General features: G+C 34.1%; 4 protein-coding genes across 9 annotated transcripts; 1 reads left to right on the top strand and 3 right to left on the bottom strand.

The window, feature by feature from the left end:
• Positions 1-8930: 8930 nt before the first annotated feature.
• LOC126823728 (double C2-like domain-containing protein beta) lies at positions 8931-74067 on the bottom strand. Of its 6 annotated transcripts, none has more exons than XM_050552698.2 (18): positions 73881-74067; positions 54609-54774; positions 53442-53585; positions 52738-52867; positions 52260-52346; positions 32347-32527; positions 31899-31997; positions 30314-30499; positions 23387-23545; positions 22443-22522; positions 22033-22107; positions 20727-20836; positions 20048-20171; positions 19661-19815; positions 18720-18801; positions 17825-17921; positions 16114-16235; positions 8931-13380 (listed from the first exon to the last, which is right to left on the bottom strand). In XM_050552698.2, exons 2-18 carry the CDS (start codon positions 54656-54658, stop codon positions 13366-13368), a joined length of 1896 nt encoding a protein of 631 aa, XP_050408655.1. In that variant the 5' UTR covers positions 54659-54774; positions 73881-74067; the 3' UTR covers positions 8931-13365. The 6 variants fall into 6 exon arrangements, with proteins under 6 accessions (XP_050408655.1, XP_050408656.1, XP_050408651.1 ...); XM_050552699.2 differs by having other exon boundaries at positions 30335-30499; positions 32341-32527; XM_050552694.2 differs by having other exon boundaries at positions 32341-32527.
• An 810-nt stretch (positions 74068-74877) lies between these two features.
• On the bottom strand, positions 74878-82975 carry LOC126824610 (uncharacterized). The gene is made up of 9 exons (XM_050553872.2): positions 82925-82975; positions 81456-81608; positions 80858-80962; positions 80504-80627; positions 79887-80161; positions 79457-79618; positions 79256-79302; positions 77780-77890; positions 74878-76614 (listed from the first exon to the last, which is right to left on the bottom strand). Exons 2-9 carry the CDS (start codon positions 81600-81602, stop codon positions 76434-76436), a joined length of 1152 nt encoding a protein of 383 aa, XP_050409829.1. The 5' UTR covers positions 81603-81608; positions 82925-82975; the 3' UTR covers positions 74878-76433.
• Positions 82976-83195: 220 nt separating this feature from the next.
• On the top strand, positions 83196-98209 carry LOC126823590 (RING finger protein 10). Its single transcript, XM_050552510.2, has 17 exons — positions 83196-83624; positions 84956-85128; positions 85903-86078; positions 86836-86926; positions 87626-87683; positions 88098-88224; positions 88950-89089; positions 89717-89832; positions 90121-90165; positions 90640-90723; positions 91291-91672; positions 92175-92426; positions 92748-92849; positions 93515-93652; positions 94509-94588; positions 95057-95282; positions 95475-98209. The coding sequence occupies exons 1-17, from the start codon at positions 83525-83527 to the stop codon at positions 95585-95587; spliced, it is 2403 nt and encodes an 800-aa protein (XP_050408467.2). The 5' UTR covers positions 83196-83524; the 3' UTR covers positions 95588-98209.
• Positions 98210-126728: 28519 nt separating this feature from the next.
• LOC126824618 (N-sulphoglucosamine sulphohydrolase) lies at positions 126729-134715 on the bottom strand. Its single transcript, XM_050553883.2, has 4 exons — positions 134599-134715; positions 133520-133755; positions 132520-132695; positions 126729-127524 (listed from the first exon to the last, which is right to left on the bottom strand). The coding sequence occupies exons 1-4, from the start codon at positions 134694-134696 to the stop codon at positions 126934-126936; spliced, it is 1101 nt and encodes a 366-aa protein (XP_050409840.2). The 5' UTR covers positions 134697-134715; the 3' UTR covers positions 126729-126933.
• Positions 134716-138301: the final 3586 nt, after the last annotated feature.

The following is a 138301-nucleotide window of genomic DNA, read 5'->3' on the forward strand; positions in this document are numbered from 1 at the left end:
CTCAGAACCTGTTACTTACAACCTTGACAAAAGGTGACAATTAAGTCTTGTGTGTGTGTTGGGGGGTGGGGGTGAAGGATGGGGGGGGGGGGGGGTAGATAGTCGGTAGCAAAAGCCTACTTGAAACGTTTAAAAATACGTTTAATTTATTAGTCGACTGAGTTTCCTGAATGATTCATCTTAAAGGGGGAATAAATCGGTAAAGAAAATATCAAAATCATTTAATACAAATAACTCCACCTAAAACTTAAAAATATTCCCAAGGGTAGCAACATAATAGCCTTATTGTCCCTTCTAAAGAAATATAGTAGGCTACCGAATGATTGAAGTTTGTAAATTATATTACTCTGACAACGTACGCCCTACTATACAACCGAGATTCTTTTCGGATTACTCTTACTACCAGAGGATAAATCATAATTTCTGGAATGTTGTTATACTGACATTATGAAAGGATATGTTAAACCACACCCTTTACCGAAAACACATATTATTAGAATAGAAAACTGTGTGTAAACAGTGTAATTTGTCTATTAGGCCTATTCAAACCAAAATACCCTCGATCACCTGGGCGCGCTGCTATCAACTGTATTAAAGGGTGTGTGGTCTCATACGATGATAACATGTATTTTATTTCCACGCACCCCTTTTCTTTAAGTCCGATTATTAAACGGTTATAAGGTGTATTATACTTTCTTTAGCATGTCTGTACTAATTTATTAAAGGTAAGCCTACACGTGGGTTTTGAAGGCACATTTTTTGTAGGTGGACAATAAATAAAACATTATGAACCATTATTTGTTGTATAAATAAGTATTTACAGTTTTATATCATTGTCTTTATTACAGTGAAATTAACCCCGACAGAACTTGAATTTATTATTCCAACAAGAGAACTGAATCTTTAATTAAATTTATAGTAAAATGAAACTATTGCCATGTGTATTTGTACGGGATAATAATACGCTTGAGAATACACAAAATTAGCTCAGATATATTAAATTACGCTGATATTTTACTAACCTAGCGACGAGTTTTTGCCTGCCCAAATTGTTTACCTTGGATACGACTGTTCACGCGACCGACCACCCGGCACAGTATTAACCAACAATTTTCTACTTGTATTGATCACGTCACAGTATAGTTGGAATGGGGCGGCACTAATTTAGATGATAATGATATGGCACATTTATACTCGAACAATTAAATCGCGGCATTTTTCGAGGAAAGTCGACAGCCCAGAAAGTTCACGAGGCTAGTACTATCACATATTTCGCCTTATTTTAGACTTTAAAAGATTTAATACGGAATATTATAACCTCTGTGGTGAGGCCTCAGGCGCCTTGTATTACCTTGTTAGTATGGTAAGGCGCTATGCTTGATGTCGATGTTGAAATGCCTTATATACATAATGACAGAGACTCATAGAAACTGAGGGGGGGGGGGGGGGTGGATGAATAAATTTTCAAACGTTATGGTCAGATTGTTAGCACTAAAAGTAGCAGAAAGAAGGTTTAGCCTGAGAGATTGATAGTGTGGGCATTTAATTAAAAAGTGGAATTCTCTGTTTCCATGGCCTCTCTCTGTTTCTAATTTATGGGAACGCAAACGTGAGGTCATAGCGGACTTTACGTTTTTGTTATGTACATGAAGGAAATAATTGGCTGGAGAATCTATAATAGATTTAACAGTGCCATATATAGTTCTAGGTTTTGAGTTGCCAGAAATATATTCGGTTTTATAAATAGTATTGAATTGGGATTTTAGGACTGTTTGTATGTTAAATTTTGACGTTGCAGGTAGATAAATTTAACTGGTGCATGAGGGGGGATATTGCTGCTGACCATGATAATTGAGGATTAGATTTGCCCATATATATACATCTTCTACATATGCGGTGGATAGTTACGGATTTGTACGTTATATTTCAGACGTGTTTTATCTTTCATAGAATAAAAACATTCGTTGGTAAATATCAATTTGAATTGGAAAGATACCTAATTAGGCCAGTGATCCTATATATTTTTGGGGTTGGAGTAAAATGGATTTGCAAGTTTTTATTGTTATTTTGTTATGCTCCACATAATTCCGTCCGTGTAAATTCGCATTCCTGCTATTAGGCCTGCAGCCAAAATTTCTAGTGTGAAGTTCCGCTACATGGTCCTCCCAAAAAAACACAATATACATTTTTGGAAAGCTTATAACACCAGGAACACAAATCCAGAGAGTTCCAAGCAAAATGTCTGCACTAACTCGATTTAGGGCCAGATGAAAATTGTGATAATTGTCAAGTAAATGCTATATCTATTCTAATAATTGTGAAGTTGACATTAAATTAAATATTGGCGAAAATACCCGATGCCTTCATCCTATACAAAGAATATGCTGTTGGTTAAATTTTGATTTAAAGTAAAATGCAGAAAACATAACAGACAAGGAAACATACTGAATTTCGGAAATCCATTTATGGTAAAAGGAGTTATCTCCCTTTATGGAAAATATCAATAATTATTGATAACAGTAACAGGATTTAACTATAAACAAGGGCTTATATAAGTTCAACCTTTTTTTCAGATAGAATTTGAAGCGGTCTAACAAATATTTAACCTAAAACATAGCATCTACAGATATTTAGTTTTCTCAATAAAATAGATATGGCCAAAACTAAACAATACTGACAATATTGTAATGAAGAGAAAAAATATCAAATGGAGTTTAATGTCTTACTGTTCTGTACCAACCCGTATAATGAAGATGGGCGTACGTCATACATTATTGTTTGAGGGGGGGGGGGGGCATTGTACGTGTACAACTAGTATGCAAGTGTCATCGTCGGTGTGCAAGGGAAGCGGTGACTCAGTAAAGGGCTGGCTCACTTACTGGGCGGCCCAGGGTTTGATCCTAGTCCGGCGTTGTTTCCCCTTTTAAGTGGCTCACTAATCAGGAGGTCCAGGGTTGATCCCTGTGTTGACCTAGACAGTTCCCAAAACTTTCCAGCAGTTTCCCCTTGTCAGTGGTGCAGGAAGCGGGGGGGTTGTAGTGGGCAGCGTCCAGTTATTCGGATGGAATATAAAACTGAGGTCCCGTGCACGTCAACTTTAAATTCGAAATAAAGAGTAGACTGTAATGTATGGCGGGCGTATGTACATCGTCAGTATGACTTTTTATTTTCTCTTCATTACAATTGCCACTCCCTTACAGTAGTATTATTTGGGTTTTGACATATATCTATTTCAGTGAGAAAATTACATATAGATGCTTTATTTCAATTCAAATATTTGTTGGGAATTTAGTCCCAAATCTAATCTGAACTAAAAGTTTACATATATATTAGTAGAAATACTGTTTTAGGAGAGCTTATATGCCCGCCCGACCTCCCAGATTTGTTGAACTGTCCATTTTTTGGGCAATGTATTTCAGTTTTTCGGGCACAAGCTTCGGAGAATGGAGAATGCAACCATATCTCATGGAAATATAATTGTATATTTGTGTAATTACTTCAAAATAAACAACCATCACAGCTTTGTGGAAAATTCATTTTAGTTAATGATGGATTCATTCAGAAAATTAGGGTGACAAATTTTTCAGGCAAATAGGTTCAGCCCCCACCCCCAACTGAGATTAGCCCCCTACACCCATGTAGCCCCTTACCTGTTGTTCAATCCGATTCAGTTTGTTGAATCAAATATTGTTTAAACTATTGTTTTCCTCCCACCCGAACGACTGGGCATTGTCCTTCCAGCCCACTCCCATCCCGTACCATAGACATGGGGATACTGCACCGGGGTTTTTCTTGTACATGTACATATATCTAATCTGTGTAAGTGTAGTAAATGTGAAAATGAAACAAAAAGACTGTTAAAGAAATCGAACTTGATGTTTATACATGTAGGGACAGTGATGATGATAACGACTTACTTTGATGACATTTAAAGTGCAGGGTAACTGCGTAATTTTGATTTTCAATAATTGATTTACTTCAATAAATAATTTGTTAGCAAATTACACAATTATAGATACGGTTTCAGTTTAAATGTTTATAATTCGGCCTTGAATATCTGAACTAGAGGTTTGCAGCTACCTGTAGTAAAAATAACGTAGGGTCTAATTGAAAGGGTATGTTGGTGTGGGTTTGTGTTTTAGTGGAAAAAATCACTTTTTAATGCGATTTACAAAACTACAAACCTAGTCTGATCTCCATCACTTCATAGACATATTGTTCAATTATGTCAAACTTATCACCTTGCTCATCAGACTAGGCGCTCTGCCCATAATTTCTGGGTAAACACCCGCTCACCAACCCTGTGACCCCATTAACGATATAAACATTGGGCTTGTGTGCTCACACATGGTCTTGTGCGTCATACAGCATCAGCAGTCAAAATGCACCTGAAATACTGTTACCAATTGCAGACATTTGACAGAAAGGGAGATAACTCTCTATTACCGTTAATGGATGTCCAAAATTCTGCATGTTCCCTTGTCCATTATGTTTTCTGCATTTTCGTTTAAATCAAAATTTAACCAATAACATATTCTTTGCCTAGGATGAAGGCATCGGGTGTTTTCGCCAATATTTAATTTTATGTCAACTTCACAATTATTAGTATTAATACAGCATTTACTTGACAATTCATCTGGCCCTAAATCGAGTTAGTGCAGACATTTTGCTTGGAACTCTCTGGATTTGTGTTCCTGGTGTTATAAGCTTTCCGAAAATGTATAGTTTGTTTAGTTGGGAGGACCATGTAGCGGAATTGTGTTTCTAAGCAAGCTAGAAATTTTGGCTGCAGGCCTATGTACAATTTGCGATCCCCATACATCACAGGCATACAGAGCTATCTGCTTCACTATTGCTTCATATAATCTTATAAGTACTTCGGTTAGCAGGTGATCATTGGTGCACACTTTCTGGCGCATACCAAACCATGCCCTCTTTATAGCCTTTTTACTTAATTCATTTATAGCACTGTTGAATGATGCGTTATTCATTATATAGACTCCCCAAGTATAGATATGCATCAGTAGATTGAATCAGTTGGTTGTTCAATATAATTTTACTTGGAATTTGTGTTTCAGGTTTATCTTATAGTTATAAAAAAAGCATTACTTTCGTTTTTGAATGATTAATATTAAGTTTCCAATCAGTGCAGAAGACAATTTTAAAGATAAGCAGATGATGTTGATAACAGAACAAGATCATCTGCAAAAAGGATATGAGATATTTCATGCGAGTCAAGACCTGGGCTGTCCAAATTGAAATTAAATGTATTTAAATAAGTTTGCTGGTCATTAAGATAGATATTGAAGACACATCCTAATTGTTTCACACCCAGGGACGATTCTATATTTATTGATAGACCATTTAATGTTATTACAAGTTTGAATAACCTCTCTATCCCAGGTATTAATTTTTAGGTCTTGGTTGTTCCTAGCTTTTAAAAATTCATTATCAGGTATATGTCGTTAACAAAATGTGGATATGGCCTATTTATGCTACAATCATCATCAGAATCAGAAAAATAAACACCCTTTAAAATTACCCCCTAAAATAATTTTCCCTTGATATTCTCCAATTCATCGAAAGGATCATACTGTTTATTGTGGAATGTTTTTGGTGGAATATGTACCGCATGCAGATAGTGATATCGCTTTATGCCTATTCGAATAGTGTAAAAAGTCGGTTACTGTGAAACCGGCAAAATTAATTCGTTCTTTTCAGATAAGATTTTTTCTCAATTACGAACGTTTGTGAAACTGTTCCGGGAACTTTACGTCAAGCAGTTTTGCATCTGTAGAAAGAAAGTGTCATTCTGTGTCATTAATCAACAACGAAGATTCCAGAAAGTACACAAGAATCGCACTTGTACAAATGGTGGAGATGCCAGGTACTTTCTGGAATCTTCGTTGTTGATTAAAAGACGACACGTCTGTTGTTGGCTGTTAATATTCCTCTATATTTTTTGGTTAACAATCAATCAACAAAATTTACAGCAGACAATTATTGTAACAAATATTGGTTCACTGCTTAATAGTAAATAAGCTCCAATGTAGATATGGGAATTGACATAAACTTAGGTCTCCAAATATCCAAATACAGGTAAATAAGGTTTGTCTTTAACTCTTTAGGAATGCGATCCAAGCTGATCTCCCAAGACACGTGTTTAGCAAGCTTCCCCAAATTCTGTCATTTGGGTCTATATATCCCCATGCATCGCCTAGGGCATTAATCCTATAAATCTATCGTCTATACAAACAATATACCCTGGTAACTAAACGTTAATTATAATTTATAAGCTCAATTTAAGGTTTAAAACAAAGAATACTGGAGACAGGTGATTAATTAAATATATAAGACAATACGAAGTAGATATAAATGGGGGGTAATTAAGGTGGATTAAGATCCATTAAAATATAATTTACGTATTAAACATTGACTATTGAGTCCAAATTCACCCTACTATAATTATATTAATAACATTTTCTTTTGTAGACGAATATTACGAGCAGAGCAGCTAGTTTGATCTTTTCCGAAGGTGTGTCCTTTGGCGACTATTTTTTGTTTGTGGAAATATGTTCAATTTTGCGCTTGCTCTTTTCGAGCAAAAAAAAAAAAACTGCCTCGTTGGCATTAGGCTTAAAGGGTGAAAATTTCAACATAATCCTGTTGTTATATGTTGAATATGGTGGAACTCGTACAGCTTTCTTTAACTGGGCCACTTGCAATTGGCCACTTCCCCAAGAGCGGTGCCAAGGTTTGAAAACTTGATAGGTTAAAAGCAAATTTGGTAGGTATTTTGCAATTCAACCAGCGGCTGCCAGGCAGGATACGCCCACATTTTTGACAGATGGATAGAGAACAAGCTAACAAGAAAGTGATTTTTCCTACAATCAAGGGCCATAATTCAGGAAATTACAATTCGATATGCGTGAATATCGAAAGGAACCGAGATCTTTGGGTTATAAACTTACATTTCAAGTTTCAACAAAATCGGATAAAAATGGTGACCTCTATAGTGTCCACAACCTTGATATACCATATTTTTACGCTATTTGAGAACGAACGGCGGCCATTTTGTCTGTCAATTTTGGGCTGATTTTCACGAAATTCGAACTCAGCCGTGCTTAGGGTGTAACGGTGATATAATAATACGTTTTTTTAAATCGGATAAAAATTATGACCTCTATAGGGTCCACAAGCTAAAAACGCGATTTTTCGTACAATCAGGGGCCATAATTCAGGAAGTTACGGTCCGATATGCGCGAATATCGAAAGGAACTAAGATCTTTGGGTTATAAACTTACATTGCAAGTTTCAACAAAATCGGAAAAAAATTGTGACCTCTATAGTGTCCACAACCTTGATATACCCTTTTACGCTATTTGAGAACGAACGGCGGCCATTTTGTCTGTCAATTTTGGGCCGATTTTCACGAAAATCGAACTCAGCCATCCTTAGGGTGTAACGGTGATATAATTGAACGTTTTTTTAAATCGGATAAAAATTATGACCTCTATAGGGTCCACAAGCTAAAAACACGTTTTTTGGTACAATCAGGGGCCATAATTCAAGAAGTTACGGTCCGATGTGCACGAATATCGAAAGGAACCGAGATCTTTGGATTATCAACTTAGATTTCAAGTTTCAACAAAATTGGATAAAAATTGCGACCTCTATAGTGTCCACAACATTGATATACCATATTTTTACGCTATTTGAGAACGAACGGCGGCCATTTTGTCTGTCAATTTCGGGCCGATTTTCACGAAATTCGAACTCAGTCATTCTTAGGGTGTAACGGTGACATACTTGAACGGTTTTTTAAATCGGATAAAAATTATGACCTCTATAGGGTCCACAAGCTAAAAACACGATTTTTGGTACAATCAGGGGCCATAATTCAGGAAGTTACGGTCCGATATGCGCGAATATCGAAAGGAACCGAGATCTTTGGATTATCAACTTAGATTTCAAGTTTCAACAAAATCGGATAAAAATTGTGACCTCTATAGTGTCCACAAGCTAAAAACGTGATTTTTCGTACAAACAGGGGCCATAATCCATGAAGTTTCGAAAGGAACCGAGATCTTTTGGAGATAAACCTATATTTCAAGTTTCGTCAAAATCGGATAAGAATTGTGACCTGTAGAGTGTCCACAAACAAATTGTGGACGGACGGACGTCCGGACGGAATTAAGGGGCGACGGCATAATACGTGCACATGAAAATGTGGGCGTATAAAAACAAACAAAATACGTTGGAAATAGTTCGCCATTACGAGACGTTAGAATTCAATGTCTAGACAGATGTGTAAATATAAGTATCTTTAATTGGTTTCTCTGGGGCATATCATGGAATTAGCATTTTCCTTCCTAATAAAAATATTTAAACTATAAGATATATACATTGATAGAAAACAAGTATGATAGTAGGCCTATGGACCAGGAATTGACCGAATTGTTGGATGGAGTTCAAAAATCTAATTTAGCAAATCTTGATCAAAGAAGATGCATGCCAATTTCATGTCGATCCGATTTGAATTGACAGATCCTTGGGCTTTTTCGAAGATCGTCACCCAAGAACAAGATGAGTAGCAGTTACCGACCAGTTCCTGGTCCAAAAATCACTGACGACCAATTAAAGACTGATCTTCATTTGATGGGATTCAAATTTGTTTCCATGGAAACATGGAAATGATTCAATTTGAGAAATTTCTAATAAGCAAAATATTAAAGGTTGATGTGAGTACAAGGTTTCCTAGATTTTTAAGAGATGTGCTCCAGAAACAAAACAAGGAGGTTCGTTTGTTCCTGGAGTTTTACGTGATATTGAAGACAAGAAGACAGAACCTATTTTAAATATTCCTCCCTTAACCTTGTTGGGTGTGGTTGTGGGTCTGGCGGGCTAATCATAAAAAGTGAACACAGGTAGATAGTTATCTATGTGCAAGTCCTGTGATTTAATTCAAATAAAACAATGAAATATTATTTAATGAAATGAATAATTAATAAGGAATGTACAATAATGAATTAAATATATAATATTATTAACAATATAACATGAAACAGAATAAAGTTTGTATAATAACAGAACAATGCTCTAATGTTGGATTTACATAGTTTACATACTCATAACATTTTTATATATCATAAACTGTATCTATATTTCTTTCTCTTTTTGGAACTAACCATCCAATTTCTGCCAGAAAAATCAAAATACGTGCAGGATACAAGAGGTGGTATGATACACTTTGGCTACCCAAAATTGTAAATTGATACTTCATTATAAATATCAGTTAATCTGTAAATTTAGAGGACTCTTTAAATTTTGATTTGTAAAACCAGTGGCATAGTCAGTATTATTAACTACAAATATAAATACATTCAACCTAATCTAATAATCATAGATTAACATGAAGTTGTTAATGAAATATGAGAATGAGACATGAAAATATCAATCAATCAAAGAGACAAATCAATGCCCTGTAAAATACTCTGTCCATGTAATTGGGCTGAAATATTTATTGAAGACATCAATAAAACATTAATATTAGTATTATGAAATGATTATGACATGGCAGTACGGATATCACCATGATTAACAATATAATACAATCATAAATGCAACAAACATACACAACCTCCAGTCAAATCCCTTCAATTTGTTCATTTAATTATCCATAACAACCAACTCCCTTTTATTTGCTCATTTAATTATTCATAATAAATCAATTCCCTTTAATTTGCTCATTTAATTATTCATAATAAATATGGCAAACTCCAATCAAATCCAATGAAATTAAGATTCCTGCAGTCAGCACCAGTCGACTCTAATTTCAAAGCAGGTAAAATGCCATACATATATTTAATCAAAGTCAAATATTGCATGTTCATAAACCAATATACAGGAATGTTTTTATAATTTATAACAAATATTTAATTATTCAATTTTAATAATAACACATATTAAATAGATTTCTTTCAATGTAACAATAAATGTAGAATTTATATTTCAATATTCAATATTTTAATATAATAAATTTAAGAAAAATAAAATATGGATTTCTCAAAAAAAGAGGGTAAATTCAACTTCTTGAATAATGAGCCATTCAAAAGAATAGAAAAAGAATCATAATAAACAGAACAGATTTATAGATCCATAAAAATAATATTTAATATGTTGGTATATATTATGTAATATTATGTATTGAAATCAAGAGGAAAAAAAACGTACAGAATGCAATATAGAATAACTTATTAATATTGTAAAACTTTCTAACTTATTACATTAGAATGTAATATAGTAAAACTTATCACATCAAAAATATATGTAAGTACTGGAATATGTAAAGTATAATGTAAATATATCTTGAATAAAGCAGACATAATATTATCACAATTAAAACTGGATTCAGTAAAGACAAAAATGTTATCGACCTGATCATAGCAAATCCAAATCAAAATAGACAGACCTCTCAACAAAGAAATAGAATGAACCAATACACGGTTCTGATCCAATCAAATATAGAATTTAAAATGTATTTTTTATAATTATCATATAGCCTAAGTTAATCAAATTATAAATAATTTATGAAATATTAAGTTATTAAAGATCAGATTTCACTTTCATTTCAAACAGAAAAATAGAAATTTCCATTTTACAAAACTTTTTATGTAAACATGATTAAACAGTATGAAGATGAACATTGATTCCATTCATTTTTTTATGCATTGGTTTCTAAATGAATTTTGATTGGCAGCATTTATATAATTAATACACCAATCAATTTCTTCCTATTCATGAATGAATGTGTGAATACATGAGTATATATGATATTTAATTGGATAAGCTTTTATCATGATTACAGAATGCCTTCTGTGTAGATGAATAGTGTCATTAAAATCTATATAACAGGAATTCTACTGTAACCCAACCAGAAGCCTAATAGCCAGTGTACAGAGAATTATCTCCCTTTAGTGCACAATATATTTCCCCTCTTAGAAATCTATAATTATATCTCTCTGCCTTGTAGGAAATGAAATAACAAGCCTTCTAAATACAACCAGTAACTACGGGGTGCTTGTTACAAAATGTTATTATTGTAACCTGTCAGTTTGTTTACTGTTATGTGAAGACATTGAATGATTGAGCTAATTGAAGAGCTACCCTGCTCTGTACCAAAGTTATAACAACAAATTATGCTTGCATTTTTATAGCCCAACATTTCAAACTTGTTGTACTCTGATTCCAGAGAGTACCTTAATAATATACACAATATCAACAAATAGATCTAATACCAAGCACCAACAAATAATTTACATAAGTTAATTTTGTCAGGAATAAGAATGTTTCATGCTCCAGTAATGTAATGGAAGAAATTTCGACAGCATGAAAAAAATTGAAAATGTTCTAAAAACAAATTTGTCTGATTGTAAAGCATTAAATCTATATATCATTTGTCATTTTAATGTATGATATAGGTTAAGTTTTTTATAATTATTTATATAGGTCAAATCAAAATGACGTGGAGTGTTATTTTGATTTGTGATGGGGGGAAAAGATTGGTACATTAAATTTTCACTTCAAAAGACATTGTTTACTAACTTCAGTTTCATTTTTGTCTCAAACGGTGAAAGTCTAAATCTACAGATCTAAGCGTTTAAATGTGCAGAGATACACACAGCACAAAACAAATCAATACAAATTTTTATGATAGTCGACAATTTTTGTTGTTTTCTTCTTAAATCTACGAGGTATGCTTTTAACTTAAGATTAAAATCTTGTGACCACAGAAATAAGTTCATCAGAAAACAAACAACAATTCTCAGTATTCTATATATCACAATAACAAATATGTAAATCTAAAAAATATCAAAAACAAAATATTTACTCTAGCAAATTTATCAATATTCTTTCACCAAACAAGATATTTCATAATCTATAATTACCGTATATGTGACCCCTAACCTTGTATTAGTATTGAATTAAGGTTGTTTTTTTTTATTTGATAAGATGTATTAAGACTTAGAATAGTTTTAAGTACCGATATACTATGTAACAAATTAACATATATCTAGTAATAAATTAACATAAATAAATCTCTCAGAAATCCATAAATCACATACTATTGAATAATTTATAACTCCACCCAATAATTCAGTGATATTTACTACTTACTGGAAATAGACAGGACACAATTCTATGAAATACATTTGGTGTTTATTACTAAGTGACTTTTCGACTAAGATTCTCTAGTCTTTTGCTTCATAATAATCGATACATTGTTTAAGTAATATAAAAGTAATTGTATTATATAGAATTGTGCACCGAGTATAAATATCCTCTTTTACAAATCGTTCACAAGTCCATTGTTGTCCATTAATAGTCGTCAATAGTTAAATAAATGAATGAAGAAGAGGAAATATCCCTATAAAAATCATCTCAATATTCCTAAGATCTCCATGTTGAATTCTTATAAAAAATATGTGGAATCTTATAGTTATTGAGAACGAGAATCGAAACAATTTTTAAAGTTTTATAAGGATATTTCTGTCAACATATTTCGTGAAGAATGTAATATCTTCACTAATTCAGTTTATGGTAGAGCCTTTGAAAATTGTCACAAATGAACATGGTACAAGTTAGTTTGACAATTCTAATTACAACCTTTATAAAGTATAATAAACATCTATATACCATGTGGATATAAATACTTCTAGACCTCTGTATGTTTTGTTCTGTTAATTTTGTCATTCATATGTTCTGGGATAATGTACTTTAATCATTTAATATAATAAATGGCCAATGGCTATACTGATCCAATTTTAATTTTTTATTATATGTAGACTTTATATAAGTATCCTGAATCAAAGATTATGAATGATAATCATTAATGAAATTTCTTTTCTTTAAACAGAAATGTGTGGTATAGTTAAGTCATTTAAAAAACACAAACTTCGCAACTCAGATCATAAAATGTAGTCATAGGATATAATGAAGACTTCTGATAACATGGAATAACTCTAAGCCCTTTAATTATCTCCCTTGTTTCAGAATAATAGGGGATGCTCGATTGTCATTCTGGAACGTTCCAAATTGACGGGATTGCAATCATGTGACATGGAATTCAGTCCTGTCACAGTTCTGTCAGTCCCAGCATTGGAGGTTCTAGCCCAAAATTCCTATTTTCACTCAAGTGTCACTATTTTTGGGTTTGACAGAACTCAATTCCGGAACTTTCAACTGAGCATCCCCCTTATGTACAGACTGACTAGAGATTCTGTGTTTAAATACATGATGATCTGTATATATTGTAATATATCAGGTTTTGTAGCAGTAGATTCTATGTAGGTTTACTGTAGTATTCTAATACTCATCAGGCTAAAATAGAGAAAAAACCATAACATTTTAGTATAGAGGTTTATAAGAGAGATTTTATTAAATTTTTATGTATATGATCAAGACAGCATCTTTCCTAGAAAAATCTTCTGTTCAAACCGGTAGTAATGTTGATTCCACCTCCGTAGTTGAAGTCAACTTGACCCCCGCCCCCAAAAAGTTACTGTATGTCCGAGATAAGGACTGCAATCAACAAAAATAATTAATAAAATCGTGATTATGTGGGTTGGCATTGTGAGTGTTAATATGAACTGTCATCACATTTAAATCACACTAATCACAATCCTCAGAGTTATCGTCATTTTAAAACTTTTGATATTGGCCTCTTGATTACTTGGCTGCCTTTAATCAAAACTGATGAAACGCATCTGCCTTGGTTTTTGGCTGCAAGCCTCTCAATTATTTGGTCAATGTCCCCCCCCCCCCTCCCTCCCACCTCCACTGAATTTGCTATGACAATAAATAGCATTTGTATCTCAGGGCCCTTATTCACGAAAACTTAAACTAAGATACAAGCGAAATTTTAAGAAATACTGCAATTCGATAGGCTGACCAGTAAAATCAATATGCATATATCCAATTTGCATATTGGTCAGCCAATCGAATTGCAGTATTTCTTAAAATTTCAATTGTATCTTAGTTTAAGTTTTCGTGAATAAGGGCCCAGTTAATTATTATAATATGTAAGCTGACTTAAAATTAGGCTGAAAACAAGACTTTTCCAGGAACTGGGTTTAAAAGATGCAATAAATGATTTAGACATGATTACCAGTAGCCTGGTAGTAATGTGTATACTTATACCAATATTCCATGAAGATGATAATGAAAGAAACTTAATGCATAGAATTGTGAATATAGACCAATATAGGTTTTTTGTAGATGAAAGAATTTCATTGTGGTGTTATTATAATAAGAAGTTAAACATAAATATTATGGGTACCAGTCCTTCATGCAAGTGATTATATTGTATTTAATAGATATAATTATAAGTAAATATTTATAAATATGTACATGTATTAGCATGCATGCATTCAACATTCATTCTTTTTTATTACATTATATAAACCCTAGCCCAATAAATTTAACATTCAAGCTATCAAGCATTTATTGTAAGTTTATTTTCGATTTTATTTACAATGTTTTTCTGAAAATATTGATGCGTAGCATGCTAATGTTTGAATAACAAATGCCTATCAGAATCTATGCTGTAACTTGTAATATTTGAATTACATATGTAAATCAGTTTTCATGCTGTGAATTGTAATATTTTAATAACATATGCCTATGAGAATCTAAGTTGTAACTTGTAATATTTGAATAACAAATGCCTATCAGAATCTAAGTTGTAACTTGTAATATTTGAATAACAAATGCCTATCAGAATCTATGCTGTAACTTGTAATATTTGAATAAAAAATGACTATCAGAATCCATGCTGTGAATTAAAATATATGAATAGCATATGCCTTTGAGAATCCATGCTGTAACTTGTAACATTTGAATAACAGATGTATATCAGAATCCATGCTGTAACTTGTAATATTTGAATAACATCAGAATCCATGCTGTAAATTGTAACATGCGAAGATAAAAAAAAGTCAATTCTGTAACTTATCAATAACTGTAGATTCTGTATAGTAGATAAAAATATATTAGTGTTCTGTTTTGACCTCTCAACTCAAGCATGTAGTAACTAATAGAAGTAATGCTCGAGCTTACCTCAACATAACGGTCTTATTCAATTTTATGTTTTTGAAGACATATAAATATCGAGAATGCAAGAAACTAGAATTGGAAAGACCAAGAACAACTCTCTTGTGAGGTTCACTCCGTCAGGAATTCATTTGATTAACAATGTATATTACATGACTTACTTCATCAAGAATGCAAGGAAGTTCACTGTCAATCCAAATTAATCAAATTTAGTTCTTTGTAGGTTATTTGAATTCGTAATATATAAAAGTAAAATGCACAAGAAGATATGCCCTCACCCACCCCCCATCTTTCTATTTATTCACAGCCCTTTGACCATTGAAAATGACCATCCAGCCATATAAATTCTGGTACCACCCCTGTTTCACACTAATATTTACTTATTTTGAAATGTTTATCTATATCTTTCATTTATTGCATAATAAATTTCCACTCTGAACATTAAAGATGTTTAACTGAATATGAATCTAATTAATATTGCATTAACTTGATACAATCAATTAAATCAATCACGAGCGAAATCAAAACCAAACCTTGTCATCAAGATAGTTGTTTAGACCTGACAATCAGACAGAGATATTATAGTATGTATATATATATACATGCAAGGATAGAACTTATTATATATTGAAATAGAATATAGTATTAGCTGGGATATTATATTAAATGGATTAAGAATAGGTAAGGGGAAAGTAGAAGGAATGAATATGATGGCATTAATGAACATGTATTCAGGAAAGCACAAATATAAATATATACATTATACCTTACATTCTCATAATTTCACTCTTTTCAGTTTCAAGGAAAGATAACTGTTTGACAACCAATTTGTTATTATCTGTTTTAAAAACCTTGTTTTTGTTTCATCAGTTTTAAATAATATTTTCCCTAAAGTTTCATCTTTAACTCAATTGATTAAAAAAAATTAACAATAGTGACCACTCACATTGAACAAGACACAGAATGGCTACAACATGCAATAGGATTAGGTTATGTATAAACCTCAGGAGTCAGTTCTGCCGATAAAACATGCCACTGTCTGAATTCACGATCAGGATTCTTCAATGCGTTAAACCAATGTCTTAACCGTTCACCTTTAGCATTAATACCAATCTGAACACCACCTAAAATACAGAGATAAATATTAATCTTTAAGGCCACAATAAAACAATATTCTGGTTCTCCGACAATCATTCAAACAACTTTGTTGCAGGAGTGATGTTTTTATTTGTCAACTGATCATGTTGCTACATTTCAAGGTTCTCCCATCTGTATAGTCATCATGTTTATGGAATTCACAAACATAATTACTGATTCTTGTGTAACATATATGCTAAGTTTATTTACAAGATGTAGTTCACAGGATAATTATCATCCATGTGATCACCATTTCCTGATAATGATTGTCAGTGACAATCTGGATTGTCAATAACATTTATCAAGGTTGTGTACTTGATAATTGAGCCTACAAGACACTATCAAATTCAACCAGCAACATATAAAAGAGCTATCTCCCTTTTAACACAAGAAATGTAAGTGCAAGGTAATAATCTGGTTACAAAACAGATCCCATTCATAGTTCAAAACTTTGTTTTACTTGACTTCACTATAGCCAGGATCTGAAAGAGTTGTTAAATAACCTGCATTCTGGCTGATGTGAGGGATGGGCGTGTGGTGTACGGAACTGTGGGTAGACATTCGCATCGATATTGCATGACCCCCTGACGTTACATGTGACTCCCACTACAACCTCTCATATCTCAATGTAGTGGAGACCATTAAAAGTATAAAAATAAAAACAAGATATATAGATTTGTATTTTAATCAGATTGCCTAAGTACACAATGAAATTGTTTTGAAGTGATACAGTTATATCTGAGAACAATTTTGTATATTACCTAAAGAAAGTACATCACAACACTCAACAGAACACTTACAAAGTAATCACGATACAAAGTATCAAAGTGAGTGGCAAAGCCCTTCATAACAGGATAATAAAACAATTGACAAGGCACCCAAATTAAAGATACATTATGGGAGATTAGATAAAAAGCTGAAAGTTCTCGCTATAATAGTTAAAAACTAGATAATGTAAAGGTAATTTGTTGAAAATTTCAGCCAAATTGGTCCACTATGAACCGAGATATCAGCTTTGTAAATTTCCGCCTAGCCTCGTTCATCATTACTAAAGTTAGTACGTTAAAAAGCATAGTCTCGATTATCCATTGTTTTGATTTAATTATCAATGAGCGTTTGCAGCATATAGGATTCTAATCCAGTCGATATCCAAGGCTAGCCTTGACATCGAGAGTTGATTATGGTCTGGATAAGTTAATCAATGTCTAATTAATAATTTAGATAAGATTTCAGGCCTGAAGAAAGACCTGCGATAGGCAGATTTAGCTCTTGCATAATGCATGTTTAACCTAATACTAATACAAAACTGTCCATTACTGGACAACTCTATAACAGATGAGAGCATCCAGTGACCAGTAGTATCAGGTGTTTCATTATAGAAGTATCTACAGCAACTGATCAGTAAGCTATCATCTTTCCATATTAAGCTTCTTAATTGCATCTGACCCTTTACACACATCTAAAATTATTTCAACTCACTTGAGATAACAAATTTATTTGTAAACAAAAGCTCAACTATACTGGATTAGAGAAGTCAACTATTTATAAAGAACTATCTTGTACATTCAGTACTTACCAATAAAATCATTGGCTTTTCCTATATCTTTATCCCATACAGTCACTTCTAATGTTTTCTTTGGCAGTTCATTATGTTTGATTTCATAGACAAATTCCTGTAAACAAAGCCAAATATAAATTTTACTCAAGAGATAATCTGATGGTGGGAAAGATGTAGTGTAAATATAGCAGTCAACACAGCTGATTGAAAGGGGAAATCAAAGACTCATATTTATTACACATCAAAATGCATAATCCATTAAGAATTAATGATTATATTATTTATTTATTTATTTCACATTTATTCGTACATTAGTGTACACTTCTTTACAATATTTACAATATATATAAATACATTTAGTCAAGGCATATTAACAACCTCCAGTTATATTGCAGGCCTACATAATTCTCTTGTCCCTGAAAGCATGATTGATGCATATTTGTCAAATGTAGGCTATCTGGATCTGAATCAGATAAAATATTGGTAGTTATGGCCATTTACCCTATCTGTGATCTAAAGATTCTCAACATGGTCATGTGTGGAACTTTTCACAGAAAGGTTAATTTAAGTGATGGGTATTGGGAATAAAGAAATGGTCATTGCTCATAGTGCATTCATATATGTTCTGAAATAACTTGTCCAGATCCAATTTCCATTTACTCTATCAAAGTTTTAACCTAACTAGTAACCGAGTTCAGGTCTGGACTGAGTATGATTTGGACCCGTTTACACTACTGTGTAGACCTACCATTCTATCTTTGTAGTATAAATGGGGTTCATGAAGCTGATTGTAGGAGTGGTATCAAGACAACAAAGTGCTAAGCTCGTACCTTATGTGTACTAGATAATACAGTCAATATAAAATACTGGTATAGATGTTGATAAAACAGAAAAGTTCACTCATAATTCTCACCTCATTAAATTCTGGATTAAGTGTTCTCTTCTTTACTGATGTTTTATATTTAGATTTCTTATCTTTATCTGGTTTTAAATATCTACAATATTACAACCATCGATTATTACCAGTAAATTTAAATTTATTTCAATATATACCATTTAAATTTCACCCCATTCAATAGGATCAATCAATTCAAGTCTATGGAAATACTACATTCAATAGGATCAATTAATTCAAGTCTATAGAAATACTACATTCAATAGGATCAATTAATTCAAGTCTATAGAAATACTACATTCAATAGGATCAATTAATTCAAGTCTATAGAAATACTACATTCAATAGGATCAATTAATTCAAGTCTATAGAAATACTACATTCAATAGGATCAATTAATTCAAGTCTATAGAAATACTACATTCAATAGGATCAATTGATTCAAGTCTATAGAAATACTACATTCAATAGGATCAACTGATTCTGTCTATGGAAATACTACATTCAATAGAATCAACTGATTCAGAAAAATTTATTCTACCGTAACATTTGAGCTAGCTAGCTTCTGGTCGTCTATGGAAAAAAAACTTGTTCAATCAGTTTTGCATCTTATTATTATAGACAGGATCAAGGGAGCAGAAATCAAATCTGGCAAAATTTTGACCAAACCTGGGCAGTAAACCACACTAGTTTGGACAAATTTGTGAGCGTACAGCCCTTGAACGTGAATAATTGTAAACACAACGAAAATAAAACCATATATTCTAATATACATAAGGACCGTATACAGTCTACATTTTTGCACTTTTTAAATTTCATCTCTTAAGTGTCTTTTAATGGCTTTGTCAACATGTGCACACAACTTTTGTTTTTTGTGTCATTTGCACTGCTAAACATACATATCCATTTTAAACAAAACTGATTTTGGTAATAGCAAGATAGAATGAACAAAAACTTACACTTTTACATATGGATCTGAATAACCATTTGAATCCATTGATGCCAGTTCAGCACATCGTATTATACGTACTATTAGTGACTGTCTAGAGGTAGCATATCGTAATGACAATAATATCTTTCCTCTAATAGCTATTAAATCATCATCTTTTTCTAACTGAAAACAAAAGTTAAACCTATCAATTACAGAGTGAAATTGAAAGAATTCAATCATTTCTGTATAAGAGATTCCTGGAATATTATAATAGACTTAGATTCCATTATCCAAATGCTAGAAATCAATTACAAAACTTATTCTAAGATCCAGACTTTCTTAGAGGAATTTTAATTTGCATTAAATAAATATAAAAAATTTCTACAAAAATTGATGATGTTCAGTTTGGACTTACCGGGAATGTTTTTTCTAGGTAGACGTTGAAGGCTTTAGTCTGATGTGGTTTGAGCTTTTTTAATGGCACTCTTGTTTCTCCGATAAAATCAAAACCAAAATGATCTTCATCTAACACAGATAATCTGAAATCATTCATTTAACACAGTTTTATTTTATTTCATGCATACACTGAAAGTTTTCTTTGTCTGACTTCGTTGAGATGGGGGGAGGGGGATATGTAAAGGGTGATTCTGCACCAACTGTGTTGATAAAGACGAGCATACACCATGCAGTGTGCTATGAGAGAAATTTTGTCTGAACGGCAATTGAATGCCAACTGTCAAGGATTCTGTTACAGCCACACCACGGTGTATACGGGTCCTTGTTTTTTTGTTTGATCACAACGACTAGATGATGTTCCTTACCAGGACCTCTGTCCTGCATCACTGACAAGTGGAAACCTTGTTGGAACCTTTTCTGCCAACACCAGGATAGAACGACGGACTTCCTGGTTAGTGAGTCAGCGCCTACACAAGGAGCCATCTTGGCTCCCAATTATTTCATTGGTACATAGTTAAATTTATCTGATTAGTTGAAGGAGAAAAAAACTTTAATTAAAATTAAAACAGGTTTAAAGAACGCTTTATTTGGAAAAGAATGCTTAATATGCTATTTCTTCACACAATTTTTGAATATACCTCAGAGTTTTTTTCACAATATCTTCCTCTGTAATTCCATAATAAGTTAACGTTTCATTCCATTCTGGATTCAATGTCTTATGAATAGTTTTTGTTCGTAGTTTAGTTGACTAAAAATAAAAAGAATCATAGGAAACAAGGGAAAGAAAAGCACTAACAATCATGTCATTACAAAAATGAAATTAAATGAAATGGGGTTTAACGTCCTACTGTTCTGCTCCAAACCGGGCTGATGAAGACTGGCATATGCCATACAGTGTGCAATGAGGGAATTTTTTGCCTAGACAGTGGCACTACGTCCTAGTCTTATATCGAATTCCAACTGTCAAGGGATCTTTTATGTGCACGCCAATGTGTACACAGGACCTCGTTTTTTCATCCCATCCAAACGACTAGACAGCTATCCTTGTCAGGCCCTCCATCTTGCATCACTGACAAGGGGGAACCACGCCGGAAAATCTGGATGAACTTTCTCGGACAATGCAGGGATCAAACTTAACCACCGTGACCCCCCATGTCATTACAAAGTTAGCTGATTTGGGACTAACATGTGGTTATTGCTATATTCTGTAATATATGAAGTAAAGTGATTATATATATAAACCCTATTGATAACTATCAAAAAGTCCTTTTTATCTATAAATTGTATAGTTGTAAACTATTTTTTTAGTGTACTAAAATTTGAGATTTCTTGTCAACACACAGACGATCATGATATATAGAATAATACAATGTTTAACAAATGCCCCCTTTTTCGTGGGATCCTGTACTTGATATTAGAGTTCATTACTCTTATATATCTTGATAAAACAAATTTTCCCCCTTTTTTTTGTTTCCCTCAACATTTTATTGCAGGAAGCATTTGCTATTTGCAACACTAATACTTAAACATTAGTTACAATATATAATTGAAAAGAAAATGAAATGGGGTTTGATGTCCGATTTTCTGCTCCAACTGGGTAAATGAAGACGGGCGAACACCATACATTGTGCTAGGAGGGAAATTTTGCCAAGACAGCAGCTCAAAGGCCTACTTTTACATTGAATTTCAACTGCTGAGGGTTCTTTTAGGTGCACGCCAATGTGTACACCTCGTTTTTTTTGTTCCATTCAAACGACTATACATTGTCACTTGCCAGGCCCTCCGTCCTGTACTACTGACACGGGGGAACCATCCAGAAAATCCAGATGAATTTTCTTGGTCAAAACCAAACCTCCAGGTTTACTGAGCCACCATGGATCCCATAATTTATAAGTCTAAAGCATAGGCCTGAGAAAGGCGTAACAAATTGATTTATAAACTTACCTTGTTGGCACCAGGTAAAAGATGAAGTTTAACATATGGATCTGATAGACCATTAGAATCCATTGCTTTTAATCCCTAAAACCAAAATAAACAATCATATTGTTACAAAGCATACAGATAAAAACCAGAAAACGATTTATCATTATGATAAATATTTTCATATTTCCGAATGTCACATCTTTAACGTACTGCCAATGGTATACACAGGACCTTTTTTTGTCCCATCCGACCAACCTGGCACTATGATGGCCAACACCAGGATAGAACCCAGACCTCTTGGTTGGTAAGCCAGATACTCATCGAGTCACCAAAAGTCTTGAGTTACTTAGTTAATAAATTTGATTTAAATTCCAATAATAAAAAGATTATATATGATATTTGCACACAAAACTAAATAAAACCAAACTTACCCTAGCTCTGACTATTGTACAGTATAAGGCGTTATTAACGGAATCATATAATAAAGAAAATTCTAAGCAACCAAGAGATGCTGAAAAATATCAATTAAAATAATAATTACTAGTAGTCACATTTCATTAACAGTGTTTTACACTATAAATTTATTAACAATACTAGAATCCTTACAACTGTCTTGTCCAATGAAAAACTGCAAAGACAAATAAAATACAGCAAATTTCTATTCAATTAAAATAGTTTGTTTCGCTTCTTTTTAAATGCATACTTCAAGATCCTCTACCAAGTGGGGCTACCAGGGTTAGCTGACCCCATGTGTTCTATATATAAAGGGAAAAATTCAAACAAAACCAATACCATGGCAATAAGTTACAAATGGACAGATTGTCAAATTATATTGTAACATCATGAGCGAACTTAACTAGTTCTTATCAGTACTGTAGAAGTAGACATAAAACCCTTTGTTGTTTCAATATATGCAAAACCGTTACGTGGGTATATTAATGATATAAGTTGAACTATGGATGATATTATCACCAAATAAGAAATGAAATGGGGTTTAACCTCCTATTGTTATGTACCAATTTTGCCAAGACAGAGGCACTATGGCTTATTCTTATATCAAATTCCAACTGTCAAGAGTTCTTTTACATACATGACAGTGTACAAGGGACCTCGGTTTTTCGACCCATCCAAACAACTATAGGCTGTTCCTTGCCAGGCCCTCTGTCCTGCGCCACTGACATGGAGGAATCATGTGGGAAATTCCTGATGAAATTTCTCAGCAAACACTGGGATCAAACACAGGACCTCCTGGTTAGTGAGCCAACTTCTTACTCAACGAACCATCGTGGCTCCCACACCAAGTACAAACAATTATGATAGATCTGTATCATTAAAAAAAGCAGAAACATCTATCTACTGTGCCACGTTAACTTACTTCCACTATCACTATCAGGTGATGAAACAATCTCTTCATCATCTTGATGTTTATTATACTGGTTTATAGCCACATCTATATTATCATGTTCATCATCATATCGTGTACTACCAGCAACACTTACACCATGTGATCTTGTAGAACCATCTCGGCTAAAACCTTAAACAGACAAAACCATTCATCACTTGCTGTCTATTTACAAGTATACATAAAATAACAATAATTCTGATGCTGTCTAGTGTACCTATTCCATAAAAAAAGATAAAATTTGATACAAAATCCAGAGCAAGTTCTAGATAAGAAACCACTACGAACTGAGCCTCAAGCTTTAAAGTCAAAATGTGAATGGCAAGAAAACTTTTTGAAATTGAAATGCAGTAGGGCCCTTCGCTATATTGTCTTGAGTAAACTGTCCTGTATTGCGTTCACATTTTTAATATTTTATCAAATGTAATGTAAATGGGGGAAAATCTCTGCAATTTGTTATCTATAAATTCTCCATTTCCTTAGGGTTCTCCTATGACCCAAACCAGCGGTACCCTACCAATTCGACTACAGTTTATAACAACAGGTTATAGAGTCTGGTGGGTTTTATTATCCCTACTTATATATCCTCTCCATAGATAAAATAGATTCTTCCATAAAAACATCCCATTTCCACCACAGCTTAGAACGATTATACGGTCTAGATTCTTCCATTAAAAACAATATCGAAACAAACAAAAATAATGGAAAAGTGATTCATATAGTAATCGTATAAAAAAAGTAATTTACAAACATAGAAAACAAAAAAATGATCAAAAAGTTCTTTACATATAGATAGAAACACACAAAAAATAGGTTAAAAAGTAATTTACATGAATTATACGGCACTAGTATTCCTAATAGAATATTTACATAGTACTAGTAGTCCAACCAAATTATTTAAAAACTCTATTTAAAAATGTTTTCCGGTATCGTGTTCACAAACTTTAAATGCCATAAATGTGCCTGGAAAATTAAATCTGCAAAACGCGGGTTATATAAAAACACTTCCAGATCCTAGGGTAGTAAAGACAAGTAAAACGAAATTTTGAACTATAAAAATCGAAGCGAAATAGGATCTGTGTTTTAATCAGATTGAACATGTTAAAAACTTAAGATCAAGAAAATTTTAAAATTAAGAATTTTCCTTATACCCTAATGAACAATCCCATCAAGTTTTAAAATTTTTCGTCAAGAGCCTTGTTCCGTACAGTGTTCATATAATTCAAAGTAAACAGTGAGATTACTGTGTGATTTGCGATCCCAACATTCTGATTCTAACAGCGTTCTTCATTCTGAACAAATATATGGAGACGACAAAATGTCCACATTTCTCTATTTAAACCAAAGGAAAAACACCCAAAGCAACAAAATTTTTCTATTGTTCACTCTATCTGGAGTGATATTTCGAAATTCTGTGAATGAGTATCTATTATATGATTTGGATAAAAATAAGTTCAAACTCTGATTCTAATACTAAATATTTTTTTTCTGGGATTCTAAACTCAATTTTAGCTCTATATCCTGCATTGATTTTACTTTGGTCAGGTTAGTTGATATGAATTATTATTACACAAAGATGAATTTTAACTGTGAATTCAAAACTTAAAGATGATTTATGTAAGATTTAGATAAAGAGCTGGTCGTTATTGCTATAATAGTTCAAAAATAGATAATTAAAACTTGATATATTGAAAATTTCAGTTAAATTACATTATTCTGAGCAAAGATATAGTATTTGGAGTTTTGATAATTATCGTCTAGAGAGTTGATTATGGTCTTGTCATGTTAATAAATGTCTAATTAATGATTTATATAACATTTGAAGACAAAAGAAAGACCTACAATAGGCAGATTTATCTATTACATAATGAATCTTTAAATACCCATTCAATATACCATCTATCATAGACATGCAATCAAATAGAATTGGTTTTACCAAGACTCAAAATAAAATCAATAAAATCAATATAGTCAGATCAATACTAATTTTAGCATTCAAATTTGATCATTTCACATTCCATGATGAATAGTTCAAGAATAATAAAATTTACAACCTAATAATATAAAAAAACACAACAGAAACGACATAGAAAGCTGACTATAGGACCATATTTAATACTACAAAATATCAATTTAAAAAGAAAAATAGAAAATAATAATTCAATATGTTCAGAAGAAAATGTTATTTATTCATATACCTACTAGATATATTATATTTTCCTGATAAGCAATGATGGCAAATTTATGGAGAAACTCATCTGATGTGAAATGTTACCATATGTGTGGTGTTATACCAGTTCATTTAAGTAAAGTGACTTGGCATTATATTTTTACCATAAGTAAATCAAAGGACCAATATAATTCTCTGCATAGATCTGTGTTTTTTGACAAACATATTTGAATTAATGGAATGATTTCAATTCAAAGCCATTTTTCTCTTAAAATTTGTTATGCATGACAAAATGTCCAGCTGAGTAAATTCAAGTCTAAATTTGTAATCGCCACTTGTCTGAGGTCTTGAAATATAACATTTTTCATAACATAATTGGTGTAACATAGAAAAAACAAACAAGCTACAAAGTCTAATTAAAGTAACAGGTAGCATGCAATATTTGTAAATCTGGGTTATCAAATATAGTTAACAGAATCTTCATCCCAAGTATGATTTATTTGTAATGCATAAAATATCTGGCTAATTTCAAAATATAAAACCTACAAAATATGAAGTCTTATTTGTTTGCTCTCTCTGTTCAGTTTATTAATGAATTGCTTTAACTATTAGGATCTTTAATTTGATGTGATATTTGATTAATTAGGTTTATGTGATGATATGATTAACTTCCGAGTTATCAGAAGAAGGTATGTTTACACTTGTTTCATTTCTCCCTTAAATGAACATTGGTTATGTCAACACTGGCTTAGTCTACAAATTTTAATTCAAATACAGAAAAACACCCATCTAGCAAAATAAATTAAACCAACACTTTCATTTCTTGACAAACTACAAGAGGACAAAAGGTCATATTCGTTTAAATATAAATCTGAGAAAATTAATTAGTTTTAGATTAATTAATTAATATTTCATTTAAAGTTATGATCTATACAGGGATCAGCTCTTTTTAATCAATGATGTTTGCATTTATCATTAGATTTTATGTGATTTTTAATCAAATATATTGGACATCAGAAAATTTGTAATCTACAGGGATATTGAGGCATATAATTAATTGCACTGCTTATCTGCTGAACTCTCTTCTATTCAATATATATGGGATTTTTTTCTTTCATTATGTTTAGCATGTCATTAATATATAATTCTGACAATGCCGCGGAAAAAAATTAAGTCAGATTTTAAGGATAAAAATTATGGATTGGGTCAAGGCTTAGTATTTCTGACAATGTTTAATACATAATTCTGACAATGCCTCGGAAAAAAATTAAGCCAGATTTTAAGGATAAAAATTATGGATTGGGTCAAAGCTTAGTATTTCTGACACCATTTCTATAAATGCTACCGCCTTTATTTCTCATAGTATTTTCTCTTGATGAAAAGTGTTTTCTGTATACAACTAAAAATGAAACTGGATTTTTTAAAATAAAGACAGCAACAAGAATAGGTTGCCAGGCACCAAAAAATCCAACCACAAGTAGCTTTGCGATCCCCTCAATATATAAAAAGAAAGCAGTTCAGAAAGCAATTGCATAAATTTAATATTCCAATTGACTTGTGTAATTCATGAAGCCTCAAAATGTCTTGAAGGTTTAACCAAGTGTAGAAAACTTCAAATAACATCATCTTCTTTAATTAAGAAAGTTGACATTATTTTTGTTCTTAATTACCCCGCCAAAAATAATAAAAGACCTCTAGAGGGCTAACATGATTTCGCATAACTCTGTTAGTTTTAAATTAAAATGATTGGAAATCAATATGACACTTCCTTTTTATAAGAAATTCCAAAACATCAAATTGTTGTAACAAGATTATTTTATTGGCATTCATTTTACTCCTTGAACCAACTAAAAGATGTAAACACTTTCAGCCATAGATTGATAGATCTTAAATTTTACATACAATCTATGGTCATTTGAACATACCAGTCAAAGAATGTACCCCCATCCACCATTTTACCAACAGGACAAAATCTCTGAGGTGCTAGTACCTCTTTTAACATAAAAACAGAGAAACTTTGTTTAAGCCCTAATTAATGGTAAATTTTCTGTTGAGACCTTAAATCTACTCAATTAAACCATAGTACCTTTGTTTAAGCCCTAATTAATGGTATAATTAATTTTCTCAAATTTGAATACAATATCTGTTGAGGAGACCTTAATTCTATCCAATTAAAACGTACATTAGGAATTTCATTTGAATAGACAGATGGAAGACAGGTCTGGATTTATATTCCTGAAGTTTTTGTCTAAAGCTAACAAGATTGTGTCTTATCTGTCCTTATTTTAAGCTTCTAGCCATACACAATCCAGTCTATTATCACGTCTGAGATCAATAGAGACAGACAACCAGGAAATGAAGTCTTGTATTTAATTACTGAACATAATTAAACAATTTAATTGAATATAGACGACAGCAGGCGATTAAAGACAACCGTTGTCTACGTGATTAAAAAGAACAAATTGAAAGGGGAGATTTGAATACCGCACCGGTTTTATATTAACATTCTCTTTTAATAATATTTCTTTACAAATTACTATACTTAAAGGAACAATATAGATTTTCAGATCATACACGTCAAAAAGTAGTCAGATCAAAAATTATTTAAATCAATCAATACATCAGGTCTGGCCATCTAAATTTAAATTGCTTGATTTTGGTTTTAAGGCATCATCTTTTTTTGTCTTTGAACATCAGTCAGGTACTTAAAAATAACCTTTTTTCTATTGATGAACAACAACATTCAGATGACATCTAACTTAGGATTTATTCTTATTTCAATCATCCAGATATCGATAACATCTAAAGAATACTCTTCAGCCATCATTTTTCAGTCCTTAATGTCATTAAATTTAAATAAGGACAATGGCTATTCAGGTGCGTTGAGGCTTTGAAATTGTTAATCGATCATTTATTACCGTAACTGTAAAAGGATGGGAAAACTGATATGGATATCTCAGATTAAAATTTATGTTTGAGAGTTTGAGAATAACAAAATAAATTATTTGTGATCCTAAAAAGGAACCATTTAAAAGTATCAAATATTAGAAGATTGATAAAATGAGGAAACCTTAGACCACAAGTTAATCTAATATCAGACATTTTTCATCTTAGCTACATTTAAGCTATTTGTAGACATGTAACTGGAGACCCTGATGTCTTGACATACAAATGTAGAAATAGAATGTCTCCATTTTCTTCTTAAAATAACTACATGTAGTATGATTTCTCAACATGAGTTTAGTGTAAACTGTTGTCTGAATATAATATTTTATGGATTATCTTCTCTACTTGACACAATCTACAGAGAGAGGGGGAAAGGGTTTAACATCCACTCGACACAAACTAAGTCATTTCAGGACTAACATATGGTTCAATTTTATTTAATGACATGCTTGCACATAGGGGTCTTTACCATTGGGTAGAAACTGGAGGACACAGAAAAAACCCACAAGGTTAGGCAGAACATTCAAATAAATTAAACTTTAACCAGACTACATAGGAAGAAACCAAAAATATGACACAACTATTTTTCCTAATTAAAAATTCAAAATAGTGTAAATTTAAGAAACAAAATTCTGTAATCATACTCACTATTTAATCTTAACAACATATAGCAGTAGTACATGTATTATATATATTGCCCAGAGGAACAACCAAACAGAGAAATGAGGTTTAACATCCACTTGACACAAACCAGGTCATTTTGGAACCAGGCTAGTTGACTCAACGACAGGCCTTATGATACAGCCCGCACGTGCTAACCTTTTAGCCATCCAACCCCCCCCCCTCCCCGAAGTGAAAGAGAGAAATGGGGTTAAGGGATTTAACTTTTAACTTTCACTTGACACAACTGGGTCATTTCAGGACTAACATATGGTACAATTTTAGTTCAATAATTCGCCTGCGCATAGCGCCTTTTAGTGGTGGAAGGATATTGGAGAAACCCACAAGGTTAGACAGAGCAAACAAATATATGACACTTTAACCAGATTACACAGGAAGAAACCAAAAAATATGACACAACTATTTTTCCTAGCTAAAACTTCTATATAGTGTAAATTTAAGGGGTTAAATCTCTTTGCTTTAGGTCAGAATAAAGTACTAAATCGGGTTGATCTGACATGTTATTTAGATTATTAATAAGTCATGTTTTACTTTTATTTACTATTTACATTTTGTGGCTTACAGTGTCAACAATGGAACAGTTAAATCCAAACACTGGCTTTATCTTTGGATATAAAATTGTCAACGAAACGAAGCGAAATCAAGAATTTTATTTTCAACCCAAATTAAAAAAGTTCAGTTATCTTAATTTTTTTTTAAATTACTTGTATGATTCTCAATTCAATAAGCTTTTAAATTAAAAACAATTTTTTTTGCATGTAGTCTCACCCCTTAAAGCTATAATCCTATAGAATGGCCTTTATGCTACAATTTACTAAAGAAACTAAGTTTAGCATCAATTATTTGCTTGGAAGCTAAATTGAGATCGTCCTCTAATTTTCGATTTTAAATCTAAATTTGAGGGATGTGGTCAAATGATATTATATCTAGAATGAGAATTGAGTTTTAAGTCCTAAATCAAAACTTGTGGACAATATTGTGATAAGGTAATTGACTGATTGATTGCTATGCAACTAGATGGAAAATTGTGCGGTGGTTTAACAGAAGCGGAGGAACCAACACCAGATTTACAAGGTACTCATCAAACGGAGCACAAATCTAACCAGATAAACTTGATTTCTCACTGTCAGTTTCGTCGTGATAGTCGTCACCGCGACTACTCTCTGTTGCACTCAGTTGTCCGGCTCCACCATAATTGCCACTTGTTATACTTGTCTTACTGTCAGCTAAATTATGTGTTCCATACAGATGACTACTTCTTGAACTACCAATACTTATATTATCACTTTCTGTAATATAAATAATTAAAACAATGGTTATCTAGGTTAACATGTAATTAGTAATAACAGGCAGCTACCTGTATGGATAACATTAACAAGGTTTATTAAGTGCAACTCTCGCGTTATCAAACAATGGTGAGAGTACTCTCATAGAAATGTTGCAGTTAATAAATCTAGTGAATGTTATTATATATTGCTTTCACTAAAGATATTATTTATTCTAAAGATGCATTGTATAAGATTTAGATAAAGAGCTGATTGTTTTCGCTAAAATAGTTAAAAGAATAGATAATGAAAAGAACTAATATATTGAAAATTTCAGTCACATTGCTTCACTCTGAGCCTTATTATCATTGTTAGAAGAATAGTGTAGCCTTGATTGTCATTGCTACCATTGTTACGATAATTAACAAAGTCTTGATTATCTATTCTTAAGGTAACCGCATCAACAGCACAACGTATTTGAATCTATTGAAAATCTAGACTATACAATGGCATTGAGGGTTGATTTTGGACTTGGTACCGGTAAGTTAATTAATGTCTAATTAATAATTGATATATAATTTAAGGCCTAACGAAAGCAGATTTAGCTCTTGCATAATGCCTGTTTAAGTAAAATTCACTAAAGTAATTTAACACAAAATGAATTGGCAAAATTCTTAATAACAAATCAAATTTTTAAAGAAATATAAATGCAATATGATTTTTTATCTTATATTGAAGCATGGGAGAGAAAACAATCAATTGGATTGCTATAATCATATAATTAATCATGCAGAAATGCCAGAAACCCAAATTATACATTACTACATGGTCTAACTAAAGCACATGTTTTATCATAAGAAAAGGGTGGGGGCTGGTTCAGATGCAGTTTGTTTTAAATATATTATACAGAGACTATGTGCTATGACACATAGTCTATGGATCTCAATATCAAACTTAACGAAGCTCTATAATGGTTAACTGTAAACCTAAGTTTATGTTATTTACAAGATTTATTAGAAATTAAAATTAGATCCTATATTTTGTCAAACAACTTCTTTATCTGTTTTCTTTGAAATCTAATTTACCATTTTGATTGGTCAAAATCTTTCTTGCCCAAGCCAAAGTGTCTGATCATTGTCTAATTGAAAGGTCAGGTTTTTAAACACAAACTTGTTACATCTCAATGTTGTGTAAATGTTTACAATACAAAAAATATCGGAAACAAAAGTTAGGTCTAATTTTATATGACCTTTTGGTTTGCTTTATTCTATTCAAATATAAGATGGCTATCTTTTTTGAAATATCTGATTTTCTGATAAACGAGTTGATTATAAAAAGCAGTTGATTGGTTTCCAGCACAGCACAATATTTTTCCTTGATAATTAATTTAATTTTTTTCTAAAACTCATTTATATGCACCCACCTGATTCAGCACCACGTTTGTTTTTATGTTTAGAGTTAAAATTAACTTCATCTTCGGAGCTACTGGAGGAGTCTTGTTCACTGCTTTCACCATAGCTGGCTAGAAAACAGAATAATAAATTACATTACAGCATGGCATTTCACAATCTATGTAAACATCAGCAAATCATAATACATTTCTTTTCCCCAAGCACTTTATTTTTTATAATATAATGATCTATTTTTTTAATCTCATTTCAAATAATATGATTAATAATAGTGTGACACATTTTTTCCTTAATCTGTTGAATAAACTGAAATGAAACAAAATGGGCTCATACCATACAGTATGCTACATGTATGAGGGACAATTTGCCCAGACAGTGGCACTTCAGCTTACACTTATTTCAATCAAGCTGAATAAGGTGATGAATTTAAATTGTTGAATAATAAATTGTAACCACCTGTACCTGTACTGGTACTCCCCCTTCCCCGATGCCAGGCTGGTGATGGTCCACCTGGTCTTACCCTCCGTGACCCCTGTGTCTGTATTCGACCCCTAGCTTGGTATTTGGCACAGTCTGTTTTTTTCTCGGGGATAACATAGCGTGGAATGGCTTTAAAAAACCAGGCACCAGATCGTTTCCAAACCTGAAAATAGAAAAGGACAAGCAATATGTCTAGGTTAATGGGTACAGATATATATATGTCCACAAATATTAAATCTTTTAAATGTCATTAAGAGCCATTCCATGAGAAAACCATGCAAAAGGTTCAAAGGTGGGGGGCGGCCGAGTGAGTTCATATTCACAGGGTTGGGTCGACCCACTGAGTCGATTCCCAGCCGAAATCGTCGATTTTAGAAATCAACAGTTTCTGAGATACAGTCCGATTACGTTTTTCGGCCGATTTTCGTCATTATCAGGTCAAATTTTGACCATTTTTGTCACATTTCTACAGCCGTTAATGGCGAACTAGTTTTTGGTTGGTGATGATAGTCGGGGTCTCAATGCAACCTACCATATTATAAAGGTCACCCAGTGCAATCTCTCTTCCCGTAGGTGTCAAGAGACTACACAAGATACTATCTGCAGGAATCCTGAATTGTACCCTTTTTCAAATGCGATAACTCCACTGGAGCAGGGTTTGCGATAAAAATGAAAATCATTTTATTTGCAGCTTGACCAGTTTAAACAACATAAAAAATAAAATCGTCAGCTAACCTGCAACAGGATAACAATTTGTGTCGAAAGTTACCAAAAACTTCAGTTCAAACACCTCCCCAGCTACGTAAAATAGTAATAGGTTTTTGTGTAAAATCCCTGTTTCTGTGTTTTTGTCAAAGTGACCACAGATATATGCCAAAATGACGGTAGAGACCATGTATTTCTCAAACAAATTTCAGCCCAAAAACGTAATCAGGCTTTATCTCAGAAACGGTTAATTTTGGCTGGGGAGTAGACTCAATAAGTCGACCAAACCTTATGAATATGAACTCAATCAGCCTATCCCCACCTTCAAACCTAATGCATGATATTGCATGGTTTTCTTGTGGAATGACTCTTTATTACATTACCATTACTGTTTGAATGTAATCATTACTATAACTTTTTCATTTTAGCATATAATTAATGAGCGTTATCGTTTTCTTTGATAGTATTTAATTACTATAACCCGTTATTTATGACCTGTTCCCATGTGACGAATAACTACTTTTACACCTAAAAGCCTCTACAATTGTGTGCCCATAATTTTCCAATCTAAAATACCCTATCTCTATCTTTTGCCTTTGTTTAAAAATTCTGTATTGATTAGTCATAACAAATACTTGGCTTATCTATAAAAAAAAAGAGTTTTTCTGGACAATTACAAATGAGTGTGTACTGAGCGTTCTTCAACAGTGATAATGAATGACTCGTTTCTAGCAATAAAACTTCAGCATAACGATCTGAGTTTCATTAACGGCCATCCCACCACTCTATATAAGTAGCGATACTATAATCGATAGTCTGCTATGAGCTATTTATTATCTGGTTCTCCTCCAACATAATATATCTCATTAATCATCATATAATCCTGTTAGTTCATTATTCCACGTAACACAACCTATTATATAAGATGATTGAGCAATCGTTAAACGTTCCATTACATTGTAAAGTACGTCTGGTTTTACTCTACGTCTACACAATAACGCAGAAACAGCCTTGGTTATAAAACGAGACCAGGCCCCGAATTCACAAAGCATTCTCAGATTTAAGTTAAGAATTTACTCAAAATTGTTCACCTTATTTGAACTAAAATATAGCCCTTTATAAAACTTTTGTTGTTTTAATGTATCAAATACATGAATAAGAAACTATGTGCAAAGTTTTGTGCTTCTGGATCAAAGATATGTCTCATAAACAGTGATTGGAAGTTGAGTAAATTCTTAAGTCTGAGAATTCATTGTGAACTCGGGGCCCGGATATTGATATACTATTCACACTGATCCATGCAACGTAGATCATTAGAACCTAAAATGCATTAGATGGCACCTTCTTTGTGTTCCGATGTCAAACTTGGCATATGTAACACTATCGTAGTGATAATAGAGATCAGTTTAGTAAATATATGATTTATTTACAGCAGGTATATAAAACAACTGTTACATACATACAACATGAACTAAACTACATCAGAACTAGACTACGACAGGAACACATATAACTATATTAAATCCACCATTCTGCCCCTCTGCCAAGGCAGTGGCTGAACTCGGGTGAGTCCATATGCCGGTCTCTCTGTCTCTGCTCGTCTCTAGTCGTGTTTGGTCGTCTGCTCTTCTCTGTCAATCTGCCTAACTGTCAATAAACTCCTGATTATACACTGCCGGAGAATAGATAAGACACATGGTCATACATGCAATTGTCCCTTTTATCTCGTCATGGCATGCTTACTGACCAGTGCATATTCCTTTGAAGTCATGTGGAGCTTGTACACAGATCACATGTAGTTTGTAAATGACATATGGGATAAATTACATGTTTAATTAGATCATAGCCAGTCCGTGCCTTAACAGAAGTTTATACAGAGTTGAAAAGTCAATATCATATAATATCAAAAAACAAGCAGAGGTCATAAAGTTCTAAGCATCTAAATGATCGTTCAATTTGATGAAAGTTATAGAGTACTTTGTCACACATACTGTTGCATCTTCCACAGAACATTTTACAAGTTGAACTCACTCTAGCTTTTTAAAGGGAGTCACAGTGGCTAAGTGGGTAAGACTCTGGCTCACTAGGCTGGGGGTCGCGGGTTCATGCCCGGTGTTGGCCGAGAAAGTTCATCAGGAGTTTTGTCTACAACTACAATATTTTGGAGGACACAAGCCGACATTAAAACCCTATTGTGTCATAACGTGTCACTATACTGCCAATCATATCCGAGATTTTCATGGTGGGTCCTTAACCCCATGTAGGTGCTTTATACGACATTACCCTATCTCAAACAAGATTTACCATTATCCATTTGTGTTTTCATTATGTCTCAGTATATATTTAAAACATACCAGGAATAATTCTCTCAGAACCACCAGATAATTGGGAAAATAATTCTGACAAAATTTTCTTGACAGCTTATAAAATAATGCCACACAAAGTAATTGCTCAACATTCATAACAAAATTCTGTGTGGAATACTGTGTACTTTTTGTCTAATACATGATAACAGAATAACCAGAATTTTGTATCTGATTCTAAAGGTCAATCTGTCATATAATTAATGTATTTAATCTGGGTCTAAGTTTCCAAGGAAATTGTCTTATTAATTAGTGTAAATATCATCTTATATAATTATCATCATGCTATCATTTCACTAGTCAAGTCAGTATTGTTATAGTTCAAGTCGGATTCGGATTGTATCTGTTGTCAATTAATTAATATTAGGGATATAGCTTAACAAAGACAGAATTGACACCTGCTTGATGTCTTGGAAATGGAAGGTGTCAAAAACTGTGAAAGCAACTATTTGAATATCACTTGAAAATCAGACAAATAATGTAGACTCATTCCTGTTCACAAACTATTTTTGACATATTTTGAGTAAATCAAGGGTAAAAACGCAGATATTGAATTCACAAATTGTGTCCAAATTCATCCATATCCGGGGACTTAAAGCTCAATAAAAATCTGATGAATTATGTTGAAACTATTTGAATTCACAAGTTATTTCTTAACACATTTTCACAAGGCAAAGTACTTCTAGACATTACCTTTTTCTGGCACCTTAATTTAATAAACAATCTGAGATATTTCTGATGCTCGTTCAAGTTTTCTTGATTTTATGCAATGTTTTTCAATTGTAAACAGTTCCATTAAATTCTGTTTTCCCTAGCGGAAATATCAGTGTATGCTATAAAGATCAAAGCATACTAAAAATCAATTTTATTTCACAATCTGAAATGTTGTTCCCGACTGAGATAAAATTAGCTCCACATTTACACAACAGAATATGTCAATTTCCTGTAGCGCTACAATAATCTATTTCTTTAAGGTTACCTAACCTTATTAAAAATTCATTACTTTAGGCAAGGCTCTAAGGTATTAAGTCTGGTTTTCTGATTTTAGAGCACATGTTCTGTATAACAGAATGGCATCTATTTAGATATAAACAGAAGTAAAATATTTTCTGTTGGTATGGACGTAAGTCTTGGTTTCTTCCTTAAACCCACTACATGTAAGATTATATAATTTAAAACTATGCCTAATAAAAAATGCCTTTATTTTAAAAAAACATTTTGGTTCAAAAATTAATCCAGTCACTCATTTAAACTTAAGTTAGGCATACATTGATTTCACATTGATATCTTTATCTCTTTCAGGTATTTGTCTTAACATACATTATGCAAGAGCTAAATCTGCCTATTGCAGGTCTTTCTTTAGGCCTGAAATGTTATCTAAATTATTAATTAGACATTAATTAACTTATCCAGACCATAATCAACTCTCGATGTCATCGCTAGCCTGCGATATTTACTGGATTAGGATATGATTTGCTCCTCAACTTTCATTCATGATTTAATCATGAAATGAATAATCAAGACTATGTTTTTTATTGTACCGACTTTAGTAATGATGATCGAGGTTATGTGGGTGGATGTACTTAATTGCATCATATCAAAGGTCTTTACATCACAAGAGCACATGATTTCTAAGATATGTGAGAGATAGTAAACAAAACTCTGGCTAATTCCTGAAAATCTGTATGATAGTCCCACAAATTCCATCACATATTATCACATTTTGGTATTTGATTAACATTTAAGACCATTTGTTTTTATGATGCCTGTGAAATCTTGGACTACTACTTAAGTTCATATGTGGTCATACACTTTATACAACAGGAAATTAAATGGGGTCTGTCTTACTTTTCTGCACGAACCAGGCTAATGCCAATAGTATACATAGAACCTCTGTTTCTTGTATCATCCGAATGACTAGACATTTTTACCTGCTATGCCTCCTCCTCCTTGTCTTCCACCGCTGACAAGGAGAAAGTAGACTGGAAATCCTAAGTAGCTTTCTCGATCAACATCGGGAAAAGCACCAGGACCAAGTCAGTGTAGCTCCACATTCAAAAGAAGGGGAGAATTAAATCTTCTTCAAAATTCAAGCCAATGCAAAACAGGATTCATATTTACTACACAATATCCTTTTGGGTCATCAGAGGTTTTTTTTTCTTGTTGTCCATGCCAGCCATGAAGATGCGGCTATATTAACAGAAAAACAAAAAGATTATGCCAAGTTGAACAGCGTCAAAATTGGAAAATCTATTGGAATAGGTTTTTTTTATGTCTTCCAGTTGTCTGTCAATTTCATTCAACAAATTTCTTTCTAAACGAAACACGCAAGCTATATTGTATTTCCATCAAAAACTGCCATACAAGAAATCTCTTTCCTAATAAGAGATTCCATGGTTTAGAAATCGATGTATTTGGATTAAAAACATATTCAAACTAATTTATCTACCAAATCCTGATAAAAAAATTGTAATAGCCAGAAACTACCAAGCCATACAGTTATCTACTTTAAGCACCCTTGTTTGTCATGAGAATTGATTTAGGGAGGGCTCATTTCACCTTGTATTTGTCATTACTTGCTGTCCATTATCAAAGCCAAAGTAAATTATATTTCCATCGGTTAATCATAGAGTCAGCTTACATTTTAAGTATTTTATTGTTCTTACTACTAACCATCAAACTGACAGGTTGCCTGTTAGTGATACCCTATAGTTTTGCCCATGTGCAGCCAATGGGTGTTCCATAAACCAAATTTGGCATATTTTTATTGGGAATAACTATTCTTATTAAAAACTTTTGTGAGAATGCATCTTTAAAGATATGTAATGCTCTATTGCCAGTGTAACACAGTGTTTATGGAGCAAGTGCCATTGTAGTAATTGGTCACATTAAAAAAAGTGCACAAATTTTATGGAATGCAATTACTGAATTTGATTGTCCGAGCAACATTTATACAATAATTCTCTTGTTGTTATCAAGCACAATTCTGAATTTAATAGGAGCAATGTTTCTACAATGATTCTCTTGTCATTATCAAGCACATTTAGATATGAATAATAAAAATTTTTTTTATATAAAACCCCAAAACTCAGCTGCAAAACAGAAGAAATTGCAGGATGTCAAAATTATTTTCTTACTCAGAAAAACTTCTTAGAATATGCAGAGAATAAAAAAAAAACTCATCTGGAAAACAGAGGAAATTTCAGGATGTCAAATTATTTTTTTACTCAGAAAAAAATTGTCCCAATATGCAGAGAACGGATACATAAACCTATCAATTAACATGTAATAGATTACAATCTTCTCTCTGCCCTGTTGGATTAAAAAATCAATAAAATAGATTGGTGTAACCTACTGTTGTAAACAGTTCATCTTTAGTCATTTATATGTATTTCTCTCAATGCCAGAGAGGGATAGAATTGGTTTTAATGTCGACTCAACACCAACCAGGTCATTTCAGGACTATCATATAGTATAATCTTATTTGAATATTTCAATTGTGCAAGATGGTCTTTAGAATTGCAATGGAATGCAAGGATACTGGGATAAAATCTAGGCAGGCAACGGTAGTCGTAGTCAAATACATTTCTAGGATCGGTCTTATGATCTACTCTTCCACACATCTGATCACCCAACCAGAATGGGGGTTTACCAACATATAATGAACATAATACTTCAATGATTTTAAGACTAACATATGTGGTTTTTCATTTCTGTAGTCATGTGTGCAATACATACAGGGTGGTGGTGGGTGTGTTTGAATAGCAGTGTTCCCTATTCTTCTCCTTGATATTTTTTTAGTACCATCAGAATGAATTATATTGAATAGCACACTATTATTGTCAGATGTTTAGGCATCATACAAACTTTTATAGATTCTTCATGTCTCACTCTATGTGGTAGCCGTTTTGTTATTAACAAATTATAAATTTTCTGGTATGGTACATGTTAAATCGTACTGGAAAGGACCATCATGGTCTTGATACAGATATAGGTTCTAATCAAACAGAACTGAAACAAACTTTTTCCGCCGCAACAGTCAGGATGTGTATAACATATCACTGTAAATCCAATTTGAAGTAACTTGATAAAAGTTAACTTGGTTTCCGACATGGCTGTCACACAATATTTACAAACTACATTATGTGTAATGCATCAAGTTTCATTAAATCTCTGGGGTTTTTTGCCCAGAATCAATAACTGCATGATAAAATGGAGAAATTGTAATGTAAGGATGTGGTATTTTCTTTTTCCTTGATCAGCAACGACAGCTTTTAGACTACTAAAGTAATCAACACTTCACATCATTGTGACCTTTTCAAAAGTTTGTAGACTCCTGTATGTAAAACAAAAGATTCAAATGTCGGCTACATTTCATCACTGCTCAGTTATCGCTGACATTGTTAGCATTATCTTATTGTTTTGAAATGTGTTATACAATTTGTCATGGTATAGATTAGAGACAATCTGATTAAAATACAGATCTATATTTCGTTTCGTTTTTTTATACTTTCGATGGCCTACACTACACAAGAGAGAGAGAGAAAGAGAGAAATGGGGTTTAACATCCACTCGACACAAACTAGGTCATTTCGGGACTAACATACGGTTCAATTTTATTTTCATAATTCGCTTGCGCCTAGGGGTCTTTAGCAGTTGGAGGAAACCGGAGGACCCGGAGAAAACCCACGAAGTTGGACAGGCGACCCTACTCCTTGTCACGTACAACCAGGGATTTGAAACCACAGCAGTTGACTCAGTGACAGACTTTATGGTACAGCACGCACGTGCTAACCATTCAGCCATCCAACCCCCCCCCTACACTACACGAAGATCTGACAAGTTATAGTGACGTCAGACATTGATTAACCAATCAGCGTTGACGTTTCTAGTGGTTAACACACAGTTCCGTACATTAAAAGGCCAAGAACTTGACGTAACAGACTGTTTCATTGGCTAATCCCTCACATCATTCAGAACACGTCAATGATAACAACTCTTCCAGATCCTAGTGTAGTAAAGACAAGTAAAACAAAATTTTGAACTCTAAAAACGAAACGAAATAGGATCTGTACTTTAATCAGATTGAGATAGAGAGAAATGGAGATTAACATGTACTCAACAAGCTGATAACTAAGTTTAATTATTAGAACGATGAGATAATGCTAAAAATTGTCATATACTCTTTGTAAAAAAATATCTTGATATCTGAGGTAAACAAAATACTTCAAAAATTGACCGTCTGTAAAAGTTCTGAAGTGAAAGCCTTGTTTTAAACATCTTACAGAATATAAAAGCAACTGACCAATCTTTTCCAGAAATAAAGAAATGCTTTCATAAAAATTGAATTACAGCAAGAGAGCAGTTGCCTTTATGTATAATTAAATGAATAATAACACACACTACAGCACACATCAAAGTCAGACCTGTCTTTTTTACCTTTTACTAATAAAACCCTACAGCTTAAAACGTGAACAAAACAATCTTGAAACAATCTTGTGGTAGGAAGGTTCACCAAGAAGAAGTCATATAGAGTGAAAAATAAGAACGTGCTCAATACGAGTAAATGCTTCTAGCTGAAATTGTCACAATCAAATAATGAGACATTTTACAGTAAACTGAGTTTATAACTCTCCAGGGACGAAGGTATGGAATCTTTATTGTTATCCATGACAACATGAACACAGTTGGTTGGCTGTAATAGCCGATAAGAGCTAGTTTCCATCCCATCCTTCCATTTCACTTCTCTGATTTATAATCTAAATAATAATCAGAGAATACGCAAAGGAGATTGAACAGAATTTTTAGTGCTTACACATAAATTTTATCATCATATAGTTGTTGCTTGGTTTCCCATCCATGTTGCTAGTAAACATCTGATACTATTTATATCAATTAATATAGTAATGTAGCTCTCATCTATAACCTTAATCATATGCATTGTCTAATCAGAATAATTTTTCCTAGGGGGGAAAGCCAATTGACAAAATATTGGGCTCTAATAATGATGTTGTACTGGACATATCAAAAACATCTAGAAGAAACAGAAAAATCAGTGCCAGAGAAAAAACCCTCAACAAATTGTGCTCGATTAAGCTTTATATTGTTGATCAGTGACAGGTTTGCCTCAGGCCTTTAGCAAACACAACATAACTTGTGCATCTGTTTTATCATTCCCCAATGGTGAAAGAAGAATCATTAAACTACAGGGCCGAAAAGCAAGTGGTTCTTGGAGTACCTTTTAGAATAGTGCAGAAAAATCACCAGGCAGTTTCAAATTCAATCCCAGAAAGATGCAGCAGTGCTGATATTTGGCCATAATGCAAATTCACAATTTTTCTAAAAACGAATAAGTTGAATATGATAACGGTTATAATATAAAAAGTGGCCCAAGGACCTTTATGACATAGCAGCTTAAATTATCGATTTATTTAAGAGTTTGTTATGCATGAGTATGTAGATAATCAAACAATACATGAGATTGCGGTTAATTTTTTCAAACCATAAGACATATTTTAAGAGACAGTTCTTATTTGTCTATAATAATTTGATTGGCAATTTGGCACTTTTTCAAAAAGAAATATTAAAGATTTATTCCACAAAAGTATTTATAGGGTACTTTTCCAAGAAAAGTATGGCATATTTGGTATGGAAAGTAGAGATCCTCAATCTTGCTAGAAGATAGGTTGCCAGGCAACGAAATGTACGCCCACAGCAGCTAGAGCGGTCAACAAGGTTTGTCGCATATTTATTCTTTTGTAGGTAATGGGTGGCATTTACAAGACAATTTCATACATATCAGATTATAATTTTCGTTGTTTGAAGGTTCACAAGGTTCTAAAAAATTGGTGAAATAAGGGCCTTAACGCTTGAAGTAATTTACAGAAATTGTTGAAATTTGACAGGCTTTTTCGTTTCACTAATCTAAAAAATGCATATAAATTTCATACAAATCGGGATGATAACTTTTGTCGCTCAAGCATTCACAAGTTCCAACGAATTGAAACAAAGGCTATAACCCTAGAACAAATTAATGGAAATTGCTGAAATTCAATAAGCGTCCTCGTATCACTAATTTAAATAATGCATATAAATTTCATGCAGATCAGATGATAACTTTTGTCGATTGAGTGTTCACAACATCCAACAAAGTGAAACAAAGGCTATATAATTCTAGAAGTTATTAACGGAAATTGCTGAAATTCAATAGGCATCCCCGTATCACTAATTTACAGGATGTATAACACTTTCATACAGATCAGATGACAACTTTTGTCGCTTGAGTGTTCACAAGGTCCAACCAGGTGAAACAAAGGCTGTATAACTCTAGAAGTAATTAACGGAAATAGCTGAAATTCAATAGGCTTCTTAGTTTCACTAATTTAAATGATGTATATAAATTTCATACAGATCGGATGATAGCTTTTGTCATTAAAGCATTCACAACTTTCAACAAAGTTAGGTAAGGGCCATAACTCCAGAAGAAATCAACATAGATTATTGAAATTAAATAGGCTTCTTCATCTCACTAATGTTAACAACATATTATAATTTTTAAAACAATCAGATGATAAATGTAGTCTGTAGAGTTTTCACAAGAAACTATGGACAATGGACAGGTGCAATATATGATCACATTTCCATGTGAGCGTATAAAATTTTCTTAGACTTCGATATATGATAATTATCAAATATATGTTCAGAGAGTAATGAAAATATTCAAGCTGAAAATGGAGCCTCCCTCAAGTGTTGTGACAAACAAGGCTATATAAAACAGATTTTACTGTCTGGGATAATTTGTTATGTATTGAGAGGAATTTGAAGCAAACTTTTGATAGATAAATTAATATATCATCAAATTACTGAGTTTGTAAGTGGGAAGGCATCTTTAAGATACTGTTCAAATATAATTTTGATTAGCAGAAGTCTATAGCCTCGAGAAAAAAGTAATGTATATGGTTCAAATAGGTTTATATTCTAATAAAGACATCCTGGATAATTGCCCTGCCAGTCGAGATCACAGCTTTCACTTAAAACTTTTGCCTGTCAGTAAATCTTTTCATGTATTTTGTTTACATTGTATCAGTAAGATATTTTCTACAGGACATGACAATTTGTAGCATTATCCACTTTTAATAAATACTCTATATCAAAATTATAAATTTATCTGTAATCATTGTGTTTTAAGGTCACATTCTTTAAAATTTACATGCATGACATGTAAACTGACAGACAGATAAGTCTGTTAGACAGTCATTTTCACTGCCAGTCAATTAAGGCAATTCTTGGTATCCCCAGTGGTATATTGTTTTGTTCTAGTCCACTATTCCTGGGTATATCCATGGTATTTTCACAAATTCAATTTAGCTTCAGGAAATAGAGAGAGAGAGAGAGAGAGGTTTTAATGTCCACTTGACACAAACTAGGTCATTTTGGGACTAACATGTGGTTCAATGGTCTTTAGCAGTGTGAGGAAACCGGAGGACCCAGAGAAAACCCATGAAGTTGGACAGGCGACCCTACTGCTTGTCACATATAAGCAGGGAAACGAAACCACGCTACTTGACTCAATGACCCAACATGCACGGGTTAACCATTCGCCCCACCCCACCCCACATCCATGTATACCTTGTGAATGTTTAATACTATTTTTCCATTTCAGAGTCAAAAATAGATGATCTAATTATGCTCCATGGACTATTATCTTTATAGTGCACATTCATGCTTGAATTTCTGCTTTTCTATCAAAAATATTTATGTACGATATGCGGACAAAAAGATGACCAAATTTTGCTTGACAGACTATAAATATGTTTAATACTATTTTTCCATTTCAGAGTTCAAAATAGATGACCTAATTATGCTCCACGGACTACATCTTTATAGTGCACATTCATGCTTGAATTTCTACTTTTCTATTAAAAAGATTAATGTATGCTTGTATGTTCTTTAAAGAACACATTCGTACTTGAAATTAAGTTTTTATCATTAATGTATGTGGACAAATAGATGATCGAATTATGCTCAACATATTCATGCTTTAATTTCCGCTTTTCTATTAAAAAGATTGATGTATGCGACCGTATATAAAAACAGTAAATACATGCTTATATTGGCAGTATACAATTTTCTAACCAAATCAAGGAAATATAAACTGGTGATAATAGATAATAGATAATCTACTCCAGAACAACTCACAACGGTATAACTAAAAACTAGACAGTAGTCATAGCAACACATTTCCTAAAATCAATTCTAGTATATGAGACTAGGTGTTTGGGAGAGGTTTTTGACCAATAGATTGCTTCGGAATTAAATTCCTGTGGTGAATGCTGTGTCCTGTCAGTGTAGTCTGCTACAGATCAGTCATTGATTAAAACCTGTGTATTAATTTTTCCCTAACCACGAACTACAGACGGTCTAGAATACCGCTCTCTCATTTCACAACACGGAACACTGTTTACTGTTCACGCTTAAATATTGTCATTTACCAATCTCACTTTCTGACAGACAATTGGATTAAAGTCTACAAATAAATTGGTTCATTATTATCAGGAAACACTTTCAGTTTATCAGCAATTGTACTCAAAAAGCCAGTGCTCCAGATAATTATCATAGTCAGATACGGGCAATAACATCTACAAATAACTGATCTATAACTGAATAAAGAAAATATAAAAAAAATCCTTGTCGAGCAAGAACAGTTTTGATGTCGGGGTAAAAACACTGCAACATATACACAAACCCAATTATCGAAATGTAATGTCTATATGACTAGTAAAATCAAAAGTGGATTACCCTATGGCTTGAGAAACAAATCGGCCCAAATAAGATCCTTTTATAATTACTGGGTTACTTTTTTTTCTTCAATCGTTTGTAATCGGTTTGTAATCGACCGACTCATGCGATCGTGCTCCGGATTAGTTATCACTTTTGTTTTCAGAAAGGTTCAAAAATTGTCTTTCTCTCTTTATGCGAAGGTCACATTTTGTATTTGTACAAGGGTTATATGAATATTTCTAAAAGTTGAGAGAGAGAGAAAGAGAGAGAGAGAGAGATGGGGTTTAAGGTCCATTCGACACAAACTAAGTCATTTCGGGAATAACGCATGGTTCAATTTTATTTCAATAATTTACTTGCGCGTATGGGTCTTTAGCCGTGGGAGGAAATCTGAGGACTTGGAGAAAACCCACAAGGATGGACAGGCAAAATGTTGAAATAAGTAACTGTCATCATTATCTATCTATCTATATACCCCCCCCCCCCCCCCGATGGATCGTCTCCTTTAATGATGTTAATATTTAACATACATACAATGTATTCAATATAATACCACACTGTTTGTTATTTAAATATATCATACTGTCGTCTGAGCTGAAATACATCTAATAATGTAGGTAAACGCACACAAGGCCAATTGTATCATAAATCTGTCTCCCCATACACCATGAATAAGAGTCTGAACCACTAGCTGTCATTCCACATGAAACGAGACAACCAATATTATGTTACAACCATTTACATATCTATTAAATCGTAAGTATATATTGTCTGAGACTATCCGTGTCTGAGAGATTGTAATTATTCCACGTCAAACTATAATTAAATAAAAGTAAGACCAAGCTGACATAAAAACAAAATGACATTTCAGACATTAAAATGAGACACTAAAAGTAAAACATGTGAAATGAAATGAGATGGGTTTTAACGTCCTACTGTTCTACACCGACTGGGATAACAAAGATGGGCATATACCATACAGTGTGCTATCCGGGAAATTTTGCTTTGACCGCTGCTCTACAGCTTACTCTTATATCGAATTCCAACTGCCAATTGTTCTTTTACATGCACGCCAATGAGTCAAGAGTCATTATATCTTTGATTTCATAAAAGGTCTTATAACTCAAAATGTTACGATGAATAAACAGTAGACCTGATTATGATATTACTTAACTGTGCAAAAACTATACCTTTAATATAAAGGTGTCCACTGCAATAAAATTGGAATAAATTAACTCTTCACAGGGCCCGTGACACTTGTCCAGGGGCCCGGAGCATAGAAGGAACCAGAGGTATGCCGAGTAATGTTTAAAAAAAATATGTTGGCATAAATTAAAAAAAAAAAATACACTGTTACTTGATCGTAAATTAGACGGAAAAAAATGGTGATTTTTCTGAATGTGTGTACTTAGTGGCATGAATATAGGATTAGAATCAGATTTTATCGGTACGCTTGTTTTGGAAAAATTGGTGAATTAAAAACTATAAGCCACCTGCCAAGGCCTTTTTGCCCCAACCCATCCTCGTTCTGTTTGAGAGTCTCGTCACCGTCAGAGTATCTGGGCCCCAACTGGTAATTGGGGCCTAGTCTGCACCAGTAGAATGCTACAATGATGGTCATGCATGCAGTTTTCCATCACTGAAAGTGAAAAATTTACTCTCATTTTTGTTTTGTTAGGCACTAAAAATCTGGATGTTTTTCAATATTTTTTCTAATTGCAGACCATTTTCCGATCAATGTCAGAGAGAAGCTTGTTATCCTTTCGGCTATACCACCATTTGAGTATTATTACATTAGTAAAACTAAAATGTAGTATATGTATTTGGCATGTCATATGTTGTGTTTTCTGTGGTTTAGCAAAGTTACCCCAGATACACCACAATGACGCTAAAGAACATATATCTTTCAAAAATTTACAAGCCCAGGGGCGGACGCCACCCCCTTGCCAAGATACTTGTCCCAAGGACCGGAAGTTCCTGTCGCGGGCCCTAACTCTTCAAAATTAAAATTCTTTTGTCAATCATTTGCTATATAATCACAAATTTCAGAAAACAGGATATCATTCACTCTGAGATAAGATTTAGAGAACAATATGTTATGATATGATAGGCATAAAGAACAAGAAAGGTTAAGAACTATGGTTATTTAAAGACAATTATTTATAAAATAACAATAAGGCACTGGCTATAGCTCAATTATCTTGCATTTGGCATCTTGAGTCAAGTCCTATTTACATCAATATCCCTGTAACACCCATCACAGACTAAATGTCAATGATATCGACACTCAAGATCCAATCCATCATGCGGGTGGCCAGCTAAGCTCTCAAGAAAATAGAGTTATAATAAATCAAGTTACAATAAGCAAGTCTTCTCTATCAACTTTCCATTCATAAAGAGCATATCAAATGCCAACCTTGTTGACTAAAACAGTTTGTCTTAATGCCAGGTTGAGGCCACGTCAATAAAATTTACTCAGAGATGAGAATAAAACGCCAGACAGGCGCTATCTGCTAATATTAAGTAAAAACCTTGTAAATTAACTTTAGAAACTTGAATTGCCATGAGATGTTATAAATTAGTTCGATATCAAGTTTATTTATAAATATATTCAGTTCACAAAACATGATAAAAAATCATTTCTATTGTTGAATGGTCTCATGTCTCTGGAAAATACTAGTAAACTCACGATCATGTACTACACTAACTTGATTGATTTTATGTTTTTATTCTATAAACCAGATCAATCACTGAGACAGCAAATATTTGACAGATTTTCCCTACTAATCCAGTGGCCCGACAGAGAAAAGCAAAAGTTTACAAAAGCAATGGAGGGGGTGTTTTAAACTTCTAGATCTGTCAGTAATACAAAATTAACAAATGGCATAATTTAGACTAACTCTGGATGGTAACTTACACCACTGCACAAAAGGTACAGTCATTATGGTCACATGTTTAGTAAATTCCATCACTGCGTAAAAAGTACAGTTCACATCCTCATTAAAGATGCATTATGTAAGAGCTTAATCTACCTATTGCAAGTCTTTATTTAAGCTTCAAATGTTATATAAATTATTATTTAGATTTATTAACATGACAAGTCAATAATCAACTCATAGTCCATCGGATGGCCGAGATTTAAATGGATTTGAACACCCGCAAGATTTTAAAGTGTAACGATAAAATGGACTAAGTCTCTATTGTGCAGTTACATTGCTAGATAAAATAAACAATCTGTGCTACATCTTCCAACACCCATAACTTCGCTCAGAAAGAAATTTGAATGAAATTTTCAATATATTCGTTATTCATGGTCTATTTTGGAACTATTATTGCAAGAATGCCCAGCTCTTTGTCTAAATCTTACATAATGCATCTTTAATGAAACAATTATTATAAAATGGAAGAAAGTATTAACAATGTAAGGATTGTATGAAAGTCTATTTCTATTGTTACATGTTCAATGAGATCAAGATTTACTACCAGACAGGTACATTGGAGATTGTTTATTCTGGAGACACTTCCTTTTAAATGCCCTCCAGATGTCAGTCATCAACAATGTAAATCAAATTCAGAAAATAAATTATGAACGGTTTTATCATGGTGTGTCTACAATCACAGGATTAAGGAACCTGTTGAGCCACTGTAAATTGTTTTTAAAAAGCTTATTAACGTTTCTGAATCAAATTTCTATTTTTAAAATATTTATTTTAGCACACAGCTGTTTTTTCAATAATTGCAAATGCTGACTAAGTCAAAATACTGACAATGTCTATGTATTAACAATGAATATCACATATTTTTTGTTTCTTACATCATTTAAGAATATTATATAGGTTATATTAGGTAAAAATAACAGTTCATATGTAACAGAATATATACAGGCAATTTAAATCACAGGTGCATATCATTATATATAAAATTGCATGTGCTCAAGGCCATTGATAATCATTTGCATTTTTTGAACTACATCCATAGAGTTATATATAGAAACTAGAGTCAGCACCGATCACGTGACTCCCATGACAACAACATTAAAAGTTTGTGCCGGAATGGAGCGACGGCCGCCATGTTAGTTCCGGGGAGTATGAACGTAAATACCTGGATGTTCACTATGTTATCGCATCAATCAATCTGTGTCAAACTGTTTTAAAACGTGCACAAATATTAAATTTTTAAATTTTCTCACCCAAATACCTATTGTTTGATAAAAATAATAATAAAGATCCATGGACCGACTTATCTCCGGGCCCCTCTTTCCACATAAAGGTTATAGAACAATTTAATTTGACATGTCAGCGATCTCGACCACATACATCTCACTTTAAAGCTTAATCCACACACTTAAACATACATTATACAAGAGCTAAATCTGCCCATTGCAGGTCTTTCTTTGGGCCTTAAATATTGTCTTAATTGTTAATTAGACATTAATTAACTTATCTATACCATAATCAACTCTGGATGCCACCGTTAGCCTGTGATAATTACTGGATTTGAATACAATTTGTGATGGATAATTTTAACGTAAAAATGGATAATCGAGACATTCTTTATTATCATAGCAACGTCAGTAATGACAATCGAGACTAGCCTAAAATTCAATGGCTAATTAGTGGTTCAGAGTGAAGCAATTTGACTGAAGTTTTCAGCATATTTTGTTTTCATTATCTTTTTTTTAACTATTATAGTAAGAACTATCAGCTTCTTATCTAATCTAACCTAACGCCCCTTTAATTAAGAAATACCAAAAACATAAATGGTATTTAACCTTCTGACCTGCATTCAATGGAGTTAAAAAAGAAACCCCATCAAAAGAGCAAAATTTTGCGTACTCTTTTCCAAATTCCAAACCGCTAGTTTGCGAGCCAACGTCTTACTCACTGAGCCACCACAGCTCTCTAAATACTTTCAACAACTGCACATTTTTGTTAACCAGCGGCTGCCAGGCAGGATACGCCCACATTTTCGAGAGATGGATAGAGAACAAGCTAACAAGAAAGGGATTTTTCCTACAATCAAGGGCCATAATTACAATTCGATATGCGCAAATATCGAAAGGAATTGAGATCTTTGTGTTATAAACTTACAATTCAAGTTTCAATAAAATCAGATAAAAATTGTGACCTCTATAGGGTCCACAACCTTGATATACCATATTTTTACGCTATTTGAGAACAAAGGGCGGCCATTTTGTCTGTCATTTTTGGTCCGATTTTCACGAAATTCGAACTCAGTCGTCCTTGGGGTGTAACGGTGATATAATAATAGGTTTTTTTAAATCGGATAAAAATTATGACCACTATAGGGTCCACAAGCTAAAAACGCGATTTTTCGTACAATCAGGGGCCATAATTCAGGAAGTTACGGTCCGATATGCGCGAATATCGAAAGGAACCGAGATCTTTGGGTTATAAACTTACATTTCAAGATTCAACAAAATCGGAAAAAATTGTGACCTGTATAGGGTCCACAACCTTGATATACCATATTTTTACGCTATTTGAGAACGAACGGCGGCCATTTTGTGTATCAATTTTGGGCCGATTTTCTCGAAATTCGAACTCAGTCGTCCTTATGGTGTAACGGTGATATAATAATACGTTTTTTTAAATCGGATAAAAATTTTGACCTGTATAGGGTCAACAAGCTAAAAACGCGATTTTTCGTACAATCAGGGGCCATAATTCAGGAAGTTACGGTCCGATATGCGCGAATATCGAAAGGAACCAAGATCTTTGGGTTATATACTTACATTGCAAGTTTCAACAAAATCGGAAAAAAATTGTGACCTCTATAGTGTCCACAACCTTGATATACCATATTTTTAATCTATTTGAGAACGAACGGCGGCCATTTTGTCTGTCAATTTTAGGCCGATTTTTACGAAATTCGAACTCAGTTGTCCTTATGGTGTAACGGTGATATAATAATACGGTTTTTTAAATCGAATAAAAATTATGACCTCTATAGGGTCCACAAGTTAAAAACGCGATTTTTCGTACAATCAGGGGCCATAATTCAGTAAGTTACGGTCCGATATGCGCGAATATCGAAAGGAATCGAGATCTTTGGGTTATAAACTTACATTTCAAGTTTCAACAAAATCGGATAAAAATTGTGACCTCTATAGGGTCCACAAGCCAAAAACGTGATTTTTCGTACAAACAGGGGCCATAATCCATGAAGTTGCGATCCGATACATGCCAATATCGAAAGCAGGCAAGATCTTTTGGAGATACACCTATATTTCAAGTTTCGTTAAAATTGGATAAGAATTGTGACCTGTAGAGTGTCCACAAACAAATTGTGGAAGGACGGACGGACGTCCGGACGGACAGGGGCGACGGCATAATACGTCCACATGAAAATGTGGGCGTATAAAAAGGTTATTCAATGATCAAAATGCATGTCAAGTCATTAATATAAGTTATGTGTATATACCAAAAGAAGATATAATCTCTGAAATGAACTGAATAAATGACAAAAACGGAAAAAAGCCAAAGAGGGGGTAAAAAAGTGACATGTATGGGAAACGGGGCTGGGGTAATGGAATGTAATCTTTACATTTTTTTAAGTAATGGTCATGTAACGAGTAATGGGAAACTAAGCCAAACAATCTGAGGGAATTGGTGGGTGGGAATTTGAAACAAAATTGTTTAATTAATTTGAGAATAAGGAGTGTAATTGAATCACTCCATGTCAATTTAGATTTAAGGATGGGTTCTGGTGAAACATGTAAGACACATTGATTGTAAAATTTTGTTTCTCCAGGTCATAAGAAATTTCATACTCTCAAATAAAATAAGTTTTGTGGATCAAACAGATGACCTAATAATGTCTATGGGACTCATGTTTCTTTAAAAATTAGAGGGATCACAGCATATGCTAATTTAAACCTATAAGACAAACATGCAGTCAGGAAACATAAACTACACAAACATTGTAAGCAATGAACAACAAACATATATATATGGATCTGGGGGCCAGTCGCAAGCATCCACTGCGCTGTACAGTCCCTGACCTGTAAATATACAATTAACCTACCTCTCTATGTTCACTGCATATTTTACATAACCACAATGGTTGTCGAGCACTATTTATAGTATCCACTCCACATTTTGAACATACAGCCTTTAAAAAAATATTAATAATGGTAAAAACAGTGAATAAATTTCACGTCAATCAGGTGAAATATTTAGACTCTAGAATGTCCACAATGTTTTTCAAAGTGATCAAGGGATATAACTCTTAATGTAATTATCCGAATCATTGGAGACAATTAGGCTCTTTTTGATCATAAATTTTAAATCAATCCGGTGATACCTTTAGCCTTTAGACCGTCCGCAATATTTTTCAAATTGATCAAAGGCAACAACTCTGACAGTAATTATCAGCTTCTTCTTTTATAGGCTTCTTCACCTCATCAAGATAAACAATGTGGAAACCTGTAGGGCGTCCACAAGATGACAGTGCCCAAAATATACCACCACGTTACAGGGAGTGTGTATAAAAATAGATTTACCTTTTTACAGTCATCACAGAATGTTGGTGAAGATCCAAGTAAACCAAATTCATCTCCACATAAAACACACTGAGTTGTACCATTACCAATACAATTCTTCTTCATATTATCTAATTTCTCTACTAAACGTCTGAAATAAACAAAAGTTACGTATAAAAAACTGTGCTGCAATTGAAATTAAATTCAATTAAAAGAGTGTTTAACATTTTCTCTATATTCTTCTTGCAATTTAAAGTGGTATTATCATGCTAACCAAGATAATAAAAATAATTAATATTGAATAATATCTTATTTACAAGATAGTCATGCAAAGTGCGGAAATATGGCCACACGGCGGATATATTTTGACAGCAGCTTATATATACTTAGAGGCCAACATTCATTAACTCCTCTAAAACCTCTAAAAACAGTAAAATGTTTATATCCCAAACATGGTTCAACAGATGTGTCTCAAATTTTTAGTACATTCTCCTTCTAGTTGGTTTTAAGGTAACATGCTTCAAAAGGAAAGTCTAAGGCACTGCCAAATTGATTACAATCGACAAGCTTGTTTTTTGGACAATTGTGCATTGATGTGTCACAATTCAAAGATGGCTTTGATATAAGTCTGGTTTGTTGCCGAGTTTATATAGCACTAACAAGAATATTTCATAAAAGAAATGTATGAATTACTGCATTTTAATTCTTAAAATCTGAAATCTTACCCAATTCTTTCTTGTTCCGACTGGTCCAGATATTCTGCTCTCTGCATTACCCTCATGATTTGTTCTTGTTCATCTAAATTTAATTGTTTGGCCTTTTGAAATGATGACATACGGTTTGTGTGAACTGACCATCCAGTTCCCAGCCTTTAAGAAAAATTCACATGAAAACTTGTTATCGATTGGCCCATAATGATTGTTGATTGATATGAAAATGTGGAAGGAAAGGAGATGGGGTTTAACATCCTACTAATCTGCACCGACGTGGGCTAATGCCTTGACAGCAGCTCTATCGATCTACAGCCTTCAGATTTTTTTAATACAGGACCTCACTTTTTTGTTCCATCTGAATAACTAGACACTGATAAGGGTAAACCATGCTGGAATATTCAAGGGAACTTTCTCAGCCAACACCAGGCTAGAACCCTACACCTCCTGCTTAGTGAGTTTGTGTCTAATTCACCAAGTCACCTCAACTCCTGATATATAATAATGTACAATATTAATCAACTGGGTTTTTATCAGTACAACTTACAGGGTAGTGCTTCGTTTAATACCACAACATTTTTATAATATACAATATTAATCAACTGGTAAGCTAATGTATCACTAACATAAATCTTTTTAAAAAATATATCTTTATAAAGATTCAGATGTACATGTACCTAACAGGGCTGGGGGTTGACAATGACTGTGTTATGCACAAGACCTCAGTGTAAATTGATAAATAGACCATGCCAGTAGACATCAACTTGATATGTTTAGAAGAGCTGTATTTTGTCTGACTATTTACAGTACATACTCGGTATGTAAATTTGTTATAAGTTAAATGGCTAAATCTTTTGAATTTGGGTTAAAATAACCATACACATAAATATAACTGATTCTGTGTTCAACTGTCAACATGTACACCATGCCAAATATCAAACTAATATTAGTAAATATACTCACTTCAGCTTACCATTCAATACCTTATTTTGACCTAAATCTATGAATTAGCTCCTTTAATTAAATTTAGACAACTAAAATATAAAATCTGAATAGAATATTGATAAGAGTTTTAACAGTTTGGAGTAGTAGGGGTGGGGACGAAAAGTTTTATATGATACCCTTGGAGTGTACTGCACTTCACTATTATATAATCTCCTTGTAAAAATAAAAACTACTTACTTGGCTCTGAGAGCTAACTGTCTGTCATTGGGACAAACCCACCTCTCCATGATGATGGTGGCTTATCAACTATTCCAGCTATATAATTGTTTAACCCATTAACCACATTTAGACAGGAGCCACATTTAATGGAGTTTTGATGGGAATTCAATCTTCACAATTTACTCTGCAATACAAACGTTAACGTCAGTCGAGTTTATCAGACAGCTAATCAATATCAGTAGAAGTAGAATCAAGATCATGCACTAACTAATCAAATTTTACCTCGACTATTGTTGATAACCATCCAGTACCGTCAACCGATACACACATGTATGGATGATGAAATTTGACATACAAAGTACTATGATAGAAAGGTTGTAATAACTCGGCTCTCTGTCAATATATAGTTATAGAAGATGGTCACGTACTTAATATATGACAAAACAGCACAGTTTATCATTTATACTAAGGCAGCCTCTGCAATTATAGGCTAAACAACATTTGTCTTCTGATATTTTATTTATATAAAATCAAAAATGTATTCATTCCTTGATAAATTCCATTAATTTCTGGGCTATCTGAATTAATACTCGGACATCACGGAAGGGTTTACCCAGAAAGTCCAATCTTCAATGAGAAAGCATGCAGACGGAAGGGTTTAACTCAGAAAGTAAAATCGATATACCGTACACTCTATCATGGGGATGGAATAGTTCAATGAAATGTTATTTTTCTTTACCACTTTGAGTGACTTTAGGGACTGCTTGAAATAAGTTAGATATTGGTCCTCTATTGTAAAAAAAAAAACCCAAAGATTATCTGAGGCATTTATTGCTCATAGCTTTATTTATTTTTATGGTTGGGTAATCATGTATGGAGATAGATATCGGTTATATAATTATAAGTTATATGGTCATTTGAATATTGCAATGATTACCCATGACTGTGATGTGGCATTATCATTAAACCTTTAATTATTTGTACATTATTACGTGACATTTAGAAACAAAATAAATTTCATATCCTCTAATATCAAAACCATTCAAAAGTTATAAATAAAATATAAATAGGGTTTTACATCCTACTGTTCTGCTCCGACTTGACTAATGAAGACTGGTACTGCCATACAGTGTGTTATAAGGGAAATTTTGCCCAGACAGTGGCACTTTTATATTGAATTCCAACTGCCAAGGGTTCTTTTAGATGCACGCCAATGTGTACATAGAACCTCAGTTTCTCGTGCCATCCGAACAACTATTCGTTGTTCCTTGCCAGGCCCTCAGTTCTGCAACACTGACAAGGAGGAACCATGTCGGAAAGTCCTGATGAACTTTCTCGGCCAACGCAGGGATCAAACACTGGACCTCCAGGTTAGCGAGCCAATGTCTTACTCACTGAACCACCGTGGCTTCTCAAAAGTTATAGTTTCCAGTCAATAGCAATCTAGACTCTTATTAACATGACCTGCTGCCGCCATAAATGTGAGTCACAAAAAAATGTACAAGCTGCCCAAATAAATGCGCTCCCCTCCACCAAATATCTAATCAGAACTCTTGTAGCCAAAAGCAGTTATTGAGGAGGAGTGGTGGATTTATCTAGGATTTTAAAGGGACTATCCCTTATTTGAACAGTCTCAAAAATAAAAGTCTGAGTATGTATGAAATTTAAACGCCAAAATATAGAGGAATGGTGTATTGACCGTATCTCAAAATTTCAGCTCAAAATATTGAGTCGTTTGGACGTGACCGTCAAAACTGCTTATCCAGACACGTAACCCTTTTAAGATTTCGGGTCAATATTTTCGTTGGGTGACCTGATAATCGATTCCCGTTCATTGAGAGGGCTATACAGTGAATGACCCAAATGCTGTACTTGGTAACGAAATGTAAATTTCACCGACACATAATTTTTATACATTTTATACAAAAAATCTCTGGTTTTATCTAGACACCGCATAATACAGCTTGGAACACCGGTCTCCATTTCCGGATGAAAACTGACGTGTTTCAGTTATTTGAAAACTTATCACAAATATTGAGTTAGTTGCTTGGCCCTTAGGTAGAGGATTTTTAGGGATTTTAAAACAAAATTAAACAGTTTTATTCTCCCAAAAATTATCGGGATTAGCCCTTAAAGCAAAAATGTTTTCCCATCTCTCCAAATTGTGAATATAACTGTAAACTCATGTACGATAAGTCTGAGTAATCTCTTCAATTAAAACAACAGTCATTACATGCAAAAATACATCTTAAGACTTTCTAATCTCCATAGACAATACAATAAAATGGCCCCGATGAAAACAATATCACTTTAAATTCTAATGCTTAAAAAATTACAAAAAAGATTTAAAACCTAATTACATCCTAAATCAATTGTTTAAATTACACTAGAACACGACATGTTTTTGAAAAATGATACAATATATATCAGCAAAGGGAATGATTTAAGTTCGTGTAACCTCTTGTGTCATCATAAATAGTCGCTTAAATGAGACAGACACGATATTTGTTTAATCACCAAATTTATAACTATATTTGCCATTACACAATTTTCCCTGCTATCTTTTTTTAACTTTTTTTTTAAATAGGATAGACTGATTTAATTATATTTGAGCTCTTCATTCTGTACAGTATGAAATTATCGCACAGTTTATATGTCATAGGTATACATTACAAATGTGGTCAGACTGGTGTAGAAAAGTAGGATGTTAAACCTCATTTCATTTCTTTTCATTGCATGGTACACTTGTTTGGGGATCCCCCATTTATATGTTCTAATTTGTTCCTGACCCCCTATGCATCTACATATAGATCCTGAAGAAAGCAGATTTTAAGCAGATACCTTTCACCTGCCAAACTACATGTATACAATTTTTAGGATTTTTTTTTCCCGTTAAAGATGCATTATGTAAGAGCTAAATCTGCCTAATGCAGATCTTTTGTTTGACCTCAAATGTTATATAAATCATCAATTAGAAGATGAGCTAATAAACATCTCTCTAGACCATTGGATGCTTTTGATTTTCACTAGATTTAAATACGATTGGCAGTTAATAATTTAATTACAAAATGGATAATCAAAACTTTGCTTATTATTATCGTAACAATAGAAGCAATGACAATTGAGATAGTCATAACTGTTTAAGTAATTTTCTACACATTCCCTTTTCATTATCTATATATTTTTTTAACTATTATTGCTCTTTATCTAAATCTTACATAATGCATCTTTAACAGTTTACATTTTCAAAAGAAAATGAACACTATGATTTATTCATATTCATCCTGGTCCAAAAAGGTTAAGCATCAATAAATATGACAGACGTATGTGTTCTGTGATTAATATTTCTATACAGCCATTTAATGAGATTAATAAATATATATCAACAACATAAAATCATTTAATGGGTTTTTATCTGGTACCATGTGTTGAAATAAATATTTCAATCAACGTAATAAAGAATATTTAATAGCATAATGTGGTTATGAATGTCGTCAATCGTAGCGATTGTGGGTGGTTTGACAGATGTACTTGATTCTTTTACAATAAATATTGACATCTTGTGATTGGTTGATGTGATTTTAAAATACAATAATTGATTAATATAATAATTAGAGCTAGTAATTGTTAATTGATTTAACAATTTGCAATCTGTTAATTGCTCTTGTAGTGTGTGATAAACAAAACAATTTGATGACAAATAAATCCTAAACTTTTAAGAAAAATGAACCAATACTAATGCTAATTGGAAAAGTCATACAGAATAACGATACATCCAAATAACAATGCTGGAAACAATTGGAGGATGTTCGATTTAATTTAAAAGATAGGTTGCCAGGCAAAGAAGCAATAAGTCATCCAAGCAGTTCATGAGGTTGCGACATTGAGATTCTTTAACCAATAACTAAAGCAATATACCAACACATTTTAATCCACGCTTATACAAAGCATTAAAACTCTCTCCTGGCTAATACACTCAACACAGCCAGCTGAGAAGAGTTTTGCTCTTCTGTCATCATATTCAAGGAGTCTATACAATATTCCAATAATCATTATGCTTACATTCCTATCTGTATGATACACCTACATGATTAGCGAACTAAAAAAATAAATAAAGCTTTGAACAATAAATCCTTAACCGTTGTTTTCCTTCAATTATCAACATCTAGAACTTAGTTATCTTTTAGAGGCATCAAACTATTCCACCCTTTTGAAAGAATGAGCCTCATCACAAAACGATTATCCAGTCTTAAATCTTAATGGGAGAAATACTCTCCTACTTCCTGCGTCAACCCTTCCGGTTGCATGATCTCAGAGTATAAATTCAAATACGTCGGAAATACCCAGAATTTATTGCGGAATGCCAATTGATATTTAAGGAGAGTTGTAGGAATGTTACATAGTTTCTTTGGTATTGTATTTCCCCGCTGCTTTATTTATACATGAAGCCGGTTCGATAAATTGCAGTCCAAAATTTTTTTTAACAAAGCTCTATTTTTTTCTCCTGAGCTCGTAAATGTGCATCGTTTGATAATCTCTGACAAATCACTGCTCGTAATTCTTGATTAAGACAAATTAACTTGTCAAATGGCACAATTCATCTTTCGTTGTTTTTGAAAAGAATTCAACAAATAACAATGTATCGGTATCGTATTATGACCCAAGGCTGAATCAAAATAAGCTTCAATCACAATGTCTAAATAGTCTGTAAACTGACCTTTCCGGGTATAATAACAGAATAAGCATCAAAATGTCTACATAGCCAGTAAGTAAACAGACTTTGGTGGGTAATATGAGAATAAGCATTACACTGTCTACATAGCCCGAAAATAGACATTCGTGGGTAACATTAGATTACATATAAGCATCACAATGTCTACATAACCTGTACACAGATCTTCCATGTGTATTCACTAATCTCTTTAAACCCACTAAATAAACTTCAAATTAAAACATATTTTTCTCAATTTTGCATACAATCTAATTCTGATGAAACCTTTTAGTCAAATAATGCCAAATCATAAAATATATTTTGACCCATTAGTGAAGATCTCTAAAGTCCAAAATGCTCACACTCTCTTCAAATTAAAGAACAAAAATTTTGAGAGGTGTGCTATATTCCATGTTTCCTGTGATAAACACTGATGAGAGATCTGTGTCTATTATTACCTATATTAGTGACATCTATAAATAATTAAATACATGGTCAGACATGTGGATAAAATGTTAGTCACTGGTTAGTATATCGGTTAATACTTATAAACAACACAAGGTGATCAATAAGGTATGACTATATTACACCACCTGTGGCTTACAGCTTACAGGTATTGTATTTATTTCTACCTTTTTTTGCATTTATACTACACAAACAAGTAATAAAGAGTCATATCTTGTTATCTACTCTTACGATCAACCTAAACTTTTACTGAAAACCACAATCTGATTAAAACACAGATCCTATTTCATTTTGTTTTTTTATAGTTCAAAATTTTGTTTTAATTGTCTTTACTACACTAGGATCTGGAAGAGTTGTTATTTTACTGGCCTTTTGGTTGAAGTGAGGGATAAGCCAATGAAACGATCCTTTACGGCGAATTTTTGGCATGCCATGCGCGGAATTGTGGGTAAACCACTAGAAACATAAATGCTGATTGATTAATCAATGTCTGTTGTCATAGGGTCAAAAACCGCTGGTACAACCCCTGACACGACCTTCGAGTACAACTTGTCAGATCTTCAAGTAGTGTAGGCCATCGAAAGTATTTTGAAATTACTTTGAAATTTCGACAATTGTGTATAAAACAACTAGAATTATAAATTTGCTTACAGACGACTATCCCCAAAGTATTGTAAATGTGATCGTTTTGTATCTAAATGAACACCAGGTCCATTGTGGTATGTTAAGTAGCTGGATGATACTGTGTACTTATTAGCCGTGTAAGCTTACTATGTGGCTATTCCATTTCCAGTTGATTTTTGACAGATGATTCCATCCATTAGCTAAATAAACAGCAAAAAATAATACCCCTTTTATATGCCTCATTTGTCTATCATTTTACTTAAACTTTTTCACAACTACTTCACTCAGAAACAAGACATATAAATTTCTGATAGGCTACATATATTTTATCAAATCCAATTCACCTCCTTAACTCCTACCCACATCACTTAATACCATATTATCAGTAAGCTTACTGAGTTTTAGCAGACTTGTTTTTAAATCTCTAGTATAAAAATTAATATCAGGGACGTGTCCTTATTCTGACTTACATGTACAATATCAATTTATCTAAAAAGTAAATAAATTTCTAATGCCATGTGTCCTCGTAATAACTTACAATATTGTCGACTTAATCAGCCTTAATTTCTCTTTAACTACATAGTTATAGTACAAACTATATCCTTCCATAAAATAAAGCACCAATTAATCCGATTTTTAGTATTGTTCCTCTTAAACTAACAGATATCCCATTGTAACTAATGTACATCGAGGTAAGCTGCGGAAGAATTATAATTACCGTTCAAGAGAAAGTCTGTGTATGTTTACACCAATTGGGATAAAATTCTCCTACACTCCATTCAGCTCCTGGTTCAATTGCTGCAATATATGATGACTGCCGACTTTTATAGCAGTTGTCAGGGTTACTAGCGAAAAAATCAATAGTCCAGTATGAGTAGAGGGAAGAAGAAGTGTGATGTAGTGATCAGAGTGGCGTAGGAATACGATATAATCTCCTATATAGTCATTGATCTATATAGATAGTGACTATATATAAATGTATATATCTAGCTCCAATAATAATGACTTCATTACTTAGTGACACACTTAAACAAATATATACTATATATCTGTTTTATTGCTTAATTCAAAACACTCTTATAAATAAAAATGTTAACACTTATGTCATTCACTGCTAGTGTCAATGAAGCTATTTCATATTAACCCAAACTAAATATTTCACAACAATAAGGAAACAGGTTATAAATTATTTAAAAATTATTTCTGGCTCTTTTGAATGTTAGCAAATTCAGTTAGGGGACCTTTCTCTGAATCTGTTGGGGGATAGTCATGGTAAGGGAAGCGGGATGGGGAGTGACGATGGGTGGCTGGGTGGCCTAGGAACATACCATTACAATTTGACTTTGATCTGCTCATAAAGCGGTGGACACACTGGCTGAATGATTTAGCCGAATCGTTCGGCCGAATCAATCGGCGTCGAAATTCGCCTAGTGTGTCCACTGTCATTCGACTGAAAGATTCGCCGGAATCAAACATGTTTGATATATTCGCCTAGTGTGTCTGCTTCTCCGAAGCATTCGCCCAAATATAGAATTCATTAGCCAATCACCACTCATATTGAGAAGTCACATGATTGTTTGAAGACATGGTCACTGCCACGTTTAACCATGTGACGTGAAAGGGGATGCAATCGACTGGTGAATCAGGCAATGTGTCGACCACTTAACCAAGTAGATGAAAAACTGTTCCGAGTTTTAGTTTTTCTGAAATACTAAATTACTATGCCATTAAATGAGAGCAAAGGTATCACAGGTCTACACAGAACAACCTATATCTAATCTTTCTAAGATTTATTTATGGGGATTGTCTTGCACAAAAAAAAAGGGTGTCACAGTGGCTTTTGTGGGTAAGGAACTGGCTCACTAACCAGGAGGTCCAGCTGTATGTATGTCTAGTCATTTATATTGTACGAAAACCATTGGCATGCACGTAAAAAAGAACCCTTGACAGTTGGAATTAGAAATAATGTCACTGTCCGGTCAAAATTTTCTAATAGCACACTATATGACATATGCCTGTCTTCATTTTGCACATAAAAATCCCAGGTAATTTAAATTGTGTATGCAAACTGAAATTTGAAAATGAAATGGAAAATATGCTTTTGTCCATGATTAGCTTTAAATAAAGCTATTACTTTTTTTTAGATCAAAGGTTGCGGGAGTTTTAAGGTAATTCTAGTAAATCAACCTAATCGTTTCCGATCAATTGGAAGGAGGAATCAGATCAGAAGCTAGCCAATAGAGCAGTCACTTCTAATCAAATGAAAATTTATCTGCCAGCGTGTATGTTTGAATAGGTCCAACATTATTGCTAGTAGAAAAGATCAGAAAGAATAAATTCAAAGATACATTATGTAAGATTTAGATAAAGAACTGGCCATTCTTGCTATAAAAGTTCAAAAATAGATAAATTAATATATATGTATTGAAAATTTCATTCAAAATACTTTATTCTGAGCAAAGTTATCAATGAGACTAGATTTGACAAAATGTGTACACTGATTGTTTATTATCGTAACCACGATGCTAGCTGTTTGAGGCTTAGCCTCGCTTCTCCATTTTTAAATTAAATCATTAAGTCACTGATTCTGAGCGCGCATTAAGAAAACAAAACATTTAACTTCCTGGCTTGGATTCAATCGGATTAAACAAAATGCCCATCAAGAGTTTACCCAACAGTTATAGGTGACACTGGCTTGTTTATATCATCTGAGCTATTTTTAAACTGATATTCCATTTTTAAACTGATATTCCATTTTTGAGATTTAACTTTCAAGTTAGAGGCTTTAAAATATAAACTACAAAGTTCAACCACTAGACTTATTACTATATATACAAAACAAAACGAACACTTTTCTCTTATTCTTATTCAATTATTAAATGGTTTGCCACATTTAGAATCTTTTATCATACAGCAACATGTATTTCCACATTCAATTATGGAATAATCCATAGTTTATGCAACAGACAATCTATAGAAACAAGTCAACAGTGAGGCTGATGTACCCCGCCAAAATCCCAATATTAATTGATAGCACATTTATCTTTTTCAAAAGTATCGAACAATCAAACTGATTATCTATACTTAGTCTAAGCATAAAATGTTCACAATCAAACTCAGTCAAGGTTTTGAAGTACCTGGTAGTGAAACTATACACTAAGTTTCATCACTCTCCATCAGTTAGAATCAAAGTTATCTTGTCCCAAAGCATCAACCAATGAAATTGCTTAGTTCTGCTTAGATTTACAGGAAATATTAATCATTGAACTCGGTCAAGACATTCACCTATGAAGTATGAACATCTACATCAAGTTTAAACATATTGTACCTCAATTAAAAGCAGAGTTGTTATGCTCCAAGTCTTGACCAATCAAACTGCTTATCGCTACTTAACCTAAGCAGAAAATTTTCATCTTCGAATTTAGTCAAGGTATTGATATAATGAATCTATAATCAAAGTCTCATCGCATTCATCCAATTAGAACCAAAGTTATCATGTTCCATGGTCTCAACAAATCAGATTGCTTATGATCGAACTCTGTCAAGGCATTCACCTAACAGACACTTACACCAAGTTTGAACATTCTACATCAATTAAAATGAAATGAAATGAGGTTTAACGTCCTGCTGTTCTGCTCCTATGCTGGGCTAATGAAGACGGGCATACGCCATACAGTGTATTATGAGGGAAATTTTGCCCGGGCAGCGGCACTATCACCTACTCTTACATCGAATTCCAACTGCCAAGGGATCTTTTACGTGCATTCCAATGTATACACGGGACCTCGGTTTTTCGTCTCATCCGAAGGACTAGACAGCTGTCCTTGTCAGGCCCTCCGTCCTGCATCACTGAAAAGGGGGGACCACGCCAGAAAATCTGGATGAACTTTCTCGGCCAATGCAGGGATCGAACACCCGACCTCCAGGCTAGCGAGCCAGCGTCTTACCCACTTAGCCACGTGATCCCCCACATCAATCAAAAGGAGAGTTATTGTGTTCCAAAGTCTCAACCAATCAGATTGAAGTCTCTACTTTGCCTAAGCAGAAAAGGCTCATATATGCCAAAATGTTAATTTTATAAATCCGAGACATTTTACTTAAAACAAAGCAACACTATCTTATAGCTACTTGTTATGTATACAAAGTTTCATAAAGATATCTTAACGGTTTATTAGATATGCTCCAGAAAACAAACCAAGGTTGAAGGGAGGGTGGACAGGGCACCGTTTCAATATCCCTTCCTTAAATTGATACATTATGTGAGATTAGACAAAGAGCTAGTAGTTCTCACTATTATAGTTAAAAACTAGACAATGTAAAGGGAATTTGCTGAAAATTTCAGTCAAATTGATCCACTCTGATCTGAACCGAGATTTTGGCGATTGAAATTTTGGCCTAGCCTCGATCATTATTACTAAAGTCGGTACGATAAAAAACATAGTCTCGATTATCCATTCCATGATTAAATCACGAATGGAAGTCGAACAGCAAATCGGAACCTAATCCAATAAACATCGTAGGCTAGCGACGACATCGAGAGTTGATTGTGGTCCGGATAAGTTAATTAATGTCTAATTAATAATTTAGATAACATTTCCAGCCTAAAGAAGGACCTGCAATAGGCAGATTTAGCTCTTGCATAATGTATGTTTAAATTCATTCGATAGAGGTTAATAAAATCAGTGATAGTAATATGGGGTCAGTGTGCCCTAAAGTCAGTGTAAACACAGCTTATTATTATAAACTTCATGTCAAGTGTAAAAGGTAGGATTTTCTAAATGGGATGTAATCAATACTGGAATCTAATTTAGGCATATACATCAATCAATCTAAGGCCTAGAGACAGACATCTTACTTCGCAATAATTGATAACAAAATCTCTCGGAATATATAATTGACTGGAAACAGACTTTCTTTACTCCATCAAACAGACTAAAATAATTTCATTAGATATTCAACTGTAGCAGCTAAATTGATTTAATACAAAATTTATATTTCAATTCTTGTTACCGGTAATTAAAAGAAAATCAAGTTGCCAAAATGTGATAGATTATCACTATTCAATAAATGTTTGACAAGCTCAGAATTTCTAACTTTTAAGGACATTAACAGGGACTTCTCTATTAGATTAACACTTATTCATGTCTTTTTTAACAAATACAGACAGCACTGATTTGAAAATATAATGTCAGAGCCCGCAGTGGTTCAGTGAGTAAGGCTTTGGCTCACTAACCAGGTGGCCCGGCATCGATCCCGGTGTTTGCCAAGAAAGTTCTCCAGGATTTTGCAGCTGTCTTGGCAAAATTTCCGTCATAGCCCACTGCATGGAAAATGCCTGTCTTGATTAGTCAGTCGGTGCGGAAAAGTAGGATGTTAAACCCCATTTCATTCATTCGTTAAATATATTGTTTCTTCTCGATCAGATCTTGTTTACTTCCAACTGAAAATAACTAAAGGTCTCCCAAATGACATGTGGAGTAGACAGTCAAGTGTAGTTTTTTCTGGGCACAGCATGGAAATCAACTTGGTATTGAAAGAGTTCAACAACCTTACATTAAGATATATTTTTAATCCCAAAATACACAGACCATAGTCCTGTCATACACACAGCCCAGGACCAAAAACTGTCACCTCAATAAAGATAGGTTGCCAGGCAACGAAACATACGCCCACAGCAGCTATATCGTCCGGGCAGTCAACAAGAGTTGTCATATATTATTACTTTTTTCGGTAATGAAACATTTATAATACATAAAAATCTGATTAAGAGTAACAACTCATTAAGTAATTATCAGGAAAACTTTAAAATTTGTTTGGTTTTTATAAAGTTCTGCCCAATGCTAACGTTTAGTATACAAAACTTTTAACATCATGGATTTAGCTGTTCAAGTCATAAAGATTCATTGAAAATCAATATACTGGTTCGTCTCAAGACCTTAAACACTGTGTATAAATTTAAAGTCAATCGGATATTAACTTGAGCCTCTAGAGCGTCCACAAGATTTTTCAAAGTGATCAAGGGCCATAACTCTGGCAAAAATTATCGGAAATCGCTGAAAATCAATAGGAGTTTTCGTCTCATGACCTTAAACACTGTGTATAAATCTAAAGTCAATCGGATATTAATTTTAGCCTCTAGAGCGTCCACAAGATTTTTTCAAAGTGATCAAGGGTCATAACTCTGGCAGTAATTATCGGAAATCGCTTAAAATCAATAGGCTTCTTCATCAAATGACCTTAAACACTGTGTATAAATTTAAAGTCAATCGGATATTAACTTTGACCTCTAGAGCGCCCACAAGATTTTTTGAAGTGATCAAGGGCCATAACTCTGGCAGTAATTATCAAAAATCGTTGAAAATCAATAGGCTTCTTTGTCTCATGACCTTAAACACTGTGTATAAATTTAAAGTCAATCGGATATTAACTTTGACCTTTAGAGCGTCCACAAGATTTGTTCAAAGTGATCAAGGGTCATAACTCTGGCAGTAATTATTGGAAATCGCTTAAAATCAATAGGCTTCTTCATCAAATGACCTTAAACACTGTGTATAAATTTAAAGTCAATCGGATATTAACTTTGACTTCTAGAGCGCCCACAAGATTTTTTTAAGTGATCAAGGGCCATAACTCTGGCAGTAATTATCAAAAATCGTTGAAAATCAATAGGCTTCTTCATCTCATGACCTTAAACACTGTGTATAAATTTAAAGTCAATCGGATATTAACTTCGACCTTTAGAGCGTCCACAAGATTTTTTGAAGTGATCAAGGGCTATAAATCTGGCAGTAATTATCAAAAATCGCTGAAAATCAATAGGCTTCTTCGTCTCATGACCTTAAACACTGTGTATCAATTTAAAGTCAATCATTTGTGGATGCCGGACCGACGGATAGGCTGACGGACGGGGGCGACAACAATATACGACCACATTTCAATGTGGGTGTATAAAAATAGAGATTAATAAAATCATGTCAACACAATACTGCAGTTAATTTGAGACTAATATGTGGAATATGGATATACATTTACTATGATCACAGGGGCAATGCTATAACGAGCAGAATATGGTCAGAACTACTATCAATCCGACTGGTTTTGCACGTGCACATCAATATGTATAGTACACAGACTGGCCTTGTTTTTTTTTTTCTACCATCTAAATGAATAGGCATACTTTCTTTAACAGCACTGCAGACGTCATCACTATTGTGGGAAATCAGCCAGTAAAAATGCTAAAAGATGTTTTCAGCCTTTGCCAGGGTTCACTACTATCTCCTTGGCCCCAACTAGCCTCCATAGTTTTGACTTCCGTTGTGTTTTTTAAGCCTTTCAATGTGTTCCATTTCAGTGAAACTGCTATCTGATGTATGCAATCACAATAATTTATTGATCTGCACCATGGCACACCATATACAAATTGATCATTTAATTATATTAATGGCCACACAAGATTGGATTAAATGTAGAGTTACAATAAACAGGTTTTTTTAATTTTAACATTATAAAATCTTTTTACTAAGCACTGGCATTTTTATTTCTGTCATTAAGTTGCATAACATTAGATATGAAAGCTTTAACGTTTATAATTAGGATTTTTATTGCATCGAAACATCCTTTGGAAATTCAATATAATGTAGTAAAGATCCAATAATATTTTGAAATAAAAGAGAAAACCAACAAATTTTGAAAACCAATTACATGTACTGACGCACTCTGATCAGCAGTGAATATTTGCTAAGCCGCTATAATCACTGAGAGGGATGACATCGGTGCAGGTTAATTATATTGTAATATTAACTTTTGAAAATTAAATTCTAGAACATTTATTCAAAGTATTAGAAAAATAAATAAAAGTGTTTGAAGTATATCTGGATAAAAAAATATTTCCTATTTATGGGTATATAAAATAAGTAAAAGGCATCATTCTGCCTTTACGTTATGTAAACAAGGCATTCACCATCAGCCAATGATTGACATCATGTATGTGATGTGAGGTCAGTGATGTAGAAGGCATTTGAACTTATAATGGTCAGACATCTTATACAGCTTTTAAATTCTGTAATAAAAATAGTAAACATAATAATCATCACAATATTGTGAAAGTTGAATCTCTGAAAGGAATCGGTCCAAAAATAGTCAATTCTTGAATATTTTGAAACATTAGCCATCCTCTGCAGAAGAACAACACAAGTCAACGCCACCAAAGTATTGGGTAAATTTTTTTTGATGAACCTCTTACTGTTGATATTTTCTTAATTAAATATTATATAAACAATTTGTTGAGTACATTTTATCATGGATTAAGTCATGGAAAATGAGATATTGTCTATAAAATGCATGATCAGTATTAGCAACTTTAAAATATATTATAATTTAATATGTCATCTTTACAAATCTATATATATAACACTGAATATAAAGATGATCTCTTCTGAAGATGTGATGTGTGGATTGGTGATATTATTAAATGTACATACCGCACTGAAAACACCTCCACATGGTCATTGTTATAGAAGATGGGCAAGCAATGCTCTCATAGTTTTTAAGGAAAGAGAAAGAAACTATATATAGGTCATTGCGGAACTTATATATAAATCAATTTATTTCAAGAATTCGTTTGCATGTAGGGGTTTTTAGAAGTGGGAGGAAACCAAAATACCCAGAAAAAAACCTCTTGATATTGGACGGTCGACCCTACGCCTTGTCACGTACAACCATGCCACTTGACTCAATGACAGACCTTATTATATAAAAATTTCTGAAGACCATGTGGGCATTAAGTGCCTGTCTAAAGTCTATAGTTATACATAACCATTGCTCCAAGGTAACGCACTATATCTTAATTGATATGTGAAAATTCGCAAATGTGCGAGACTAATCACAGGAAGATTTTTAGACGACCTATAACCAAAAGCTCATTCAACATGGAATAATCATACGCAAACATAAGTGGCTCTATTCTCAGACCTTGATGTGAATGAAACACTTGGATAATATTCAGAGACCAGTCTGACTGCAGTGTACAAAGGATTATACCATTTTAATTCAAACAGTGTGAATTGAGTTTATTGATGTATTATTTTGATTAAAAAGTTCTATGACTAAATTTTCGTTGACAGATTAAAGTTAGTTTGTGTAAGCTTACTAATTTTAGTTGAATTGTTAACTTATTAATTAGTCGTCAGCTATTGAACACAAAGTCGGTTAACATCACAACACTGCTTCATTATTGGTCGTAAAATTTTTGAGCAAAGACAAATCGTCACCTTAAGGGCGTTGAGTGGTCTAAGATACCACTAACTTTTCAACACCAATCTTATTAAGACTTTGCACACTTGCTCCATGTGTAAAATAACCCAGTCCGACTGTTTTTTGTGTAATAATGGAGATACAAGCGGAAAGAAAAAACCTATTTATAGCAAACGAGAAGGTTTCTCTTACCTAGATTAATTCTTGAATAAATTATGATGCTGTACACATAGTTCATGTCATCCGCAGTAAACAATCATGGCCGCCTCCAGCAGCAGCTTCATACTGGATCATTGACGTCTATCTATATATGATGTCAGAAGGAATTCCCTCTAAGACGCAACTATCCAGGTGTATTTAGCAACTTGAACATTGCTGAATTTCATTTTTTGATGGTCTAAGACTACCATTTTTGAATGTATAAAATGAATTTGAGAGCGGCGGAGTAGTGCACTGAAGTACATGTAAGTATCTAATTTTTACATCCGCATTGTTGTAGTTTAAAACTTTTTCGAAGGTAAATAATCAACAAAGATTTTAAAATAGGTTGAGTTGATATTTTATAACATTTTTGGTGTCGAAATGTTGCTTATAACCTCTGCTTTCAATCCACAAAGGGGATTATCTATATCACTTTTAAGGGGATCATCACTTTTTGGCGTTTCCAGGGATACCAGACAAACCAGAGCTTATAGCCAAAAGTTGTTCAATAGTTTTTTGAATTGCAATTAGCATTGTTCATGCCAAATTTGATAAAAATTCATGCTTCTGGTAAATAAAATTGGTATTTCTTTTGGTGATGAATACATGTACATGTATGTAGTGTATCACCCCAAATAACAAAAAATGACATATCTTATGAACAAAACTTACAGTGCTAGCTTTAAAATGTGCATTTTAGAGTACTCAAATCAACACTAATCAAAGACTTCTAGTTCTATTTAATTAAGGCCTGCATAAATGTGCAACCCAAATAGAGACAGGTATTTCATGAAAAACACTCTGTATGAGATTAGTTAGTGCTAAACCATTTCAGTTTGTATTACTGGTAGATCCAATCTGATTAAAATACAGATCTATATTTCGTTCCGTGTTTTTTATACTTTCGATGGCCTACACTACATGAAGAACTGACCGGTTGTGGCGATAGGTCGAATCAGAGGTCATACGAGCGGCTTTTGACCATTATAACGTTAGACATTTGATTAACCAATCAGCATTGATGTTACTAGTAGATTACCCACAGTTCCGTGCAAAACACGACTAAAGCTTGCCGTAACAGACCGTTTCATTGGCTAATTTCTCACACCATTCAGAACACGTCAATGATAACAACTCTTCCAGATCCTAGTGTAGTAAAGACAAGTAAAACGAAGTTTTGAACTATAAAAACAAAACGAAACAGGATCTGTGTTTTAATCAGATTGTGGTAGATCTTCTCTACAGGTTTCAAAGAGGTTCTTATTTCTATACATTCCTGCTTGTAGATACCCAGTAAATTCTACTGAGAAACAGCTAATGAAAAAAACCAAGCAAATTGTCACCTTCCTGGACTTGTTACAGCAACAGGAATTATTATTATAATAGCCTATTTCAATGTCTGAAACAGTGGCGGCGCCAGGGGGGGGCAAGGCGGGGCAAATTAATCTGGTCTGCCCTCTGTTTGCCCCCCAATAATTTTAGAAAATAAAAAAAAGTATTTGTGATACCTTTCGGTACTCAATACCTTCTACGGTGAATAAATCCCACATCCCCACTCAGTCATAAACTTGCATGTTGTAGAGCATTTCCGACAGTCAATTTTTCAAAATTTTCTTGGCGAGGTCCCCAATGGACTCACTACTTTGGCCCTCACAAGGGGAATTCATTGAGTTTCGCAAGTCCATTCGTTTGACATTTTGTTCTCTAGTCGGATAAACTAGGGATCAGGCGACGGACGGTATCTGGTCAGATCTTTTTATCTCGACGATCGGTGCCTGGGAATACTATAAGACAGCATTTCCGGCAGTCTATTTTTCAAAATTATCTGGGGGAGGACTTCCTACTTTGACGCTCGCGAGTGGGCTTCGTCGCGATTCGCAAGTCCGTTCGTTTGACACTTTACCTCATCGATCAGTGCCTGAAATACTGCCAGGCTGCATTTCCGGCAACCTGTTTTTCAAAATTTTCTGGGGGAGGCCCCCTACCCCTAGTTGAAGCTTGTGCTGTCTTTGCCCCCTTAACCTTGGACTTTGCCCCAGCTTTGCCCCTCCAATCACCGACGGCTGGCGCCGCCACTGGTCTGAAATGAAACATAGAAAAAGCGAACCTGTCTGATTGGCTAAAGACCCTAATTCATATTATAAACCAATAAGCCAGGTACAGGTCAACATTTAAAGTCGAGGAAACAAAATCTGACCACATGTGACATTACATATCTCAGAGTGTTCACCTGTGCTGAAGGGAGGTAACTCGGTATGATTTCCTACCAAACTTTTAAAAAGGTCAATTTGAGTTATTTCAGTATCAAATTACAATAAATTTATGTAAAATCTATAATATACCTTCTTGATATATAAGATATGGTGGATATAGTTTTTGTTGAAATGAAATGATTGAAATGGGGTTTTACATCCTACTTTTCAGCACTAATACCAGGCTAATATAATGAGGGCCATCCACACTACACTTATTTCTTATTCTGTGTATCCATGGTTCTTTGATGAATAAGGGGAGTGGATTGGCTAGTGGATTAATGTGTGCGCATAAAATCACAAGGTCTGTCTCTGTCATTAAGTCTAGTAGCATGGTTTGGGTACGTGACAAGGAGTAGGGTCACCTGTCCAACCTCGTGGGTTTTCTCCGGGTCCTCCTGTTTCCTCCCACTGTTAAAGGCTCCTGCACGAAAAGCGAATTATTGAAATAAAATTGAACCATATTAGTCCTGAAAGAACCTAGTTTGTGTCAAGCAGATGTTAAACCCTAGGCCTATTTCTCTCTCTTTTTGATGATCATGCCAATGTGTACAAAGGCTTCAAAGGACCTCTAGGACCTCGGCTTCCTTCCCATATGCACAATGACAATCCAGAGGCGCTTTCTATTCAACCTCGGGACATTCTGTTAGCAAGCTAGCACCTTACTCACACAGAAGGGTACCCAGCGCAGATAAGACTACTTGTCTGTAGTATTATTAATGTTTACCGTATGTGACTTTGTCTAAATGCCGGAATACTGTCCTTATGGATGTTTTGAAGCTATACTAGAATTCAGTAGTAGAAAAACCATGAATTGAAAAGTCAGACTATAAAGGCGAGGGGGGGTCACTTTCAGTTTCAGATAATTTTTCTACTAAAATATTTATATGCCTGTATTTCATGTGTTATATGACTTTGCCTAAATCACTGTAGTGGATTCTGTCCTTGTGGATGTTTTGAAGCAATACATTTTTTAGCTCTCTGTATTTCGAGATAAGAAGGTACTATAAAGATCCAACTGGCAAACCCCAATGATGCTAATCACACTGTGCTTCAAACAAGCAAAACGGACAATTTTTTCTTCAAACATTGATTGATTATTGTTATTTATATTTCTGCCACATCCAACTACAATTAAGCATATACATGTATATATACCTGACACTAATACAAATCACCCCTTTTAAATCGAAGCGATAACAGCTTGCTGTACCCGGCATTTTAAATTTGCCGTTTTAAATTTGACATATTTACGTCATGGAGGCAGGACTAAAAATATGTCATACAACAGCCAATCAAAAAACACAAAAAATAGGATAAACTTTATAGGTCGCAAGAATGGCCTTGGCTTGTAAGTCAGTTAAAACTTTTAGAAACACCGGTTGATTAATTTAACTTTACTGACAATGTTTTACTGATAAACGAAAAAGCGTTTCATTATACATTAGGCTGGGTATGTTTAACTAGTCCTAATACATAGGCACTTGAAGGGATTAAAATAAAACTTCTTACCACTGCTTATTAGTATTAAATAGTATTATTATATTAACATTAATAGTGTAAGCAGTTTATTTTAATCCCTTCAAGTGCCTGTGTCCTAATAATAGTATAAAATTTGTCAGGTAAAACTAAAGGCATCCAATCGTAGCTAAAAACAAGCACATATATAGTATCCCAACGTTTCTAGCTATATTCTTGTCAACGTAGCTAATTAGTAGGCCCCCATGTAGGCCTATACATTTTTATCTTAGGTTTATATATAATTTGGCTATACCTCATACCTACCCAGTATAAGAATGACCATACACGTTACACACACAATGCCTCTGGATTTTCAGATATCAAGATAGTGGTTGTCACAAGTGACTAATAAATCAATTTGACAAATGTTAAATAAAATGAGTCTAACTTTAGCTAATTCCAATAATCATCTTTGTCAACAACACGTACAAAATAGAGATTTATGGTTACAGGGGCAGATAACTCACAATACTTGTATTACTTTGAGGAACAAACAGGCAGTTAATATCTCTATCTTTCTATTCCCTTTCATTTTTGTGGAGGCGTTTCTTCACTAAATGCAAGGTCTTTTTAAAATAAAATATGTACTTTAACCATTTGATACACTATTCCTCGTGTTTAGTAAGATTTTTGCCTTGCTTATGTGGCGCATTGTTTACAGCAGCAATGTAATGACAGGGCCGGCGGAAGCAATTCTTGATTGGGGGGCTTCCATCCTAGGTCCTTCTAGGCGTGGGTCCAGGGGCCGCAATAACCTGGAGAAAAGAGTACTTGCGGCCAAATTATTGGGGGGGGGGGGGCTAAAGCCTCCCCTAGCCCCCCCCCCCCCCACTCCGCCGGGCCTGAACGATAAGTGTTCTGTCCATGGACCTTATAATAGGTCCATGGTTCTGTCTAGATAAAGTTATCATTACAAGAAACCCCATCTGAAGAGAAACATTACAAAGCCAGCCCACTGCTGGTATGCTGATTGTGTGAGTAGGCAGAATAATTTTTGGTCCCTTCGTACGAAGGAGAAATGGGGTTTAACGTCCATTTAACACAAACCGGGTCATTTCAAGATTAACAAGGTAAAAATTTGGGTATAGGAGTCTTTAACAGTGGTTGAAAACCGGAGCACCCGGAAAAACCAATGAGGTTGGGCAGGTGACTGTACTCCTTGTCACATTCTTAAGCGCGAGATTGAAACCATGCCACTTAATTTAGAGACATGACTCTGCAACGATTAATGTAAAAACAAAAATAAAAAACAGTTGCTTTACATTTCATTTATTGTTTATGTTGTCAAGTTTCTTACATATTTGTCTTGTGGTACATTCTTTATTAAAGAGGAGGTGACAAATAATTGTAAATAAAACTTGGATAATATATTAATCAACATGACATTCAAGTCTGAATAACTAAACACCCAGCATATTTTGAGTGTAACAAGTTTTTTGAAAATGTATAACAAGATAATACTTTTTATAAACTTTTGGCACATTAGAAAATTTTGGTGAATACAACCATGGACCATAAAGACCATGATACAACTTAAAGATGCATTATATAAGATTTAGATGAAGATCTGGCCATTCTTGCTATAATAGTTCAAAACAGATAATGAAAAATGAATACTGTATATTAAAAATTTCAGTCAAATTACCATATTCTGAGCAAAGTTATCAGTCTCAATTGTCAAGTACCATTGTTATGACATTAAATAAGTCTTGATTATCCATTTTTAAATCGAATAAGTAAATGGCAATCAGGTTTCAATCCATTGAAAATTTGCGACCATCCAATTATGGGCTTGTCATGTGAATATATATTTGACTAATAATTTATATAAAGTTTGAGGCCAAAAGAAAGACCTGTAATATGCAGAATTAGGTCTTATATAATGCATCTTTAAGAATGTGTGAAAATATAAATATACTTCAGTTGATATAGAAACGATTCTAGATATAGGTACTCCTGCACTTACAATTAAAAAAGTCATCAAATAATCAGTAATCCAAAAAAAATATAATATATTAAAAAGATATATTCCCTTTCAAACTGTAGTAGCACATCATTTATAAATAAAAAAAACCTCACAAACATAAAGATACTTCAAATATTATCTATTTACATTATGTTAAACTTACATGTAAAGATAACATTTTAATCTTATATTCCTTTGAAATTATTTAGGTCATCCATAACCTGAACATTTATATTTAACTGAAAATATATATTTGTTACAACGGGAGAAAAATAAAATCACAGCCTTAAAGTGATTAGTAAGCCTGCAATAATTAAATAAGAAAGAAATCCTTTGTGTACTGCAAGTTTATCAGAGGACATAAAGCTCACAGCTAGTCGTATAACTATAGGCTACTAACACCACACACTTGCTTAGCTAAGTGATGTCTCTACTTACTGGTAATCATAATGGCAGTATTTTTAGATTTTAAATAGAACAGAATTTCTCAATCACAAGTTGTAATCTATGGTGTCTTTACCAAAAAATATGTTTTCCAGTCTCTAACTAAACAATGTCAAATATATCATCAAGGAAGTAAAACTCATGACATGAAATACACAAACCATAATGGTCAAAGCAATATTGTTCTTACTAATAAGTAGAAATAATATTTGAATGGAGACAGAAACAAATTAAGCATTCTAGACACATAAAACACAATCAGGCAAAACACATAATTTCTAGCCACATATTTACATCTCTATATGGTTGTTGACATTTAGTGGAAACTCAGCAGATGGGCTAATGCTTTTATAGTTATCTGCATCTCAAAATAATATCTTAAATGGTCATTTATCTTCATAAATAGCTCAGGGAGAAAAATTAAGTGTAGGTGAAAAATGTCCAATATCCATAGTATAACTTTGTGATGCTAATGGGCTTGGTGTACGGACATTACGAAATTTATTTTTAAAGGCAACAATCAATGCCTGATGCAATGGTTCACTAGATTCAACAACTTCTTGACGAATAGGTGTCCCTCCTGGGGATCTAAAAATAAAAGGAAAATAATGTTTTATATTATAAACTTTTTTTTGCTTTTACACATAATCAATATAACATTCACCCCTATTTAAGACGTGGCAATGTCATTGTTAGATCAATGACTAAAAGCTAAATGGTGTATGCTTTTGTAAATGAAAATATTTCAATGAAGTCTTAATATTTCTAATTGAAAGCAAACACCAAGTCTATCCCACTAAACAATCCTAATGCATATTAAAACTTTTACTAAGACCCTTTTCCTACTATTACAACCGTTTAGGATTCTTAACATAAGTTAAAGATACATTCCCACAAATATATTTATCGGGTGGTTATTTCCAATAAAAGTATGGCAATTTTGGTATATATATGGAAACACCCAATCTTACTTAAAAAATACTGGATTCATTTAAAAACAATCATAGAATGGACACATGACAAAAATGAGAGGGTGTCACTTTTTGGCAATCTGACGATTACCAACAGTCTGCTCGAGTGTCGTCAACGGTTACACGTGCAGATTGTCTGACCTCTTTGCACTAGGGATATGTTGATAAACAGGATGACAAGCTGACTAAACTACCGAAAAAGAAGTTGGCAGGGGATAATCCCAGAATTTACTTAGGCTTAGGCATTTATGGTAAATGGACAGTGATTAAAGACAACATTGTCTTTTATACGCAATGAATTATCCCTCAGCTTGGCTAGTTTTCGCGACCGCGAAGTGACACGACAAACATGGCTTCTTGAAATAGATTTCGATAGATATACGCTTGTTCTGACTTTATGGCATACTATAGTCTAGGTTTATATTCTTGTTCTGACTTAATATACTGTATACTATAGGTTTATATTCTTTATCTGACTTAATAGACGATATACTATAGGTTTGTATGCTTGTTCTGACTTTATGGCATACTATAGTCTAGGTTTATATTCTTGTTCTGACTTAACATACGACATACTATAGGTTTATATTCTTTTTCTGACTTAATATATAGTATACTGTAGGTTTATACGCTGGTTCTGACTCTATGGCACACTATAGCGTAGGTTTACATTCTTGTTCTGACTTAACATAAACTATAGGTTTATATTCTTGTTCTGGAATACTTTGAAATCGTTAGTTAACAGTGAATAAATCGATGCATCCAAACAAACTACATCCTACCTTGTAACAGCTGTTGTTCGAAGACGAGTTAATGGATTGTTAGACTGAAGATCTGATAAAAGATTGGATCGAGAAAATGTTGAGCCATTTGATGATTTGGAAACACTGGATCTGAAAAAGGGAAATACATGTTATTAATTTCTATGTTGGTTTTTTGGTTGCATAACTGACATAAAGTCTGCTAGAGGGTCATGTGAGGAGTTACCCCATTCTGTCACAGTTAATGATTGGTGAAATGATCTATTAAGAAATATCTTCAGATATTTAATGTGTAAAATTGAACATAGGTTGCCAGGTAACAAAACATATCCCCTAGCATTTAACCCATTCAAGCAGTTATGCGCTAAATAACTCAATAAAAGTCCATCAAGATCAGACCATAATTGAACAAGATTTTGTAACAAAGGACAATACCTCTTGAAATAACATTAAAAATTGTCGAAAAATAATAGGGTTCTTTCAATAGTATAGACAACCCATATAAATTTCATTTTTTATTGACAGTGCTAACAAGATTTCATAACAAAAATGCATTGTCACATTACTGTGCAGGTGATTATCGATAAATGTTGAAAATCAATAGGATAAAACAATGAGATCAACAGCAAAGATTATGCAGTCTCTATTTTTTTATAATAAATGTGGACATGGGTAATGGCTATATATAATCACATTAAAATGTGGATTTATAAAAATAAGTGGGCCTTTGTTACTACTAAAACCCATTAGAGATTCTAATGTCACTATGAGCCAAGGATAGTAATCAATATTGAATAATAATATGACACAGTAAAGCAACTTTGCATGATTTGCATTTTGTCGGAAAAAATATAATTTCTCACGGCTTAATTCCTGCTAATATTTACTCAGATTAATTATTTAAAGATACATTATGTAAGATTTAGATAAAGAGCTAGCCATTCTTACTATAATAGTTCGAAAATAGGTAATGTAAAATGAATAATTTGAAAATTCCATTCAAATTACTCTATTGCGAGCAAAGATATTAGCCTTTGAAGGTTTGAAAAGACGTGTGCAATAATTTCAACCACCGTACTGGTTGTTCGAAGCTAAGTCTCGCTCCTCCATTTTGAGCTTCAATCAAAATATGGCTGAACTGTTCTAATCTATTTAATATCGGTGAAATCTGATACAATCGAGAGTTGATTATGGCCTGGACAAGTTAATTAATGTCTAATTAATAATTTAGAAAATATTTCAGGCCTAAAGAAAAACCTGCAATAGGCAGATTTAGCTCTTGCGTAATGTATGTTTAACATGTAATTAATAAAAAAAAATCACAATATCAACACTAGATAATCTCCTGACTTGGATTGAATAGGATTAAAAACAATTAGATTTCGGAAACATGACAAGACAGAAGGATGCTTGTTATCATATCATGCCGTCATCCGAAATAATAAACTATATCACTCAAATCATGCTCAGGGACTTTAAAATAAAATATATTCGTACCTTGTTCTTCTATGTTTTCGTACTCTAATATCTTTAGGTGTGACAAACTAAAAGATAAATAAAATGTATTGTTCAATATTCAAAACATCAAATCAAAAATAATATTGCCAATATTCATAAAATAAAAACCTTTAAGATTTGTTGAAGTTTTGAAATTTAAATTGAATTACAGTATGAAGATGAATAAATAGAAAGTCTTACTGTGTTTGGTGTTGACGTGGTAACATGGGATGTACTCGAAGCACTGGAGGTGCTTACAGGCTCACTTGATTGATCAGGATTGATATTCTCTGTGTTATCTTTTACCCTGGTGTAAACTTCTTTGTTAGGTTGAGGTGTTGGGGGTAACGGAGGATGAACCATCTGTAATAACAAAATAATAATTAACATACAGTACTCAAATCTTATTTAGTTTGCCTTAATATATTCTGATACAGACAATAAACTCTGTGAAGGATGTGTCAGCAAATTTACAGCGTTAATCTGTTGAAATTAAACCAATGGGCATATCTATGGAAATCAAAATCTCTTAAAATTTAGATCTTAACAATTGAAAATGGCAATAAACGTGGTTCCAGTTTCTAGAAATATTGTTATAGAAAAAAGTGTGGATGATCCAAAATTATTGTACCTCTATGTGTGCTTTTTGAGTACTTCTAGTAAACAACTTTGATGGTAAGGGTGGTTGGGGTGGAGGAGAGTAACTCTGATGTACTTGTTCCTCATCTTCTGGATGTATTTCTGCCATGTTAATCTGTACAAAAGGAGACTCTCGAGTTTGTAAATAATCAAGTCTCTGCTTTTTCCTGCTCCCAGGTGTCTTAGAAACAGGTGTGCTATATCTACTGAAACTATTTTTAGTCCTGTCTTTAGATGCTGAACTCGGAATTGCTTTGTCTTTGGAAGCTGAAATAATATAAAAGGATTTCAATTTAATGTTCACAGGGTACATAGAATACTTAAACTTATATGGAAGATAGTTTGAGCTTTATAAATTTGTTGTATTTAATTCTATATTGTTAAAATTGGTATCAAAAACTGATCTTAAGTGGAATAATTATTTAATCAAAATGATGCACTCAGCATATTACTAAGATGGGTAAATGGTTGGACTTGCATGTGTACTGTCTTTTTTTCTGAAGTAGAATTTCCACAATGAACGACATATATATACTTTTCCTATGAAACTACCTTCACACAAACAAGCAGGAACCTTTCTATTGTAACATATAACTTTAATTTCTTTACCTTCTGAATACTCAAAAACCTTCTGCATTCCAGTTTTTAAGGATTGTAATTTTGATGTAGTTTCTTCTGTCGTGAGCATACATGATGGACAATCATTTCCATGTAACCATCGTAGCACTGTCAACTTTAAGAACAAAAAAAAAAAAACAAGATAAAAATCATTTGAGTTAAATAAAAATTTTAAATTCATTTCAATACATGAAAGAACATGTTTTTGAATATTGGTATCTACTAAATGAATTATTTTCTTTTAGTTTTTTTAATGGACAACATAGGATCATCTCCTGGGACTATTTGGGCCTTGTAAAATAAGTACTGCCTTCTGTAACATATGTGACATTAACTCCTTACTACCTTGAGCCAAGAGAAGAAACCTCCATTTTCTATTTCTTCAACTTTCCTCTTTAGAAGAATTTTATTATACGACTGTGGATTTTTTTCTAGAAATTCCACCAATTCCTGAAAGAAAAGACATAATTGTTAAGTTAGCTAATAAGTTCACCAAAATCAATGTCCACTAATCTTGCTAAAAAGGTTTTAAAAAGTCTGAAATTTACAAACAAAATATTCTAAATTTCTAGATTCTAACTTTCCAAGTAATGCTCCTCTAAAATGTCAGCCTTTATTGTGGTAACAAATTTTGGCAGTGAAAATGTTAACAAAAAGATGCTTTCAATCTTTAAGATCTAATAATTTTAAAATTCAGTGACATAAACAAAATCATCAAATTTTAATTATTTTAAATAAATTCCATCTAAAACTTGATCACAATTGTGTTCACCATATTTTCATACGCAGAATTTGCAATCATAACATTCTGAATTTTGATGGGAGGTTATCTCATGATCCAGTAAACAATCCCTGATAATTTGAAAGTTTTGCATTTCCTGTTGAATAAGTTTTTAAGAAAGATTGAAATTTACAAACAAAATGTTCTCTCTGTACAAATTACCTCTAAATGTTTATGTGTTTCATTTGTAATATTTTCTTTATATTCTTCTTCTGATTTTTGTTCACAGAAAATTTTATCAGCAGGAATAGTCTGTGGTTCTTTGAATTCTTGCAATAATAAATCCACATTGGAATTGGGTGAATCCATGATAACCTAATAGTACAGAAAACAAATATATTTTTATAATGTTATTGTTTGTCCAGGTAGCCTAAACAATAAGCATGTCATTCAAACACATAACTTACATGTACCATAGGAAGACTCAACAAATAATAATTTCTGCTTCCTCATTTGGTAATATTAATGAAAACTACTGGTGAACTTTCAGCGTATAAATATGTGGTTGGTTGCCAATTTCAGCTTACCCAATCAGCTTGTTTTTGTATTGAAAGCTTGTAGTTGTAAACAGAATACAGTAGAGAGAGGCCTACTTTAATAGATTTTTAATAATCCTCAGTTTTTACTGCAGAGAAGACCTACTTATACTCACACTGATGAACTGATTAATTATCCAATTTTTTCCTACTCTTAATCAACAAGGAGGCGGAACTGAGGTTATTGAAACAATGGTCAATGTCAATGCCAGTGTAAGATCATGATACATACACAGTAGATTTCGCATGTTCGGTACATTTTGTTCCCGGTGTGATAGTTTGAGTTGACTCCTGGCGTGTGTTTTCTCCTGGGCACTTGCGCATGTCCGAAACTGATGTTTGCCTTAACAACGAAACTATATCTACTTCCTGCAGTGTGAGTTGGTTCCTGACCACTGGTCAGTACAGGAAAAAATATATCATGTACTTGATTAGAGTTTTGTCATTAATAAAATACTTGTTGACGTGATTAGCTGTTGTTTTAGTGATCAGTAGTTACACGATCAACGGATCTAAGTTGATTGGCTTGAAATTGATACTTCGTTCGTGATTTGTTGCCGTTGTTTTTTTTTAGTGATTAGTCGTTCTACACACGTACGATCAGTGGAAACCATACAAATTGATGATTGGCTTGAAATTATCAATTAATTCACCTCCAAAGGAAGATTAAGGCCTTTGATGTTTCGTGGCTTCATTTAACACAAATATAAAAGTATGGAATTTCTTATTCCGATTTCTTTAACATAAATATAAATTTATTACACCATCCCATACTACATTCAAACATGCATGTAGACAGCCCAAATACAAGAGAGAATGTTCGCATTGTGGACGGGTATATATACTAAATAATAATAATAAAGATCGTCAATTTGCATCCTCTCTTCTTAGTGGTAATATTGTAAATATATAATAGTCTATAATATATTGATTTGACCGTAAGCCGGTCTGTGTGAACTACACTTTAAAAGTCGATAATATGATGAATAAACTGTGATCTTAAATCCCTGCTGACTGATTTATTAGAACTTGGGCAAATAATTTAGATGCTAAGACTAATTCTGTAAAAAAATAAACAAAAGTGTATACTCTAACTTCTTGATCCTTTCAAATCTCGCGCACTTGTTTACTAACTTTTTATCTTACGTGTGTGCTACTAAAATTTATAAACAAAACCAACGAAACGAATAATTAGTATATATCTTATACTATTGTGAATTATTCACTGTTTTCTGCATATCATATAACAGTTACCATAAATTATGGTTAATTATTGGGATTTGAGGTACATATAAATTTATTTATAAAATCATATCTGACTTCGTTTATCTTTTTATTCCACGTTTATTCTGCATTCCATTGATGACATCATCATCCGGGTATTGCTAGGCGGACACCGCCATTGAAAGAGACTTTAGTGCGACGAGGATCGCGCTTCTTGGCGCTTTATAGGCGACATCAAAAGTCTTTAGGGGACGTTACATCCCCTAATTGTTTTACCAGTTCACCCTCTTCAAACCAACCACCAAATTGATTATAATAATATCTTGGATCGATATTTATTTCATTTCTTTGGTTGTCAATATGGCTTTATAAAAATGTCGATTCGTTGTGGTGGAAGTTCAAGTTTCTCTGCTCAGCAGAAAGGGGAAACCCGACCTTCTGGCACCGTGTGCGTGTCACAGGACTTAGTTTATGTTGGAGGAAGAAATAAACATGGAGAAAAAGGGATTTACTCGTCAAACGTCTGTACCGCCGCCCAAGAACGGGCCATCGGCGGAAAGTAAGAAAAATGGTACGAAATCAAAGTTGAAATTGATGACTTGTGCGTTATACCTTATTGACCTTGACATTTCACAGACCATGAAAATCGAAAGTAGAATGCATCATTTTATTGTCTCTTTTTTTTCGAGGAGGGGGTTGCTTTGTTTAGACCAATTGTTTTCTTGTAGGACAATTTGCCCAATTTCACCAAAACATACCACATTTATCAAAAGCTAACATAATGATAATGCTTCAATTACCGGTAGTTCAACATCAGTGAGATAATGATAATTAAAATAATTTCCTGAAAATTACTACCAATAGGAGTTAATGTTTATTAGTATTTGATTATCATGTATATAAATCGAAAGTAGAATGCATCATTTTGTTGTTTCTTTTTTCGAGGAGGCTGTTGTTAAATTGTTTAGTAGACCAATTGTTTTCTTGTAGAACAATTTGCCCAGTATCACCAAAACATACCACATTTATCAAAAGCTAACATAATACTTCAATTAGTTCAACATCAGTGAGATAATTAATATAATTTACTACCAGTACGAGTTAATGTTTATTGGTATTTGATTATCATGTACATGTATAACTGGCATCATTTTCATCTGACAACCAAACTTAGCTATAAGATAGTTTGACATAGATATCAGTCTGCAAGAAGTCTTCGGGAATAACTTTTAAAATATTCAAATACATGTTTATACATGTATCAATAAATTGATAAACACTGATTGTCAAAATGAAATTTAAAATTAAATCTACATGTAAATCAAAAATCGGGATCAAAGTTCAGCTCATATCACATTAATCATTAATACATGTAGCTTCAAAGAGTGTGAAATACTTAATTACTTAATTGGGGATAACCAAGCAGTTTATTAATTTAGTACTCACCTACATGTATGACCTCCATCCGTTTAAAATCAATGAGCATACAATTTGCTTGGTAGGCAACAAGCCTTTTAATTCATTATGTTGATTAGTTGAAACCATATTGGTATTATGAACTCTTTATTTTTGTCACAATAATGAATTGTTGAGTAAATATCACTCCACCCATTCTTTTCTAATACAAACATTTCATACCTGACCTCTGTCTAACCCTTCATTTTTTGCTTGTGCAATACATAGATCAGAATCATAAGTGCTGCACAGATTCTAGTCATATCTTGGAAAACTGGCCTGAATTCTGGAGTAACAGCTTAGTGTATTGATCCACAATTCAAAAGCTGGTTTTATTAAGTCCTGTTGTAAGATACCAGAATCTACTTGTATTCACCACTGACTATTAGTAAAATTATTGTACTTGGGGCTACTGTGTAGTGATTTAAATGTTGATGTTTATTTCAGATAATAGCAATAAATTTCCTCGTAATACAAGAAAAAGAGAATCCCAAGCCAATGGCCGGGGAGGGTCAGATAACAATGGATCAAGAAAACCTGTCCCACAGAAATGGAGATCATCAGGTGATAAACGACCGAGATCTAGAACATTTAATCCCTTTGACCGTCAAAGAGAAGAGGTAAATAAAAAACAATGTTAAAATATATAGGCGGGATTAGTTCAATGTGATGTTAATCTTCTGTTTTCAAAGCGAAATCAGTATCTCTTTGGAAGCAAAATTCTTTTAGCACAACTTAAATTCCAATGTACTTCACCTACTGTTCTGACTGACTGATCAATTAGCTAACCACTTTATTCATTTTGACAATTAATTAAGGGGGGTTTATTGTTATCTTAAATTAAGGACTGTGGGTGTCAAGATCAAGCAATATACTTATTAATTATTGTTTGTTTGGTTAATAAATCAGATCTATATCATGTAGATTATATCAAATTGTTCATAGCTATAATTTACAAAAAATAAATGTAATCGTGTCATGTTTGAACTTGTTGAATAAAGGGAAATAACTCTAAATCTTGCACAATTCCCATGCAACCATTAACTTTTTGAGCAACATGGATGGTTCAGTCAGACTAACAAGTTTTAATTCTCTCTTTCCTCGCTGTACAGTAGTTTAAATGAAATGATGGATTTATAAAAATCCAAATATGCAGATATTTGTAATTCATTCTTCTGCAAATTCAAAGAACAATAACCCTGCATGTAATTCATTATTACTGCTAATGCTGTACTATGTGGGCCACAAGAATGGTATGAATTAGTTAATTTTTAAACAAGATAATGCACAGTACCAGTATTGTTGTTTCTATAAATAAAATACAAGTATTGACTGTATTGATCAAATATATACTATTATTAAAGTAGGATGCTAAATCTCATTTCATGTTTTAGGTAGCAGGATATGGAGATGATTCTGGTAATTATCGTTCAAAGAAAGGAAATTTAAATCATTTACTTAACTTCTCATTTGCTCCAAGAGAAGTTGATACATTTTCTGGTGGAAGTGTGCGAAAAACAAAAACTGGTAACAGAGTCAGATTTGACAAGAAGAGATTTCTTCAAGCCAAGTACGTCACCTAGTTGTTAATTTGTGTAATGAGGAAAAGTGTTTAATTATCATTGATTTGCTTTTACATACAATGTATCTGTCTACTTTTAAAATCAACAGAACCAGTGTGGGGATATCACTGTTGACAGTTTAAACCAAAAACAAAAATAGTAAACAAACCACCTTCCGTTTAATATGTCAAAATGCGTATGTAGTCCTAATACATGTAGATCTTCTCCCATCACTAAGTGACACTAACCAAAATTAAATACATTAACCCACTCTCAATATGGTGGTTGTCATCAATCTGAAACTTTTTTCCTGACTTTTAACTGCATATGTTAGTAAGAAACATTCAGAATCAGATGGTTTGCAAAATTGTTGACAAATAGAAATTTTCAAATCTTGTTTATTTTATTGTAGTTTTCTTGGAATTCTGCAGACACTCTTAAATAAAGATTTTGGCAATTTTTAGATCAAAAGTCCATGAATTTAATTATGTATCTGTTTTCTTGTTGAAAGCGATATATCTTCAGTAAACAGGTTGCTGTCTTGCCCTATTTGAAATTAAACCTATGATATAAAAATCAGTTGGATTTTATTGTAGTAAAGAGTTGACTGAAATAGATAATAATTATTATGTGTAAAAAAAAAATTTGCTCTTAACAATTTTTAGGAGTACTAGGATTATACAGAAACATTTGATATTGATTTTAAAGTTCTTCCTATTTCAATCAAACCTTATAATTTGTATGAATTTAATTTTGTTATTGTAGCTGTCAGTTTATTGTACAAGATACCGGTGATTATACTGTTCATTCTGCTGATCCTGATATACTTGTTGATTGGGATCTTATAGAACTAGTGGTAATTATATTCTTATCTCTTTTTATTGGAAAAGTAACACATACACACAATGTAAGGAGTAAGATGCTGGCTCACTAACCAGGAATTCCCAGATTAGTTCCCATTGTTGTCTGAGCTGGTTTCTACTGGTAAGGAACAGCATCTGGTCGTTCACCCTGGACGAAAAACTGATATCCAATGTACACATTGCCATGCATGTCTAAATTAATGGGGGGGGGTATTTGGATGGCCGAATGGTTAGCACGTGCGTGCTGTATCATAAGACCTGTCATTGAGTCAACTGGCATGGTTTCGAATCCCCGGTTGTACGTGACAAGGAGTAGGGTCGCCTGTCCAACCTCGTGGGTTTTCTCTGGGTCCTCCGGTTTCCTCCCACTGCTAAAGACCCCTACGCGCAAACTAATTATTGAAAATAAAATTAAACCATGTTAGTCCCGAAATGACCTAGTTTGTGTCGAGTGGACGTTAAACACCATTTCTCTCTCTCTCTAAATTAATGGAATTTGATGAAAAGCAGGGAGCAAATACTGCTCTCTAGCCAAAAAGTTTCCTCGACTCACCTGGTTGGTTAAAAAAAAGTAGAAAGTTAAACGCCTTTTCTTTTCCTACACTTGTCTAAATTCTTTTTATTCAACTAGAAAGAATGCCAGTGAAATGGTGGTCAAGCATTTAAAACTAATAATTAAACTCTTCTTTCAGAGATTGTACACCTTTGAGAAACCATTGTGTCCTATTTGTTTGGATTCACCTGTTGCTGGTAAGTTGAAACAGAAATAATCCGTGAGATTTCATCAGTCTGTTATAAAGATCATTTCTTGGATTTCCTAGCTTAAATTATAATCTGAATTAGAGATTGATACAGATATATTCCCAGATTGGTATTTAGCAATTGAACACAATAAAAAACACAACACAATATATATGGGAAACAATCACTGGTTTATACACATAACACAACGTTTCAAAGCACAATGTTTCAACAAGTGTTCTCTTATTGTTATCATCATTTGTGCTTGATAGCGATAAGTGAACACTTGTCGAAACTTAGTACTATATTTGTACAAACCGGTGATTGCTTTCCAGATGAGTTGTGTTTTGTTTTTTAATGATGCAGATGAAGAAACAAGTGTAATATTATGTTTATTGCAGTCGCTTGAATTTTATTTTTCAGCAAAAGTAACTCGTTGTGGCCATATATATTGTTGGTCTTGTATATTACATCTCTTATCATTGGAAGATGGTACATGGGCCGAATGTCCTATCTGTTATAGCCCAGTTGTTGATAAAGATCTTCGAAGGTTAGTTCTTCTAAATATTTTTATAATTACACCTGTTTGAATTCTGAAATCCTGTTTTATTTGAAGTGAGTGGGGGGGGGGGAATGGTTTAATGTGTGTGCTTTACATCATAAAGTCTCATTGAGTCAAGAGGACAGGTTTCAACCCACACTTGTACGTGACAATGAGTAGGATCGCCTGTCCAACCTCCGGTTTCCTACCACTGAATTAAAATTGAATCATACGGTTTCCTACCACTGAATTAAAATTGAACCATATGTTGGTCTTGAAATTATCTAGTTTGTGTCAAGTGGACGTTAAACCCCATTTCTCTCTCTCTCTCTCTTTGCTAGATTTTATAGAATTTTATGACTAATGGTGACCATTTTGAATGTCTCAATGTAAAATTCAATTTAAGAGTTTACGCATCTGTTATATATTCCAATAATGTACACTGTCATGCTATTATTTATTCAGATTTTAAAACAATGGTGGCCTGTTTTAATATATTTTGAAACCAGGATAGGATCAGAATTGTCTGATTGCTTAGCATTTTATATTTAAATTATTTCAATGGCATTTAGTAATTTAACTTGAAATACACAGGGCACAACTTTGTGGAATACAATTACTAAATGCCATTGAAGCAATTTATATTACACTAGTACCGAGATGTGGCAGTAATTGTATTGTGCTCTGTGTATTACTTTATTGTTTTAAATGAGACTATGTATAATATGTTACAGTGCAGAGCCTATTATTGTTAAACCATATAAAGTAGGAGATAAAATAACAATGAAATTAATGAAGAGAGAAGCAGGTTCAACTTATTCTCTACCTGTAGATAGCTGGTTAAATAGACACGGAAAACCTCACAGTATCAATGGTAAGTTTGTAACAGTAATTATAGTTCTGTGAGTTATCACTATTAGGGACGCTGGTTAACTTTTGATAATTAAAACTCTTCAGTCATAGTTAATTGATGACCTTGTGGTGAATTTGTTGGTTTGAATAGCCATTGCCATAAAAGCAGGGTACAATAAAAGGTTGGTTGTAGAGCAAAGAATGGAATTAAATGTGGTTTTAACTTCCTACTTTTCTGCACCAACTTGGCTAATGAAGATGGACATACTCAATACAGTGTGCCCTGAGTGAAATTTTGCCTGGACAGCTGTGTTCCTTACTGCTCTTCATTAAATTCCAACTTTCAGCATGCCAACGAGTACACAGGTGGACCCCAGCTTTTCATACCCTTCAAAAAACTAGACAGTTTTTCCTGCAGCACTGATGTGAGAAAATAGGATGGATAATCCAATAAAACTTATTGGCCAACACCAGACTCAAACCTGTGACCTGGTTAATCATCCACCACCATATTGACTAAGCCACAGTAGCTTCTATACTAGCAAATTGGTATCGATCACCACATCATTATATTAAAAATATGATGCATCAGCATGGTATTGAAACCATACTATTAGTTGAATTGTATTTGATTAATTGTCTATTACAGACGATGAAAGTATAACTCGTTATATGAAGATATTGACGGCATCACCAAGTGATATTTTATCTCGCGTTATTTGTAGAGAAAAGACAAGTTTAGAAACACAATTACTAGTAACTGAGGTAAGATGGAGATTTAACATACAATATATTTGTTTCAGTAGACACAACACTGTAAAAATAAGGATTTCAATTCTATCCTTGAAATAATTTCTACGACTATTTATCAAACTTAACTACTTAGAAATTCTCATTTAAGAGATTTCTTTGAATTGATCAAAGTACTGTTTAAGCTTGAATCTTGTTGATTACTATTTCTGAGCTTACAAGGTTATGAATGCTTTTAATTTATTTAATGATACAATTCTATACCAGTTGATATTCTTACTTATGATTGATTTTATTTTTAAGGTATCCGAGATTTGCTTCATAGAGACTGCTCAAGCCCAGTTAAAGGTAATAAGATACTACTTGTTAGTTATTTGAACTCCCGATGGTCATAGCTAGTTTACACAAGTTAAATACATGTATACTAATTATGTAGCCTGGAAAAAAATAAATTAGAAGATGATTTGTATTTTTATGAACCGAAATTAGTGAAGTATTTCTTACTGTTTATGATGGACACTTTGACTACCACCATCTGCTAATTGCTTTGGTTGTGCTTTACTATTCTGCCACATGTACTAAGCATATGCCACATTCACCAAATCTGCAGAAGAAATGAAATGAAAGGGGAAACACTGCCCCAAACTCTTCTTGGCCAACACTGATGAAATCAAAGACATCCTGGTTCGTGAGCCAGCACCATCAGGACATCCTGGTTAGTGTGCTAGTGCCTTAGCCATAGAGGCACTATGACAAAAAAAGTTATATGTAAAGTGCAACTGAATGCAGTAAGAGACATTTGTTTTGTTGATTTTTTTTAAGGAAAGAGAGAGTATTTTACAAGTTAAAGCTGATGTAGAGAAGAATTTCAATAAAGTCTATAGTAAAAATAGTGAAGGCAATGCTGTAAGTTTATTATAAATATATTAGCATACAGTACCGGACTTAAAACCCTGGTCTTGGTTAACAACAAAATAACTAGAACAGCATGCTAAAATGTTGATCCCTCTATTATTAATGTCTGAAACATTTGAACAGTTCTGATTAATTTATCCTTTCTTAAAGATTGTCATTTGTGGGATTTTGTTTATTCCTTGAAAAATACACTATCAGGAAAGTTGAATCTCTAAAGGAATATCAGGCCAAATATGTGGTTCAATTCCGTTCAGTATTTACAGACAATATAAACAATCCAGCACCACATAGAAGTGTTGGGGGTAACAATCTTCAATAGGCATTTTTTTATAAACCGATCAAATCCAAATTGAGACAATATCTATGCATAGTGAGTATTTTTAGGCATAATATTTAGATAATGCCCAAATGCTAAAAATGTCGATCTGCAACTTTTATGATATGACTATATAGTCCTGATCAGTAAATACAAAACCCCATTTCTTGAAAATAGTGCGACATTGTTTGGTAGAAAATAAACATTTTAGACTGTATATATATATTTTGTTTTCCTTTCAGAATATTTCCACTTCCTTCATAAGTGATGACAATATATCATCACGAACAAAAACTGTTTCTATTGGTTCAACTACATCTTTACAATCAGATGAATATCCAGTTATATCTGCCGGTAGATTTAAAACATTTTCTGAAAGCTCTTTATCAGATACAGATCATCTTACCACTGATATCAACCATGACAGTTCAGATTGTGACCCCTCAACCATGCCAAAAAGTCAATCAGTTCCACTGGCAATGGCTGAGGGAGTATGTTCCTTGGTACTACCAGAAGAATCTGTTACTGAGCCAGAAATGTCAACAGATGAATCGAAGAAAATGTTTCAAAAACCTAAAAACAAGCAGGTTTATTCTTCTAAAAATGGCTACTTCTGTTTCCAAGGTAACTAAATATATTTGGTTTTGCATCTTTTTCCAGAATGAACTAATTGTATTTTTAAGCTGAGGTAATCATAAAAGTTTGATTTGTGGGGCAAAAGCCAGTCAGGTATTCGTTGAATTTGTCAAAAAGAATCCTTTGTTTCCTTTCTTGTATAAGCCCCCCTCCCCCTCCTGCAGAGGGCAATATAAAAGTTATATCATTGCTTTTACTCGCACATTGTGGCGTCACTGTCTAAATATATTAAACACTAGTGGTTGACCCGGTGAAGGCCATGGGTATAGCCATGAACTGGTAGTAGCATAACTTCAGAAGTGGTAGTCCATCACCACCAAGCCTATGTTACCCAGCGGACAGAGATACCCCTATACACCAAATTTGCGCCTGGGGGCAGCTTTAGTATAGCCATCAACCCTGAACAGACAAACGATAGTCACAAATATTAGTATAGATAAATATGACATTGTTTCTAAATCCTGTTTAACAATAAAATTATATTTTACAGCTAAAGATGGGCAACAGATTTACATCCACAATATAAATTCTCGCTGTTTAACTCATGAATATGGAAGTTTGGAGTTATCTCCTAAAGAAATAACGGGAAACATCATTGATATCAGATCATTGAGTATGACTGAAGAACTACGAGCCAGGACCAAGTATTTAAATCATCTGCCATTAGCCTCTGAATTTTTATTGGTTGAGTTGGCTCTGAGGCCACCAATATTGTCTAGACAAACACTGGATCTTTTTCAAGGTAATTTAAAGAGTTACGATTGCGGTTATGCCTTTGATTAAAAAAAAAAACGAAACATTTTGACTCTTTCACCCGAAATATCTGTCATTTGCATTTTTCAGGAAATATAAAATTTTAATAAGAGATTAAAATACTGATTAAAGGGCCGCTTATCAGCAGATTTCAGTAACAGCCCTATGTGGCTTTGCATTGTGTTGACTATATCCTATATCTACAATTGATACTTAATGGCGACAAATTGTCAATTCAGCATATCTTTGTATTAGTGATCGGAATTTAACAAGTTTTGTACTTTAATGGTGGCCATGTTTGTATTTCTAGGTGAAATTGACCAGAAGAGAAGGTTCCGACAAAGGAAGGCTAATACTGAGAGACAGCGCGAGAAAAAGATAGTTCTTGAAGAAAACAAAAAATTAGGAATATGTAAGTTGATCAATTTCTTCATAATGTTAAAATCCTAAAATAATTGCCTGTTTGACATTTTGTCTAATATCAGAAATCGTCCCTAAAAACATATTTTCAACTCAAAACTTATAATTCTTTTCAAAACTGAAAGACTTGAACGGTACTTGGTGCAGCTCATTCTCATTAAAATTGGATGTCAATATTGTTCTGTTATAATTTTTTTGCACTACATTGACATCTGACATATTTTATATGATGTTGGGGGCCGAAAAATTAAGGTCCTGGGTAAACATTACCGTGCAAGCAAATGAACCCTTGGCAGTTGGAATTCCAACAAGAGTAGGCAGAACACAGCTACTCGGGCAAAATTTCTGTCATAGCAGACTGTGTGGTGTATGTCAATCTTCATTAGCCCAGTTGGAGCAGAAAAGTAGGATGTTAAACTCCATTACATTTCATTTCATTTCTCATTGATCGAACATGCTTTTGATTGAAAGATGGTAAGATGAAAATAAAGTTTAAGAATCCGAAAAAAAAAACAAAAAAAAAAACAGAATGAAATTATCTAATTTCATTTGGACATAGAGTGAGTAAAGCTTGTATTGTAGATTAAGCTTTATACGGACATTTCAACTTTGGGTTATGTTTATCATTACAATTATTTGTGACGTTTTATTTTACAGTTCCTGGATTAAATATATCATTAGAAAGTGAATATCAATTTCCTTCTTATATGAATCAGCCAGAACAAGTTAGTAGAGGACAACCATCATCTCCACCTGGTAATAATGATGTACAAACATCTCCTGTAGACATATCAGGTACTTATTTTACTCAATATTCAGGTGATTTTTAAAATAAAGTAAAACAAACTTAAATGAATAATAGTATTTCTGTCCCTCTGTTTAATATTGTGAATTGGTTGTTATAGAATACAGTAAACTTCGTTTCAGTCGGTTCTAAGTGGACTGACCAATTTTATCCGAGTTAAGCAAAGATCTGAGTTAGCCGATAACCAAAATTCAATCTTAACTCGATTAGAAATTAACTGTAAGAGTCGGATATAAATTGATTCAAAGGCACATTTCAAGCTTTTGTTCATATGTGCGAGTAGATAACTTCAGTTTTGGTGCAAGTAGATAACTTTGTTTTGGTGCGAGTAGATAACTTCCGTTTTGTCGCCATCTTTGAAAAATGTCCTAAATTTTCCTGGAAAGTGTCTCATACAGCAGACAGCAAGTTTCGAATTTTACAGGAAAATTCTGTTATTTCATCGCGTCAAATAGGCTGATTTGAGTCAAAATGATAGAGGAAAGTATTTTGGGGCTCTGTGCATGGAATACCTAACCGCGTTTTAGACCATCGGGACGAAACTGACAGTGAAATTCTGAACATACTGCCGATCTGACTTAGGCGAAGGAAAAAAGCCGGAATTAGATCAAATGGACCGAACATTTTGATCCGAGTTGAGCAAAGATCCGACATAGGAAATCCGACTTGTGCGCAGAAATTTAATTAGAAAAATGTGCAGGATCAAATTGTCCAAACGATTTTATCCGAGTTGAGCAAAGATCCGACTTATACGAATGCCACTTATGCGAGGTTTACTGTATGTTATATATAATAGGTCTGTCTCTATATGTTATATATAATAGGTCTATATGTTTTATATAATAGATTTATCTCTATATGAAGATAACTCCCCACCCATGTCCTCACCTGAAGATAATAACAGTTCTTCTGTATCTTTTGCTCAGGTAAGTTTTGTAGATCTTTAGATTTTTCAATTTACTTCTAATTAAAATAAAATTGACAACAATTCGGCTATATTTTATTTAAAATTCTGGTTGTGTTCTGTCTGGAAAATAGGAGCCACTGTGACTCAGTGAATATGATGTTGGTCCTGTATTTGATCCCTGTGTTGGCTGAGAAAGTTCATTGGGATTTTCCGGCGTAGTTCCCCCTTGTCAGATGTGTAGGACGGGTCACCTGGTAAGGAACAAGTTATAGTTGTTCGGATGGGACAAAAAACCAAGGTCCAGCTGTAGTGCTGCTATCCGGTCAAAAATTCCATTATAAGTGCCCTTCTTCATTAGCCCAGTTGGTGTAGAAAAGTAGGTTGTTAAACTCCATTTTTTTTTTTTTTTTTCTAATCTTTAATATAAACAAATTCTAAATAATAAAAGATTACAGTATTTAATTAGTTATGGCTTTTCTTTTTCTAGATGCTTAGACAAGGACCTGCCAAAGCTCAACAACCTATCTGGCCAAAACCTGTAAACAAAGTTGAATCATTTCCTGCACTAGGTGCTTCACGTGGTGCAGCTGCAGCTGGCGGTGGAGATAGTGATGGTAGTGATATGGAAGATTATGTACCAGTACCAGAATATGGTCGATCATTTGGTAATGCTATACAAGCTGCTCTAGATAATGCTGCTGCTGCTAAAACAGGTTAATATTTCTGTTATTATTGAAAAACTTTAATATTCCCAGTTATTTCACACAAAGTCAATGGTAAATGTGATGAAATCACTAAAATCTGGATAAATCTCATGTTTTGTAATATAATACATTTGATATACCTGTTACAACAAATTGATACTCATACATTTTATTAATTCCACATTTTTTCTCTAATTTCAGCTACTAAAACACCAAAACAAAAAGGCGGAGGTAGTGGTGGAAAAAATAAAAAGAAAAGTAAAAAGACAAAGGTCCTCTTCTCTACATCCATGACACGTGGTACGATAGATTAGTATGTGGAAATTATGTGAAAGCTAATAAACCTGCTTCATAACGTGTGGAAACAGTAAAATAATAAATGGATATAATGTGAACAATAACAAAAACTGTTTCATTACGCGTAGTATAATAAGATTAATAAATGGTAAACATGTGAACACTTAACAACAACTGTTTAATAATGCATGCAGTAGAATAATCAATTGAAACATATGAAACCTAACAAAGACTGGTTCATGTGGCTAAAGTATAGATTTTTATTTGGACAAATTGTTTTACTCGAGTTGAGAGTAATTCAGTTATATTGGGAATGTGAAATGTTTGTTTTACTAGTAGAACATGTTGGTAACACTGAATTACATTGACCTCTTTGATGCTTGATATATTTTGTATGCATTTGAAGTTATTTGATTCGAAAAATATTGATTTCATTCAAATTTGGAGAAAAAAAAATACCTTTGATGCTTGATATTTTTTTATGTTTTTGAAGTTATTTGATTCTAAAAATATTGATTTCATTCTAAATTGGATAAAATAAATACCCAGTTATAATGTTTTGTGCAGAATAGAATTGCTGTGAAATTTGATGTTGATTTGCCAACTCTTCAAAACATTTATATCGACATATTCTTTAATAAGAAAATCAGAATATTAACAATTTAGTTAAAATTTGTTTTATGGGCATACTTGGACACATTTAATGCATTTTGATGATTGTAATGATCTTTTATTGCTGAGTGTGGGCAGCTTTATTATAGCCAATATATGAGACAATGAATGATTAGTATTTTTTGTAAATGATTTTTCTACATGATTTAATTGTTTGATATTGTACATGAATCTTTTTATTTACAAACAGCAAAAATGTTGCATTTTTTTTTTTAATAATTTAATCAGAATTATTACTGGTTAAAGGGCATTCATTTATATTAGTAAATTTGGTTAATTTTGGTATGAAACAAGACATAAAGTTGAATACGGCATACATCAACTCTTTTTAATACAACGTTTGGGAAATGAAAAGGCATTAATGGAATATTGGATTTCTCATTACAATGGGGTTCTTTAATGAAATTTCCTCATTTTCAACCTGTAAAGCTTGATCTTCATTTTGTTTGATCAGAAGTCCAAGGAAATCCTATTCCATATAGATATCCATAGTTCCATTACAATCCATATGTTAAGGTACTTATTTGTAATTACTGTGCCCCAAATAGAGTTATCTTTCTTTTAATAGTTGTACTTTAACTCAAAAATTCACATGTGACACATAAAACTACTCAAAGGGAAGTAAATAATGTCAAGTGTATTATTAAATAATATATTAAGATGGTTGCCGTGACAAACATGTGACACACATAAAGTACTCAAAAGGAAGTATATATTGTCAAGTGTATTGAATAATAATTTATGATGTTTGCGTGAAAATATCGTCATATATATCCATGTTTTTCCACATTGCTCTAATTTAATTAATGCTGTTTATTGTAAGTTAGATGTAAAATAAGTTGTAAGTAAATTTATTACTATTGCATATTAGACAATATAAGATATTCCGTATACTTTTGTTGTGTACAGATACATAGATATATATTTTGATTTGCATTTTAATGGACTATTGTACATTAGTTCTGATTAAATTAATGAAACATCCCTTGTACACATATTTCTCATCACATTTTGTTTATTGTAAAGATTAGTTAAGAAAAATCATTGGTTACATTTTAATTAACATGGAAATGGACTAATTTGTATATTAGTACTGATTTAACTAAATGAAACATTTTCATCACATTTTGTTTAATTAAAAATGCATTATGTAAGATTTAGATAAAGAGCTGGCCATTCTTGTTAAAATAGTTTTGAAAAGTTTAATGAATAAATTGAAAATTTCATTCAAATTACTTTATTCTGAGTGGAGTTCTGACTGTTTGTTAAGATGTTCTATTATTCTAGCAATGGTACAATCAAGGCCAAGTCTTGGTAATCCATTTTATGGTTAAACTTTTAAAGCTCTCTGATGTTTTAATCCATTTAAATATCAACCATCTGATTATCTAGCGAGTTGATAATAGGCTTGTCATGTGAATAAAAAATAGTTTATATAACATTTGAAGCCGAAAAATAGGCCTTCAATAGGCAGATTTAACTCTTACATAATGCATCTTTAATTAAGATTATTGGTAAAATATTGTAAGTTTATGATTTATTATGTAGATAATTAGTATTTTAATTTATGTATTATAATACTGTTGACTTTGTTAATTATTGCTTTCAACAATATTTATTGAATAGAAACAGATTTGGTTCAGCACATAAAATTGTTTTTTTCAACTAAGCTTTATTTTATAATTGTATATTTAGTAATGCTAGAAGAAATTTCAATGTAAGCAGAATCATTCTTTGCCTGCACAACACTGGTGGTTATTTTATTTCGGAACTAAGATATGAACACCTATCTAAAGTTTTGAACTGTAATCAATTATATTGATTGTCATGGTTTGTTATCTCTTTAATTATTTCAGTTAAATGTTCTTGTTTATAAATGAGCCATCCTTCTGCTAGCCTTATAAAGCTACTAAATAACTGATTTATATTTTCTATCTGATATCCAATAAAACATGTTCAGCTTTAAACAGGTTTTTATTTTATTCTGATATTCTGTATTTGATAAAAAGGTTGTTCAGTATCTAAACATTTGATTAATAATAGGGAGAGGGGTTTACTATAGGCTATGCCTATTCCCCAATCCCTATTCAGATACAAATCTGAATAAAAAATATTGCTTATAGAAAAATAGGTTGTTCAGGAAGATATTTGATAAGGCCAAAAAAATAGTGCTGATCAGGTAACCATAAAACAGGTATTTTTTGGAAGGGACATGGGTGTTTTGTGTCCTTTTGGTCTTCGAAGGAATTATTAGTGAGCAGAAATTCGCCCGTGTATCTGTTATCACTCGTCACATCAGTCAGTTATATAGAGAGATGACTCGTGTTTTTCGTTGGCGTTCGTCACTTCCAATTCAGGAAAACTGTATTACTCAGCTATCGTAGCAATGATCTCTGTGTTAAAATTAAATTTGGAATGTGTTTAACCAGCTCTATCACATATGTGATAATGACTGGCACCAATATTGTCCTTTAAGTTCAAACAATGCAATATATGTAGATATGCTACTGCAATTTGAATGGTTTATTCTCTTAATGGATTTTACTGGGGTCAGGTATAAATGGGCCGACAGCTTGTGTTATATCTTTTCCTGCGTAACTTATGATTTGTTGTTTACCATGGTATGAAACAATGTTGAACTTACTCCAGAACTTCAAGGAGTGTTCAGTTGACCTGAGCCAGTCTTGGTTTCTCATCTGGCTTGGATAAGAATAAATTATACCAACCACAGTGACTAAAACAAGACCCTAAAGACTACCACACGTTTGGTCAGGTGATTCTACTTCTTGTCACAAGTACATTATCCAAAGTGCATGCAATTAAACCACCTTGACCCCCACCCTGCCATAGAGAACACAGTATTGGTAGTACATGTTGATTCAGTATAAAATAACTAAACTTAGAACCAGGATGAAATAAAGATCTCAAATTAACTAGATTGACCCTTCCAATTTAGGTAATGGTTCGCCAGTGGTCTGCTGGTCAAAAAACAAGGAAATTGTCACACCTGTACCAGTGGGTTTATGATGAATTGATTTTAATATCACTGGTGGTACAGTCAGATGAAGACAGCTGTTCACTTTGGGGTGTTCCCACTTAGCCGGCAGGCTTTGATGTCAAATTTTGCCGTTAATCCTAGAACAATGGTGTTATAAACTCATATCTTTTTTTAAGACTAAAACTGTATTGATTTTAACAAATTTAACTTTTATTAAATAACATCAAATAGCTTACACATATAAAAATATATTGATTTTAACAAATTTAATATTTATTAAATAAAATTAAATGATTTACACATATAAAAATGCATTACAATTTACACATTCTTGGTGTTTACAGTAGCTGGACAAGTTTTTGTTGAACATTTCCAATGGACGGCATTTGGTCTGCTTAACTTTATACTGAACTTGTAACCATTGTGTATTAAATATCGGCCACCTCGATTATTGGAGATAAAGCGAATATTAACCTGAACGTTTGCCATTTTAAAATAAATATAATTTCGACACAGATCGACCATCTATTTATATCAATATAGTGAATTGAATTCATGTTTGAAATCATAACGCCGGCATGAACTGTGTTCAAAATGTCATTAATTAGTTGGTTAATAAATTTTATTAAGAGGGATTAAGAGCTCATTAACGCTGAACACTAGTGAACAGTTCTTGAGTGACTACTTTTAAACAGACTATAGTTTTAAAATACCTGTATATTTAATTAGAACTACCTGGGCACAACTGCTACATGAATGTGCTCATGTGCACTTTGCAAAGAGTCAGTACGTCAGTCAGCTATTTGCTCAACCGGAGCTATGATAAAGTTCTAACAAACTTTTATTGAAAATTTTAATTGTACATATTTATCATGTATTTCATTTTGAATATTTATATACGTAAAGGATTTGATATATTTATTTTTAATTATATTTTCAACGATGTTTGTTTTTATTTACTTATTATATAAATACATCTCTGTGATATTTGTTTTTATTTACATATATAAATGCATATTTGTGATATTGTTTTAATTAGTCTCGTTAAATTTACCATGTTTGGCGCAATATAGCCCGGTTGGAGCTGACATGCCATTAAACAACATTTCATTCATTCATTCAAGCATACTTTACAAGTACATAATACTGAACAAGACACTATTACATTTACATAATAAAACTGGGATAACACAGAGCATACTAGATAAAATATAAATTAAAAAAAATTGTTTACTGCTGAACAGTTTGACTCTCCCACTCCGTATTGTGTCCGCAGCTTATATTTTTCATCTAAATAAATGGAGGTTTCCCACAATACGCTCAATTTGAAAATGTCAAATTGCGAACTATTTAAAGTAGTTACATAACTCAGCTGAACTTAAATATTTACCTTATCTGATACCAAATAGATATAATGGTTTGAAAAGGGGTTAATAGCTCATTTTTTAACGTACTTCTTTCTGGTTTTTCCTAGATTTTTTATCGTTATATTGGGAAACCCCTCTTAGAATGAATATCGTTTACATTATTTGTTGATTTTGTTTATCTTTGTCATAATTACCAGTCCAGAATGCCCTTAAAAACATAATGTATCACATGATGACTTCTAATTTTAGACATGACGCTCGGCAGTAAGTTTCTTTTTGATGCCAGGTAATTGGGGACGTATTGTACTGACATTCACGAGTTTAATATTATTGACATTTTCATTGTCAGCGTCCTTATGGTCCGTAAAAGTATTGTTTTTATCTTCCCTGTCTGTTGTTTTTGTATTTTTTACATCCATTTTTTCTGTGTCTGAAATATATAATACGAGCTTCTCTCTTACATACAACAATAAAGATCTGTATTCAACACTTGGTTTATATTTGACTTGAATAAAGGGATTTAGATTGAGCAACGTTCTAGGATGGATCCTGTACGTAGTGTCACTATTACTCTATAAATAACTGGAGATAAGTGCACTATTAATATAATTGGGAAAACCCAACCATCGACGTCATATCAAATAATTAAACTACTGTAAATAGAGGTCACAGAAAGGTATGGATAGATTGTATTGGACAGAAAGTGGAGCACGGATGTCAGTACGATATATTGCGCATTATAATTACATTTAAAGAAAAGGAAATTAAATGTGGTTAATAAATGTCCTACTGTTCTGATGTCTGAAATCATTCAAATCTTAAAACTATAAATTGTAATAAGACAAGTATTATCCATTATAATAAAATTGAACTTCTCCGTTTACTAATCTATGTATTATTATATACTTTAAGCAATACATTGTTACAACATGGAAATCTAAATATAAACAATTATTGATTCTTGAAGTAAAATCGTGATCTAAATCAATGAAATGAAAGAGGTTATTTTACTTAATTTACCTGGGATCAACTAGAAGTATGAAATATATCTTCTATTAATTCAGTTCACCGATGCTTTAAAATAACGTATCGAATTAATATCAAATCTTATTCTTGCAATTAATAACATAAAACATTTTACATACAATAAGTAAAGAGACTTGCCTTTAAATAAAAAATAGAATTCCAATATTGTAAATATTAGTACTGTTTATTCAAGTGACGACTAGACGATTTATATTCTTATATAACAAAGTTAAGCTGATATCTATATCAACTTCAGCTTCAAATTGTTGATAAGATAATTCACCGTAATGGAAATTTAAATGAATTTGTTTACGAAAGTTTACTTTAGTTTTAAAATAAAATACGCAATTTAAATCTTAATAATTAAATACGTATGACAATTACAGATGAAAATATACACATAATATACACACACAATATGATACTCCCATTCGAGTTATAATGTTACTCTAGGAAAGTGCTACCAGAATACGAAATTCTCAGTGTAAGAATACGGATCTACGACTATCACATTAATGTCCACGGTTTCGCTCTTTTCTTTTTTTTTACTGCAAAATGTTATAAATTACAACACCACTAAAATTCAACACAAATCAACACGAAACTTCTCGGATTGTGCCGACGTGTTTTGACCAACAGGCAACATACTGCACAATGTCGTAATATCTGCTGGAGTCAATAGGCCTAGACGCAAGAAATTTCTGATATAGTTTCACTTGTTACACAATTACACAAACACATGCCGATTCTTCTTTGATTGGTGATTCCATCAGATTTCTTTTACGTTTTGAATAGTAATTAAATTTAAAATGGTCGCTTAAACGCCCTTCATTATTAACTTGTCTCTCTAAATATAATGATTCTTGGCTATCTGAAACCCTGAGATAATATTCATCCGAGTGAAAGGACTGAAATATAGAGTCATCGCCATTTGATAGTTTACTTGTATATTTAAACCAACATCTATACTGATCTTTAGGAATATGTTCCGCTGTTCCATCCCAAGAGGCTGGAAGTTCATGTAGCACTAAGTCAATACGGTCTGGTTGATCTTGAAAACATGTTATATCAGGACTAATGCAGCAGCGTTTTCCTTCTATTTTCTTAGTAAAACAGACGACGAAGTAGTTTTCTTCCGCACCAGCTTTTTTATTTATTTTCTGAAACACTTTGAAGTAGTCGGATGGTTTAATGTCTTCGACTAATTCAACACGTCGATTTCTGATTGTCATAGTAGTAGTAACCTTCGAATGGGCTGACAACAAAACGCGTTTTCCCACATAGTGGGCTTTAACTACTTCAAAGTCTCTCGCCTGCATAAAGTCAACACAATTATCAACGTCGTCGCAATTTGTAGTATCTTTAACTCTTGATAACGTTTTATTGACATTTTCATTGTCAGCGTCCTTATGGTCCGTAAAAGTATTGTTTTTATCTTCCCTGTCTGTTGTTTTTGTATTTTTTACATCCATTTTTTCTGTGTCTGAAATATATAATACGAGCTTCTCTCTTACATACAACAATAAAGATCTGTATTCAACACCTGGTTTATATTTGACTTGAATAAAGGGATGGATCCTGTACGTAGTGTCACTATTACTCTATAAATAACTGGAGATCAGTGCACTATTAATATAATTGGGAAAACCCAACCATCGAGGTCATATCAAATAATTAAACTACTGTAAATAGAGGTCACAGAAAGGTATGGATAGATTGTATTTGACAGAAAGTGGAGCACGGATGTCAGTACGATATATTGCGCATTATAATTACATTTAAAGAAAAGGAAATTAAATGTGGTTAATAAATGTCCTACTGTTCTGTCCCAACTGGGATTGCTCCATGCAGTGTGCTATGAGGTAAATTTTGTCTGGACAGCGGCGTTTTCACCAACAGCAAATTTGTTTGTCCCATCCGAACGACTAGACACCTTTCCTTGTCAGGCCCCTCCGCCGTTCTGCACCACTGCCAAAGGAAGCCAGACTGCAAAACAGGCAACAGCGGGAACGGATAGTGAGCGAGCACCAAACTTACCAATCCACCGTAGGCTACCAGCTTCAGTCTTAATAAACGGATAAGCGCTTTCATCAAATGGGGTTTAACGACATACTGTTCCGCCCCCGATTGGGCTAATGAATACGTGCATACACCTTGCAGTGTTCTAAAGGGGGGGGGGGGAATTTTTGCCGGACAGCGGCGCTACAGCCTACTATATCGAATTCCAACTGCCAAGGGAAATTTTACGTGCACGCCGATTTGTACATGAGACCTGTGTTTTTAGTCTCATCCCAACGACTATACGTTGTCTCTTGCCAGGCCCTCTACCCTGCACCACTGGCAAGGGGGACCACGCCGGAAAATCCAGACGAACTTTCTCGGGCAGCACTGGGATCGAACATGGGACTAAGACACTCGGTCCACGTATTGTCTCAAGATGCACAAGGTTTTTTTAATTAATCGGATGTCGATACGATTTCTTTTCATCCATGATTTATAAAATATTAGTGATAGTTTTTGTACCCACCTGTCGCTCCACGTATGTTCACACAAAATGGGTCTTAATCTATATATATAGCCTATACTTTTAACAGCTTTAAAACACTTTCAATACTGTATATATCCTGCAGTTCTATACTAACATCTAATCGGTTCTATTTACTTCAGTGGTTTATGTACTCTGCCACAAGTCACCTGCTTTCATCACACTAAAATCAAATTCCCGTTACTTATTTTAGACCTGATCTGGAGTATTGGGATTACCGTTTTATAACAAAAATGGTGATAATCGCCTGTCCATCCAATCGTATCAATTCAGAAGTTTTCCTCAAACCTAATATACTCGTATTAATAAGGATGACCATTAGGGTCAATCAAATGAAAAAAAAAATTCTGATTACAAGATAACCATCAACGTAAGGATATGACCCATGAAGACAGAAATTTTACTATTAATTGTCATCGTTTAAAATATTTGAATGTTGAAATTCGGTCAGTGACGTCAGTGTCAGGCCCTCGATCCCGTACCACTGACAACGGAGAACCATACTGGAAATCCCGATGAACTTTCTCGGCCGAGTATGCCCGTCTTCATTAGCCGATTTGATGCAGAGCTGTATAGGATGTTTATAAAAACCATTTCATTTCATTTCACTACTATTAATTGTCATCGTTTAAAATATTTGAATGGTGAAATTCGGTCAGTGACGTCAGTGTGACCCTGATGTACGGTGGCTGATAAGGGACATGAAAAATAATATAATTTTTTTTTTTTAATATTCACCCAAGTCAATTTTAATATAATTTGTTTTTTTATAATTTTCACCCAAGTCTATTTTAATATAATTTGTTTTTTTTTTATAATTTTCACCCAAGTCAATTTTAATTTCCACCCAAGTCAATTTTAATTTTCACCTAAGTCAATTTTAATTTTCACCCAAATCATTTGTAATATAATTTCAATTCTGTTGAATTTCCACCCAGAGCGTGATGTCATCTCAATTAGCCTTGTTTCCAAAACACTAATTTTCGCCCGCCATTGGGAAAATAAACGTGCAGGGGTCGACACAATCTTAGTCGGGAACTGACAGTGAAACGTATTGAAATAAAATGAAATGGGGGTTTAACGTCCTACTCCGACTGGGTTACTGAATGCAGTATGCCAGAAGGGAAATTTTCCTTTGTCAGCGGCACGACATGAAATTTCAACTGTCAAGAGTTATTTTAATTTTACATACTCGCCAATGTAGGCCTAACAGGGGCCTGGGTATTGATATCAGCATGCATCCGTCATAGACAACGCTACCGAACATCCAGACATAGAATTCAGCGCAGTTTGTTGGAAAGAGATAACAAAAAACAACTTGGCCTATGTGCACTAATGAATGATGGGTCACACGCATGGCTCTTGACCTTACTACTGGAAACAAACACAGACAGCTTAATTGCCATGAAGTCAAAGGGCCTCTTTTCTTACAGGACACAGAGGGTCTCTTTTCTTGGACTTGGGGCACTTCAACTGGATTTGGTGCTAGGGCCTCTTTTCTTACAGGTCACAGAGGGTCTCTTTTCTTGGACTTGGGGCACTTTAACTGGATTTGGTGCTTCCTTTCAGTTTAATTTTTGGATATATTTAAAAAAAAAAAAATTATTACACTTTCCAATATAGGCCTATTTATATAGCAAATCTCCCCAGGGAGGTTCTCGCAAGATACTTGAATCGGTCATTTCAGGACTATAACATGACTCTTTCATTTCAATAGTCAGTTTGTGCGTTTAGTAATGCAAGGAAACTGGAGTACTGGACGAACAACCCAACTCCTTGCCACGTACGAGCGGGAAATCGAAACCACGTCACTAGAATTATGATGCAATGCACCCACGTTAACTATTCGCCCCCCCCCCCCTTTCAATTCTGAAAATTTAAGGAAAGTCAAGATTTCTTCCCTTTGATTTAGAGATCTTGTGATAATTTCAGTCCATAAAGTATAAATCAAATGTAATTACAGGCCTCATTTCTGGCTCTGATACGTTGACAGGCCTGCTTGTGTTCACATAAAAAGTCATCATGTTATAATATCAAAAATCTTTATTACACTAGTAATGGCTTTTCTTGTGACATATATAATTTAAACAAGAACTGATAATAAAAATATGAGAAAAATATCTATTTGATATAAGGTAAAACATAATCTATTACAATCTGATACATGTAATTACAGAATGAGAAAAATATCTCTTTAACATAAGGTAAAACATAATACATTGCAATCTGCTAATTACAGTATGAGAATCAGCGTTTGCCAGGCAAGATACGCCCATATTTTGCAAGAGATGGATTGAGAACAAGCCAAAAAAAAGCTATTTTCCATACAATCAGGGGCCATAATCCAGGAAGTTATGGTCTGAAATGCGCGACATGGACTGAGATATTTGGGATATATTTTAAGTTTCATCAAAGTTTGCGTCCAACCTCGTGGGTTTTCTCCGGGTCCTTCGGTTTCCTCCCACTGCTAAAGACCCCTAGGCGCAAGCGAATTATTGAAATAAAATTAAATCATATGTTAGTCCCGAAATAAGCTAGTTTGTGTCGAGTGGACGTTAAACCCCATACTCTCTCTCTCAAAGTTTGCGTATGAGGGGCGGCCATTTTGTCCGGCAGTTTCGATCAGATTTTCAGAAAATTCGAATTCAATCATCATTAGGGCGTAATGGTGATATATTCAAACGTTTTTTTTTTTAAATCGGATAAAAATTGTGACCTCTAGAGGGACCACAAGCTAAAAACGAGAATTTTCGTACAATCAAGGGCCATAATTCAGAAAGTTAAGATCCGATAAGCGCGAATATCGAAAGGAAACAATGTTAACTCCAGACGATACTTACACGCAGATCAGCGAGAAGGTCAAGGCCGCCCTGAAACGTCACCTGCTATTCGTGAACACCTACATAACACCTATTATCTAGCGGATATCAGCACGCATCATATGAGACAACCGTCCCTGATGGATATGGGCTTAACATCAACACCTAAAGGGGCGATATCAAGTGACACCGTCGGTAATGTAAACCAAAACTGAAATAGATATCAAATGGTATCAGATGCTCTAAACTTGTAAAGTCACTAAGTCATTTCTTAATTGTAAAAGATAAAAATTTTCATTATATTTTCAGCACGGTATCTACAAATCTTTCTCAATATGAAAATCACATACTCATTGCCCAGTACTTAGAGTTACCCAATACTGTGTTTAACTTCTAGACCTATTTGATAAGAAATGTCCGCATAATAATAAGTAAAAACTAAGCAGGTAGGGAGGGTCAGATTGGGTATCTAGTTTTTTTTTGTTGTTTTTTTGTTTTTTTCAAATATTTTGTAACTTTACGATATATGAATTTAGTAGAAATATCACATTGTCTTTTACGAAAGTTGTACTTTATAATAACATAAAAAGTGGTGTTTGGGTAAGTGTCATGTTTTTCACACAGACCAAACAGCGACACTTCAATTAGACATGATCTGCATAAAATATATCTGGGAATTGAATTTGATAAATGCTGTTAATCTATATATATATATTTGTGACTGTCGTTTGTCTGTCTGTCTGTCTGTCTGTTCGGGGTTGGCGGCTACACTAGGTCTGCCCCGCGTCTGAAATTTGGGGGCTAGGGGTAGCTCGGACCGGGGAGTAACATAGGCCAGGTGGCGTTAGTCTACCACTTCCGGTTTCGGAGTTATGACCCCCGAGCGAAGTCTGTTCGGGGTTGGCGGCTACATCTGCCCCGAGTCTGAAATTTGGGGTATAGGGGTAGCTCGGACCGGGGAGTAACATAGGCCAGGTGGCGTTAGTCTATAACTTCCGGTTTCGGAGTTATGACCCCCGAGCGAAGTTGGTCTTTTCGGGGTTAGCGGCTACACTAGGTCTGCCCCGAGTCTGAAATTTGGGGTATAGGGGAAGCTCGGACCGGGGAGTAACATAGGCCAGGTGGCGTTAATCTAACACTTCCGGTTTCGGAGTTATGACCCCCGAGCGAAGCCGGTCTGTTCGGGGTTGGCGGCTACACTAGGTCTGCCCCGAGTCTGAAATTTGGGTTATAGGGGTAGCTCGGACCGGGGAGTAACATTGACCAGGTGGCGTTAGTCTACCTCTTCCGGTTTCGGAGTTATGACCTCGAGCGAAGCCGGGTATCCTGCTAGTATAGCTATAAAACTATTTAGCACGTCATTTTATAAATATTCCAGAAGCTACTGAGTATGATATATAAAGATGGCTTCATACCTGCAATATTATATAGCTACTGAATTATATAGTACGATACCTGCATGAATATATACCTAGACTGAGTTACCGTTATATAGCTATTTATAGTTCTGAGAATCTTAATATGATATTTGCATACAATAGGTCTACCACAGTAAAGCTACTCAGTGTGATACCACTTGTTATTATTTGAATATAGCCTTACCTATATCTGCATATAAACACACGAGAGGTTGTAGGGCTAAAATAGACAGAACTAACAAGTATGATGTCTTCTCTTTAGATGTGTTTACATATTATATTCACCATACTACATGTAAAGTTATAGATTATCTCTAGGATTACTTCTGACGTAATCATAAGTTTCCGTATGGCTAAAAAAGACAGAACTAACAAGTTTGATGTCTTCTTTTTTATATGTTTTTACATATTATATTCACCATACTACATGTAAAGTTACAGAATATCTCTAGGATTACTTCTGACGTAATCATAAGTTTCCGCACTAATGATACTTCATCTGTATTTAAATTAATGATACGCGCGACCAGCACAGTATACACATCCCTAGCTGTCGACTTAATTTTCTTCTGCCGAATGAGAAATTAAAACGCATTACTCTGTTCACAAGTTATTTAACTTGTTGTTCATCATGTGTTTGTATATATGTTTCTTTTCTAATTTTGATTTGTTCTGTACATAGCTATGCTTTGCAAAAGCTTGTTTCAGTCTCAATATGTTACGTAATAGTGATTGTAAATACTATGTTTTGTTTATTATTATGTAATATATTGTATATTTGCTTCTCACCTTTACACTATTCCATTCATCTAACTTCTAGGAGTGTAAAATGTATTAATTTCATATTTAACGTAAATTCTAATTTAAAGTCATATCGCATTATAGATGCATACCCAAATAGATATAAATAATGTTTGATTATTCTGTTTTTACATGTGAACGTAAAATATTACTTAACGCCAGTCACGATTAAAACTAATAATATTTGTCCTCTTAAACGGAACAATCAACATGCCTTTTATGTGATCTTACATCCTATCTTTTGTTATGGTACAAATATTCATCTATTGGCAGTCTATTGCTTGTAATTAAAACATTGATAATTATCGGTTGCATAGAACGAAACCCTGGTCCGTTTAATACATTAAGTACAGGTAATATTTCCATTGTCCACAATAATGTATGTAGTTTACTGCCAAAATTAGATATGATTGAAGCTGAATTCTCTAACTATGATATAATATGTATTACTGAATCCCATCTAGACAAGTCCTGTTGATTAGATAGAAACATGCACGGGGTGGGGTTGTTGTTTAAATCAAAAATAACCCACATTTTCAGATAAGGCATGATCTCATAAACCCTGATATTGAATTAATTTTTATAGAGATTTTTACCGATATTAACAACAAATTCTTACTCGGGGTTATTGATAGACCTCAAAATACCAGAGTTGCATTTTGGGATATATTTTACGACACGTTATCTAATGCACTTGATAGTGGTCTCTTTCTAATTCTAACAGGGGATTTTAATATTAACATTCTAAGTACTTCAATTAATTGTATTAAATTTAAAAAACTATTACAAAGATTAAATCTTTGATAAAAGTTCCCACAAATTTCACAACGCTACATGGCTCGTGTATCGATCTTTTTATTACTAATAAAAAATCACTTATATCAGATACTAATGTTAATGCTCCTATACGCAGTACACATTCACCAATAACCTTATCTTTAAATATAAAAACATACAAACAATTAACATACAAAAGAACTATTAGAAATTATAAACTTGCTGATTATGAAGGTTTAAATAATGAATTATTAACTGTCGATTGGTCAAAAAATGTTTTTAAAAATGATGATATTAATAAAATTTATCAAAGTTTTTTAGATGTTTTAAATAAAACAATAATACAGTATATCCCAACAAAAGTAGTAACTATAAGACCAAATGATAAGCCATTTATGAATAACACTATACGTATAAAAATACGAAAAAGAAATAGAGCACACAAACGCGCCAAAAAAACTAATAATCCTAATCATTGGCTATTATTTAAAAAAATACGAAATGAAGTAATAACATTAATTAGGGAAGCTAAAAGTAATTTTAAAAACAAATTAGAACAACAAATAAATATTAACAGCCTGCCTTCAAATAAATGGTGGAAAATAGCTAAATCTATTGCAAATTTGGAAAATGAAAAGATAGCCACCTCCCCATTAATATTTGATATTTTATTAATATTTTATAAAAGAAAATAACCTGCTATATAAGTACCAGTCTGGCTTTCAACAAAACGATTCCACAATAAATCAACTTTTAGAAATTTATGATGTTATAATAAGTTATCTTGATATAGGAAAGCAAATTCGATCTATATTTTGTGATGTATCAAAAGCGTTTGATAAAGTTTGGCATATGGGTTTATTGTCTAAATATGGAATTAATCAAATACTATGTAAATGGATTGAACACTATTGAATTAAAAGACAACTGTTACGTCTCAACGTGTGGTAAGTTAAACGAACAGACAAGAACAGAATAATCGATTTATCGGTCTCAAAATATTACCCAACAAGGTTCCAAATATATACAAACTCTTCTAATATATACAAAATAAGAGTAATAATAACATAATATGTATAAACTAAGGCTGTGCAAAAATATCGATATAATCGATAATCGGTAGAAGTTATTATATCGATTATTACCTTCTGACGGCAAGTTACGGTCACTTTCACATGATTGAACTTGCCGTAGTCTGGCATGCAGACGAATGAACGAATACACAACGTCAACACAACAACTATTTCCCCCCTCTGCTTACAAACTGGCACATTTTAAATATATATTATAGTAAAAAAACTAAACTTTAAGATTAAATACATTATTTTAATATTTTCGTTGTTTTTGTTGTTATTACTAGTTGAAACTAAAATAGGTCACGCACTTTGTGAACAATGACGATCGCACGTGATATAGTAAAATTAGAATTATCTCCCTTCTTTGCTCTTGATTGATTTGTAGAGAAATTGTCTGCTTTCACGATAAAACTAATTGTATTATTAATGATCAACTCAGCTTTTATTACTAAATCATGTCAGATACAGCCCATACAAAACACGTTTTTGACTTCCCGGGAAAATATCTATATCTCTCGTAATTTCTTGGAAGAATCTACTTTGGTTTTCGTCAAAATTAACCAATCATAAAAATTCTACTTTGAAAGCCGGTAATTATTTTTTTATTGTCCAATCAATAGACGCCTTCTTTTATATTTTATTCTATTATTAGTAACACTGTGTGATCGCCAGTAACTTGCAAAGAGAAACCATGTATTGTCTTTGTATTTATCGGAGATATTGGAATAAAAACAAGCCAACAGTGAGGCTGATGTCCCCCGCCGAAATCCCAAAATAAATCGATGACACATATTAATTAATCGCACATTTATTTTTTTTTCAAAAGTATCGAGCAATCAAACTGATTATCAACTATACACTAAGTTTCATTACTCTCTATCAGATAGAATCAAAGTTATCTTGTCCAAAGGTGGGTGACAATAACAATTTTTTTTTTATATATTTCATCAAGTATATTCTCTTTGTTATCTCTTTTCATTACATAAATGTAATATTGTCTTGCTCAAATATGTCTGTTCATATTTATGTAAAGTGTAATAATAATAATAATAATAATATTATCTCTGTGAAACTGGAAGATGGTTTCTCACCATCTCAAAAGTCTTAATGATAAAAAAAATAGCTTATCAATAGATCTCCACAGTTTCGCCTATTAGTCAGAGATGATCAAGAAAAAGTCATCTGAATCAAACCTGTATGTAAAACAGATGAAATATAAAGTTATCGTGTCCCAAAGCATCAACCAATCAAATTGCTTATCTCTGCTTACCCTAAGCGGAAAATGCTCATCTTCGAACTCCATCAAGGCATTGACCTAATCAACACATACACCAAGTTTGAACATTCTAGCTCAATTAGGAAGAGAGTTATCGTGCCCCAAAGTATCAACCAATCAAATTGCTTATCTCTGCTTACCCTAAGCGGAAAATGCTCATCTTCGAACTCCATCAAGGCATTGACCTAATAAACACATACACCAAGTTTGAACATTCTAGCTCAATTAAAAGTTATCGTGTCCCAAAGCATCAACCAATCAAATTGCTTATCTCTGCTTACCCTAAGCGGAAAATGCTCATCTTCGAACTCCATCAATGCATTGACCTAATCAACACATACACCAAGTTTGAACATTCTAGCCCAATTAGGAAGAGAGTTATCGTGTCCCAAAGCATCAACCAATCAAATTGCTTATCTCTGCTTACCCGAAGCGGAAAATGCTCATCTTCGAACTCCATCAAGGCATTGACCTAATAAACACATACACCAAGTTTAAACATTCTAGCTCAATTAGGAAGAGAGTTATTGTGTCCCAAAAAGTGTGACGGACAGACAGACGGACAGACAGACGGACGAACCCATTTTAATAGTCCCCTGCTTTCTTCGAAAGGCGGGGGACAAAAAAGGTTCAAATGAATCAAGAATAAAACTTAGAATAATACTCAAGTTAATCCTACATTTAGCAACTAATTATTTTACATTAATTGATTTTTTTACGTACATCGGCACAGTATTAGACTAGGATAATAACACTACTGTAACTCGATCAACACAAATAACAGGTCGGTAAAGTTCGGTTTTTCCGGAAGAATGATAATCGATTATTATCGATAATCGCTGACAAATTCTTGCCGATAATCGATATTGAAATTTCATATCGATTCCCAGCCTTAGTATAAACCCTAAAATAATGGGTATAATGAAAACGACATGAAACACGTCTTTACAGAACAAAGGAATTATCACTACTGGCGCGAAGTTGATACATTCCGTATCAATTCCAGGAAAAGTATCGTAAAAGAAAGGGAGGTAATTATATAGGTCAAAACAACAATTTACGTCTAAACTCACAAAATACTTAAAAGTAAATCCTATAAAAAATGGAATAGTAAATTGTATATTAAAATAATACTTTTTAATAGTATTATTTAATAAAATATTTTAAATAGCACATAAGTAGGTCAAACAATAGATATGGTACATAACACACACCCCCTCTTAAAGAAAACATTTGATACAAATGTTTAGTACAAACGAAATTTGAAAAAATAAATATTTACACAAATCAAAGAATTAAAACTATGCACAATAATAAATAAATGTTAATAAATGTTAACGGGTTATGATCTGTATATATCAAAACAGGACAATTAATTAGCAACGTTAACATAAATATCAAAATGCTGTAGAGACAACATTAAAGCTAAACCCTCCTTTTCCACAGTTGAATAATTTCTTTGATGTTTATCAAACTTTTTGGAAAAATAAGCAACAGGGTGATCAATACCGTTTTGATCTTCTTGAAGCAGAACTGATCCCATAGCTAGATCACTAGCATCAACTGCCAGCTTAAATTGTTTTCCAAAATCCGGAGCAATCAAAATTGGTTCAATGGTTGAAGAGAGAGAGAGAGAGAAATGGGGTTTAACGTCCACTCGACACAAACTAGGTCATTTTGGGACTAACATATGGTTCAATTTTATTTCAATAATTCGCTTGCGCATAGGGGTCTTTAGCAGTGGGAGGAAACCGGAGGACCCGGAGAAAACCCACGAGGTTGGACAGGCGACCCTACTCCTTGTCACGTACAACCGGGGATTCGAAACCACGCCAGTCGACTCAATGACAAGACTTTATGATACAGCGCGCGCACGCTAACCATTCAGCAATCCAACCCCCCTGGTTCAATGGTTAAAAGGGCTTTTAATTGTTCAAATGCTATCTGACAAGCACTATTCCAAAAGAATTTAATATCCTTTCGAAGCAGCCTGGTTAAAGGTTCTGCTATGTGAGCGCAATTTTAGCAAAATTTTCGGTAATATCCCACCATACCCAAAAATCTCATAAGCTCTTTTCTTGAAGTAGGGGCAGGAAAATGATCAATAGCTTCGACTTTAGACATATAGGTTTTATTTCACCACCCCCTATAACGTGACCTAAAAACTTAACTCTAGCATGTCCAAATTCGCATTGAACTAAGTTAACCGTTAAATGTATCTTCGCCAATCGACTGAAGAATTGTTCAATGTATACCAAATGTTCTTCCCAAGTATCACTATATACAACAATGTCATCGATATATCCTTCGCAATGTTCAAGGTCGCCTAGTATTTCATTTATCAACCGCTGAAATGTTGCCGCAGAGTTCTTCATGCCCATAGGCATTACTTTGTACTGGTACAACCCTTTAGGGGTGACAAAAGCTGACACTCGTTTTGCTCTTTCTGTTAAAGGTATTTGCCAATAACCCTTTAATAAGTCAAATTTACTTATATATTTTGCATTGCCTATTTTATCGATGCAATCATTGAGTTTACTTTACGAAAATCAGTAACAAATCGAAATGAACCATCATGTTTCGGTATTAACAAGCAAGGCGAGCTCCAATCACTATTGCTTGGTTCTATAAGATCATTTACGATCATATAATCAATTTCCTGTTTTAAATATCGTGCTTTTATGGGATTCAACCGATACGGATGTTGTTTAATTGGTCTTGCATCTCCAACATCCACATCATGATATATATAAGTAGTCTTATTTGGAGAATCAGGAAATAAATTTTTATACTTAATAATCAGTTCACTCAGTTGAACCTGTTGATCAACAGACAAATGAGCTACTTTACTGTGAAGATTAGTAAGAACGTCAGAGTTAAGCAATTTGACGTTTCCACCCAAATCAAATGTATCTACCACTAAAAAGTCGCTTGACTCGCCGTTGGCACAACTAGCCACAGTTGTAATATGCGTGTCGTCTCTGTCAACATAAGGTTTTATCATATTGCTATGGCATAATTGTTTATTTTTACGTCTTTCGGGCGTATTGACTTAACCTCTGATCAATAGTATATGGTCCGTAATATCTTGCCTGTAAAGGTTTATTAGTAATTGGTAAAAGAATCAGAACTCGATCACCTGGATTAAATGATCGTTCTCTTGACTTTCTATCATACCAAACTTTCATTTTAGACTGATTTCGTTTTAAATTATTTCTTGCTATCTCGCAAGCTTTATTCAGTTTGGTTTTAAATCCACTTACATAATTCAACAAACTATACTGTTGATCATCAACGAGCCATTGCTCTTTAAACATTTTCAGTGGTCCACAGTATGACCAAAAATTAGTTCATACGGACTAAATCCCAGAGATTCCTGAACAGATTCTCTGGTAGCGAAAAGTAGTAAACAAATACCCTCGTCCCAATCCTTTTCAAACTCAAAACAATAAGACCTAATCATGTTCTTCAATGTCTGGTGAAATCTCTCAAGGGCACCTTGCGACTCAGGATGGTAGGCACTTGATTTATATTGTTTAATACCTAATTGATACATCACTTGTTGAAATAAACCCGACATAAAGTTACTTCCTTGGTCAGATTGAATTGACTTTGGAAGACCTACGAAAGTGAAGAATTTGATAAGAGCTTTGCATATACTCGGAGTCTTAATGTTCCTTAACGATACTGCTTCAGAAAACCTTGTTGAAGCGCACATCATTGTAAGTAAATACTTATTTCCAGCCTTTGTTTTTGGCAATGGCCCTACACAGTCAATGATTACAAGACTGAAAGGCTCATCAAATGCGGGAATGGGTTTTAAAGGATATACTGGGATCTTCATATTTGGCTTACCTACAACTTGGCAGGTGTGACACGATCTGCAATAATTTACATCATGCTTTAATTTGGGCCAAAAGAAATGACTGAGAATTTGTATATGTTTTAGTTACTCCTAAATGACCAGACGTCGGAGTATCGTGAGCCAAAGTTAAAATATCATTGCGATATTTAGGTGGTACCACAATTTGGAAATATGTTTTCCATATATTATCTGCGGAAACATCTGGCTGCCTCCACTTTCTCATAAGTACCCCATTTTCTAAAAAATAACCTACTGGGATATTGGCTATTTCATCATTAGGAACTGCTTTATTAAAAAGTGCCTTGGTATCAGGATCACTTGCTTGTTCCAGAATTAATAATTCTCTTGACAACTTTTCAACCCCAGTGTTTTGAAAATCGGAATATTCCACATTTAGTGTTTCCATATCAGGAGAATTATGTATAAATTTTTCAAAAATTGTATCTGATAACTCGTAAATAGTTGTATCTGCATCAGCGGCCTTAGCCATAGCACGAGTTACAGCACATGAAGGGAAAATGTCAGTTTCGACATCATCGTCTTCCATCGGGTTATTGGACATGAGTGGATTAACTACCACTTTATCGCCAGCCAAATCATTCCCCAATATAAGGGTTACGCCATCCATGGGCAAAGAGTGCCGGACACCTATAGTGACTGGCCCCGTAATAATCTCCGATTTTATGAAAATTTCATACAAAGGAACCCTAAAAAAGCCCAACTCTACGCCCTGTAATAAGACACTTTTCTTAGAAGTCTCCTCAGCCAGTGGCAATATGCCCTGTAGTAAAAGAGACTGAGTAGCTCCAGTATCTCTTAAAATTTTTACAGGTTGCAGGTTGGCGTTATCGCCTATCAGCGACACAAAACCTTCGGAAATAAAAGGTTTATAGGTTCCGAAAACATCGGGTATATCAGATTTGATTGACTTTTCTTGAATAAATCCAATTGATTTAGGAAAAGTTTTGTCTTTCGTCTTTTCCTTCCTTTGAAGTATCCAACATTCGGACAAACGGTGACCAGTCTTTTTACAATAGGAACAAACTGGTCCAAATTTCTTAACTGGTTCAGCACCCGAAACGCCAGCTTTATTGCTGAGTTTATTTCTGTCCGAATGATCATTTGGAAAACTTAATGTTTTATTTTGAGTAGGATATGGGTTGTGATTACTTTGTCTGTTGACTGTATTAAATGTTACCTTGTGGGTGAGCGAATAGTCGTCTGCTGCAATTGCAGCAAGTGACAACCTTTCTATTTTCTGTTCATCTAAATGTGTTTCAATATCTGCATTAACACATGTTTTAAATTCTTCAACTAATATTAATTGTTTTAAATTTTCAAAATTATTAGCAACCTTTTTGCTATCACACCAACGTTCAAATAATCTTTCTTTTTCTCGGCCAAATTCAACAAATGTTTGAGAATCTGACTTTTTACAATTTCGAAATTTTTGCCTGTAAGCCTCAGGAACTAACTTGTAGACATTTAGAATTGATCTTTTAACTTCTTCATATTTCAAACTTTGCTCAATAGATAATGAACTATATCTCTCTCTGGCTTTGCCAACGAGCACGCTTTGTAATAATATGGTTCATGAATCTACTGGCCAATCTAAACTTGTTGCAATTTTTTCAAAGTGTAAGAAATACTTATCCACTTCTCTTTCGTCAAAAGGTGGAACAAATCTAACATATTTAGCCACATCGAATTTATTTGAATCTTGTTTATTTCTTTGTTCTAATTGTCTTAATTCTATTTCTTTTGTCTTCGCCTGAATATCTAATTCTTTCTTAATTCCATTACAGTTGGATTTTGAATGAAATCCTCGACATTAAACACCATTTTGAAAAAAATAAGTCTGATTTAAGTAAAAGTAAATATTAAATTAAGAATTGAACTAGTTAGCTTTGTTATGTTCAATCCCGGACAAGCCCCCAACTCTGTTACGTCTCAACGTGTGGTAAGTTAAACGAACAGACAAGAACAGAATAATAGATTTATCGGTCTCAAAATATTACCCAACAAGGTTCCAAATATATACAAACTCTTCTAATATATACAAAATAAGAGTAATAATAACATAATATGTATAAACCCTAAAATAATGGGTATAATGAAAACGACATGAAACACGTCTTTACAGAACAAAGGAATTATCACTACTGGCGCGAAGTTGATACATTCCGTATCAATTCCAGGAAAAGTATCGTAAAAGAAAGGGAGGTAATTATATAGGTCAAAACAACAATTTACGTCTAAACTCACAAAATACTTAAAAGTAAATCCTATAAAAAATGGAATAGTAAATTGTATATTAAAATAATACTTTTTAATAATATTATTTAATAAAATATTTTAAATAGCACATAAGTAGGTCAAACAATACATATGGTACATAACACAACAATGTGTAGTTTTAGAAGGTTTTAAATCGAATTATTTGCATACCGATTCTGGAGTTCCCCAAGGAAGTGTACTTGGTCCGTTTTTTATTTTTAATTTATTTAAACGATATCTCTGATAATATAACTAACAATATAAGGTTTAACGTCCTACTGTTCTGCTCCGACTGGGCTAATGAAGACGGTGCAAGAGATGGATTGAGAACAAGCCAAAAAAAAAAGCTATTTTTCATACAATCAGGGGCCATAATCCAGGAAGTTATGGTCTAAAATGCGCGAATATCGACATGGACTGAGATATTTGGGATATATATTTTAAGTTTCATCAAAGTTTGCGTACGAAGGGCGTCCATTTTGTCCGGCAGTTTCGATCAGATTTTCGGAAAATTCGAACTCAATCATCATTAGGGCGTAACGGTGATATATTCAAATGTTTTTTTTTAAATCGGATAAACAGTGTCACCTCTAGAGGGACCACAAGGGCCATAATTCAGAAAGTTAAGATCCGATAAGCGCGAATATCGAAAGGAACCAAGCTCTTTGAGCTATAAACATGCATTTCAAATTTCATCAAAATCAGATGATAATTGTGACCTCTAGAGTGACCACACGCTAAAAAAAGTGACTTTTCGTACAATCAGGGGCCTAAATCCACGAATTTTCAATCCGATACATGCCAATATCGAAAGGAACCTAGACCTTTTGGAGATAAACCTATATTTCAAGTCTCGTCAAAATCGGATAAGTTGTGACCTGCATAGTGTCCACAAACAAATTGTGGATGGACGTCCGGACGGACAAGGGTGACGACAATATACGTCCACATGAAAATGTGGATGTATAATAAAATCTCTTTGATATAAGGTAAAACATAATCCATTACAATCTGATACATGTAATAGAATGAGAAAAATATCTCTTTAATATAAGATAAAACATAATACATAACATTGGAAACGAGGCTAAATGCGATGATGACATCACGCGCTGGGTGGAAATTCAACAGAATTGAAATTATATTACAAATGACTTGGGTGAAAATTAAAATTGACTTGGGTGGAAATTATAAAAAAAAAATATATTAAAATTGACTTGGGTGGTAATTAAAAATGACTTGGGTGAAAATTAAAATTGACTTGGGTGAAAATTCTAAAAAAACAAATTATATTAAAATTGACTTGGGTGAAAATTATAAAAAAAAAATTAAATTAAAATTGACTTGGGTGAAAATTATAAAAAACAAATTATATGTAAATTGACTTTGGTGGAAATTAAAATTGACTTGGGTGAAAATTATACAAAACAAATTATATTAAAATTGACTTGGGTGAAAATTAAAATTGACTTGGGTGAAAATTAAAATTGAAAATTAAAATTGACTTGGGTGAAAATTAAAATTGACAAATTAAAATTGACTTGGGTGAAAATTAAAATTGACTTGGGTGAAAATTATAAAAAACAAATTATATTATTTTTCATGTCCCTTATCAGCCACCGTATATTATACTGATTGGATTAAAAAGAGGGGTGTAAATGTTGGGGGGGGGGGTACAACCCCAGCGAAAAAAATAGTCGGTCGCAAAATAAATAATAAATGCAGTCGGTCGCAAAATAAGTACAGTCGTTCTCAAAACACAAAATAAGTGCTCACTGAATTAATGAGGTAAACTAACAATGGCAAAATAGAAGGAACATCCCAAATATGTATTTGCGTGAATCCCTGCACCTAAATTGCATATGTCAGGCTGCTCACGCAAACCTTTAGTATAAAATAACCTTGTCAACTTATCATGTTTTTACCCTTATTCTGTTGTGAGTACATTTATATGTAGTTCAGCTCTGAACGTAGGTCTCATTATATACTATTCAAAAAAAGTAGGGGATATTTGATTTTGGGGGCATAATACTAAAATATGCAAATGACTACGAAAAAAGTCACTATAGAACCTAACAGAAGAAACATTTCCAGTTACATGTGACGCCCAAACGCACCAATAGCTACCGCATGGAATGCAGGTGATGCTTGGGATCATCATGGGGGTCCAACCCAAGATTTGCACGACTCTGACTTTGAATGTTACAGTCATTGTGGCATTGAATTCCAGGGTGGAAACATCAGTTTAATTGTTTTAGTGACCAGAAAACAAATTTTGATATGCGTCGGCTTACCCAAAATGAAAGGTTACGTGCCCTTGGCATGCTACAGATCGGCACAACACAGGCGGTTGTGGCGCGGACGATGAATGTTTCTCAGTCTGTCATAAGCAGGCTATGGTCCAGATACCGTGATACACAATCTGTACAGGACAGACCACGCTCAGGTCGACCAAGGGCGACAACTCAAGCCCAGGATCGATTTATCCGTACCTTGGCCTTGAGAAATCGTGCCATCACAGCAAATCAGATCAGCGCTCGTCTTCAAACAGACACTGGTGTGAGAGTGAGTGGCCAGAGGATTCGGAATCGACTGCATAGGGGTCACCTTCGCGCCCGACGTCCTCGCGTGATCCCTTGTTTGAGAGATCATCACATTCAGGCAAGACGTCGTTGGTGTAGGGATCGTCAACACTGGGATAATCGACGCTGGAGCAATGTGATGTTTTCAGATGAGTCAAGGTTCACTGTTGATTTTTTGGACAGACGTAGGAGGGTGTGGCGTCGTCGAAACGAGCGCTTCCAAGACGTTAACGTCATCAGACATGATCGATTTGGGGGTGGTTCTGTTATGGTGTGGGGAGGCATCACTGTTGCTGGAAGAACGGCTTTACATGTTGTTGCAGGGCGTGTTACAGGCCAGTACTACCGGGACAACATCTTGGCAGTCCATGTTGTGCCGTTCGCACGACGTCATGGCCGCCGTTTCATCTTCCAGGATGACAACGCAAGATGTCACAGGGCCAGGATCGTTACAGGTTACCTCCAACAACAGAACATCACCACATTACCTTGGCCAGCACTGAGTCCCGACCTCTCCCCCATCGAGCATGTCTGGGACATGCTTGGACAGAGGTTACGTCAACGTCAACAACGTCCTGCCAATGTCCAAGAACTTGCTGCTGCGTTGCAACAGGAATGGGACAATCTGGACCAAAATGACCTTAGACGTCTCATTAGGAGTATGCCACGTCGGATCAATGCTTGTTTGGCAAACAGAGGAGGATTTACCCGTTACTGACTTGGTTGTGATGCTGTGGTAACTTTGCTGTTTGACCCCGGGTATCATTTTACCCTTATAATGGTCAGTCTGTGCCTTACTTAGTCTAACGATCATTTGGAATAAATCGATGAATGTGAACTTCATTTCATTTTGTCATTTGTTTCTTCGTCAGTTTCATTAGGTGACTTTAATAACACTTAAAAATCAAATATCCCCTACTTTTTTTGAATAGTATACACTCGCCCTGTACAACACAGTCGAGCGAGTATAATGAGACCAACGTTCAGAGCTGAACTATTGTATATGTTGGTTTAAGAAAAATAAAATTCCCCAAAGGGAGAAAAATAGTCAGTCTCAAAATAAGTGCAGTCACTGCAGACGGTCTCAGAATTATGCATGGGCGACTAAATGAATTAATCAGGTAAACAAACAATGCAAGAATAGAAGGGAAAAATTTTAAATACTTAATATATGAATTTGCATTAATCCGTGCACCTAAATTGCAAACGTCACACAACTCGGGAAAAAAATAGTCGGTCTCAAAATAGGTGCTCACTGCAGGCGGTCTCAGACTAACTGGATTAAAGGGGTAAACCAACAATTTCAAAATAGAAGGGCAAAATTTTGTGTGAAACCGTGTACCTAAATTACAACGGTAATAACCTTGTCAGCTTGTCGTGTTTAAAAAAAATATACCTGTAATGAGTGTGTTGGTCTAAGAAATTGAAAGAGCTTGTTACGAAGATTTTGATAATTCCAAATATAATTTGATTGTCATACGAATAATATTAGTCGAACAGTTTTTAAGAAGTTACCGGAAGCATAGTTTGTTTCAGAAATACGTAAAATAAACACCTTTAATTTATGAAATGTTAAGGCGATCTATAGATTTTAAGAATTTTACTTGTTGCATATTTAAATCCCAGAACTTAAAACGTAATTTCTGACCATCAGAATTCTGCAAAATCTTCCCCTCAAAGTCCAGTAAATGGCATTTCAGAGAATATGTAAACGCCCTCGTAAGACAAAGTCCTCTCGGGCCCAGTCCCAAAAAATTAAAAGTTCAGTTACATAATCTAAATTTTTTTATTATGTTATCATTCTTCAACTCCTCTGTCTTAAACAGTGAATCGCCCAGTTAGTATATATAGTACCACTAGTAGTGGGTCGTGGGGCGACAGACTGTAGAATTGTTATTTCTACTCTCACAAAACAGGCGAAATTGACAGACAGGCCTTAAGATTCTGTCCCAGTTCTTATCCTCTCGTTAACGAGAATGTTGTCCCATTTGTCATGACATTGGCTAAAATTTTCAGGCCTAGTCCCAAAAAAATTAAAAGCTCAGTCTCATTTCTGTGCCGCCGCGTTTTGACCAACAGGCAACATACTGCACAATGTCGTAATAACAGGAGTAAATAGGCCTAGCTGCAAGAAATGTCTGATATAGTTTTACCTCTTACACAATTACACAATCAAATCCCGAATTCTTCGAATTATTCTTCGGATATGTTTTGTTTAGAGTAGTAGTTAAATTTATAATCGTCGCTTAAACGCCCTTCACTATTAACTTGTCTCTCTAAATATAATGATTCTAGGCTATCTGAAACCCTGAGATAATATTCATCTGAGTAAAAGGACTGAAATATAGAGTCATCGCCATTTGATAGCTTACTTGTATATTTAAACCAACATCCATACTGATCTTTAGGGATATGTTTCGCAGTTCCATCCCAAGAGGCTGGAAGATCATCTAGCACTAAGTCAATACGGTCTGGTTGATATTGAATGCATGTTAAATCAGGACTAATGCAGTAGCGTTTTCCTTCTATTTTCTTGGTAAAACAGACGTTAAAGTCGTTTTTTTCCACACCAGCTTTTTTAGTTATTTTCTGAAACACTTTGAAGTAGTCGGCTGTTTCAATGTCTTCGACCAATTCAACACGTTGATTTCTGGTTGTCACAATTTTAGTAACCTTCGAATGGGCTGACAGCAAAACGCGTTCTCCCACATAGTAGGCTTTAACTACTTCGAAGTCTCCCGTCTGCGTAAAGTCAACGCAATTATTAACGCCGTGGCAATTTTCATAATCGCTATCATTTTCTGTTGTTTTTGTATCTTTTAAAGTCATTTTTCCGTGCCTGAAATATATAAAATGAGTTTCTATCTTACAAGATCTGCAGTCCTCACTTGGTATCTCAGATTGGTGTAAAATTCGACGTGACTTGAATAAAAGCATTTATAATAATATGATAATGTGAGCCATATTGATTGGTAGAGACTCAGAAATGAAAGTGTCTAAGACACTCGAGCTACGTATTGTCACAAGATACAAACGTTATTTTTTTTAGTTGATCGGATGTGGTTACAATGTCTTTTTATCGATGATTTATAAAATATTAGTGATAGTTGTTGTACCCACCTGTCGGTCCAGTACGTTCACACAAAATGGATCCTTATCTATATAATATAGCCTATACTTTTAACAGTTTAACACTTTAAATACTGTATATATCCTGGTTCAATACTAAGGGTGACAGAACAGTCAGCCTTATGGTAGAAGGAGAATTAACTACTAACATATTAATATTAACATCCTAGTATTTATTCTAATTTCATTAGTCGCATTTTTTCGTACTGGAATTGCCGTTTGCTAAAATTAACACTCGCCTACACAATCAGTCATATCAATTCAGAAGATTTCAGAGCAAACTTCAAAACTTATTATATTCGTATTAAAGGGACTATCCCGATTTGAACAGTCAGAGTACGTATGAAATTTAAGAGCCAACATATAGAGGAATGGTGTATTTAACTTGTCTCAAAATTTCATCTCAAAATATTGGGTCGTTTAGACGGAATGTCAACACTGCTTTACCGGGACACGTAACCCTTTTAAGATTTCGGGACAGTTTTTTCGTTGGCTGACCTGATAATCGATCCCCGTTCCTTTAGAGGTCTATACAATGAATGACCCATTTGCTGTACTTTATAACGAAAGGTAAATGCAACCTATTGTCGGTCACATTTGCTGTACTTTATAACGAAAGGTAAATGCAACCTATTGTCGGTCACATTTATTCCAATGCGCAATTTTATTCTCTAGAATAAAATAAGTTTTTAAAGGCACGCAAGAAATATATCCAAAAACAGCTATCAAAACAATATAATAGTCAACGTTGTATCGTTGAATGAAAGACCAATCACAGTCGTTGATAACATAACGATGATGGCCAATGGTCAGGGCCGGCGAAAGCAATCAATGATGGTGGGATGGGGAAGGGGTCTACCATCCTAGGACTATAGGCGAGGGTCTAGATCGTCGGACATGCTTTCTGGGAAATGAAATGAAATGTGGTTTAAAGATGCTTTCTGGGCGATTTCCTGAAAATTGGATCTAAACTTCCCGTCAAATGGTCGATACCCTTTAAGCAAATTGTGTAAAAACCAGTAATACCAAGGTTGTGTACATTCTAGAGCAGTGGTTCTCAACCTTTTTTTCTTTTTTTTCCATGGAACACATGGAAAATAGAAGCGGCACACCTGGCTAAATATATATGAAAAATATTTGAATTTTGCAAAATAAAAATATGGTAAGTCAGACGGCACACAACCGTAGCGTAGACACAGAATAGTCATAGATACATAGAATGACTCAAACACAGCCAAGAACTTACCAGTCGACACCAGTTAATACTCAACTGGGATTACGTGGTTTTACCCATTTTCGTAAGTGTGCCGTTCACAATTTCGCGGCACACTTAGGAAGATCTCGCGGCACACTGGTTGAGAATCACTGGTCTAGAGGCAACAATTTTCATCCGATTTGGATGAAACTTAAAACGGGTGTCACTAGTTCTCGGATGAGTTCAATTTTGGTGCGCATCTTACCCCTGCCTTTTACGCAAAATGTTCAATATGAATAAAGTTTCTGGACCTTTCCGAGGCGATTGTCCATTTCATAAGATGAAGCTTAAACTATGCGTCAAGGATCAAAAGTTCTTGGATGAGTTCGACTTTGGTACGCTTCAAAGTTGTAGCCAGTGCTTTTTTCGCAAAATGTGAAATATGTATAAAGTTTGTGGGCCATCCAGAGGGGCTAAAACCCATTCAGATGAAACTTAACAAATATGTTAAGGATCAACTTATCTTTCTTGAGAGTATGAGCACTGTTAATTTTACCTCTTCCCTATCTATTTCTTCCAAAATATGTGGGCGTGTCTTGCATGGCAACCGCTTGTTTTAACTGGCCATAAGCAGTGAATTATTTGGATATGGGACATAAGGAAATAGTGTGAGAAAAACTCCATCCCGTCGTTTTTAATTACCCAATCTGTGAGATGGGCTTGAAATTAAGATAGACTGTTCAGTTAACTAATCGCGGCCCTCCCAAATGGGGGATCAGTATAGGGTATAGCAGGGGGGGTTTTCTGGAAGTCAACGTTCTAGAAGTCTCACATCTATGTTAAAATGGGGCATCGTCTGGTTACGTGTTTGTATCTAACCGAATAGTTACTTGTGTGCAATAACCTAGAGAAAGGTGTACTTGCGGCCAATTATTGGGGGAGCTAATTCCCACAACCCCTATAGCCATACACCCCCACCCCCACTCCACCGGACTTGATGGTGTTTGATATATTATTAATTTTTCATTTTGAACTATTACTGTAAGAACTAAATCTTACATAAAGCATCTTTAGATATAGCAGATAAAATATGGGAATAGAACAGGCGACTGAGGCGAGAACTGTTTACAACGCGGAAATTAACGACACTCTAGACAAATTTTATAATACGTCATTTAAACAGGAAATGACACAAATCCACTTTATTTGTCCGGTGTGTTAACTTTACTAAATAACATACACCAAAACAGAGAAAAGGTTCATTCACAGTTCATAAATTTAAAGAGCAAATAAAAACTAAATGAAAAAAAATAATATTTTAATAAACGCCGTGAATGTTCTAGTCCTTGAAATAATGATGTAAAATCTACCAAATTTTAAAGGAGATCCAAGGTTGGTATGATTGAGAAACTTGAAATAATATAGGTCAGCTATTATGGACTGCAAATTCGGAATTCAGAGGAAATGAAACATGCGTAACCTGTAAATGCTTAGACTGTAAGGGTGGACAAGTAACAAACCTTTAAGGTCATTTTCGTATTTAATTGTCAAATATATTTTCTGCTGATATACAGGTTCCATCCGTTACGAGAACACCACGTGGCTCACATCGCCATATATCATTAGTCTCGTTCTGCCACGCATTCAATCTGGCTTTTAAATCACCAAAAACACTGGAATACATTGGATTATAGGCTAAATTTACCAGCTCGTTGGGATCGGCGGTTACATTAAACATTTCAAATTCAGCGCGATAATAATAATCTTTTAGTGATTTAATCCAACCAGTTGACTGACCCCTGTGTGTATCATTTAAAAGCTTTCGGAATGTTGGAGAATCGAAAATATCTAGGGCCATTGGATACGGAGCAAAATAATTTAAATTGTGAATCAGGCGTATGTCTTTTGTTCTGATAACTCTCATTGGATAATACATGGTGACCTCGTGCAGGTTATGACTAGCAAACACGTGATCAAAGCCAGTGACGTCAACATTAGACAGAGCTGGTAGCAGTGACCGTCCAGTCAATTTTACTTGAGTGTCGAATAAAGACCAATTTGGATATTGAACATCAAACCAGTCTAATATTGTGGGTACAATATCCGTAGTGCTGGCCAAGGCGTTGGAAGTCTGAAAATGAAACAAAATAAACAATTTAAACCCGATTTGAAATGACCCAAAGATACTATATAAATCTGTTCATAGGGTATTTTCAGTCTCGGTAATGTCAAGAAGCCTTTTACAGTAACGCACTTCGTTAGTAGAAGAAATGTTTCTGACAGACAGACTGAAAATTGATACCCGCACCCGCTCCGTTGTAGACCCACTACTTTCGTTGTTCATACATGTATTTTAATCATATTTTACTTGTCTATAATAATGTACAAGCTAAACATTAGACATTCGTGATCGTGATCATTTCTGCACAGAGAAAATATCTATCCGTTTTCCCGTTGAAATCAATATTCCAGGGGTATATAGGTTTTTATTTTAACTCGCGATACAATACAATCAAGGTGTCTTATAAGTCTAATGGACCATAGGGTTCGGTATAATCTAGTTTTTGTCAGTGATATACGCCAAATTGACGTTAATGACCATGTATCTTTTACCCCCCCCCCCTCCTCCCCCAGAATTAACGTTGTCAGAGGGACTTGCTCCGTGAAAATTTCCTTAAAATAGACCCTGCCTTTATTAGAATTAACTACTCTATAAATACTTTCGTGGGTATCTTTAATCTACGAGTACAACTCATTGGTATTCCTGACCAAATTTCACCATTCAAGTATTTCAAACACGGACGTCACCTTTATTTAAAATGAAATGAAATGGGCTAATGAAGACGGGCCTTTTATTCAAAGTAATGAAATGGGGTTTAACGGCCTACTGTACTGCAGTGACAGGGTTAACGAAAACGAGCATACGCCATGCCCATACAGTGTCTTATACAGTGTGACAACGGCGCTACGGACCACTCTTATAATTAGACCGGGCGCCGGCTTCAGTTAAGAGAGAGAAATTGTCTGATAGGGCATAATTGTTTGTCAATGCCTACTAGTCAAACATTGTGTAAAAAAATCAGCCATCCCTCTCAATGTATGATTATATCTGAGGATGGGGCCTATTTCGTAATCATCACTGGCGACACTTCCGGTCTGTAAAATTGCTGTCATTTGTATTTTTGTAGTGTATATACATATTTTAACATTGTGTAAAAAAATCAGCCATCCCTCTCAATGTATGATTATATCTGATGCCTCATACCTGATGCCATGTTGTGGTATTTAACTGTCACTGTCGCCACTTCCGGTCAGTGTGAAATTGCTGGCAATGATGTAGGAATGTTTGGAACCGTCTAATGAATCATATTCAAAAAGTTTTAGCCATCCCTCACTTAGTATGAATAAATGAATTTTGGACAGCACTTGACCTTTGCTGTCCAAGGTCACTGTCAACAAAAAGTTGCTGTCAATGGTGTTTTTCGACTCAGTATTACCTATATATTAAATATTATCAAAATTGTCCATCCCTACCAAAGTATGATTAAAAGTGAAAATGGGCTCCCTTTAGGCCCCCACACAACCTAAATGGGCAAGTTAATTCCCGGCAGCAATCCAGATGTTTGACTAGTAGGCATTGACAAACAATTATGCCCTATCCGACAATTTCCCTCTCTTAGTATGATTAACTGAAGCAGGCGCCCAGTCTAAATATATCGAATTCAAACTATCACGGGGTCTTTCACGGGACTTCGATCGATTTTTCGTTCCACCTGGACGACTATAGCCTTGTCAGGCCCTCGGTCCTGTACCACTGAACCACGTTGGATATATCGATGACTTTTCTCGGCCAACGCGTTAATCACCGGGTATTCCCGTATTAATTAGACGAGTGGATACAGGACAGTATAGGATGTTTATAAACAAACCCCATTTCATTTCATTTCACTAATTTTAATTGTCATCGTTTATTTGAATGACGAAATTCGGTCAGTGACCCTGATGTACTATACTTCTACTTGTGGATTTAGAATCAATGGAAAACCCACAAACCGAAACCTTTTTATATTGTTTAACGTAGTAAACAGTCGGTAAAACTAAAAGAACCAATCAGAAAAGTAAAAGAAATCCCAATATCTTTAATTAACCCGTAATATTATTATGTGTTCCTTGCTGTGCTACTTTTATCATCAATCAGATAACATTTAGTGCAGCATAATTAAACAAAGTCCCCAACAATAATTGTAACATTATACTGTTTAAATCTACTTCCATTTTACTTTCGGACTCTAATTCCCGAACAGGCAAATAAAGCGCACCTAACCAGTGACGTAGTGACGGGGCGAAGGGGTGGACTCCACGGCGACAGCACGCCCCCTCCCCTCAGACCCCCAAAATAAAAGGCTCGAAATATTACATAAGCCTATTACATATTGTGCATTTTCTACTCCTGTGTGGTCTCATACTATCATCACATATCATGTTCACAATTACAGGTTACAGTTAACCGCCCAGATAGTTTAACCACTAGTGTGTGTGAGAGAGAGAGTGAGAGAGGGGGGGGGGCTAACACAATGTTCAATTTTATTTCAATAATTCGCGTGTAGGGGTTTTTGGCAGTGGGGGGAACCAGAGGACCCGAAGAAAACTCACGAGGTTGACCAGGCGGGGATTCGAAACCACCCCAGTTGACTCAATGACAGACCTTGTGATACAGCACGCACGTGCTAACCATTCGGCCATCCAACCCAGGCTTAACTGACAGGCAGGTCTCGCTGATCCTCTTCTTCACAAGAATTTTCTCCCAGCTATGACCTAAAATGCCAGGAAATTGACTCAAATTATCTCAGTGGGAGACTTCCCCAGGGGCGCAAATGTGTGTGTGTGTGGGGGGGGGGGGGGTGTAGTCGGCCGCAAAATAAGTGCAGTCGGTCGCAAAATGTGTGCTCACTGCATGCGTCACACTACTCACGCAAACCTTTAGTATAAAATAACCTTGTCAACTGATCATTTTTGCATTAATGTTATGTTTCATTCTTATTCTATTATGAGTATGTTGGTCTAGGAATAAAATTTCCCCCAGGGAGAAAAATAGTCGGGCCCAAAATAAGTGCACTCACTGCAGTCGGTCTCAAAATTATGCACCGGCGTCTAAATATATTAATGAGGTAAAAAAAAACAATGCTTAAAGATGAAATAAAGCTTTTATTCAAATTTAGGTCTGCAGCCAAAATTTCTAGCGTGAAATTCCGCTAATAGACCGGAGGCTCAGCGCGGGGGGGGGGGGGGGGGTGTCCATCAAATGGGCACAAAACCAGATCCAACTTTTCTAGGGTAAAATTTGCGTAGAATACGATGCCGAATGGTAATCAGTCCGCCGTTGGGGCGTTTTCGAGATATTCGGGTTCAAAGGTCAAATGAGTTCATTTGTACTGAAAGTGAATGCGTAGTCATTCTTGTATTATGAAAAGAAGCTGAAAATGATCGACAGTAATCACACTTTCAATAAAAATGTAAACTTGCTAAATTCACCCTTAGTCTTAGTGACCCTGGAGGTCAAAAGGTAAAATTTACCGTTTTTGCACTAGGGAGATTTAAAGCAATAAAATGTCAACGTAAAATATAAAAATTAAAGCGAAACCTGTTCTGATTAATAATAGGAACATTTAAAATGTATCCTTATCAGTGATTGTCGCGGCCAAGCAAATATTCACTGCGGATCAATGTGGGAAAACACGTATCTGACGACGAGATTAAATCTTTGCAAATTTTTTATGAGTTTTTATGAATTTGGCCGGCACATGGACGCAGATAAAACCGAAGAATGCATTGTACATAGTAGTTCACAGGATATATATGTCGTAATGGTAAATGTTAGCGGGAAAATTTTGGCAGGCTTTGTGACGCGGCCTGCAGGCTGGAGTCCAGCCATGGAACTATTCAATTGTATTTTTCAGACAACTATATCATTATGTATAGCATTCGTTGTAAAACTAATTCGGAGAGATTTTGATTTAACAGTTTTTACGTATTTTTGAAACAGGCTCCGAAGCGTTTTGGTTCTGTTATGCAAGATCATTTTCGACGTTCCAAAGTAAAAGTTCTGTGCTAAGACCAGCTAAAGATAAATTTTAAATGTTCCTATTATTAATTAAAACAGGTTTCGTGTTAGTTTTTATATTTTACGCTGACATTTATTACTTTAAATCTTCCTAGTGCTAAAACGGAAAAATGTGACCTTTTGACCCCTGGGATCACAAAGAACAAAGGTGAATCTAGCAAGTTTACATTATTGAAAGTGTGATTACTTTCGATCATTTTCAGCTTATTTTCATGATACAAGAATGACTGCGCGTTCACTTTCAGTGCAAATGAACCCATTTGACCTTTGACCCCGAATATCTCGAAAACGCCCCAACGGCGGACTGATTACCACTCGGCATCGTATTCTACGCAAAAGTTCACCCTAGAAAAGTTGGGTCTGGTTTTGTGCCCATTTGATGGACACCCCCCCCCCCCCCGCGCTGAGCCTCCAGACTATAAAGGTTCTCCTTGCTAAACAAACTGTACAATTTTACGAGAGTTTATCGTCCACTCGACACAAACTAGGTCATTTCGGGACTAACATATGAATTTCAAAACCAAAGACCCTTGATTGCTGTTATTGACATCTCAGAGAGTTCCGATATTTTCTCGTAGTTATAATGAAGCGATGGGCGGCGTTAACGCGACGCAATATTTGACGAAATTTCACCTGGGTGGTGTCATGGCGTCTTGTACATCATTGGAAATATCGCTTCGAAAATGTAGAACGCATTATCACAAAGAAACACTGTTCGGTAACTATTTTAGTGGTACAGTCTTCACTATTTGTGATAGAATTACTTATTTCAATAGAAACTGTAATGATATGTTTTGAGAATTGTGCGTTTGAAACATTTTTTACTTGCGCAAAGCCTCTCAGATTGTATCAATTGTAGCGGCGAACACAGTATGACCGCGACAATATTGTAGAGAATTATATGATCCCGTTAAACAGGGTGGGGGTACATCATTCCACTTTAAGCATTAAACCATTGACCTTATAATTATAAAGTCCGCGACTAAACGATGTATTCAGACGTACCTTTCCCCAGTTCTGTTTACTGTCTGGTGATGAGATAATAAATGGTTCAATCATACCATGGTCGTAGAGATTAGTTTTAGCACCAGGAAATGGTATACCGTTATCAGATGTATAGATAATTAATGTGTTATCTAGTAAATTATACTTCTCTAAAGTTCTCATAAACAAACCCACACCTGAAACACAAACATTAATTTCTATGTTACAGAAGAGTAACGGAATCTCCCAAAGAAAGTCTTGGGCGATACGAATCGGTTGGAGTTTTTCGGTTTCGAACTGGTGAGATTTGAATACACTGTGTTCTGATTGGTTATTTGTGTGCACACTTTGGACACTGTGAGTTGTAACTGCTTGCAAAATGCAGGTAGTATATTTAAGTCGTTGATGTTGGTTGTATTTCTCTCATCAAATGTTTGTTCATCGCATTACAGGCCATCTAAACGACAAGACAGTTGTTCTTGTGAGGCCCTTCGTAAAGCACCACTGACAACGGAAATCCAGGCCGGAATATCCGAATGAACTTTTTCGGCCAACACCGGGATGGAACCGGCGATCCCCAGATTAAAGAGCAGAGGTCTTACCCAAAAGTGTTTTCTTTTTTTATGCGCACCCGTGTGATCGAGTTCCTCGTAACTAAGCGCCATGACGGTGCCTGTAAATCCATACCCCAGCTTTAGCATTGTTTTCTTAAAATAAAACTGGAAGAGGAAGTCATATGAAAATGTAGTTCCTTTAGGAACGGCCTCTGATCGGACGGTGTCCGCTAACCATTCCTCCATCCCTATACATATGGCTGTCATTTGAAAATACCGCTCTTCCCCACCTCTGTTCTAAGTTTCATTTGGAGTCCTTACCGACTATTTTTCACCATGATTCTTCTTTTTTTCGCCGAAAGGAATCATATTGCAGCTATATAAGGACGGATGGGAACGGTCAGCGGACACCGTCCGATCAGAGACCGTTCCTGAAGGAACTAATACAAATGCTAATTGAACATTACCTTGATCTAATCGTCCAGTTACTGTATAAAGATTGGCCAGATCTTGTCTCGCAATTGAATTATCCGGAATATAAGGTTCAAGGGCCACTTTCATTGGATCATAGTAATCTGGTGTCCAATCAGGGATCGTTCCATTACTTTTACTCGGATCTCCAAATTTCTCACAAAATTCTCCATAAACATCCGGAACGTTACAGCGATGTGTGTCATGGAATGCCATGTACAGGAAAAACGGCCTGAAAAATTCGATACATTAAAAAGTTAGGGCGTTTTGCCTATTATTTGCGTAATTGGGAATCAATAATTTATTATTGTCAATCGTGAATATGAAATAGGGTACCCCGTGAAATTTATCCAGTTCTTTTACACAAGGGCAATAATTGCATAAATATCTCAAATATCAAATAGGGTATACTCTTAATAATACAAGAATAATACTCTGCGATTTTTATCCCATTCTTCTTATTGTTCACAAAAAAATCAGAATGGAACTTTAATGTGTGGTCATTTGTTCATAGAAATTCTTAAAATTCGGCTTAAAACATTTTATTGTTTGCGTGTCTGCAAAACTTATAAACGGATGGGTGAATAAGGAGGACGAAAAGGGGCGTCGGAACGGCGGGGATATATGAGTGCAAATGTCTCCCTGCATCATTTAAAAGCACGGCGCGGCAATATATCTTTTCAAGCCATCATGGTTGAGATGGTTCAACTGATCTCTGTTTCAGAAGGAATCTGGATACAAGATTATAGTTCGGTATATATACGTCAAAGTGCATGAACTCCGGGATCTAGGTTGCATTCTGATCTGGTGGGGTTTAAATTGTAACTGGTTAAAAGACATTAGATTTACCCGTTTGTGCAACAGAATTTCAAAGATTTATTCGGGGGAGGACCCCGGAACCTCCTCAACTACTACGCCCATTGTGAAGACACTATACACCCATGTGTGCTATTTCCCTCAAAATCCAGAGACTTTACTAATAAATACAATGCCTGGTGAAGAACATTTGATGAGTTTTGTTTTTAGGTGTCGAGCGCATATTTTAGGAGCAGAAGACTTACACCAATGAATTTACCTGGAGTCATTGGTAGATATAAATTGCTCAAAATATTCATTCATATAGGTGATGTTTCTTCCTATCTTATTACCATCGTGTGTCGTATCTGTTTCCATAAAGTCGAATGTATACACAGATTCTGGTTGGACATGGTATTTACCAATAATACCTTAAAGATACATTCCCGGTACAAACTGGGTGATTTAATGGTATATTTTGACTAAAAACATATTCAAACTAATTAATTTGTCATAATTTTGCTTCAAATCCTTCTCAAACATTGTAATTGCGAAGGAATGCCCTGCTATAAAAATTCGATCAAACCAGGTCATGTTTTACGCCACGTGACTTACCTCTCTTGGAAGTCAGAGGAGATTTCATTGTATACATAAGACGGTGTTGTCTTTAATCGCTTACTATTTATTACAAATATCGAATCCTAATTAAATTCTCGGATTATCCACTACCCGTGTATTTTTCCGTCATTTTTATCTCAGAAAGTGTTGTACGTCCAACTCTTCATAAAGTTTATCAACTTGTACATCAAGCGCTCAATGTTCGCGTGTGACCTTTGACATCACGCGTGCAGAAATTCCTAATCGTCGGGCTGTTCATTAGGGGAACCCTTACATTTTTGTCCTGTATACGCTCCATGGGTGTTTTTCGGGGAATCTAGTATTTTTCTAGTAAGATTGGATATGTCTACTTTCCATATATACCAAAATTGCCATACTTTTATTGGAAATAACCACCCGATAAATACTTTTCTGGGAACCCATCTTTAAATAAAATGTTATAATGCATTTAATACGATAATCATAATTTTAAAATGTGATAACAGCTTTTATAAAAATATAAACAAATATAATGTTATAATACCACCATAAAATATGATCAATGTTATAATACCACCATATGATAAATGCCATCATACCCGAATAACATATGATAAATGTTATCATACCTTAATAACAATAACAAAATGATATAATATACTGAATCAAATAAAATGTTATAATACGCTAATAACATGTTGTTATATCCTTAATCAAATGCTGTAACACCCTTGATACCCCTAATAAATTTAATTGTATAATACCACTAATAAAATATTTCAATAGACTACCATGCCATTTATTTGCATATGTGTCTCAAATTTGACAAGGCAAAAAAGGGTAACCCTACTGCAACAACCCCTTTATGCGTAATTATATCTCATGTGGACTATAACCCACATATTCTCGAAGATTGATCAGGGCTTAACCAAGTTTAACTTAAAAAGAGATAAAAGCCTGAATGCGCCAATAAAAGTACAATTATCAATTTATATAATTAAATTTAACCAAATATAATTGCTGATTACTTCGATAGTAATGTTGATAATGAACCCCATAATACTGGTTTAAAGGATTAAAATGAATCGTGACTTTATGTTTAAAATTACAAAACAATTTTTCGAGTAAAGGATATGCAATAATAAATGGAACGTATGTTTTTCACAGGTCGTTGATACGCTTTGCAGGCAGTGAGCTTTTTGGGGGGCTGACTGTGTTTGATTCCGTATCCAAAAGTCTGATCTTGGACATCCTTAATACATGCGCATAAAATAAACCATAAATAATGAACCGCCCCTTGCTTCATCAGGAGTAATAATTTACTCTATCCGCCGGCTCTTGTAATTTTTATTGAATCGTTAATCATTTTTGACATATCTGGTCGTAAAAAATAACTAAAATTTTGATAAATTGTCCAGCATTGTCACTGATTGATAGAATGCAAGAGCATTGGCTTACACACAGGTGTAGACAGGTCATTCACATTTGATTAAAATAACGAAAGTTGTCAATCAATACTAACATCACTCATGCACCACTTCTGGGTCCGATATTATATATAGCCTCGATCTTTTCAAATGACAGGCTCGGATTTACGAATATCTGAGGGTCCACTGAAACTAATTTGTCGTGCAGCGTGTTCGCGTATTACTGTTTCATTATATAATACTCAAAACCATAAGGGCCACTGTAAAATAAGAATAGGTCCCAGAGTATGGAGTCCCTGCACAGGGCCGGATTAAGATCTATAGAGGCCCTAAGCCATGGGCGTCACACATGGGGGGGGGGTCCGGGGGCGGGGGGTCCGACCCCCAATTGTTTTTCGGGGGGGGGGGGGGGGGCTGAATATACTTGGACCCCCAAACTCCTATTTTTTTACAACAATTATTAGGATTAGTTAAGATTCTATCTGTATAAAACCTGTACATATCCCAATATGGTTTATACTGCTAAAATAAAACACAGAGATAATCATCCTGGAAACATGTATGAAGTGAAAAGTACCTGTTTTCCACAAAATTGTATCTAGTTAGCCTGTCAGTAATATTTTGTTAATTTTTTTCTGCCACTTATCAGAGTGAATTGCATGTAGGTACCCCCCAAAAACATAACCGCCTAAACCAAATATTTATCGCCCGGGCAGCCAGCAACGTAAACATAATGCTTTTGCATGCGGTGTCTTGGTAGACAGTATGGCCACATGGTGTTTGTTTATATTTTTTTAGTGGTTTTAAAAAATGGGTTAGGGTTAGGGGTTAGGGTTGCCCCCATATATATATAATTTAAAATATAAACTATAAACAACCGTCAAGCACATATAGTTTTTCTGTGGTTTGCTGCACGTCATTATTAATTGCGACAAAACAGTAAGAAAAGACAAAAACAATGAAAAGTTTTGAATTAAATATTTTAAATTTGGTATCTAACAAAGCAGACACTCTGTTGTGTCCCCATTCCCACGATGCCCAAAGCACGGGTTCATTTTGTTTAATGGTTACTCCATTACGGATATAATCCATATATGAAGATAAAATAAGAATGAAAATTACAGTAAATTATATATTTAAGATACTGAAACATTTCAACATTTCTATAAAATCCGGGGGTGGGGGGTGGGGGGTCACGGTGGCTAAGTGTGTAAGACGCTGGCTCGCTAGCCCAGAGGTCGGGTGTTCGATCCCTGCATTGGCCGAGAAAGTTCATCAAGATTTCCCGGCGTGGTTCCCCCTTGTCAGTGATGCAGGACGGAGGGCTTGACAAGGACAGCTGTCTAGTCGATCGAATGGGACGAAAAACAGAGGTCCCGTGTACACATTGGCGTGCACGTAAAAGATCCCTTGGCAGTTGGAATTCAATATAAGAGTAGGCCATAGTGCCGCTGTCCGGGCAAAATGTCCCTCATAGCACACTGTATGGCGTATGCCTGTCTTCATTATCCCAGTTCGGAGCAGAACAGTAGGACGTTAAGCCCTATTTCATTTCATTTCTATAAAATTGGTGTGGGGGATGTATGTAGGTAAATCCGACACTGTTTAAGGAAACAAAGATTGGTTGACTGATCAGAGTGTTACTTTTCTCGACAATATTTGATACACAAGATTACTAATTAACAAAATAGTGTGTGTCGTGCCTGTTCTTATTTGGTTTTTAGATAATATCTTTGGTAAACTGATGACGTTATCGAAGGAACTGAAGTGGAACTGACCGGAAGCTAGACCATAGATACCATTTTGATGCTGCGGTAGACCAGTTAGTAAAGCTGATCTGCAAATATAGATGATCAGCGGTTGTCAGTGAAGTATAAATGATCAACGATTGTCAGTAAAATATAGATGGTTAACAGTTGTCAGTAAAATATAGATGGTTAACAATTGTCAGTGAAATAT

This window comes from Patella vulgata, chromosome 6 (genome assembly GCF_932274485.2).
Source record: "Patella vulgata chromosome 6, xgPatVulg1.2, whole genome shotgun sequence".
Classification (NCBI taxonomy): Eukaryota; Metazoa; Mollusca; class Gastropoda; family Patellidae; genus Patella; species Patella vulgata.

Bases quoted from the DNA above. Each gene is read 5' to 3' on its own strand.
- LOC126824618 (XM_050553883.2), bottom strand. From the start codon at position 134,696: ATGGAAACAGATACGACACACGATGGTAATAAGATAGGAAGAAACATC. The intron at 133,756-134,598 runs GTAAATTCATTG...CGAATTTTTCAG, and splicing joins ATATCTACCAATGACTCCAG to GCCGTTTTTCCTGTACATGG. The intron at 127,525-132,519 runs GTACGTCTGAAT...TTTCATTTTCAG, and splicing joins GTAAACAGAACTGGGGAAAG to ACTTCCAACGCCTTGGCCAG.
- LOC126823728 (XM_050552694.2), bottom strand. From the start codon at position 54,658: ATGGAGAGGTGGGTTTGTCCCAATGACAGACAGTTAGCTCTCAGAGCC. The intron at 31,998-32,340 runs GTGGTTACAATT...TCTGTTTTCTAG, and splicing joins GAGTACCAGTACAGGTACAG to CCAGCTATGGTGAAAGCAGT. The intron at 20,837-22,032 runs GTAAGTTTATAA...TTTTATTTTTAG, and splicing joins TTTTACCTGGTGCCAACAAG to TCAACTAAACTACGAACAAA.
- LOC126824610 (XM_050553872.2), bottom strand. From the start codon at position 81,602: ATGGATTCACCCAATTCCAATGTGGATTTATTATTGCAAGAATTCAAA. The intron at 79,619-79,886 runs GTACAATAATTT...TTGTTATTACAG, and splicing joins CTCAAAAAGCACACATAGAG to ATGGTTCATCCTCCGTTACC. The intron at 76,615-77,779 runs GTAGGATGTAGT...TTTTATTTTTAG, and splicing joins CGAACAACAGCTGTTACAAG to ATCCCCAGGAGGGACACCTA.
- LOC126823590 (XM_050552510.2), top strand. From the start codon at position 83,525: ATGTTGGAGGAAGAAATAAACATGGAGAAAAAGGGATTTACTCGTCAA. The intron at 91,673-92,174 runs GTAACTAAATAT...TATATTTTACAG, and splicing joins TGGCTACTTCTGTTTCCAAG to CTAAAGATGGGCAACAGATT. The intron at 93,653-94,508 runs GTACTTATTTTA...TTTATATAATAG, and splicing joins ATCTCCTGTAGACATATCAG to ATTTATCTCTATATGAAGAT.